This window comes from Salvelinus sp. IW2-2015, unplaced genomic scaffold (genome assembly GCF_002910315.2).
Source record: "Salvelinus sp. IW2-2015 unplaced genomic scaffold, ASM291031v2 Un_scaffold16287, whole genome shotgun sequence".
NCBI lineage: Eukaryota > Metazoa > Chordata > Actinopteri > Salmoniformes > Salmonidae > Salvelinus > Salvelinus sp. IW2-2015.
Window position 1 is genome coordinate 501,105 of NW_019957522.1, and position 142,146 is coordinate 643,250.

The 142,146-nt window shown below is 42.6% G+C and overlaps 1 protein-coding gene across 3 annotated transcripts; it reads left to right on the forward strand.

Moving 5' to 3' along the window:
* The first annotated feature begins 26,871 nt into the window (after positions 1 to 26,871).
* Positions 26,872 to 100,027, forward strand: slc39a10 (solute carrier family 39 member 10). Of its 3 annotated transcripts, XM_024146102.1 has the most exons (12): positions 26,872 to 27,003; positions 49,935 to 50,016; positions 50,637 to 50,665; positions 58,268 to 59,500; positions 59,670 to 59,847; positions 73,188 to 73,363; positions 81,842 to 82,021; positions 86,376 to 86,496; positions 86,778 to 87,074; positions 87,234 to 87,314; positions 95,965 to 96,155; positions 96,693 to 100,027. In XM_024146102.1, exons 3-12 carry the CDS (start codon positions 50,663 to 50,665, stop codon positions 96,843 to 96,845), a joined length of 2,613 nt encoding a protein of 870 aa, XP_024001870.1. In that variant the 5' UTR covers positions 26,872 to 27,003; positions 49,935 to 50,016; positions 50,637 to 50,662; the 3' UTR covers positions 96,846 to 100,027. The 3 variants fall into 3 exon arrangements, with proteins under 3 accessions (XP_024001870.1, XP_070298626.1, XP_024001871.1); XM_070442525.1 differs by lacking the exons at positions 49,935 to 50,016; positions 50,637 to 50,665; XM_024146103.2 differs by lacking the exons at positions 26,872 to 27,003; positions 49,935 to 50,016; positions 50,637 to 50,665 and adding an exon at positions 52,274 to 52,378.
* The last annotated feature ends 42,119 nt before the right edge of the window (positions 100,028 to 142,146 follow it).

Consider the following 142,146-nt stretch of genomic DNA (forward strand, 5'->3'; position numbering starts at 1 on the left):
GTGGTTAATATTGAAGCAACATCTCAAGAACTCAAGTCAGGAAGTTAAAGCTTGGGTCAAATGGGTCTTCCAAATGGACAATGACCCCAAGCATACTTCCAAGTTGTGGCAAAATGGCTTAAGGACAACAAAGTCAAGGTATTGGAGTGGCCATCACAAAAGCCCTGACCTTAAGCCCATAGAAGATTTGTGGGCAGAACTGAAAAAGGGTGTGCGAGCAAGAAGGCCTACAAACCTGATTCAGTTACACCAGCTCTGTCAGGAGGAATGGGCCAAAATTCACCCAACTTATTGTGGGAAGCTTGTGGAAGGCTACCCGAAACTTTGACCAAGTTAAACAATTTAAAGGCAATGCTACCAAATACTAATTGAGTCTATGTACACTTATGACCCACTGGGAATGTGATGAAAGAAATTAAAGCTGAAATAAATCATTATCTCTACTATTATTCTGACATTTCACATTCTTAAAATAAAAGTGATGATCCTAACTGACCTAAGACAGGGCATTTTACAAGGATTAAATGTCAGGAATTGTGAAAACGGAGTTTAAATGTATTTGGCTAAGGTGTATGTAAACTTCCGACTTCAACTATACACTCAATTAGTATTTGGTAGCATTCTAATAAGCATGCACACGTTAGAAAAATGACTATAAAAACAGTTAAATCCCCATGGATTGATAAGAAATTGAAAAATTGTATAGTTAAGAGGGATGAGGCAAAAGGAGTGGCAAAATATATGTCTGATTGCACAACCGATTGGCAAACGTACTGCAAATTGAGAAATAATGTGACTAAACAGAATAAAAAGAAGAAGAAACTATACTAAGATATAAAGATAAATGACAAAGATTGAGAGTAAAAAAGCTTTGGAGCACCTTAAATTACATTTTGCCTCAAAGTGGAGAGATTGACTTCATCACTACTGTTTTTTGTAAGAAGTGTTCACATGCTGAATGCACCAAGGTGTCTGTTTAACTTGTTAGGGATAGCCTCCCCATTTTCTCAATTTCCGCCTGAAAACATACCCTAATCTAACTGTTGTAGCTCAGGCCTAGAAGGAAGGATTTGCATATTCTTGGTATCATTTGAAGGAAACACTCTGAAGAAAATGTGTGGATATTTGAAGCACATCTCAAGACATCAATCATTCTCTCTCTTAAAAATCGTGCCCAAATTAAACAGCCTTGTACTCTGTTCTAGATCATACAATATGCATATTATTATTACTATTGGATAGAAAACACTCTGAAGTTTCTAAAACTGTTTGAATTATATCTGTGAGTAAAACAGAACTCATTTGGCAGCAAACTTCCAAACAGGAAGTGAAAATTCTGAAAATGGGGCTCTGTGTCAGGGCCTGCCTATTCAACTGGCTTATATTTATGGATCTGTATGCACTTCATACGTCTTCCACTAGATGTCAACAGGCAGTAGAAGGTTGAATGGGGTGTCTAGCTTGATGTGAGACCGAATGAGAGCTTTTGGAGTGACAGGTCCGCTCTTTTGTCAGTATTCAACTGCGCACCAGGGAACCTCACATTGTCTTCTGAAAAGCGTATACACGATGAAATGCTCCTGCTCTGATTTTATTGGATACATATGAGAAAAACATAAAGTAGGATTTTCAACCGAGTTTGACCAGTTTATTCRACGTTTATTGGGACTTTTGGATTTTTTCGTTCCAGGCGCAAAGATTTCTTGGACATGTGCCCTCCACATGGCTAGCCAAAGTTGCTAATTCGACAGAAGAAATGGACATTCTAAAACAAAACAACGATTTATTCTGGAACTAGGCCTCCTTGCACAACATTCTGATGGAAGATCATCAAAAGTAAGAGAATATTTATGATGTTATTTCGTATTTTTGAGGTTTGTGTTGGCTCCAACAAGGCGGAGAATTGGTGAGCACTGTCTCACAATATTGCATGCTGTATGTTGTACTAAAGTAATTTTTTTWAATCTAACACAGCGGTTGCATTAAGAACCAGTGTATCTTTCATTTGCTGTACAACATGTATTTTTTAGTAAAGTTTATGATGAGTTCTTTGGTTAGATTACGTGACTGTCCAAAATATCTCCGGACAATTTGGTGCATCAGGCTACGTATTCACAATGCAAAACCAGGATTTGTACCTCTAAATATGCACATTTTCGAACAAAACATAAATGTATTGTATAACATGATGTTATAAGACTGTCATCTGATGAAGTTGTTCAAGGTTAGTGATTAATTCTATCTCTATTTGTGGGTTTTGTGAAAGCTACCTTTGCGGTGAATAAATGGCATTGTGTGTTTGGCTATTGTGGTGAGCTAATATAAATATATATTGTGTTTTCGCTGTAAAACATTTTAAAAATCGGAAATGATGGCTGGATTCACAAGATGTTTATCTTTCATTTGCTGTATTGGACTTGTGATTTCATGAAATTATATTATATGATATCCCTGTCGCATTAGGTTAGGCTATGCTAGTCAGCTTTTTTGAWGAGGAGGATCCCGGATCCGGGAGAGAGAAGCAAATTAAGGTCCGTCAATTGAGTCGTGAATGTCAATCACAGATTCAACCACAAAGACCAGGGAGGTTTTCCAATGCCTCACAAAGAAGGGCACCTATTGGTAGATGGGTAAAAAAAAGCAGACATTGAATATCCCTTTGTTATCCCTTTGAAGTTATTAATTAAGCTTTGGATGGTGCATCAATACACCCAATCACTACAAAGATACAGGCGTCCTTCCTAACTCAGTTGCCAGAGAGTAAGGAAACTGCTCAGGGATTTCACCATGAGGCCAATTGTGATTTTAAAATAGTTACAGAGTTGAATGAATGTGATAGGAGAAAACTGAGGATAGATCAACATCATTGTAGTTACTACACAATACTAACCTAAATGACAGAGTGAAAAGAAGGAAGCCTGTACAGAATACAAATATTCCAAAACATGCATCCTGTTTGCAACAAGGCACTTAAGTAATACTCCCCCCCAAAAAAAAAATTGGGGGCAAACCACTGAGTACCACTCTTCATATTTTCAAGCATGGTGGTGGCTGCATCATGTTATGGGTGTGCTTGTCATCGTCAAGGACTTTTTTTAAGGAAATGGAATAGTGCTAGGAACAGAATACAGCTATAGGCACAGGAAAAATCCTAGAGGAAAACCTGTTACAGTCTGCTTTCCAACAGAAACTGTGAGACAAATTCACCTTTCAGCAGGACAATAACAGAAAACATAAGGCCAAATCTACACTGGAGTTGCTTACCAAGATGACACTGAATGGTCCTGAGTGGCCTAGTTACACTTTTTACTTCAATCTACTTGAAAATGTATGGCAAGACTTGAAAATGGCCATCTAGCAATGATCAACAATCAACTTGACAGAGCTTAAATCATTTTTTAAAGAATAATGTCCAAATAGTGTACAATCCAGGTGTGCAAATCTCTTAGAGACATATCCAAAAAGAATGTATTGACTCAGGGGTGTGAATACTTATGTAAATTAGATATTTCTGTATTTCATTTGCAATAAATTTGAAAACATTTCTAAAAACATGTTTTTACTTTGTCATTATGGGCTATTGTGTGTAGATTGGTGAGAAATAAAAAATCTATTAAAGTAATTTTGAATTCAGGCTATAATACAACAACATGTCAAGGGGTATGAATACTTTCTGAAAGCACTGTACCTGGCACACTCATTTACTAATTCATAAAGTGTGTTTTTATACCATTAATCAAATACTGCAGATATGTAATATTACCAAATAGCCCTTATGGCTTTGATGAATATCACCAATATTGCGAATAACAGATAATTAAGTGGGAGAAATTCAGGGGGAAAAATGGAATGTAGTCCGTTGTTCATTTTTAAAATCTTGATTCCAAATAAGGAATTATTGCACAGTGGAATTTTGAAATAAGATAAGGGAGACAGAACTGTCACAAGCTGTCTTGTGACCATCTACATATAATTATTAGAATGTGACTACCCATTCAAGTCAATGTTGTCACGCCCTGGCCTTAGTTATCTTTGTTTTCTTTATTGTTTTAGTTAGTTCAGGGTGTGACATGGGGGAAGTATGTGTTTKGTATTGTCTAGGGGTTTTGTATGTTTATGGGGCAGTGTATAGTCTAGGTGTATGTATGTCTATGGTTGCCTAGATTGGTTCTCAATTAGAGACAGCTGTCTATCGTTGTCTCTGATTGGGAACCATATTTAGGCAGCCATATTCATTAGGTAGTTCGTGGGTGATTGTCTATGTCTATACATTAGTTGCTTGTGTCTGTACTTTCGTTTTATAGCTTCACGTTCGTTTGTTGTTTTGTATAGTTTGTCAGTGTTCTTCGTTTCGTCTTCGTTATAATTAAAAGAAGATGTATTGTTATCACGCTGCGCCTTGGTCCTCCTCTCTTCCACCATACGATGATTGTGACAGAATCACCCACCAACAAAGGACTAAGCAGCGTGGTGAAAGGCAGCAGCAGCGATCGCAGGACTCGTGGACTCGGGAGGACATTCTGGACGGCGGAGGACCCTGGGCACAATCTGGAGAATATCGCCGACCTCGTGAAGAGCTGGAGGCAGCTAAAGCCGAGAGGACGGAAGCGCGGCTGGAAGCCAGAGAGGCAGCCCCAAAAATGTCTTGGGTGGGAGGCTAAAGGGGAGTGTGGCGAAGTCAGGTAGGAAACCTGCGGCAACTCCCCGTGATTACCGTGGAGAGCGAGAGTACGGGCAGACACCGTGTTATACGGAAGAGCGCACGGTGTCTCCTGTACGTGTGCATAGCCCGGTGCGGTACATCCCAGCTCCTCGTATCGGCCGGGCTAGAGTGGGCATCGAGCCAGTTGCCATGAAGCCGGCTCAACGCATCTGGTCTCCAGTGCGTCTCCTCAGGCCGGTGTACATGGCACCAGCCTTACGCATGGTGTCCCCGGTTCGCCAGCACAGCTCAGTGCGGGTTATTCCACCTCCCGGCACTCGCCTGGCTACGGGGAGCATTCAACCAGGTAAGGTTGGGCAGGCTCGGTACTCAAGAGCTCCAGTACGCCTTCACGGTCCGGTCTATCCGGTGCCACCTCCTCGCCCCAGCCCAGTACCACCAGTGCCAACACCATGCACCAGGCTTCCAGTGCGTCTCCAGAGCCCTGTTCCTCCTCCATGCACTTGCCCTGAGGTGCGTGTCCTTAGCCCGGTACCACCAGTTCCGGCACCACGCACCAGGCCTACTGTGCGCCTCAGCAGGCCAGAGTCTGCCGCCTGCCCAGCAGGAGCTGCCAGAGCCGCCCGTCAGTCCGGAGCTGCCCCTCAGTCCGGAGCTGCCCCTCAGTCCGGAGCTGCCCCTCAGTCCGGCGCTGCCCCTCAGTCCGGCGCTGCTCCTCAGTCCGGCCCTGCCCCTCCGTCCAGTGGCGCCCTCTAGGATGGTCTTCAGTCCGGGACTCGCTTACAGGTGGCTAATGAGCCTATATTTAAAACTCATCGCTCGTCCTCCCTTGCTATCTGGCCTCCAGGAGAGATAGGGAGCCGCGGGGAGCCCGCCGGGTTGCTCCCGGTATGGCTAGTGACAAGAACTCTCAGTAACAACAGCATGGCGGCAAAGAAGATTTATACGAACATGGCACCCCAAAGCAGCACGTCCCCGATGTTTACCAGGATCAAATGTAGGGAACCACATCAAAGATAGTCGACCTGAATTTGACTCATCTAGGTACTTAACGAGGCACATCATGTGTGTGCATTTTCTAACATCTATGATTGTTGCTCCTCAAGCCTATAGTAAGGGTTGCTTCTCTGGACCCAGATTAAGCCTAGGCTTACTCCGGGACTAAAAGAGCCAATGGAGATTCTTCATTGAAATAGTTCTTTAGTCCTGGACAAGGTTTATTTGGGGTCTGGGAAAATGGCCCTATAGGCCTGATTTCTTAAAAACAAGGTTATAGATAGGCTTCTAGAGTATTGGGTTGGTTGGTACCACAGGCTTGTCTGTTAGGTTGTATTTTATCGTCATCAATAAAAAGCACCTCTCCACCATTGTTTGATAAAGTGGGCCATTTTTACCAGTCAATGTCAGGGGCTGGCCAGCTATTCAGCCAGTCATAGCTGTGCAGAGTCTGTCAACTAAAGCTGTGTCAGGTAGATTGCCTCCAAAGTCACAACCACAGAGTTCCAGTTCAGGAAATACTACCACAGTAATCTGCAGCAAGAGGCATTTCAGCGGAAAATGGTTTCCCGCGCTGTGCCATAAATATGGCACGGATTGAGTCTGGCCTCGTAACTCAGTGCAGTTGTTGGCCCTTTTCATATATGGTCCTACTGGGGTAGATACAGGGGCTAAATGACAGTGAGACCCAGAAGCACTCCCACCTGTGCTTTACGACTCTCGCTAAGACCTCGGAGCTCCATGACTGGAGAAGTATATGAGAAAATGGATGCCAAGCCCCCCTCGATTAATCTCACTCTGATCAACAGCAACGTACAAAAAGGAGGGAGAAAGTAGCTGTGCTAGCAAGTGCCTGGGCGGCACTGACCCATGATTAGGGTTACAAAGCTACCGGTAATTGACCAAGTTACCAGAATCGTCAGGGATTTTGGTAATTAACAGGTAATCTATGGTAATTTTGGTCATTTATACTTGAATAACAAAATAAATATATATATTCATATATAGTATACCTTTTTTTATAGCTGTGTCCATTTTGTCCATGTGTTTCTAGTGGATAGACCATACAGTTCAAGAGAAAATAGGCAAATTAATTAAGAAATCAACAATGGCATTATTTTCAATTAACTCTGCAACTCCTCCAACTATTGACTTTTATCCCAACTGACACCAGTTTGGCATCAAAATATTTACAGGAGACATATTGACATTAGAATAAATAAGAGCGTAAAATTAAAATAAAGGATATTTCATGCTGAAACCCTCATATCAAACATCAATGGTATTCAAGTTTATGGTTTATATTTATATTTAAAAATCACTCCGAGGGCCAGAGATAATTACAGACACCTGTGATAATCTGAAGCACCCCAAAATGCCACTTTTTCTAAAAAATAAAAACTGGAAAATTCTGGTAGTTTACTGGTTAACTTCAAAAAGATTCCAGGAATATACCAAACCCTACCCTTGAAATTAGGCACACACACACACAGAAATAATCCCTACTCATAGCTGAGCTGTTGAAATACTGCACACCGACGCTGAAATTTGATCTAATCAATATGACTTTAGTAATGAAATGTACCATTGTGTAAAAGTAAATTAATGAGTCAATGAGTCAACCATAAAAGTCCATGGGCCAGCAGGCCAAATTTCACATATTTGTCCACCTTGGGGTGGCAAAGGCAAGGGCGCAACTTTGGTTTTAGAAGTGGGGGGGACATATATATGTATATATTTTTTTCTTCACCTTTATTTAACCAGGTAGGCTAGTTGAGAACAAGTTCTCATTTGCAACTGCGACCTGGCCAAGATAAAGCAAAGCAGTGTGACACAGACAACAACACAGAGTTACACATGGAGTAAACAATAAACAAGCCAATAACACAATAAACAAGTCAATGACACAGTAGAAAAAAGAAAGTCTATATACAGCGTGTGCAAAAAGCATGAGGAGGTAAGCAATAAATAGGCCATAGGAGAGAATAATTACAATTTAGCAGATTAACACTGGAGTGATAAATGAGCAGATGATGATGTGCAAGTAGAGATACTGGTGTGCAAAAGAGCAGAAAAGTAAATAAAACAAAAACAGTATGGGGATGAGGTAGGTAGAATGGTGTCGTCTGTGTAGAGGTGGATCAGGGAATCGCTCGCAGCAAGAGCAACATCATTGATATATACAGAGAAAAGAGTCGGCCCGAGAATTGAACCCTGTGGTACMCCCATAGAGACTGCCAGAGGTCTGGACAACATGCCCTCCGATTTGACACACTGAACTCTGTCTGCAAAGTAGTTGGTGAACCAGGCGAGGCAGTCATTAGAAAAACCAAGGCTGTTGAGTCTGCCGATAAGAATACGGTGATTGACAGAGTCGAAAGCCTTGGCCAGGTCGATGAAGACGGCTGCACAGTACTGTCTTTTATCGATGGCGGTTATGATATCGTTTAGTACCTTGAGCGTGGCTGAGTCACCCGTGACCGGCTCGAAGCCGGATTGCACAGCGGAGAAGGTACGGTGGGATTCGAAATGGTAAGTGATCTGTTTATTAACTTGGCTTTCGTAGACTTTAGATAGGCAGGGCAGGATGGATATAGGTCTGTAACAGTTTGGGTCTAGGGTGTCACCCCCTTTGAAGAGGGGGATGACCGTGGCAGCTTTCCAATCTTTTAGGGCTCTCTGACGATACGAAAGAGAGGTTGAACAGGCTGGTAATAGGGGTTGCAAAATGGCGGCGGATAGTTTTAGAAAGATTGTCTAGCCCAGCTGATTTGTACGGGTCCAGGTTTTGCAGCTTTTTCAGAACATCTGCTGTCTGGATTTGGGTGAAGGAGAAGCTGGGAGGCTTGGGCGAGTAGCTGCAGGGGAGGCGGCTGTTGGCCGGGGTTGGAGTAGCAGGAGGAAGGCATGGCCAGCCGTTGAGAAATAATTATTGAAATTTTCGATTATCATGGATTTATCAGTGGTGACCGTGTTACCTAGCCTCAGTGCAGTGGGCAGCTGGGAGGAGGTGCTCTTGTTCTCCATGGACTTTACAGTGTCCCAAAACTTTTTGGAGTTAGAGCTACAGGATGTGAATTTCTCCTTGAAAAAGCTTGCCTTTGCTTTCCTGACTGACTGCTTGTATTGGTACCTGACTTCCCTGACTTACCTAGATATATTATTTATTCATTTTTCTTCCAGATAACACTACAAACAGCCTACCCGACCGCTCGGAGCCATCCACATGGTCCGAAAGCATACCGTTGCCTCATTTTTATCACATCCAATGATAAAACTGCGGGGGACAAAAATGCCATTTCAGAATGTGGGGGGACATGTCCCCTCTGTCACCAGTGAAAGTTGCGCACCGGGGCAAAAATCGAATGATGATTTTCATTACGGTCCATGTCTGTGGGTAATATTTTGGTTTGATCGCCACGAATGAGGAGGTAGCTAAGTGTGATTATCACTGCATTATACAGTATGTTATGACTCCTATGCGGTTAATTGGGCCAACAGAATTGAGGGCATGAAATGTAATTGTGTACTATCAGGGAACAATCTCCTCAAACTAAGACAATTTGACATTTTCTTAACTTCATACTACAACGCATATTAACGTACTGTAAGAAACAATTGGAATGGTAATGACATCTCTATGGACCTTGGGGGTCAAAGGTCACACATGTATGCATTTTGGGGTATATGAGCCTGAATGTGACTCCTATGCGGTTAATTGCATTTTGGGGTATATCGAGCCTGAATATGACTCCTATGCGGTTAATTGGGCCAACAGAATTGAGGGCATGAAATGTAATTGTGTACTATCAGGGAACATCTCCTCAAACTAAGACAATTTGACATTTTCTTAACTTCATACTACAACGCATATTAAGGTACTGTTAGAAACAATTGGAATGGTAATGACATCTCTATGGACCTTGGGGGTCAAAGGTCACACATGTATGCATTTTGGGGTATATCGAGCCTGAATGGACAGTATAGTGACTACTCCAACTACTCCATTTCACAGAGAACAACCATTGGGGAAGTTTCTTCTCAGCTATATAGAGTCATCATAGATTCAGTCCCTGCAGCCTATTTTCAATAGTATTTTTCTATTGCTTTGGTACTATATTCACAAATATGTGGTGAATTTTCAAAACACTTAGTACAAAACTCCAAACTGGTAACACTTGTAACGCAGACAGTCTTACATTCAAAAGCTTTCATTGTGCATTCATTCCATTTGTAGACATCTTTCACCACACAACCATTGATCCAAAAAGTTTACTGTGAAATATAATGAGTACATTAGTTTAATCATCAAAACACAACAATATCTTCTCAATTTAGTTATTTTAACAACCAGTTAATGCAATAGAAAGAAATGTAAGATACATGTTGGAAAATTGCCCTTTGAATGTAGTATGTTACAGCTGCCTCCAGTAAGACAATGGGTGGTGGTCTGTGTCTATTTGTCAATAACAGCTGGTGCACAAAATTAATGAAGTCTCGAGGTTTTGATCGCCTTAGGTAGAGCATCTCATGATATTTTTCATAGCTGTCTATTACCACCACAAAACGATGCTGGCACTAAGACCGCACTCAACCAGCTGTATAAGGCCATAAGCAAACAAGAAAATGCTCATCGAGAAGCAATCCTAGCGGCCAGGGACTTTAAAGCAGGGAAAATTAAATCCGTTTTACCTAATTTCTACCAGAATGTTACATGTTACATGTGCAACCCACTGGGGAAAAAAACTAGATCACATTTACTCTACACACAGAGACGCATACAAAGCTCTCCATCGCCCTCCATTTGGCAAATCTGACCATAACTCTATCCTCCTGATTCCTGCCTACAAGCAAAAACTAAAGCAGGAAGTACCAGTGACTCGCTCAATACGGAAATGATCAGATGACACAGATGCTAAGCTACAGAACTGTTTTGCTAGCACAGACTGGAATATGTTCCGGGATTCTTTGGATGGCATTGAGGAGTACACCACATCAGTCACTGACTTCATCGATGATGTCATCCCCACAGTGACCGTACATTCATACCCCAACCAGAAGCCTTGGATTACAGGCAACATCCACACTGAGCAAAAGGGAGAGCTGCCGCATTCAAGGAGCGAGACTCTAACCCGGACACTTATAAGAAATCCTGCTATGCCCTCCGACGAACCATCAAACAGGCAATGCTTCAATACAGGACTAAGATTGAATCCTACTACATCGGCTCGGACGCTTGTCGGATGTGGCGGGGCTTGCAAACTATTACAGACTACAAAGGTAAGCACAGCTGTGAGCTGCCCAGTGAGCCAAGCCTACCAGATGAGCTAAATTAATTCTATGCACGCTTCGAGGCAAGCAACACTGAATCATGCATGAGAGCACCAGCTGTTCCGGATGACTGTGTGATCCCGCTCTCCGCAGTCGATGTGAGTAAGACCTTTAAACAGGTCAACATTCACAAGGCCGCAGGGCCAGACGGATTACCAGGACGTGTACTCCGAGCATGCCTGACCAACTGGCAAGTGTCTTCACTGACATTTTCAACCTGTCCCTGACAGAGTCTGTAATACCAACATGTTTCAAACAGACCACCACAGTCCCTGTGCCCAAGAACACCAAGGTAACCTGCCTAAATGACTACCGACCCATAGCACTCACGTCTGTAGTCATGAAGTGCTTTGAAAGGCTGGTCATGGCTCACATCAAGACCATTATCCCAGAAACCCTAGACCCACTCCAATTTGCATACCGCCCCGACAGATCCACAGATGACGCAACCTCTATTGCACTCCACACTGCCCTTTCCCACCTGGAGAAAAGGAACACCTACGTGAGAATGCTATTCATTGACCACAGCTCAGCGTTCAACACCATTGTGCACTCAAAGCTCATCACCCTCCTGCACTCTTTTTMACCCATGAACGCGTGGCCAAGCACACCTCCAACTCAATCATCAAATTTGCAGATGAAACCACAGTATTAGGCCTGAATACCACAATGACAAGACAGCCTACAGGTAGGAGGTGAGCGCCCTGGCGGAGTGGTGCCAGGAAAATAACCTCTCCCTCAACAAAATGAAGGAGCTGATTGTGGACTTCAGGAAACAGCAGAGAGAGCAAGCCCCTATCCACATCGTCGGGACCGCAGTGGAGAAGGTGAAAAGCTTCAAGTTCCTCGTCGTACACATCACTGACAGTCTGAAGTTGTCCACCCACCAGACAGTGTGGTGAAGAAGGCGCAACAGCACCTCTTCAACCTCAGGAGGCTGAAGAAATTTGGCTTGCCCCCTAAGACCCTCTCAAACTTTTACAGATGCACCATTGAGGGCATCCTGTTGGGCTGTATCACCGCCTGTTACGGCAACTGCATCGCCCGCAACCACAGGGCTCTCCAGAGGGTGGTGTGGCCTGCCCAACGCATCACCGGGGCCACACTGCCTGCCCTCTACCTACAGCACCCAATGTCACAGGAAGGCCTAAAAGATCATCAAGGACATCAACCACCCGAGCCACGGACTGTTCAACCCGCTATCATCCAGAAGGCAAAGTCAGTACAGGTGCATCAAAGCTGGGACTGTGTCATGAGAATTATGTTCTCGATGTTCATTAACCAATTCAATTAAATTACTCAGTCTGCTAATCAGTATTTGTAAGATACTGATTGAAATGAAACAGACGGAGGCCCAACTAAAATAGTCAATAAGGTTTATTCACGAGCGAGCTGGTTAGTTGTACAAAACCATTCATTTTATACTAGCTCCTTACGCACATACTCTTGCACACAAACATAATTCATACGCACATACATTTGCACACAAACAGTAGGTATCCTACGCACATACTTTCACACACAAACATTAGGTGTCCCACTACCCAGCCGACAAAGATTAGGGACCGTGAGAAGCACTCCCTGTCCTTTCCCAAATCTCTGTGGCCCCTAGCCAAGGTCGGCACCGAATCTTGCTCAGACAGTCTGTGTTTAAGATACTTTTAGAGACATTGTTTACAGTTATAATTGTTTTATATCCCCTAATTCTGCCTAAAACTACCACCACATCATGACTTAAAACTACAACGTCAATCATTTCATTATAATTTTACTGACTAGCACTAACACACGTAATTGTTATCATGTTTATATTTCTAATCAATTTCCATACGAATTATATGGCTTCAGGGTGGAATATTCTAGTCCATTATTTAAACCTATAAATTCCATCAACACATCGCCCTTAACTTACAGCTACCCTCCCCCCCCCTTCTTATCAATTCCCGCTGAAGACATGACCCAATCTAAACTGCCTCTATGCTCAGGCGCAGAACAAGGATTATGCATTATTCTTGGTATCATTTGAAAGAAAACTAATGAAGTTTGTGTAAATGGTGAATTGGAATATTAGAGAATATAACACCAATAGATTGGTTTTAGATAATAACAATGAAAGAAATCAAAGTTTTTCTTTTTAATTGTTGTATCATCATCTTTAAAATGAAACAAGATAAACAAACATTCAGATATGAATATGGGGACACTTTCAGTGAAAAACATAAAAGAGGGCAACAGTACCTGTGGCAAAGTTTCAGAATGAATAACTTCCAAAATGAGTGTGCTACAGTGACAATTTATCATGAAGTCACCCAGGTGTCCCCACACAAGTAGCCCAAATGTACCCAAGTGGCCATATTGGTGAAGGTATACATTTTGAAACAAAATAACTATATAACAAAATACAAATGGTACTTCTACACACACCCCTAAATGGAAGGGGGAAAAATGAAGGGGAAAAAAATGGGCAAAAGTTTGAAAAAAACATATAAGAAAAAAAAATATATACATTTACAAAATACCATGGGTAATCTGTTTACACACATTTCAAAGAAATCAATTTATATAGCCCTTCGTACATCAGCTGATATCTCAAAGTGCTGCAGCAGAAACCAGCCTAAAAACCAAACAGCAAGCAATGCAGTGTAGAAGCACGGTGGCTAGGAAAAACTCCTAGAAAAGGCCAAAACGCTAGGAGAAACCTAGAGAGGAACCAGGCATGAGGGGGTGGCCAGTCCTCTTCTGGCTGTGCGGGTGGAGATTATAACAGAACATGGCCAAGTGTTCAAAATGTTCATAACGTACAGCATGGTCAAATAATAGATCAGGAAAATGTCAGTTGGCTTTTCATAGCCGATTCATCAAGAGTTTGAAAACAGCAGGTATGGGACAGGTAGGGGTTCATAACGCAGGAGCAACAGTTGAAACTGGAATAGCAGCAAGGCCAGGTGGACTGGGGACAGCAAGGAGTCATCATGCCCGGTAGTCCTGACGTATGGTCCTAGGGCTCAGGTCTCCGAGAGAGAGAAGAAGAGAGAAGGAGAGAATTAGAGAGCCCAAGATTTTCCAAAATGTTCATAAATGACAGCATGGTCAAATAATAATCAGGAATAAATGTCAGTTGGCTTTTCATAGCCGATCATTAAGAGTTGAAAGCAGCAGGTCTGGGACAGGTAGGGGTTCCATAACCGCAGGCAGAACAGTTTGAAACTGGAACAGCAGCAAGGCCAGGCGGACTGGGGACAGCAAAGGAGTCATCATGCCGCGGTAGTCCTGACGTATGGTCCGGGCTCAGGTTCTCCGAGAGAGAGAAAGAAAGAGAGAAGGAAGAATTAGAGAGAGCATACTTAAATTCACACACAGGACACTGGATAAGACAGGAGAAGTACTCTCAGATATACCAACTGACCCTAGCCCCCCGACACATAAACTACTGGCAAGCATAAATTTGGAGGCTGAGACAGGAGGGGTCAGGAGACACTGTGGCCCCATCAGAAGAAACCCCGGACAGGGCCAAACAAGGAAGGATATAACCCCACCCCTTTGCCAAAGCACAGCCCCCGCACCACTAGAGGGATATCTTCAAACCACCAACTTACATCCTGAGACCCAGGCGAGTATAGCCCACAAAGATCTCCACCACAGCACAAACCAAGGGGGGGGGGCCAACCCAGACAGGAAGATCACGTCAGTAACTCAACCCACTCAAGTGACGCACCCCTCCCAGGGAAGGCATGGARGAGCACCAGTAAGCCAGTGACTCAGCCCCTGTAATAGGGTTAGCAGTAGAGAATCCCAGTGGATAGAGGGGAACCGGCCAGGCAGAGACAGCAAGGGTGGTTCGTTGCTCCAGAGCCTTTCCGTTCACCTTCACACTCCTGTGATGTCAGAGATTGTAACATTCTCTGTTTCACGGAAACATGGCTCACTCGGGATATGTTATCAGAGTAGGTACAGCCACCCGGTTTCTTCAGGCATCGCGCCGACAGAAACAAACATCTCTCTGGTAAGAAGAAGAAGGGGGTGAATAGCTTATGATTAACGAGTCGTGGTGTGATCATAACATACAGGAACTCAAGTCCTTTTGTTCACCTGACCTAGAATTCCTTACGATCAAATGCCGACCGCATTATCTACCAAGAGAATTCTCTTCAATTATAATCACAGCCATGTATATCCCCCCAAGTAGACACATCGACGGCCCTGAAAGAACGTCATTGGAGTCTATGTAAACTGGAAACAACATATCCTGAGGCTGCATTTATTGTAGCTGGGGATTTTAACAAGGCTAATCTGAAAACAAGGCTCCCTAAATTTTATCAGCATATCGAATGCGCGACCCGGGCTGGCAAAATTCTGGATCAATGCTACACTAACTTCCGCGACGCATACAAAGCTCTCCCTCGCCCTCCTTTCGGCAAATCTGACCACTACTCCACTTTGTTGCTCCCAGCCTATAGACAGAAACTAAAACAGGAAACGCCCTTGCTCAGGTCTGTTCAACGCTGGTCCAACCAATCTGATTCCACGCTTCAAAATTGCGTTGATTGCGTGGACTGGGATATGTTCCGGATCGCCTCAGACAACAACATTGATGTATATGCTGATTGTGTGAGCGAGTTTATTAGCAAGTGCATCAGTGATGTTGTACCCACGGTGACTATTAAAACCTTCCCAACCAGAAACCGTGGATTGATGGCATCATTCGAGCAAAACTGAAAGCGTGAACCACTGCTTTTAACCATGGCAAAGCGACCGGAAACATGACCGAATACAAACAGTGTAGCTATTCCCTCCGCAAGGCAATCAAACAAGCTAAGCGTCAGTATAGAGACAAAGTAGAGTCGCAATTCAACGGTTCAAACACGAGACGTATGTGGCAGAGTCTACAGCGAATCTCGGATTCCAAAAAGAAATCCAGCCCCGTCGCAGACATTGATGTCTTGCTCCCAGACAAACTAAACAACTTCTTTACTTCTTTGCTCGCTTTGAGGACAATACAGTGCCACTGAGACGGCCCGCTACCAAAACCTGCGGGCTCTCCTTCACCGCAGCCAATGTGAGTAAAACATTTAAACGTGTTAACCCTCTCAAGGCTGCCGGCCCAGACGACATCCCTAGCCGCATCCTCAGAGCATGCACAGACCAGCTGGCTGGTGTGTTTACGGACATATTCAATCAATCCTTATCCCAGTCTTGCTGTTCTCACATGCTTCAAGAGGGCCACCATTGTTCCTGTTCACAAGAAAGCTAAGGTAACTGAGCTAAACAACTATCGGCCCGTAGCACTCACTTCCGTCAACATGAAGTGCTTTGAGATCATATCACCTCCACCCTACCTGACACCCTAGACCCACTCCAATTTGCTTACCACCACAATAGGTCCACAGACGACGCAATCGCAACCACACTGCACACTGCCCTAACCCATCTGGACAAGAGGAATACCCATGTGAGAATGCTGTTCATCGATTACAGCTCAGCATTTAACACCATAGTACCCTCCAAACTCGTCATCAAGCTCGAGACCCTGGGTCTCGACCCCACCCTGTGCAACTGGGTCATGGACTTTCTGACGGCCGCCCCCAGGTGGTGAAGGTAGGAAACAACACCTCCACCCCGCTGATCCTCAACGCTGGGGCCCCACAAGGGTGCGTTCTCAGCCCTCTCCTGTACTCCCTGTTCACCCATGACTGCGTAGCCATGCACGCCTCCAACTCAATCATCAAGTTTGCAGACGACACTAGTGGTAGGCTTGATTACCAACAACGACGAGACGGCCTACAGGGAGGAGGTGAGGGCCCTCGGAGTGTGGTGTCAGGAAAATAACCTCACACTCAACGTCAACAAAACAAAGGAGATGATCGTGGACTTCAGGAAACAGCAGAGGGAGCACCCCCTTATACACATCGACGGAACAGTAGTGGAAAAGGTGGAAAGTTTTAAGTTCCTCTGTGGTACACATCACGGGCAAACTGAATTGGTCCAACCACACAGACAGCATAATGAAGAAAAAGCAGCAACTCAAAAGGAGGCTGAAGAAATTTGGCTTGTCACCAAAAACACTCACAAACTTTTACAGATGCACAATCGAGAGCATCCTGTCGGGCTGTATCACCGCCTGGTACGGCAACTCCTCCACCCACAACTGTAAGGCTCTCCAGAGGGTAGCAAGGTCTGCACACCGCATCACGGGGGGCAAACTACCTGCCCTCCAGGACAACTACACCACCCAATGTCACAGGAAGGCCAAAAAGATTGTCAAGGACAACAACCACCCGAGCCACTGCCTGTTCACCCCACTATCATCCAGAAGGCGAGATCAGAACAGGTGCATTAAAGCAGGGGCCGAGAGACTGAAAAACAACTTCTATCGCAAAGCCATCAGACTGTTAAGCAACCATCACTGACATTGAGTGGCTGCTGCCAACATACTGGCTCAAATCACTAGCCACTTTAATAATAAAAAATTGGATGTAATAAATGTATCACTAGCCACTTTAAACAATGCCACATTATATAATGTTCACATACTCTACATTACTCATCTCATATGGATATACTGTCCTCTACCATCTACTGCATCTTGCCTATGCCGTTCAGCCATAGCTCATCCATATATTTATATGTACATATTCTTATTCATTCCTTTACACTTGTGTGTTTAAGGTAGTTGTTGTGAAATTGTTAGATTACTTGTTAGATATTACTGCACGGTCGGAACTAGAAGCACAGGTATTTCGCTACACTTGCATTAACATCTGCTAACCATGTGTATGTAGTCAATAAAATGTCATTTGATTTGAGGAGAGGGGAGAGCACAGAAGAGAGAGAGAGAGGAGAGGGGTGACAGAGAGGATAGGAGTGAGAAAGACAGAGGACATCATTTAACCTCATCATGACTTGCCCAAAAGTCTGATGACATCCAAGCTATTCCATATCTAGGCTTTCCACAAAGGTCACTTACATCACAGTGTGGGTGTTTTACAGAAACCGGTAGTCCAATTCAGTTTCGAGTTGGATTATTTCCTGTAGGAAAGGGACCAACACAGTTTTAAATTAACTTTCAGAAAACAGTATGTAAGATTTATGGCTAGCATGATCAAAAATGTCTGTGTTGTACTTCTAAAGCCAAATGATGATGCCTCTCATCAAAGCTCATAAAACATCTTAGATGCACACAAGTACCATTGTCAATCCAAATGTAGAAAGTAAAATATTAAAGAGAATCTTCGTATTTAACCAAGAAGCTGTACTACTGTACCATTGAAGATCTGCAGCATGGTTTGTCGGTATTGGATCCTTTGCTCAGCTGAGGTGTTGGAACATCGCCTGGTGACATCAGCGGCCTACAGCTCCACTGTAGTCAGCCAGGTAGCTCTCTAGTAGAGGCAAGGAATCAGCAGCAGCTGGCCTGGAACTGGCATGCGATTAAACAATTTTAGCTGGAACACACAGGCGGAACTCAGTTAAGTGGCATGTGAAAACAAACGGTAAATGACACTCCCGCCAATAAAGAAGCATGAAAAAAATAAAATAAAAATCACAGCCAAATGAGATGGAGAGCAATGGTTTGTCGTCATTTGATCCACTGAGGTGTGGGAACATCGCCTAGTGACGTCAGCGGCCTGCAGCACTACTGTAATAAGCCATGTAGCTCTCTGATAGAGGCAAGAAAACAGCAGTGGCGGCAGCGTTGCTTCGAGACTGAAACACACAGGAGGACCTCAGGTGAGTGGCATGTGAACACAACTGACACTCACAACAATGAAAAATCTTCCCTCTGCAGGGCTTCCTACTCGGCGGCGTCCTGCCAAGGCAGACACCAGTCAATTCCAGGCCGCCGCACTGCTTCTGAGTCAGGGCACCTGACTATAACAAAAGTACCTCAGCCTCATCTACGCTACTTACGCAGTAAGTGCGATCCTGTGCAGCAGATGATTTTGCATGATCAATGTAGCTACTTACCTCTGTACCGACATTATTCCTTGTCTTTCCCTGGGGAATTGTGACCATTCAGCGAAGAAAAAAAAATGGTGGGCACAGCAATCGGGGTGAGGTAGACTTTTCTCTTGTTATCATGCCCAAAACATTCCTCTTCAAAGTGATGGGCAGAGACGAGAGTGTTGGGTTGGTTTCCAATTCATCCCCCTGACATTTGCTACCAACTGCTGCAGCCTGGGATGTCATTAAATGGGAACCTGTGTAAAAAGATGATCTATTTAATAGCACGCTAGGTCTTAGCCAAGTGTAAACAGTAAATGACAAATATACTAAAATATTCCCTAGGAACAACATCCCAAGGAACAAATTAAACAGTGAAATTGATTCCAGTAAAGGTTCAGTAGCGTGTCTTTATAAATTTAAACATTAAAACCATTTTACAAGATAATTTGAGACCTATGAAAACCACCTACACCACCAATAGAATAAACCATTACACCTCCCATAGAGCCCCACAGTGGAGGAGTCATAATAACCTAACTGTCAAACAGGGAAATGGTTCCAATTGTTTTTCCACCATACATTTTTCCAATGACCATCTGGATGATCCAGAGGAGGAATGGGAGAAGGTCATGTGGTCTGATGAGACAAAAATAGAGCTTTTTGGTCTAAACTCCACTCGCCGTGTTTGGAGGAAGAAGAAGGTTGAGTACAACCCCAAGAACACCCTCCCAACCGTGAAGCATGGAGGTGGAAACATCATTCTTTGGGGATGCTTTTCTGCAAAGGGGACAGGACGACTGCACCATATTGAGGGGAGGATGGATGGGCGCCATGTTATCGCGAGATCTTGGCCAAAAACCTCCTTCCCTCAGTAAGAGCATTGAAGATGGGTCGTGGCTGGATCTTCCAGCATGACAACGACCCGAAACACACAGCCAGGGCAACTAAGGAGTGGCTCCGTAAGAAGCATCTCAAGGTCCTGGAGTGGCCTAGCCAGTCTCCAGACCTGAACCCAATAGAAAATCTTTGGATGGAGCTGAAGTCCGTATTGCCCAGCGACAGCCCCGAAACCTGAAGGATCTGGAGAAGGTCTGTATGGAGGAGTGGGCCAAAATCCCTGCTGCAGTGTGTGCAAACCTGGTCAATAACTACAGGAAACGTAATGATCTTTGTAATTGCAAACAAAGGTTTCTGTACCAAATATTAAGTTCTGCTTTTCTGATGTATCAAATACTTATGTCATGCAATAAAATGCAAATTAAGTACTTAAAAATCATACAATGTGATTTTCTGGATTTTTGTTTTAGATTCCGTCTCTCACAGTTGAAGTGTACCTATGATAAAAATTACAGACCTCTACATGCTTTGTAAGTTGGAAAACCTGCAAAATCGGCAGTGTATCAAATACTTGTTCTCCCCACTGTATATACAGAATAAATAAATAAAATAAAAAAATTATAAAATATGTAAAGTGTTCATCCCATGTTTCATGAGCTCAAATAAAAGATCCCAGAAATGTTCCATACGCACAAAAAGCTTGCTCTCAAATTTTGTACACAAATTAGTTTACATCCCTGTTATTGAGCATTTCTCCAAAGATAATCAACCACCTAACTGACCCCAAACTTTTGAACAGTAGTGTATATATCACATTTACATAAGTATTAAGACCCTTTATCCAGTACTTTGTTGAAACACCTTTGGCAGCGATTACAGCCTAGTGCCTTCTTCGGTATGACACTACAAGCTTGGCACACCTGTATATCCCATTCTTCTCTGCATATCCTCTCAAGCTCTGTCAGGTTGGACGGGGAGCGTCGCTGCACAGCTATTTTCAGGTCTCTCCAGAGATGTTCGATCTGGTTCAAGTCCGGGCTCTGGCTGGGCCACTCAAGGACATTCCACAGACTTGTCCAGAAACCACTCCTGCATTGTCTTGGCTGTGTGCTTAGGGTCGTTGTCCTGTTGGAAGGTGAACCTTTACCCCAGTCGGAGGTCCTAAGTGCTCTGGAGCAGGTTTTCATCAAGGATCGCTCTGTACTTTGCTCCGTTCATCTTTAGGTGCCTTTTGGCAAACTCCAAGCAAGCTGTCATGTGCATTTTACTGAGGAGTGGCTTCCATCTGGCCACTACCATAAAGGCCTGATTGGTGAAGTGCTGCAGGATGGTTGTCCTTCTGGAAGGTTCTCCCATATCCACAGAGGAACAGAGTTACAATCGTGTTCTTGGTCACCTCCCTGACCAAGGCCCTTCTCCCCCGATTGCTCAGTTTGGCCGGGCGGGGAAGAGTCTCGGTGGTTCCAAACTTATTCCATTTAAGAATGAAGGAGGCCACTATGTTCTTGTGGACTTTCAATGCTGCAGACATTTTTTGGTAGCCTTCCCCAGATCTGTTTCCCTACAGAATCCTGTCTCAAAGATCTATGGGCAATTCCTTCAACCTCATGGCTTGGTTTTTGCTCTTGCATTCACTGTCAACTGTGGGACCTTATATAGACAGGTGTGTGCCTTCCCAAATCATGTCCAATCAATTTAATTTAGCACAGGTGGACAATCCAGTTGCAGAAACATCTTAAGGATGATCAATGGAAACAGGAGCTCAATTTCAAGTCTCATAGCAAAAGTTCTGAATACTTATTTAAATAAGGTATCTGTTGTTGTTTTTTAATACATTTGAAAAATGTCTAAAAACCTGCTTTCACTTTGTCATTATGGGGTAGTATGTAGATCAAATTTAATCAATTTCAGAATAAGGCTGTAACGTAACAACATTTCTAAAAAGTCAAGGGGTCTGAATACTTTCCGAATGCGCTGTATATTCATATTCACTCCATTGTAGGTCCCCCAGGGATGTTCCTACACAAAATAAAGACGTCAACGTCCATTCTAATAAACATTTCATATATCTAATTTGTTTGATAACATCACAGATTTTACCAGGGGTCTGACCCCGTTTCCATTTTAAGGGACCCTGACCCCACGTTTGGGTAGAACTGGCAGTGGTCTAGTTTATCAGGATATTTACCCCCCCTAAGACCACGTTACCTGATTCTTCTAAAATAACTTTGYCGTCAAGCAATATAGACACAATGATCAATGTAACTACACTCTGCCCTATTTTGACTTTACATTTGAGCTATATACTGCATTGTCGGAACTAGAAGCACAAGCATTTCGCTACACTCGCATTAACATCTGCTAACCATGTGTATGTGACTAATAAGATTTGATTTGATTTGATTTTTGATACTGAACAAAAATATGAAAGGCAACATGAAACAATTAAAAAAATCTTACTTATTTACAGTTCAAATAATAAAATAATTAAGTTGAAATAATTTCATCAGGCCCTAATCTATGGATTTCACATGACTGGGCAGGGGAGCAGCCATGGGTGGGCCTGGGAGGGCATGTGTGTTTTCCCCCCACAAAAGGGCATTATTATAGACAGAAACACTCCTTAGCACCCCAACTCCCTTTATACGATCCCCCAGGTGAAGAAGCCGGATGTGGAGGTCCTGGGCTGGCGTGGTTACACGTGGTCTGTGGTTGTGAGGCCATGGCAGCTCCTTCCAGTCAGCCCTGGGGGCGCTACGGCGTGTGCTGGAGAGAGTGGCTGCCGCAGGCCTGAAGCTCCACCCCGAGAAGTGCCACTTCATGAGGAGAGAGGTGTCCTTATTGGACCACCGAGTGGGGAAGGAGGGTACCAGCACCATGGAGGACAAGGTGGGGGCTATCCAAGACTGGCCCACCCCCACCGACCAGCATCAGATGAAGAGCTTCTTGGGCCTGGCCTCGACTTACAGGAGGTTTGTACGGTGCTTCTCAAGCATTGCTGCTCCCCCGAACCGCCTGCTGCCGAAGGACAAGGCCTTCACTTGGACAGCGGAGTGCGAGAAGGCCTTCGACACCCTCAAAGGTGATCGAGGCCCCCGTGCCATCACCTTGCCCTTAATTCCTGGACACAGACGCGAGCAATGCGGGCATGGGTGGGGTGCTGGCCCAGTTGGGGCCAGAGGGGAGGGAGTGGTGGCGTACTTCAGCAAAACATTTGACAAACATGAGCGCCGCCACTGTTTCACCCGGCGGGAGCTCCTTCCTTTTGTGGCTTCCATCAAACACTTCAAGTACTACCTGGGTGGCCTGCCCTTTACTGTAAGGACTGACCACTCTGCTCTTCAGTGGCTCATGTCTTTCAGAGAGCCAGAGGGGCAGGTGGCACGTTGGTTGGAGGAGCTTCAGCCGCACGACTTCACAGTGGTGCACAGGGCAGGGGCACGCCACTCCAACGCCATGTCCCGTCAGCCCTGTACTGTAGACGGGTGCCACCACTGTGAGCGGAAAGAGGGCCATGAGAGAGAGCTGTGTGCAGAGGAGGGGGTCTGTGCCAGAGTGTGTCGGGCGAGCGGGCCGGTCTGCTGTGAGCGGTCCTGGAGACAGCCCACACCTTCGCCAGAGAGCAGCTGGTGAATGCAGGTGTGAGGCAAAAGAGTAACTATGACGTGCACACCCGGGGAAGGCACTTTGTGGCTGGGGTGCTGGTCTGGGTCTATAGCCCCCTAAGAAAGAAAGGCAAATGCCCCAAGTTGGACAGCCACTGGGTGGGGCCCTGCAGCATCCTGGAGAAGGTAGGGGAGGTTGTTTACTGGGTGCAGCTTTCTCCCAGGGGGAGAAAGGTGGCACTGCACCGGGACAGGTTAGCCCCATACAGAGGGGCCTCTTCTCCCCAAACCCCAGGGACCCCCACAATTCCCCTCTCTGGCAATTACATTCTCCAGGCACCCTACTCCAGGCACCACTGACAAGGCTCCAGACAACACAGTCTCCCTCCCTGTGTTCCATCGCGTGGTTCCCCGTTCCCGCGATCACGGCCATGCAGGCAAAGTAGACCTCCGGGTTGCTTCAGAGACTTTGTTTGTTCTCTCAGGGACGAGGGACTTTGTGGTGGGGGGGCTGTGTAGCAACCCGCACAGACAGCTGTGTGTTATGTTATTAGTTGGTTGTGTTGTACTTACCAGTACCCAGTGGTCGAGGGGTCCAACATGCCAATCAACCTGCTATCTAACAATCACGGGAATGCCTGGAATGTTCTGATGCCGGGCATCCTGGTGGTTGGTGGAGTGGCGTGGGGGGTGGAGCATTGCAAGTTAAGACCAAACTGTAAATTCGTAAACTCAATCCTCTGTCTGGACAATTGTTCCTTTATGATGTAGCCAGGTCATTACATTAGCTAATGCTACTACTCTTGTTATAGAAATTCACTAACGGTAGGCAAATGGCATATCGTTTCTAAACCAAGTTAATTATAACCATGCTGACTTGGCGTCACATTAGGTCTGTTACATCCATGTGGATTCTAGCTCGCTAGCGAACATTAGTGCCACCACCAGTCATGCCGCCTGTTTGGTTGCTTATTGACAGCATTTGAATAATAGTCACTCAGATAATGTCATAATTATCTTATCAAACATTGTGTTTATAACTACAATAACAAACACACATTACAAGCAAAACAACCATGAGCGTTTTCAAGATGCCTTGTCAAGATGCTAAAGCTAGCTAACACAAATCAATCATCGATCTTAAAACTTCTCTAGGGTAGGTGAGACGCTAACATCCCACCAAGCCAACATCCGGTGAAACTGCAGAGAGCTAACATTTTAAATACACCATTCGTTGTATTAAACATTCTTGTAAATACATGTATCTTACATCATTTAAAAGATGAACGTCTTATTAATCCAGCCGCTGTGTCAGATTTCAAAAAGGTTTACTGCAAAAGCAAACATGCGATTTTTTGAGGACGGCGCCCCACAGACACAAGTATTATTAGCATTTTCCAACCAAGCATTAGCGTCACGAAAGTCAGAAATAACAATAAAATAAATCGCTTACCATTGAAGATCTTCCTCTGGTGGCAATGCCAAGTGACCTAACTACACAGTGAATGTTCGTTTTGTTTGATAAAATCAATTTTTATAGCCTAACACGAAACATTTGTAAACCGGTTGCGTCGTGATTTCCGTCTCAATCAACTATAGATGAAGCGTTCGTGGTAATTACACACACTAAACAAACGTTTATCCAGTCATGGTTGGTTTCATTGCAATCCTCTTGTTGTTACTAACACAACCATACATGATAGCTCTTTTCCCGGGACGTAATTGACCGAAACAAACCGATTTGAAGACACCAATCAATGACCTCATTGCGCACCAATGGTAGGACCGGTCTATCGTTGATTGACTGTATTTTGGCCCAATGACCACTGATCATCTTGAAATCTAGCTTGGAAGATAGCCAATGAGCTGAGGTAAACGGCAATATGTAATGGTTATACGTTTGAAGACCAGCCTTTGTTGTAAACTCTGGCGTAAAAGAGGTTCATTCGCCATTGCAAATCCTACTTGACGGAGCCACGAGTGTTACGCATAGCAGTACATATTCAATAGCATTTTCAACAAGTTTATATATTTAAATTATGGCGAATAAATCAGGAAAAGCTAAAACAAAGTCTAGGTATACAGATTTAACCCAAATTATAGAGGAAATTGATAGAGACAGCCCCCATCTCACAGCTAGCCTTCAGGGAGCTGCTCATCCAGGAGCTTGCTAGCTACAGCAAGTCCACTGCAGCACCTTCTGCTCCGTCAACCAGTGGTGTTCACCTGCCCAGATTAATCTCTGCAGGCATGAATGTGCCTCAGGGCAAAAAGGGCAGAGTGGGGAGGCGACGTTGTGCCCTTTGTCACAGGAAATGCCCCATCACCTGCACCACCTGTTCAGTAAGCCTCTGCTTTACAGCAGAAAGAGACTGCTATGGGCCATGGCACCAGGACTGAGGGCCGAGGGTCTTCACAATATTTATCTATCTATTTATTTATTTATTTATAAAATATACAATATTGTAAATAGAAAATGTGTAAATAGTTACCCTTGTTATTTGCTTGTTTATTATTATAGTTTTTTTCGATTTTTTTTTCATATATATTTATTTTTTGGGGGTGTGTTAGAATAGCATTTATGTATTTTGTATATAGTTATTTCCTTCAAAATGTTTCACTGTACCAATTCGGCCACTTGGGTACATTTGTGTGGGACACCTGGGTGACTTCATGCTCAATGTCATGTAGCTCGCTCATTTTTKAAGTTATCTGTCTAAAACTTTGCTCAGCTATTGTTGCCATCTTATGTTCTTCATTCAAATCATCCACAGCATCCTATCTGTATGTTTGGCTGTTCTTGGTCATTTGAAAGATGATGCAGCAACAATAAAAAACAGAAAACGTATGTTTATTTCCTTGTATTTTCTTCTACCAGATCTATTGTGTTATATTCTCCTACATTCAATTCACATTTACACAAACTTCAGAGTGTTTCCTTTCAAATGATACCAAGAATATGCATATCCTTGGTTCTGGGCCTGAGCTACAGGCAGTTAGATTAGGGTAAGTCTTTAGGCGGAAATTGAGAAGAAGTGGGGGTACCCTAAAGAAGTTTTAAGGCAGATGCATGACAACATTCATAATACCAAAAAATGCGATAACCAATTTATGTGTAGATTTTAGACTGCTTAGCATGTTTGGTGAAGTTGAAAGCTAAACATGACAGTACATTCAGGTTTTTGCTGCCTCTCTTCTTCTGGCAATGTTCAACAGGTGCAAAGAATCCCCCCCGCACGAGAACGCGTGAATGATTTCCCTTCAGCGTGTTCATGTGACAGAAGCTCAACTTCACAGCATTAATCTAAAATGTTAATAACTTAGTCTGTGAATGATGGCCTGCCGCTGAGACAATTACTTGAATAATTCAATTGATGTTTTGTTCATAAAGTTGATGACTAAAGTGTCTTATTTGGAATTAAAAAACGTGACTTCTCTTTCGGGCGGTCTATAAGAATTGTCTTTCTAGGCCTGTAAACTGCAGTACCGAAAAGGCCCTCTTGATCGTCGTGGGAAGCCGGCCCCCTTGAAAATCCATTGGCTGTTTKTGAGTCGCTGCTCAGTGAACGGGTTGCTTTTTTTGGGGGGTACGGAGCTGAGAGGAGATGCACACGGCACTCGAGTGAGGTAACTATATAAAAAAAAACATTTGTTTTCTTTCACTCCCACAACATGGAACCGGGCAGAATTTGCTACAACATGCAGATGTAGCTGTTGGCTAGCTACATTCATTTATCTGTTAAATTAAATAACGTAGCAGAAGTCTTAAACGCCCAGCTTTGTTTAAATGGCTAACGTTAGCTAGCACATTTCCTCTGCGTTGTCTGCTAGCTAACCTTAGTTAGCTATTTGGAATTTTGCCTATTGTGGTACTTTGACGTCTTGAAACTAAAATGGCTAGCTTGCAAGCTAGCTAACGTTGTCAGCTAGGTGCATTCATTTACCCAGTGCCACTACGGTATGAGTAGCAACATATTGTGAAAGTAGCTAGCTACGCCTTGTAAAAATATTTAACAGCAAGCTACTTGGGCACGCTGTGTTGCATGCAGCCATTGCAGGGACCAGACTACGCGTGGTGCACCATCGCTAACGTTAGCTAGCTATTTTACCGGCCTAACTGGTTCCGCTTTGGAGATTAACGCTACCTAACGCAACTAGTTGGTTAACTAACCACCACAAACTACGTTTCAAACTTCCACCGACCTATGATGGGAAGCCGAGAAACCAAAACGGCAACTAACGGAGCTGGTAACGTTAACTAGCAACCTACGTTGGTGGCTTGTCTAACGTTATGCAGTCCATGTGTACGGCTGTGCATGTCTGAACGATAACATTTCCGTTAAATTAAATGTCGAATAATTTGTTGGTAATGTTAAATCAGTCCTTGTTAAAGTAGCTAAGCTAGTGTGTCATAAGCTTGTTGTGATTCAGTATTAGCAATGCGCTCTAGTTCTATTTGGCTGGCAGCCTAATTTATTAAATGTAGCAAATTTGGTGAGATATTATAATAGTATCTACGAACTATAACTGCAGGTAAGTATTGGGCCTGGTAGACAGGCACTGAATCAATACTACCGTAACCGAATCAATGTTTCCCTTGCATCTAGACCACTGCAGTGGCTTACAACCTTTTTTGAACCGTAGCACAATGATGGGATAAATTGTGGCACACAGACTTTTCCTAATTTAGTTAGTGGCAATGACCTCCTTCGAATCCGTACTGCAGATCTGTTTTCAATAAACCATTTGTCATAGATTAGGTAGGGTTTAAACTATTTTCGTTTCCTTACTCATGATGGTTAAATTGTGTGTACCCGTTTAAAACTGTAACGCTAAAGGTGCACATTTTCGATTAAAGAAAAATGTAGCGCAGGTAAAATAGGTCTTTTGAACGGGAAGGTCTAGAGATGAGCATTGTAAAGATCCTACCACAGATACAAGACTAACTTTTTTWAAAATATATAGCAGCGGCTGTGCTACTGCTAAGCCTAAGCACAGGCAAATCCGATAACGGTTTTCACAGACTAACATTATACAAATTACTTTGCTCATGATGCCCACCCCTCAAATGTAACAACTGCTCCAGTGCACTGAACTTGAAACAACAATACAGATGGCAAGTTGGTTGGCAAGTCGGTTAAGAACAAATTCTTATTTTCAATGATGGCCTAGGAACAGTGGGGTAACTGCCTTGTTCAGGGGCAGAACACTTTTACCTTGTCAGCTCAGGGATTCGATCTTGCAACCTTTCGGTTACTAGTCCAACGCTCTTACTTACTTACTTTATTGTCCCCATGGGGAAATTTTGTTGCAGTGCCATGTACACATTTAAAGTGGCGTTAAATACAAAACAAGATTGACAATACAACTTTCAATAACAGTCACGCACCAATAAATAAAATAAAATTTAACATTTAAAAAATAAGAAAAGACTAGCCTGCTGGCCTTACGGGGTCAATGGGAACATTTGCCCGAGCTATTTAAGAGGGATATCACACCTGGCACAAATGATTGTCTCGTTCTATTTTTCCTGCTGAGGGGTGCCCTATACCTGCGCCCAGAGGGGAGTAATTCAAAGTCCAGGTACAGGGGGTGACTTGGGTCTAAAATGATTTTGTGAGCCTTACGGAGGGCCCTGACCTTAAAAATCTCATCCAGGCCTGTCTGTTTGACTCCAAGTACCTTGCTTGCTGTGGTAATAATCCTTCTCAGCATGTTTCTCTGACTGACAGTGGCATTGCCAAACCAACAAACAATACAAAAAGTTAAAATACTCTCAATAAAGGATTTGTAAAACAGAGTCAATATAGTACAGTCTATATTAAAAGAACCCAACTTTTTTAGAAAGTACAGTCTCTGTTGGCTCTTTTTGTAGATCTGGTCTGTACATTTACTCCACTGAAGCTTACTGTCCAAAAAGACACCCAGATATTTATATTCCTCTACAATTTCTATATTCTGGCCTCTGATAGATGTTGCAGAGGTAGGTGTTGTACGCTTCCTAAAGTCTATGCACATCTCTTTGGTCTTGTTAGTATTGAGGACCAAGTGTGATTCCTCACACCACTCTACAAAGTTATCTAGGACCGGGCCATGATGTTCCTCATCATCATGCAACAGGCTGATCAAGGCAGTGTCATCAGCGAACTTAACGAGGTGTCTGTCAGTATGGGAACTAGTACAACTATTGGTGTACAAGATGTACAGAAGTGGGGACAAAACACATCCCTGAGGAGAGCCTGTATTGGTATTGCGTATATCCGACACATGGGGACCTATTTTGACTCGCTGTGAGCGTTGGCTCAGGAAGTCCAACAGCCACAAAACCAGCCCCCCATCTAAGGAAAAGTCCCGAATGAGTCTCTGTGCCAGAATGTAGGGCTGGATTGTGTTGAAGGCAGAAGAAAAGTCAACAAACAGAACCCTGACATGGGATTTGGTACCTTCTAGATGTCTATAGACCATGTTTCTCAAGGCATTTCATAACTAAGGATGTCAAAGCGACAGGGCGATAGTCATTCAGCACAGAGGGATTCGATACTTTAGGAATTGGTATAATTATWGATTTTTTCCACAATACTGGAACGTGTTGCTGGTTGAGTGAGGATTGGAAAATGTCTGTAAAAACACCAGCCAGTTGTTCAGCACAGTGCTTTAACACATGCCCACTTATTTTGTCTGGGCCTGGGCTTTTGTATGTGTTACATCCCCTGAACAACTTTATAACATCAGACTGTTGAACAACAACTCTCTCAAACATTTGTAATGATGCTTCCATTTGTTTTACCTCCGACACGAAGTTGTCTGATTCAAATCTTGAGAAGAAAACATTCAGTTCATTAGCCATGTTCTGGCCCTCATATCCCCCAAGGTCAGCACTGGTTTTTCCCCTGCCTATATGGGGGGCGCTAGCCATGGATTTAATCCCTTGCCAGGCCACCCTTGCGTTTCCTGAGGAGAGCGTCCTCTCCACCCTTTGCTTGTATGCCTCCTTGTCCACCAGTATCTGTCTTTTTATCTCACGTTGTACATCTCTTAAAGCCTGTCTATCACCCCCAGCATAAACTGCCTTCTTCCTATCAAGTAGTGATTTTAGATGTTTTGATACCCAAGGCTTGTTGTTAGGGAAGATTTTACAGGTCTTAGTAGGCACAACTGACTCAACACAGAAGTTTACATAGTCTGAAATAACCTCTGTGAGTTCATCCAGATCAGAGCTGCTGTCCTCAAATACCTCCCACATTGTACAGTCAAAACACCCCTGGAGACAAGTGATACTGTTGTCATTCCAGATCTGGACAGTTTTAACTGTGGGTTTCTCCCCCTCCAGGAGGCGACAGTAAGTTGGCCTGAGGTAGACCACATTGTGGTCTGATGTCCCCAGAGGAGGTCTGGTGGTGGCAGAGAACGCCTTTGGTATTGTCCCATAGCACAAATCAAGAGTCCTATTTTTCCTAGTGTGACATTTCACATACTGATGGTATGTGCGCAAAACTTTGCGCAAGGTACAGTTGTTAAAATCCCCTAAAATAAATTTGGGTGCGTCGGGGGAGATGGATTCCAGTTTCTGTGACAGATTATAAATAATCTCTGATGCCTTTGTTATATTAGCTTTTGGTTGAATGTACACAACGGTAACAAACAATTGGGGGAACTCACGGGGCAGATAGTAAGGTCGCAGTGACACAGAAAGCAGTTCAATGTCGGGGGTACAGAGTCGCTCTCTTACCAGGATCGATTTACACCACTGGTCCCTGACAAGCAGGCAGACTTCACGCCGTGAAGTTTCCCTGTGACTGTCAGATCGCGGTCCGCTCTGACCAGGGTGAAGCCGGCCGGCTCCACTTCTCTGTCCGGGACTCTGTCATCCAGCCAAGTCTCAGTAAATGCCAGCAAACAGGCCTCCCGGTATTCGTGTTGGAAGCGCAGATTCGCTGACAACTCATCCGCTTTCCCCCTCAGTGACTGGGCATTAATCAGCAAGGTGGTGGGTAAGGGAAGTTTGTTCTTAATTTTTTTAAGTCGTTGTCTGATTCCCCCGCGTTTTCCACGTTTGCATTTGGGTTTGTAATCCACTCGCAGACAATCAGGTATTAGATGGGCCATTGGGATATCCATCGCGTTCGTATTTGAGTTGCATTGTAGTAAAAACTCCCTGCTGTATTGGATTCCGCTGCCAGCAGCGTTTTCATTATTTAGTCCGTTCGTAGCGGGTATGTACACGATCAACAAGATCAGTCCAACACCCCACCACTGGAAATCCATGGTTGGCAGAATGTTTGTAAACTAAGTGTACAAATTAAAAACATAAAATAACGCCACTAAGTGTACAAATTAAAAACATAACATTAAAAACATAAGATAATGCCACACCAAACGTCACACACATTGCAGGTCGCAACAGAGCCGCGCCCCTCCAACCCACTCTAACCACTAGGCTACCTGTTGCCTCATCTGCATAATCATCTGTTATTCAATGTATTATCTGATTGATTTTCTTTCTTGCTGTGCTCGTGTTCAAGTCGAAATCCCACGTTCATTCTACAGGTCACTTTTAACGAGTGTTCCAAAGTTGAACCATTGGTCTAGACACAGGTCTAGTGGCTACTTCAGTCTGTTACAGGGTCACACTCCAATACCCCACATTTAACTGAAGATGTTCCCAGAAAGGTTCAATGCAGCTGTTTTTATCTCAATATCAAATCATTTCTGGGTAACAATTAAGTCTCTTACTGTGATTGTTTTCAATTAAAATGGTCATAAAGACAAAGCTTCTTAGCAATGAGAACAATTTTGCTAGGGTTGTTGGAGTGGTTTACGTGGGATGGGGTAAACTGAAAATTAGCTGTTATTGGCCAAGAGGTTTGGAACTCTCTAATTGGTCTATTAACTAATTTACAGCATGGCAACGTCACCATGGAAGACAAACTGGCAGAAATTTCAGGCAGTCTTTTCAATCAGCTCTTACATTGAAATGGCATTATCATCACCAACCTCGTAGTGTGGAAATATACAGTGTACAAAACATTAGGAACACCTGCTCTTTCCATGACATCAACTGACCAGGTAAAAGCTATGATCCCTTATTGGCGTCACCTGTTAAATCCACTTCAATCATTTTAGATGAAGGGTAGGAGACAGGTTAAAAGATTTTCAAGCCTTGAGACAATTGAAACATGGATTGTGTATGTGTGACATTCCAAGGGTGAATGGGCAAGACAAAATACACTGCTCAAAAAAATAAAGGGAACACTAAAATAACACATCCTAGATCTGAATGAAATATTCTTATTAAATACTTTTTTCTTTACATAGTTGAATGTGCTGAGAACAAAATCACACAAATTATCAATGGAAATCAAATTTATTTCCAATCAAATTTAAAGTGGAAAACCACACTACAGGCTGATCCAACTTTGATGTAATGTCCTTAAAACAAGTCAAAATGAGGCTCAACGCCTGGGCATGCTCCTGATGAGGTGGCGGATGGTCTCCCGAGGGATCTCCTCCCAGACCTGGACTAAAGGATCCGCCAACTCCTGGACAGTCTGTGGTGCAACRTGGCGTTGGTGGATGGAGCGAGACATGATGTGCTCAATTGGATTCAGGTCTGGGGAACGGGCGGGCCAGTCCATAGCATCAATGCGTTCCTCTTGCAGGAACTGCTGACACACTCCAGCCACATGAGGTCTTGCATTAGGAGGAACCCAAGGCCAACTGCACCAGCATATGGTCTCACAAGGGGTCTGAGGATCTCATCTCGGTACCTAATGGCAGTCAGGCTACCTCTGGCGAGCACATGGAGGGCTGTGCGGCCCCCCAAAGAAATGCCACACCATGACTGACCCACCGCCAAACCGGTCATGCTGGAGGATGTTGCAGGCAGCAGAACGTTCTCCACGGCTACTCCAGACTCTGTCACGTCTGTCACGTGCTCAGTGTGAACCTGCTTTCATCTGTGAAGAGCACAGGGCGCCAGTGGCGAATTTGCCAATCTTGGTGTTCTCTGGCAAATGCCAAACGTCCTGCACGGTGTTGGGCTGTAAGCACAACCCCCACCTGTGGATGTCGGGCCCTCATACCACCCTCATGGAGTCTGTTTCTGACCGTTTGAGCAGACGCATGCACATTTGTGGCCTGCTAGAGGTCATTTTGCAGGGCTCTGGCAGTGCTCCTCCTTGCACAAAGGCGGAGGTAGCGGTCCTGCTGCTGGGTTGTTGCCCTCCTACGGCCTCCTCCACGTCTCCTGATGTACTGGCCTGTCTCCTGGTAGCGCCTCCATGCTCTGGACACTACGCTGACAGACACAGCAAACCTTCTTGCCACAGCTCGCATTGATGTGCCATCCTGGATGAGCTGCACTACCTGAGCCACTTGTGTGGGTTGTAGACTCCGTCTCATGCTACCACTAGAGTGAAAGCACCGCCAGCATTCAAAAGTGACTAAAACATCAGCCAGGAAGCATAGGAACTGAGAAGTGGTCTGTGGTCACCACCTGCAGAACCACTCCTTTGTTGGGGGTGTCTTGCTAATTGCCTATAATTTCCACCTGTTGTCTATTCCATTTGCACAACAGCATGTGAAATTTATTGTCAATCAGTGTTGCTTCCTAAGTGGACAGTTTGATTTCACAGAAGTGTGATTGACTTGGAGTTACATTGTCTTGTTTAAGTGTCCCCTTTATTTTTTTGAGCAGTGTATTTCAGTGCCTTTGAACGGGGTATGGTAGTAGGTGCCAGGCACACCGGTTTGCGTCAAGAACTGCAACACTGCTTGGCTTTTCACGTTCAAAAGTTTCCCACGTGTATCAAGAATGGTCCATCACCCATAGGACATCCAGCAAATTTGGCACAACTGTGGGAAGCATTGGAGTCAACATGTGCCAGCATCCTTGTGGAATGATTTTGACACCTTGTAGAGTCCATGCACTGATGAAATTGAGGCTGTTCTGAGGGCAAAAGGGGTTGAACTAAATACTAGGAAGGTATTCCCATTGTTTTGTGCACTCGGTGTATATAGAACAAAGTTAAATCACATTTTTGACTGCACTAAGCCTTTAAAAGCAAAGCCATACGTGCATTACCATTATCTACATAAGGAGGCAATCTAATCCAAAGATATAAGGCTACCATACAGATGTAGTTGCATTTCCATGAAAGCTGTTATGTTGAACTTTCAGTTGTTTGTAGGAATATGTCTTATTAAGTCTTAAACCCTGGAAGCCGATAAGCCTACCGTACCCTCCCAAGAACTATGCATTATGGAAAATTCCAGTAGTTTTGCAACCCAGAGCCATCTCTGTGTGGTTATTTGTGAATATGAACATATTTGTTCTGCTATTAGATGCTACTGACTAATGCATCCAGAATGTTCTGTTTCTTAACACGCCGCACATTATTTTTGTGTGGATTTGGAAATCCCACAAGCTTAGGCCTATGTAATGACAAGGTGGGGGTATTGGCAAAATTTTCACCACGCCTAGGCCTATGTTTTCGTTTTTAACAGCAACTTTTTACCTAGCCCTATATAACATGAATATATATTATATTATGGCTTTCATAACTTGCATTTTGTGCCGTGTCTGTATTGTACTTCTTACGGCTGAATGCAAATTTCCTTCAACAGTGGCAAATACGCATGTACACTGACCGGCCTGGTAACTAGATGCAGTAGAATTAATGGCAGAAGTGATGTAGGGTTCAGTTTTACAGAGTAGCCTTATTCAGAATTACTGTAACACTGCAAATCAGGTGCTGGTGGACAATGTTTTGTAAAATGTACAAGCAGCAGCTCTAATGTTAATCATTGCTTGTAACAGAACTTCCTTCCTCTGTTAGTATGTCTGAGGGATTGTATAGGAGGTCAACTTTGAAAATGAGTCTTTGCCGAAACTGTGAACAGGACATGAGTTAGCAGTCCAAGCTTCCTCTAGCCACATATTTTCCGTGAAGATTCACAGTATGCCTAATGACATATCCGGCTTTCCAGACGCCAATATAAAACCCCATATCCCTGGACTGGGCCTTAGACATGAGCCTGACTCTTTGCCCATAAGATAGTTTTGCACACAAATCCTAAAATGCACTCTGTTTCCTCCATATATATATCACCTCAAATGGTTCACAGACTGCTGAGAAATTGTCCAGAGAGGCGGTTGAAAATCCCCCCAGATTGGCAGCCCGCGCTTTAATTCTAACTTGTTCTCGTGTTCAGTTAGGCATTTTTCAACCTTTTTTAAATTCCCTGTTTAGGTGGTCGATCGGGCTCTCACATCTCCTATGACCCTATGGTGATGTCTCATGGTTAGGGCTGTGACCGTCTTGGAATTTGAGGTTATGGTAATTGGCCAAGCCAATATACACGGTCACTGACACCCATTCAGTGGGGGTCACATTTTGGTTTGTACACTTGTTTACATGGATATGTTTCCTTAGGTTTTTACTATTTGAAACAAGCCATTACACTGCGTTATTATCATGACATTTCATTATTATTCAGGTTATTACTTATAAATATTAAGAAACAAATTAAGAAATGCCAGGTTGGAGAGGATCTGTTGCATTTTAGTATTGACACACAATATTAAGAGTCAAAATAAAGATATATGCCTACCTTGTCTGTTGGCTTTTCTGTATATCTTTTTTTATATACAGTGGGGAGAAGAAGTATTTGATACACTGCCGATTTTGCAGGTTTTCCTACTTACAAAGCATGTAGAGGTCTGTAATTTTTATCATGGGTACTTCAACTGTGAGAGACGGAATCTAAAACACAAATCCAGAAAATCACATTGTATGATTTTCAGTAAATTACAATTTAAGTCATTTTAGCAGACGCTCTTATCCAGAGCGACTTACAAATTGGGCATTCACCTTATGATATCCAGTGGAACAACCACTTTACAATAGTGCATCTAACTCTTTTAAGGGGGGGGGTTAGAAGGATACTTTATCCTATCCTAGGTATTCCTTAAAGAGGTGGGGTTTCAGGTGTCTCCGGAAGGTGGTGATTGACTCCGCTGACCTGGCGTCGTGAGGGGGTTTGTTCCACCATTGGGGTGCCAGAGCAGCGAACAGTTTTGACTGGGCTGAGCGGGAACTGTACTTCCTCAGAGGTAGGGAGGCGAGCAGGCCAGAGGTGGATGAACGCAGTGCCCTTGTTTGGGTGTAGGGCCTGATCAGAGCCTGAAGGTACGGAGGTGCCCGTTCCCCTCACAGCTCCGTAGGCAAGCACCATGGTCTTGTAGCGGATGCGAGCTTCAACTGGAAGCCAGTGGAGAGAGCGGAGGAGCGGGGTGACGTGAGAGAACTTGGGAAAGTTGAACACCAGAGCGCTGCGGCGTTCTGGATGAGTTGTAGGGTTTAATGGCACAGGCAGGGAGCCCAGCCAACAGCGAGTTGCAGTAATCCAGATGGGAGATGACAAGTGCCTGGTTAGGACCTGCGCCGCTTCCTGCGTGAGCAGGGTCGTACTCTGCGAATGTTGTAGAGCATGAACCTACAGGAACGGGTCACCGCCTTGATGTTAGTTGAGAACGACAGGGTGTTGTCCAGGATCACGCCAAGGTTCTTAGCACTCTGGGAGGAGGACACAATGGAGTTGTCAACCGTGATGGCGAGATCATGGACGGGCAGTCCTTCCCCGGGAGGAAGAGCACTCCGTCTTGCCGATGGTTCAGCTTGAGGTGGTGATCCGTCATCCACACTGATATGTCTGCAGACATGCAGAGATGCGATTCACCACCTGGTTATCAGAGGTATTTAATCTCGATAATTAATAGAGAGAGATAATTAATTTGCATTTTATTGCATGACATAAGTATTTGATACATCAGAAAGCAGAACTTAATATTTGGTACAGAAACCTTTGTTTGCAATTACAGAGATCATACGTTTTCCTGTAGTTCTTGACCAGGTTTGCACACACTGCAGCAGGGATTTTGGCCCACTACTCCATACAGACCATTCTCCAGATCCTTCAGGTTTCGGGGCTGTCGCTGGGCAATACGGACTTTCAGCTCCCTCCAAAGATTTTCTATTGGGTTCAGGTCTGGAGACTGGCTAGGCCACTCCAGGACTTTGAGATGCTTCTTACGGACGCCACTCCTTAGTTGCCCTGGCTGTGTGTTTCGGGTCGTTGTCATGCTGGAAGTCCTTCTTTCTTCCTCAAACACGGCGAGTGGAGTTTAGCCAAAAAGCTCTATTTTTGTCTCATCAGACCACATGACCTTCTCCCATTCCTCCTCTGGATCATCCAGATGGTCATTGGCAAACTTCAGACGGGCCTGGACATGCGCTGGCTTGAGCAGGGGGACCTTGCGTGCGCTGCAGGATTTTAATCCATGACGGCGTAGTGTGTTACTAATGGTTAGTAACACACTAATGGTTCTTTGAGACTGTGGTCCCAGCTCTCTTCAGGTCATTGACCAGGTCCTGCCGTGTAGTTCTGAGCTGATCCTCACCTTCCTCATGATCATTGATGCCCCACGAGGTGAGATCTTGCACAGAGCCCCTGACCGAGGGTGATTGACCGTCATCTTGAACTTCTTCCATTTTCTAATAATTGCGCCAACAGTTTTTTGCCTTCTCACCAAGCTGCTTGCCTATTGTCCTGTAGCCCATCCCAGCCTTATGCAGGTCTACAATTTTATCCCTGATGTCCTTACACAGCTCTCTGGTCTTGGACATTGTGGAGAGGTTGGAGTCTGTTTGAGTGTGTGGACATGTGTCTTTTATACAGGTAACGAGTTCAAACAGGTGCAGTTAATACAGGTAAAGAGTGGAGAACAGGAGGGCTTCTTAAAGAAAAACTAACAGCTCTGTGAGAGCCGGAATTCTTACTGGTGTGGTAGGCGATCAAATACTTACGTCATGCAATAAAATGCAAATTAATTACTTAAAAATCATACAATGTGATTTTCTGGATTTTTGTTTTAGATTCCGTCTCTCACAGTTGAAGTGTACCTATGATAAAAATTACAGACCTCTACATGCTTTGTAAGTAGGAAAATCGGCAGTGTATCAAATACTTGTTCTCCCCACTGTATATACAGATCCTATTTTCTGCATATATGGTACAAGTCAAAAGTCTGGACACTTACTCATTCAAGGGTTTTTCTGTATTTTTTTCTATATTGTAGAACAATAGTGAAGACCTCAACTATGAAATAACATCATGTAGTAACCAAAAAAGTGTTAAACAAATCAGAATATATTTTAGATTCTTCAAAGTTGCCACCCTTGGCCTTGACAGCTTTGCAGACTCTTGGTATTCTCTCAACCAGCTTCAAATGGAATGCTTTTCCAACAGTCTTGAAGGAGTTCCCACATATAATGGCACTTGTTGGCTGCTTTTCCTTCACTCTTGTGTTCCAACTTATCCCAACCCATCTCAATTGGGTTGAGGTCGTGTGATTGTGGAGGCCAGATCATCTGACGCAGCACTCCACTCTCCTTCTTGGTCAAATAGCCCTTACACAGCCTGGAGGTGTTTTGGGTCATTGTCCTGTTGAAAAAGAAATTATAGTCCCACCAAGCGCAAACCAGATGGGATGGCGTATCGCTSCAGCATGCTGTGGTAGACATGCTGGTTAAGTGTGCCTTGAATTCTATAGACACAAAGACACAGTGGTTGGAACCTCAATCTGGACTCATCAGACCAAAGGACATATTTCCACTTGGCCCAAGCAAGTCTCTTACTGGTGTCATTTAGTTGTGGTTTCTTTGCAGCAATTTGACTACGAAGGCCTGATTCATGCAGTCTCCTCTGAACAACAGAGGTAACTCTGGGTCTTCCTTTCCTGTTGTGGTCCTCAACTACAGTTTCATCATAGCGCTTGATGTTTTTTGCGACTGCAATTGAAGAAACTTGGTTACTAATTTTCCGCATTGACTGACCTTCATTTCTTTAAAGTAATGATGGACTGTCGTTTCTCTTTGCTTATGTTAACTGTTCTTGCCATAATATGGACTTGGTATTTTACCAAATAGGGTGATCTTCTGTATACCACCCCTACCTTGTCACAACACAACTGGCTCCAATGCATTAAGAAGTTAACAATTCCCACAAATTAACTTTTAACAAGACATACCTGGTTAATTGAAATGCATTCCAGGTGAAGATTCTGTACTTCCAACTTTGTGGTAACAGGCCCTTTCCTGTATCAGAATGACGATGCCCCTTTGAACAAAGTGAGGTCCCTGTGGAAGAACTTAACTGGCCTGAACAGAGCCCTGACCTCAACTCCATCGAACACCTTTGGGAAGAATTCAGTGCTTGACCTCCCTAATGCTCATGTGGGTGAATAGAAGCAAGTCCCCGACTGCAATATTCCAACATCTTCTTGAAAGCCTTCCCAGAAGAGTGGAGGTTGTTATAGAGTTGTTACAACTCCATTTGGTCCCCCCCCTTTGATGTTAATTGAGCATATGTCCACATACTTTTAGTCATGTGTATTTTCTTCAAAGACAGGACACCTTAATGAGATAAATAATGTAGCTTAAATCATGACCAGTTTGATTCTTATTAAAGTGATTGTGTCCAGACAGGCTACTTTAGGAAACTTTCTTAATGGACATTAATGGGCCTGTAGAGAGAATCGGCGAACTCAAACAAGCACACCCTCGTAAAAGCGCCCATAAATCAACGCCAACAGCGTATGTCAGATGAGCAAACATTCCTCCATTCATTAAAAACATTCCTCCATTCATTAATTTTTTTATTTTTATTACGCTTACCATAGCTTTTCTTTTAAAGTAGATTATATGAAATTGGAAGTATGAAGGGGACGAGTATGAAGATGAACTTGACAATCCTTCAAATAGAAACAAATAGCCTATGGACAAGTTGTGTGTATGCTATTTATCAGTGACACTGATTATCGAGGGGGAGAGTGTTGGAAAGATTTTTCAAAACCTGTGGAACTAATATTATATTTTTGAAAGAATACCATTAAAAAAAAAACGTCTTTGCTCTCTGAGGTGAAGAAAAAATGACGGAGAAGTCCGGCTGGGCACTTTCCTAGATTTGACATTAGCAAGAGGCAGGCCAGGTACTTCTATGCGCGCACTCTCCGTCAACAGTAACAGGACAGAGAATCCAGACACATGCTCATTGCTCACATGGAGCACATAAATGATGGGAGCCTATGAAATAAACCAATACTTTTTTTTCTCAAGTGTAGCCGGTTTTGAACTCTAAACAACGTTTCCAGTCTGAGAATGAAATGGTGAACTACTGTAATTAGTACATGCATGAAATTAATGTAACCAAATGACTGTAATAAACGGAAATTGCCTGTTTTACAAACTGTAGGCTACTATGCATGAAAGTGCATTGCTGGCCGTGCACTATAACCTAGGCTACTATTCTACTTCGTATCGCCTGGGCATCATATCGGCCAGGACCGGGCAGGATCATTGCTGATTAGTCGATATGTTAAGAATTATACCATGCCAGGTTGGAGAGGAATTGCGCCTTGTCCATTTGACCCAACATTAGCACATTCTAGCTAAAGCATCAAAGGAAAGTTGGAAAGAGGAGATGTAGAAAGTTTAATAGACGAACTTAGCCAAACAATTGCTTATCATTAGTCAACACTCCCATTAGGTAAAGTTTGTCTACATGAAAATAAAGTTAATAAAACATTTAAAAAATCCTAAAATTAATGTTGGCCTATTTTTAAATGGTTTTGACTGGTATTTTCATGACGGTGTTCATCCATAACCAACCACGGTTATTCAATAACCGTCACAGGCCTACTCATCATATCGTTTGGTTCTGTCTCTGTCCATTTCTTTCTCTCTCCCCCAATGATATGTCAGCATGTTGCCTCACGAATGTGATGCCCATTTGTGCCCCCAACGAGAGGCTCTCTTGCGTAACTCACCAGACTCTGGCTTCTTGCTCAGTCTGTATACGCACGCACAAACATGCTGCACAAATCATCTGGACCCCCACCCCTTCTAGAAAATGTCCGGTTCAGTGGCTCATTAACTCTGATCCCATCTCCAAGACATACACAAGCAAGCACACACTATGTCCCCTCCCTTTGTATACCATGTCCCACACACAAACGAGTTAGCCTACGTCAACTGATTTAAAGACTTTACAACAGCCAACCAGTTCCAATAGTAACCCAGAAGAGCATTGGGTGTGAGCGGATTTTTTCTTTTGTCCCTCTAGGTCTTGAGATAAAGGTAAGCTGTACCTTTTTGAGCCCTCCCCAAGTGCTGTTTAGGTTTAAGTCATCCCTGTATTGGCATTGTTTGCTAATAAGTGTTTACCTGGTTGTAGGCGTAGCCTCTGTCCGTCCCTCTCACCCTGCGGTTAACTCATTTCCAGCCTGTAGCACGTCAGCATCACACATACGTTCAGTTTTAAAGATCTCATGCTGATCTGCACCTGCTTACGGTGGGACTCACGCTAGGAGACTGAGTCCATCCACCCCTTCTTTAGCTCAGTGGATATAGCCTACAATGCCCAGGTTTTGGGGAAGTTTAATGGTTCAGAGGCTGAAGACCTGACCATGCCACTGCTAATACAAGGTGGATTTCTGAAGACTTTTTGTGATTTAGGTGACTACTTCAGGAGAAGCAGTGGGCAAATTTCGGCCTCTTGAAACTATTTGATTTATGGTGATGTTAATTTCACGGTTCAGATGGAAACAGTTTGGTTACACCATTCAAGAAGTTCAGGAATAATCCTGGTCAATATAATTTGTTTGTCTTCTTGCTTGGTTTTGAAGGCTGTTAAAGTAACCAAGGGTCATTGCCGTGTTTCTAACTGAATGGATGGATTGGTTGTGAATGGACGTGCAATACTGTGCACTATCGTGAGTGAAACTAGCTATCCATGTGACCAAATGTAGTTAAGTGAACATGCCAATGTTGAACAAATTTATGTTGCTTCTCCAGTGTACAGTGCATTCGTAAAGTATTCAGACCCCTTGACTTTTTCCACATTTTCTTACGTTACAGTCTTATTCCAAAATGGATGAWATAGTTTCCCCCCCTCATCAATCTACACACAATACCACATAAGGTTTTTCTAAATGTTAGCAAATTTATGAAGAAAAAACTGAAATCACATTCACATAATTATTCAGACCCTTTACTCAGTACTTTGTTGAAGCACCCCTGGCAGCTATTACAGCCTTGAGTCTTCTTGGGTATGACACTACAAGCTTGGCACACCTGTCTTTAGGGAGTGTCTCCCAATCTCTGCAGATCCTCTCAAGCTCTGTCAGGTTGGATGGGAAGCGTCGTTGCACAGCTATTTTCAGGTCTCTCCAGAGATGTTCGATCGGGTTCAAGTCCGAGCTATGGCTGGGCCACTCAAGGACATTCAAAAACTTGTCCAGAAGCCACTCCTGCGTTGTCTTGGCTGTGTGCTTAGGGTTGTTGTCCTATTGGAAGGTGAACCTTCGCCCCAGTCAGAGGTCCTAAGTGTTCTGGAGCAGGTTTTCATCAAGGATCTCTGTACTTTTTTTCTCCCATTTATCTTTCCCTCGATCCTGACTAGTCTCCCAGGCCCTGCGACTGAAAAACATCCACACAGCATGATGCTGCTACCACCATGCTTCACTGTAGGGATGGTGCCAGGGTTCCTCCAGACGTGATGCTTGGCATTCAGGCCAAAGACTTCAATCTTGGTTTCATCAGACCAGAGAATCTTGTTTCTTATGGTCCGAGTCCTTTAAGTGCCTTTTGGCAAACTCCAAGCGGGCTGTCATGTGCCTTTTACTGAGGAATGGCTTCCATTTGGCCCCTCTACCATGAAGGCCTGATTGGTGGAGTGCTGCAGGATGGTTGTCTTTCTGGAAGTTCCTTCCATCTTCACATAGGAATTATGGAGATCTGTCAGTGACCATCGGGTTCTTGGTCACCTCCCTGACCAAGGCCCTTCTCCCCCGATTTCTCAGTTTGGCCAGGCAGATAGCTCTAGGAAGAGTGTTGGTGGTTCCAAACTTATTCAAATTTAAGAATGATGGAGGCCTCTGTGTTTCTGGGGACTTTCAATGCTGCAGAAATGTTTTGTTACCCGTCCCAAGATCTGTGCCTCGACACAATTCTGTCTCAGAGGTCTACGTTCAATTCCTTCGACCTCATGGCTTGGTTTTTACTCTGACGTGCACTGTCAACTGTGGGACCTTATATAGACAGGTGTGACTTTCCAAATCCTGTCCAATCAATTTAATTTACTACAGGTTGACTCCAAGTTGTAGAAACATCTCAAGGATGATCAGTGGAAACAGGATACACCTGATTTCGAGTCTGAGGGGTCTGACTTGCTACACTACCGTTCAAAAGTTTGGGGTCAATTAGAAATGTCCTTGTTTTTGAAAATCACTTTTTTGTCCATTTTTAAAATAACATCAACTTGGTCAGAAATGCAGTGTAGACATTGTTAATGTTGTAAATTACTATTGTAGCTGGAAAGGTCCTCTTGCTCAGTTGTGCACCAGGGCCTCCTACTCTTCTATTCTGGTTAGAGCTAGTTTGCGCTGTTCTGTGAAGGGAGTAGTACACAGTGTTGTACGAGCTCTTCAGTTTCTTGGCAATTTCTCACATGGAATAGCCTTCATTTCTCTGAACAAGAATAGACTGACGCGTTTCAGAAGAAAGTACTTTGATTCTGGCCATTTTGAGCCTGTAATCAAACCCACAAACGCTGATGGTCCAGATACTCAATTAGTCTAAAGGAGGCCAGTTTTATTGCTTCTTTAAATCAGGACAACAGTTTTCAGCTGTGCAAACATAATTGCAAAAGGGTTTTCTAATGATCAATTAGCATTTTAAAATGATAAACTTGGATTGGCTAACACAACGTGCCAGTGGAACACAGGAGTGATGGTTGCTGATAATGGGCCTCTGTACGCCTGTGTAGATATTCCATAAAGAAATATACTGTTTCCAGCTACACTAGTCATTCACAACATTAATAACCTTTCATTGCTACCCATCCCGGATCCGGGAGCATCCTCATCAAAAAAAGCTGACTAGCATAGCCTAGCCTAAYGCGACAGGGATATCATATAATATAATTTTCATGAAATCACAAGTCCAATACAGCAAATGAAAGATAAACATCTTGTGAATCCAGCCATCATTTCCGATTTTTAAAATGTTTTACAGCGAAAACACTATATATTTATATTAGCTAACCACAATAGCAAAAGACTCAACCGCATATTTTCACAATTTTTCTACCGCATAGGTAGCTATCACAAAACCGACCAAATAGAGATATAATTAGTCACTAACCAAGAAACAACTTCATCAGATGACAGTCTTATAACATGTTATACAATAAATTTGTTTTGTTCGAAAATGTGCATATTTGAGGTATAAATCATAGTTTTACATTGCAGCTACCATCAAAAATATCACCAAAGCAGCCAGAATAATTACAGAGAGCAATGTGAAATACCTAAATACTCATCATAAAAAATTTATGAAAAATACATGGTGTACACCAAATGAAAGATAAACATCTTGTGAATCCAGCCAATATTTCAATTTTTTTAWTTTTTTTAAGCGAAAACACAATATAGCATTATATTAGCTTACCACAATAGCCAAACACACAAATGCATTTATTAGCAGCAAAAGATATAAAATGATCACTAACCTTGACCAACTTCATCAGATGACAGTCTTATAACATCAGGTTATACAATACACTTATGTTTTGTTCGAAAATGTGCATATTTAGAGCTGCAAACCGTGGTTATACATTGTGAATATGTAGCATCGATTCACCAAATTGTCCGGAGCTATTTTGGACACTCACCTAATCTGACCAAAGAACTCATCATAAACTTTACGAAAAAATACATGTTGGACAGCAAATGAAAGATACACTAATTCTTAATGCAACCGCCGTGTTAGATTTTTAAAAATAACTTTACCATAACAAACAGCTTACAAAAGGGCGGAWAATAGGACTRAACATTTTCCCCTAGAAATACGAAATAACATCATAAATTGTTCTTACTTTTGCTGAGCTTCCATCAGAATCTTGTACAAGGAGTCCTTTGTCCAGAATAAATYGTTGTTTGGTTTTAGAATGTCCTTCTCTCCTGTCGAATTYGCTCCACAAGGCTAGCCAATGTTGATGACGTTCCCAATTTCTCTCGACGCAGAGAACGGAAAACTCAAAGTCACATTAAACGTTGAATAAACTGATGAAACTCGGTTGAAAAAACCTACTTTATGATGTTTTTCTAATATGTATCAAATAAAAACAAAGCCGGAGATATTAGCCGTGTATACCGAACGCTTATCATAAGACAATATGGAGGTGTTTCCCGCGCCTAGGTAGAGAAAGGAAATTCTGGACACGTCATTCCAAGAGCTCTTGTTCGACCTCAGATCAAGCTAGACACCCCATTCCACCTTCCACTGCCTKTTGACATCTAGTGGAAGGCGTATGCAGTGCATGCATATCCATAAATATAAGGCAATTCAATAGGCAGGCCCTGGAACAGAGCATCGTTTTCAGATTTTTCACTTCCTGTCTGGAAGTTTGCTGCAAAATGAGTTTTGTTTTACTCACAGATATAATTCAAACAGTTTTAGAAACTTGAGAGTGTTTTCTATCCAATAGTAATAATAATATGCATATTGTACGATCTAGAATAGAGTACGAGGCAGTTTAATTTGGGCACAATTTTTTCCAAAGTGGAAACAGCGCCCCCATATTGACAATAAGTTAACAATGTCTATCTACACTGTATTTTGATCTATTTTAATGGGGGAAATTTTTGCTTTTCTTTCAAAAACAAGGACATTTCTATATGACCCCATTTGAACGCTAGTGTATGTGATTAAGGTTTTTAATACATTTGCAAAACATTTCTAAATCTGTTTTTGCTTTGTCATTATTGGGTATTGTATGTAGATTAATGAGGGTTATTTTTCTTTGTTTAAACCATTTTAGAATGATGCTGTAAATTTAACTGTGTAATAATTCAAGGGGTCTGAATGCTTTCTGGCGTCACTGTACCATATCCTCACTGTGCCCACACAGACCATCTGGAGTCCATGTGGTATCAGACACCTGCCCATCGTTCTCTCTCTCTGCCCGAGCTCTGTCTTTTCTAGATAACTGCAACCTTTTACATAGGCGAAGGTAGTTATTTGAACAGTAAGAAATTGTTTGAATAGTATAAGTACTATACCAGTTTAGTTGCCCTTTCTGCTCTGTAAAGTCTGACTCACAAACCAGTCAGATATACAGTAGAAAAGTTGCCTAGTTAAAACACCAAACATTTCTTAGTCTCTACTTTTTATAGGAGTTTATTTTCTATTATTGTGGTCTGTGTTCAATTCAGTTTGACATGACATGTAATCTGCCAAAGTGGACATTTTGTGACATGTAAACTGTGAATCTACATCTTATGAATGCTGAGATGTATTCTTAGTAGTGAGAGCTCACCAGGTGCAGGATTCAGTGACACGGCACTACCCATGTCCTGACTTCACCCACCCACAGTACTGTCTGCAGAAATGCAACAACAGACCTGGACATGTTTCGTACACACACACACCCATGGTGAAGGGGGTCAAGCGCTGCAAGTTCCTCCGTGTCCACATCGCTAAGGAATTATCATGGTCCACACCAACAGTCGTGAAGAAGGTACAACAAAGCCCTTTCCCCCTCAGGAGTCTGAAAAGAGTCGACATGGGCCCTTGGGTCCTCAAAGTTCTTCAGCTGCACCATTGAGAGCATATTGACTGGCTGCATCACAGCTTGGTATGGCAACTGCTTGGATCCGACCGCAAGGGTAGTGCGTACAGCCCATTACATCACTGGGTCCGAGCTCCCTGCAGTTCAGGACCTCTACCAGGCGGTGTCAGAGGAAGGCCCTAAAAATGTTCAGACTCCAGCCACTTAATTCATAGACTGTTATCTCTGATAACGCACGGCAAGCGGTACCGATGCAGCTAGTCTGGAACCAACCGGACCCTGAACAACTTCTACCCTCAAACCGTAAGACTGCTAAATAGTTAGTCCGGTAGCTATTAGTTAAATAGGTAACCATCTTCATTGACAATTTTTGCCCCAACTCTTTTGACTCCTCACATGCTGCTGCTGCTACTACTCTTTATTATCTATCCTGTTGCCTAGTAAATTTATCCCTACCTATATGTACAGATCTACCTCGTACTGGTACCGTGTGTGTGTATATACAGTGGGGAGAACAAGTATTTGATACACTGCAGGTTTTCCTACTTACAAAGCATGTAGAGATCTGTAATTTTTATCATAGGTACACTTCAACTGTGAGAGACGGAATCTAAAACAAAAATCCAGAAAATCACATTGTATGATTTTTAAGTAATTAATTTGCATTTTATTGCATGACATAAGTATTTGATCAACTGTTAGTTTTTCTTTAAGAAGCCCTCCTGTTTTCTACTCATTACCTGTATTAACTGCACCTGTTTGAACTCGTCACCTCTATAAAAGACACCTGTCCACACACTCAATCAAACAGACTCCAACCTCTCCACAATGGCCAAGACCAGAGAGCTGTGTAAGGACATCCGTGATAAATTGTAGACCTACACCAGGCTGGGATGGGCTACAGGACAATAGGCAAGCAGCTTGGTGAGAAGGCAACAACTGTTGGCGCAATTATTAGAAAATGGAAGAAGTTGAAGATGACGGTCAATCACCCTCGGCCTGGGGCTCCATGCAAGATCTCACCTCGTGGGGCATCAATGATCGTGAGGGATCAGCCCAGAACTACACGGCAGGACCTGGTCAATGACCTGAAGACAGCTGGGACCACAGTCTCAAAGAAAACCATTAGTAACACACTACGCCGTCATGGATTAAAATCCTGCAGCGCACGCAAGTTTCCCCTGCTCAAGCCAGCGCATGTCCAGGCCCGTCTGAAGTTTGCCAATGACCATCTGGACGATCCAGAGGAGGAATGGGAGATGGTCATGTGGTCTGATGGGACAAAAATATAGCTTTTTGGTCTAAACTCCACTCGCCGTGTTTGGAGGAAGAAGAAGGACGAGTACAACCCCAAGAACACCATCCCAACCGTGAAGCATGGAGGTGGAAACATCATTCTTTGGGGATGCTTTTCTGCAAAGGGGACAGGACGACTGCACCGTATTGAGGRKAGGRTGGATGGGGCCATGTATYGCGAGATCTTGRCCAACAACCTCCTTCCCTCAGTAAGAGCATTGAAGATGGGTCGTGGCTGGGTCTTCCAGCATGACAACGACCCAAAACACACAGCCAGGGCAACTAAGGAGTGGCTCCGTAAGAAGCATCTCAAGGTCCTGGAGTGGCCTAGCCAGTCTCCAGACCTGAACCCAATAGAACATCTTTGGAGGGAGCTGAAAGTCTGTATTGCCCAGCGACAGCCCCGAAATCTGGAGAAGGTCTGTATGGAGGAGTGGGCCAAAATCCCTGCTGCAGTGTGTGCAAACCTGGTCAAGAACTACAGGAAACGTATGATCTCTGTAATTGCAAACAAAGGTTTCTGTACCAAATATTAAGTTCTGCTTTTCTGATGTATCAAATACTTATGTCATGCAATAAAATGCAAATTAATTACTTAAAAATCATACAATGTGATCTTTTTTTAGATTCCGTCTCTCACAGTTGAAGTGTACCTATGATAAAAAGTACAGACCTCTATATGCTTTGTAAGTAGGAAACACAGACGATTTCCCAGGTTATCAAATACTTCTTCTCCCCACTGTAGCTAAGTTATCGTTACTTGTGTATTTGTTCCGCATGTTGTTATTTTTCTAGTTCTTTTGGCTTTCTTCAGCATTGGTGGGAAGGGCCTGTAAGTAAGCAGTTCACTGTTAGTCTACACCCGGTGTTTTTATAATTTTTTACAAAGCATGTGACAAAATTAAATTCGTCACGCGCGCACTCAGAGACAGAGATGAGGAGGAAGCTGTAGCCGTGTGAGAGTCATGTGACACGGCTTAAGGGCTCTCGTCTCCTCTCCCACCGCCTCGTGTTTAAAGATGAGCGATAGAGAAAAAGCCTYGACTGTCTGCACGCCAGGAATGCACCGCTGCTTCTGCCAGGCCCCCAGATAAATATTCACTAGACTGCTAGTTCTTGGACCATGTTGTATAAGCCTAGGTCGTGTATAAGTCAAAGCCTGTGAGGCTTAGGTGTTTGCATAACCATCAGATAATAAACTGTGCAAGTTCTTTGAATGTGGAGGCCTGTGGATTTGTACAGAAAGTATTCAGACCCCATGAATTTTGCCACATTTTGTTATGTTTCAACCTTATTCTTAAATTGATTAAATAATTTTTGTCCCTTCATCAATCTTCAGACAATACTGCTTAATGACAAAGAACTTTTTTTTGTTAATTTTTGCTACTTTTTTACATTAACATAATTTGAGACCCTTTACTCAGTACTTTGAAGCACCTYCACTTTTCTTGGGTATGATACTACAAGCTTGGCACGCCTGTATTTGGGGAGTTTCTCCCATTCTCTGCATTTCAGTTGTCATTGTTCACGTTTTTGAGAATATGGGCTATTGGTCACGCTTCTCTCCTCAGCTCAACAGTTGGTGTTTCTGAAGAACTGGAAAAGGCCCTATCACATCAGGATTGGGGGCCAAGGTGGAGCAGTATTACTACAGTAAGTTTAACCTTTCCAAATATATTTTGTTTAATTTGGTTAACTAGGAAATGTGCTTGCTATCAAAGATGGGTTATGTTTAGTGTTATTCAATTTGACTTTGGGGGCTGAGGTGTTCAAACCTGTACTGAATGGAAGCGGACAGTTCTCCCCCCCCTGTGAAAGCATCTACCAAAGCCAGTCCTCAGCCCTTTTCCTTACGTAAAGTCCACCTGTGTTTACAATCCTTTGCTGTTAAAATCCAACAGCTACTTCTGTGAAATCCCCYTTTTTTTTTTTGTCTAAAATAATAATTGAATGATGCTAATCCGCTGTCTGTCACAACAGACTAGGTGTAGCCGAGTCAAAAATATCTAATTGTTGTGTAAATTATGGTTGAAATTGTATCTTAAAAGAATAACATCATGTGAATTCACGAGCTGGGTTGTAGTGCGTTCGGTTACATCACTCGCTGACCTTTTTTCATTGGCCGTCTGAAAAAAAAACACTGGTTGTGGTGCATAACACGCAAGCCTGACTAAATCCTGAAAATACACTAAGCCTGAGGGATCTCTGGAGTTGTGTGTGTCAAAGGTGTATGAGCTTTATACTAAACAGAGAATTGGTCTTTTCATTCACAGTTGAATTGAAGAAGGCGCCCTTGGATATGGTGAGTTAATGACCCGCTCTCCCCAGCTATAAGTTCAAATACAGTATTCTTTGGCTACTGTAACCAAAAGCTTTACCTATGTGTTTAGACCACACACACACACAGCGGGGTATACTACAAAGCAGGATCAATGAGTTAGCTGGCAAACTTTGATAAACAAGAAATAACTATTGATTTTCTTGTTAAGAAGGCAATACTTCTGTGTTTTGGTTGTTGGGTCATTTAGGTCCTGCCCATTTCAAGCTTTCAATAAAAATAATACGTTTTCAGAATATTTAGGCAAGTTGGCTAGTATACCCCTTCCCAAAATATTTTTGTTTAAGATGTTCTTGTTTATCTCATAAACAAGAATGTTTTTGTGTCATCGAACATTTTTAGAATGTTTAATTTAGAATAACTATAGGTACTTTTTAGTTGCTTGACTTCAGGGGTCCCCCGAAAAGCAAGGATATAATGAACAAACTGAAATTAAAAGCTGCATGGCCWAAACATCTCACATTTTATGAAACAACAGTTTGACAGATTTTAAAATATTAAGTCATTTCATATTTTGAGTGTCAATTAGAGTAAACTGTTTGCGCAATCTTCCTTCGAGGGCCCAGTGGTATCGAAAGATTTGTCTTATGTATGTCTCAATAAACCTTTAAGGAGCATTAGAGGTGCTGATATTACTTATTTTATATAGGTCATACGTTTTTTCCAAAATTTTATTTATTTAACCAGGTAGGACAGTTGAGAACAAGTTCTCATTTACAACTACGACCTGGCCAAGACAACAGAGTTACACATGGAATAAACAAATGTACAGTCAATAACACAATAGAAAAGTCTATGTACAGTGTGTGCAAATGAAGTACGATTAGGGAGGTAAGGCAATAAATAGGCCATAGCGGCGAAATAATTACAATTTAGCAATTGAACACTGGAGTGATAGATGTGCAGAAGATGAATGTGCAAGTAGAGATACTGGGGTGCAAAGGAGCAAAAAATAATAATAATATGGAGATGAGGTAGTTGGGTAGGCTATTTACAGATGGGCTATGTACAGGTGCAATGATCTGTAAGCTACTCTGGCAGCGGATGCTTAAAGTTAGTGAGGGAGATATGAGTCTCCAGCTTCAATGACTTTTGCACTTCGTTCCAGTCATTGGCAGCAGAGAACTGGAAGGAAAGGTGGCCAAAAGAGGAATTGCCTTTGGAGGGACCCGTGAAATATACCTGCTGGAGCGCGTGCTATGGGTGGGTGCTGCTTTGGTGACCAGTGAGCTGAGAGCAGAGCTATACCTAGCAAAGACTTATAGATTACCTGGAGCCAGTGGATTTGGCAACGAATATGAAGCGAGGGCCAGCCAACGAGAGCATACAGGTCGCAGTGGTGGGTAGTATATGGGACTTTGGTGATAAAACGCAAATTATTGTAGTTCACAAATATTGCAAATCTTGTGAAAGCACTCAACAACAAATGTATTCAGTAGACACACACCATGCTGTGTTTGTTAGAGGTGTGTTCTTAAAATAGGTTAGTCTTGCCCTATCTCCACGTGGGTTCATAGGTCAGCCCAGACTCATGTTTATAAACAGTGTCTTGTCGGAAGCAGCCGCGAAGTAGCCTTGTAAGCACATTGCCGTTTGCAACCGAAAAGCTGCACCGCTGTCACACACTCTGCCTTAACTTGATTTCACGCATCGCTTCGGCAAGCAAGGCACTCTGTGGTAAGTAGCCTACTCTGCTTTCCTTGGATTGTTTGACTGATTGTGTCACATTGATTTGACTGTACATAATGTTTAGCAGTTCATTCCCACTTTAATTGTTACATGGTTATATAGTGTGCAACAGTCTGCATTTGGCAATAATTGTGTTGATATGTGTATGAAGTCACTCATATATAAATGTTTTATATTTGTAAGTATCATGTATTAGATGCATATTATCGAGCAGCCCTTTGGTACCACTTAACGAATGGATCCTAGTATTTGAACCTCCTTATCCTAAATCTGGGATAAGGAAGTTAGTCATTGATTAGCTCTGGTATTGGCAGAATACTTGGGACCTGTACCAGGTTATCAGAATTGACTGAGATACGCATGGTGATCTGACATCAATACTAACACAAACATATGTTGGCCTAAACGTTAGTATTGATATAAAGTAGCCTGACGTAGTGACGCATGGGTACCAGAAAGTCTTTCTTTGTGTAGAATGTTTACAAATAATTGTATGATGCAGTACTCTACCCTAGGGGGGACAGATCATAGCAAAAATAAATAACATGGTCTGTTTAATCTCAGTTACTGATATATAAAAATGAGAAGAGAGAAATCTTTATGCACCGGTCCATCAATTTAAGTAACATTATTTTWAAAATCCCAATCAAAATCTGTCAGTTTAAGCTACAGATACCAGTTTATTTTGCAATCCCTGCGTCTCAATCCACCGCATCCGCTTATGTCGACCTTCTGCATCTGCTGTCAAAAGTGGTAGAACTACAGGGCTGTTTGTCGGACCAGGAAACACCCCGAAAATTGGTCTTCTCACAAACGTCTGTAGCAGTATTGCCAACTAACTAATTTAACCACTCTATAGAAAGGGGAGACTCTTATGAACAGGATGTTGTTCTCCACAGTATGACCTTAAACAATTCCATATGTCAGTTTATACTTTTAAGACTTACTCTTGGAGATTATAAATGCTAAATGATTAAGTCAATAACTGTTAGCTAGTAAATGTCAATATTATAAATTATATTAGTCACATGCAAAAAAAGAATCCTGCTTTGTATAGAGTACTCCAGGCTCCAATTTACAGCTAAACCTACTTTTGTCTCTGCACAATCTTTAAATATACTCTGACTCTACAGATCTATAGAGCATGGATTGATAAGTCTGTCTCTAGCCTTCATGTCAGTCTCTGTCCTTACAGGTGAAATCTGGGATCTGGCAATATGTTCAATGGTAATTGATTCTTGAAGAATATAATTTTATAGATGCCTCATGAGATTAGCAAAACTGTCTTATTCTACCATAACTCAAAATATAAGGTTGTATTTCTCCAGGGTTTACAAACGACAGGAAGGTAAACAAAATATGTTTTAAACTATCTTGTGGATGCAAGGACTGACAGATCATGACATCTACCCCAGCCCCATCCCTTAGCTGTATACCAAAACAAGTGGCGGGGCTTCCATTAAACATATCCCAGACTGTAGCTTTAAAGGCATACAAACCTCAACTCAAACTCTCATCCGATTTCATTCATATTGGGATTGTCCTAAAGTCAGGATGTGTCAATGTCCCCCCAAAAAATTCCTTAGCAGTCTTAATTCTCAGAGGGAGTGGAAAGTACCTTCCTGTAATGTGACCAGAAACGAGATGCACACTTTGAATCTGTAGATAAGTAGCCTAGTAATAACCAATGCTAAATAAATGAAATGTATTAGGTACAGGTAACTTGCTGCTGATCTTGTCATGCAGGGCTCCCTTGAATCTAAAAAAATGTTAGCTGACACAAGCTAGTTGAGTGACTGACATAACGAGAGAAACTGCTGATGCACAACCAAATTGAAAAATGTTCCCTTGTGTATTCTAACTCTTCTCACTCTTTAACAGTACGTTTTTGGGGGGGGGAAATTGATCCGCTGGCCTGTAAAAGGCCGCCAATTGCCCATCCCTGGTCTAGAGGATCCTGTATGCCAATCATGGCTGTGTATATGATCGTGTCAAACAGATTTAGACTGAGCATTTCAATGACAAAAGGCTCAGGGAAATAAATGATCAAAAACCTATTTGGAGTTATTTTCATGAAATAAACACACACTGATTTTATTAGACAGTGATTTAAACATACAATTATAAAGACTGCATGTGGGCTTAAAATAAAGGTTGAAGTTGCACTACACATCGCTCTGCCATTTCCTGGTTGCTAATATTCTAATATTTCAGTTCATGTGACAAAATATAGTAGTTAGTTAGTTTAGTTTAGAGAATCATTGTTTAGTTTAGAGAATCATTGTACCATCTAAACCACTGTGAAATATATTTTCCAGAAACAAAAGTATTGTGTTTTCAGCTGTTTGAAGCTGGTGTACAAAACCAAAAGAGACTCAACTTCAACGGGAAGCTTAGAAATGGCGCACATAGAACAAATCTACAGCTTCTTAGACTTGCTTTCAGTGTGTGACAGATCTTCTACTTACCTTTCTAGGATCCTTTGCTCTGGTCTCCCAAAAAGTTACACATTGCCACTTTAAATAAATAAAATAATATTGAGTCAAGGATGCAGAGCAGTGTACATAGTTTGCTTAGATCACCTTTCAAATAATTATACCATTGACTGATTTTAATTTTTATTTCKTGGTGCTTTGTTGGACAATTGTTGGATTCGTTCCATTCCCTCTAGGACTCAAGACTGCTAAAGATTGTATAGCTACTTTTTTGTTGAACTTCTCATTCAAAGATCATGGGCATTAATATGGAGTTGGTCCCCCTTTGCTGCTATATAAGACTGCTCTTCTGGGAAGGTTTTCCACTAGATGTTGGCACATTGCTGCGGGGACTTGGTTCCATTTAGCCACGAGCATTAGTGAGGTCGGCCACTGATGTTGGGCGATTAGGCCTGGCTCGCTGTTGGCGTTCCAATTCATCCCAAAGCTGTTAGATGGAGTTGAGGTCAGGGCTTTGTGCAGGCCAGTCAAGTTCTTCCACACTGATCTCGACAAACCCTTTCTGTATGGACCTTGCTTTGTGCATGGGAGCATTGTTATGTTGAAACAGGAAAGGGCCTTCCCCAAACTGTTGCCACAAAGTTGGAAGCAAAGAATCGTCTAGAATGTCATTGTATGCTGTAGCGTTAAGATTTCCCTTCACAGGAACTAAGGGGCCTAGCCCAAACCATGAAATACAGCCCCAGACCATTATTCCTCCTCCACCAAATTTTACATTGGCACTATTTATTTGGGCAGGTAGCGTTCTCCTGGCATCCGACAAGCCCAGATTCATCCGACGGACTGTCCGATGGTGAAGCGTGATTTATCACTGCAGAGAACAAGTTTCCACTGCTCCAGAATCCAATGGCGGCAAGCTTTACACCACTACACCATGGTGATCTTAGGCTCCCAACGAACAGTTCTTGTGCTGACGTTGCCTCCAGAGGCTACTCACTTCAGCACTCGGCGGTCCCGTTCTCTGAGCTTGTGTCGCCTACCACTTTGCGGCGAATCCGTTGTTGATCCTAGGTGTTTCCACTTCACAATAACRGCCCTTACAGTTGACTGGGGCAGCTCTAGAATGACCTATTGGAAAGGTGGCATCCTATGAAGGTGCCAGGTTGAAATGCACTGCGCTCTTCAGTAAGGGCATTCTATTTCCAATGTTTGGAAATTGCATGGCTGTGTGCTTGAGTTTATACAGCTGTCAGCAATGGGTTTGGCTGAAACGGCCAAATCCATTAATCTAAAGTGGTGTCCACATACTTTTGTGTATATAATACCAGTCAAAGGTTTGGACACCTATTCATTCCAGGGTTTTTCTTTATTCTTACTATTTTCTTCATTGTAGAATAATAATGAAGACATCAAAACTATGAAATAACATGTGGAATGATGCAGTAACCAAAAAAGTCAAGATATATATTTTATGTTTGAGATTCTTCAAAGTAGCCACCCTTTGCCTTGACAGCTTTGCACACTCTTGGCATTCTCTCAACCAGCTTCATGAGGTTGTCACCTGGAATGCATTTCAATKAACAGGTGTGCCTTAAGTTAATTTGTGGAATTTCTTTCCTTAGTGCATTGGGGCCAATCAGTTGTGTTGTGACAAGATGGTGGTGGTATACATAAGATAACCCTATTTGGTAAAAGAGAGACCAAGTCTGTATTGTGGCAAGAACGACTCAAATAAGCAAAGAGAAACAACAGTCCATTACTTCAAGACATGAAGGTCAGTCATTCCGGAAAATTTCAAGAGCTTTGAAAGTTTCTTCAAGTGCATGGGCAAAAACCAACAAGCGCTATGATGAAACTGGCTCTCATGAGGACCGCCATTGGATAGGCAGACCCAGAGTTACCTCTGCTGCAGAGGATAAGTTCATTAGTTACCAGCCTCAAATTGCAGCCCAAATAAATACTTCAGAGTTCAAGTAACAGACATCTCCACATCAACTGTTCAGTGCAGACTGCATGAATCAAGCCTTCATGGCCGAATTTCTGCAAAGAAACCACTACTAAAGGACGTCAAGAAACAAGATCAATGGACATTAGACCAGTAGAAATCTGTCCTTTGGGCTGATGAATCCTAATTTTAGATTTTTGGTTCCGTCCGCCGTGTCTTTGTGATGCAGAGTAGGTGAACGGATGATCTCTGCATGTGTAGTTCCCACCATGAAACATGTAGGAGGAAGTGTGATGTTCTGGTGGTGCTTTGCTGGTGACACTGATTTATTTTTGAATTCAGGGCATACTTAACTAGCATGGCTACCACAGAATTCTGCATCGATACGCCATCCCATCTGGTTTGTGCTTAGTGGGACTATAATTTGGTTTTCAACAGGACATTGACCCAACACACCTCCAGACTATGTAAGGGCTATTCTACCAAAAAGGAGAGTGATGGAGTGCTGCATCAGATGACCTGGCCTCCACAATCACCTGATGTCAACCCAATTGAGATGGTTTGGGATGAGTTGGACCGCAGAGTGAAGGAAAAGCAGCCAACAAGTGGTTAGCATATGTGGGAACTCCTTCAAGACTGTTGGAAAAGCATTCAAGGTGAAGCAGGATGATAAAATCCCAAGAGTGTATAAAGCTGTCATCAAGGTAAAGGGTGGCTACTTTTAAACAAATCTAAATATATATTTTAAGTTCTTCAAACTTTTTTTTGTTGGTTTTGCATGATTCCATATGTGTTATTTCATAGTTTTGATGTCTTCACTTATTCTACAGTGTAGAACATAGTAAAAATAAAGAAACCCTTGAATAAGTAGGTGCCCAAACTTTTGACTGGTACGAATTCTGTAGAAATGACATAGGACACAGCCCACTACCAATGTTTTGAAAATGTACTAAAAATAAGTGATTTGGTAGTGTTGTGTACTTTAAATCTGTGTCTTCAATACAGTTGCTGGTCTACGGGTTTCAATGCTCTCTGTAGTTTGGCTTCTTCAGTTATTGTCTATGACGTCTGGGGTCTGTCCCCAGCACTGTCTGTCTCTAGCATCAAAACAAGGGTTCCCTTGCTAACAATCCCCATTGCCTTACCCTCTTTCTAACTCTGGTCTTTGCAGTTAGTTATTCCTATTCAACTCCCTAGCATCCCCCTCACCCCCAGGCCTCTCTGGAGATCTTATGAAGATCATTTGACTGGAATGCTATGTCTGCCTCTGGCTGAAAAACATGAAGGAAAAAAACAAAATTTCTCACACTTTCTCCGGCTAGCTCTTTGGGGAGCTTATTGTGCTCAGGCTGCAATTAGATGAAAGCCCATTTGTCCAGTCTTTATTTTAAATCAGAATGGTTATGGGATCAGTTGGGTAGCTACTTCATCAATTTCTAGGCTTATAACAAAGTTTCTTACAGGTGTGTGTGTGTGTGTTCTCTTTACCTATTTTAGGGGTGTCATAGCGGGGAGACGATGCGGGTCCACGCTCACACCAAGTTCTGCTTCCTATGTGTGCTCACCTTCCTGTTCCACCAGTGCAGCCACTGCCACGGCGACAGCCAGCACCATCACCACGGCCATCACCAAGGCGACCATGGCGGCGCTGGCGAACATGATGGTCACGAACACGCCCACAGTGACCTGCAGATCTCCCAGGCTCCTTACGTGGGCGGAGGAGGGTCTGGCGGGGAAATAGATGCGCAGAACAAGGGGAGTCCCGGCGAGGTGCTAGAGCTGGAGCAGCGCTTCTACATCCACCAACTGTTCCGGCGTTACGGCCAGCGCGGCCAGCTGGACTTCCGTGGCTTCCAGAGCCTGCTGCTCAGCCTGGGTCTGGGGGAGGTGAAGGTGGTGGGCTTGGAGCATGAGGAGCTGGGCCACGATCACGTTGCCCACCTGGACCTGCTGGAGGTCCAGGAGGGGCTCCACTCACACTCGCCCACCCACGAAGAGCCAGGGCATGGCCATGGGCATAGACACCAGCATACACGGGAGAGGCCCCACGCACACTACCACCCACATACAGATCCAGGGCCAACTCACTCCCCCTGCAACCAGCTGGCGACCGGTGACGGTCCCACTGTAGATGGTCCCACTGTAGATGGTCCATTGGAGGATCACGACCACAAACATGACCACGGCCCAGTAAAAGACAGTGACCACATTCATGATCATAAACAAAATCATGACCACGAACAAGACAAAAAGCACAAACACAAAGAGAGCCAACAGCTCAACCATGAAGACCACAGCAACAAGACTCAGCCTCATCATCATGAACACTATCATGATCATGACCTCAAACCCCACACACACCCCCATCACTCACAAAACAACACAGACAGTCCTCAAGCACATCAAGAGCAGCCATCCACAGACCCGGCACAGGCCCGCCAGGAGCAGCAACCAGGGGCCGAGGCTTCAGAGGTCTCCATTGCCAAGCCCTCTGCCCCACTTACCCTACCTCCAGAATCCAAGCCCAAGAGGCCAAGGAAACCCAAAGGCCAGTGGACCCGAAACCAAGACCACCATAACCACAGTCAGGAACATGACCACGTGCATGGTCACAGTCTTAGTTCTGCGCCTAGGGGGAAGAGGGCGGCAGGTGAGCCCCACTTGAGCCCCACGTTACCGGTGCCAGCCCTGCCCAGGCATCAAGAGGACGTGGTTCACCAGCATGAGGAGGTGGGGCTTATTTATTTGATGTATGATGAATACACCAAATGTTAATATATATATATTAAATGGATTTGCATAAACTGAGTAGTAAAGGATGTGTAATGACATGGTACTGTTTGATGAACCTTTTCTCCCCTATCCACCATCTCTTCCTCCCTCCTTCCTCAATCTCCAGTGTCTGAATCTGACCCAGCTCCTCAACTACTATGGCCTGAGTCCAGACTCCCGCATCTCGCCCAGCCAGTTCACCTACCTGTGCCCGGCCCTGCTCTACCAGATTGACAGCCGCGTCTGCATCCGCCACTATCACCAGGTGGACGTGGGGCAGGCCGCCCTGGAGCCAGCCAACTCCGGTAAGGCCCTGTGATTTCACTCGGTGACAGTAATGCATTTATGTAGCCCTCATAAGGATCTTACTTCATCCACTAACAAGGTGCCCATTGTGACTTTTATGTCAAATTGACAATTGCGGTACTCGTGTCCAAAAGCCTACATAATGTTATTGGATTGTTCTGTGGACGTAAGTCTTTGAATCTATGTTTCGAATGGTGCAACTCACACATGGGTGGCAGTATTAGGGCCTATTTGCACAATAGATGTGTCAGTCACACCCTGCTGTACACACTTAGCTTCTGTTGCACGCAAACAAAATGAGCACTGCAAACGACAGTATTTTTTTTCCAGCAAATACAACCCTGCTTCTTAGGTAGCACATAGTGAGCTTGAAGGCTCTTCTGTGTCGAGTGAGAACACATACTCAGAAACATGCCAATAGCTTTGACAGTCTCATGATATGGCGTGTGCAATAGACTTTGGCATAACAGTTATTTGCCATCAGCATTTCCCAAGGCTCTGCAGAACTTTGCCAAAACATAAGGGCTGCACAAAGGTTGATCTTATGTTTTTGCCCTTTTATTGGTGTGGTGAATAGATACTACTTGGGGCTGGATAGGCCTAAGTGGTTTTCTGTTTTGACATGCGTTTGATGCAATGGCACTCTCAGCACTGCAATTTAGCTTTTAGCTGCCAAGTACTACTACTAAAGTGTTCTTACCCATGACAATACATCTAAATGGAAAAGGCCTTGAACAACAACATTTAGCAAAACTGCCAAACAGGGAATACTTCCTGTCGAACCTCTCATTTGAAAGGGTTCTTCAATGTCTGCTTTTTTATTTTTACCCGTCTACCAATTGGTGCCCTTCTTTGCAAGACATGGGAAACCTCCCTGGTCTTTGTGGTTGAATCTGTGTTCACTGCTCTGAGGGACCTTACAGATAATTATATGCGTGGGGTACAGAGATGGGGTATAGTCATTCAAAAATTATTGCCCACAGAATGAGCCCATGAAATGTATTATGTGACTTGTTAAGGACATTTTACACCTGAACTTATTTAGGCTTGCTGTAACAAAGGGGTTGAATGCTTATTGACTCAAGACATTTCAGCTTTTTATTAATTTGTAAACATTTTGAAAAACATAATTTCACTTTGACATTATGGGGTATTTAAAATCAGGCTGTAACACAACAAAATGTGTAACAAGTCAAGGGGTTTAAATACTTTCTGAAGGTACTGTAAATCTTTCATTAACACACAAACTCCAGAGTCCCGATGCAACATTTGTGCTGTGGGGCTGAAGACCACTATAAAAATGGTGAAGATCATTAAGATGGCACTGAAAAAGAAAAGAGGGCACGGATGACTCCTCATTGGTGAAGGACTGGAGTCTCTCCCATGGTGCAGCGAGAGACACCAGTAGGGATGCCCTTGGAGAGAGACTACCTCTCGTTTACCCCCCGTAAACTTCTACTTGTGTGCTCAGAAAATGTCCTGTAAGTTCTCCTTTTTTTTCTCACACTGCCAATTAGGACAGTCTTTCTTTCTTTCTGGGCACGGCTCGAAGGAGAATCACAATTGGAGTGAAGACCAGTTCTCGTCTCTTTTCCCTCCTTCCCCATATTTCCACCCGGCTGTTCCTGATAGGGGTAATTAGAGGGGGGGGGGTTTGGGAGTATGAGTTATGTGAGTGTGAAGGACCCGCCAGTGGTGAACTGTCTGATTTACAGTTGCCTCAGGATTATAGGGAGTTTTGCCTGATGTGCAAAAAAGATATTACTCAACGGTAGCAACTGCCTCTGTGGCAAGAGGATACATTTCAAAACAATAGACATGTTGCAAGAGTATGAAGTTGACAATCAGGATGTGAACAAAGTTGTTGAAGTAATTGTCATGTGCGATAAGGGTCAGTTACTTGGCACTAAACCTACACTAATTGAAATACTAAGGTGGGCACAAATGTCATTAAAATAATTGTTTATTCACAAATTAATCAGCTGACGTACAAATTACAACAAATCTAATGTATGGACTCAGGCTGCATCCCAAAACTCATCATACTATCTAATATGTCAAATTAATATGCATTGTACATTTCGTATGTCAAATTAGTATGCCTGTACATTTCGTATGTGCCATTTACATAGTAGGCTCTATTTTCGGCTTGAGCTAAGGCCTCCTTAGGCAAGTGCCAAACRCACTTTAGTTTGCAAGTTCGCCATGTAAATAGCCTACGCCAGGTTCGGCTATTTACCTGTCTAATACCCTCTCGCTTAAGCTGATGTGGGAGGGGTGGCAATATTTGAAGTGTGTCTACAAAAGTGACCATTTCATGTAGCGCTAATGGGACATTTTTAATCGTCCCACACTTAAACACAAAGAGCGTATTCAAAGCCCTCACTTTGTCACTCAAACATATTCCAGTGTCTGCCTGCAAGCTGAACATCTTTGTGTGTTTAGGCTAACTGTCCCTCCCCCCTTTGGAGCACGGCTACAGTACTGACGTACAAGCATGATTCAGAAGATAAGGAGATATTTTTAATTAGCTAGAGAAGAATAGATAAACTTTTTCAATGCTAGTTAAGGATACTATAGGCATAGTTATCACGTTTCACATTGGATTTATTAACTACAAAAAATAAGACGTTTTTAAATTTGGTGCTGCTCAGCACACACAAGCTTGTGAGTTAGCTTGCTAGCTTAAAGGAAATTCAAAGTTCCTCCATATAAGCCTCTTCTAGGTATAATTCTGTAGAACTACAGTGGTTCTTTCTTTAAAAGTTAGGAGCTTATGCCGTGAACGTCAGTGGTAGATGGTGGCATTCTGTCATTGCACCACACTATCGCAAGGGGGAGTTAGAAGGCTGATCTATCGGTAGTCTAAACTGTGGCAATTAATGGAGGCGTATTCAGTCTGAGAATCTCTCTCTGACACTAGAGTCTTGGATCAGGCAACAACAAACTGTCTGTGGTCCTGGAGTTGAGAGGACTTGGGAAAATACACTGGGGGAATTTCACTTTGTGGACTGACGATTTTTGAAAAATAGGCACGGTGGGCTTTTGGTTTCTCTCCCTCTAAAAACAGGGGGGGGGGAAAGTAAGGAACTCTTCTGTCGACCCGGCATTAAAGACCAAAATTGCTTAAAGACAATTTGTGCAGTTACGGCTCAAGTCCTCAACTGGCAGCTTCATTAAATAGTACCCACAAAACACCAGCCTCAACGTCAACAGTGAAGAGGCAACTCCGGGATGCTCGCCTTCTAGGCAGAGTTGCAAAGAAAAAAACACATCTCAGACTGGCCAATAAGAAGAAAATATTAAGATGGGCAAAAGAACAGACACTGGACAGAGGAACTCTGCCGAGAAGACCAGCATCCCGGAGTTGCCTCTTTGCTGTTGACGTTGAGACTGGTGTTTTGCGGGTACTATTTAATGAAGCTGCCAGTTGAGGACTTGTGAGGCGTCTATTTCTCAAACTAGACACTAATGTACTTGTCCTCTTGCTCAGTTGTTCACCGGGGCCTCCCACTCTTTCTATTCTGGTTAGAGCCCGTTTGCACTGTTCTGTGAAGGGAGTAGCACACAGCGTTGTACGAGCTCTTCAGTTTCTTGGCAATTTCTCGCATGGAATAGYCTTCATTTCTCTGAACAAGAATAGACTGACTAGTTTCAGAAGAAAGGACTTTGTTTCTGGCCATTTTGAGCCTGTAATTGAATTCACAAATGCTGATGCTCCAGATACTCAACTAGTCTGAAGAAGGCCAGTTTTATTGCTTCTTTAATTAGCACAACAGTTTTCAGCTGTGCTAACATAATTGTAAAAAGGGTTTTCTAATGATCACTTAGCCTTTTAAAATGATAAACTTGGATTAGCTAACACAGGAGTGATGGTTGCTGATAATGGGCCTCCGTATGCCTATGTAGATATTCCATAAAAAATCTGCCATTTCTAGCTACAATAGTAATTTACAACATTAACAATGTCTACACTATTTCTGATCAATTTGATATTTTAATGGATAAAAAAATTGCTTTTTTTTCAAAAACAAGAATTTCTAAGTGACCCCAAACTTTTGAATGGTAGTGTAGTTCTCTTTTTAAAATATATTTTCCTTTATTTCCCAAAAMTCATTCCACCCCTCCCCTAATTGGAGGAAACTAATAAACAATAACACCTAGGCTTCTACTTCCAGCTGATACATACTACAGTCGAAGTCGGAAGTTTACATACACTTAGGTTGGAGTCATTCAAACTCGTTTTTCAACCACTCCACAAATTTCTTGTTAACAAACTATAGTTCTGGCAAGTCAGTTAGGACATTACTTTGTGCATGACACAAGTAATTTTTACAACAATTGTTTACAGAGATTATTTCACTTATAATTCACTGTATCACAATTCTAGTGGGTCAGAAGTTTACATACACTAAGTTGACTGTGCCTTTTAACATTTACATTACATTTAAGTCATTTAACTTTTACTTGGTACTCATCCCGGATCCGGGAGCACCCCCCACAGTAAAAAAGCTGACTAGCATAGCCTAGCATAGCGTCACAAGTAAATACTAGCATCTAAATATCATTAAATCACAAGTCCAAGACACCAGATGAAAGATACASATCTTGTGAATCCAGCCATCATTTCTGATTTTTAAAATGTTTTACAGGGAAGACACAATATGTAAATCTATTAGCTAACCACGATAGCAAAAGACAACTTTTTTTTCTCCACCATTCATTTTTCCTGCAATGGGCAGCTATCACAATTTCGACTAAATAAAGATATATATCGCACTAACCAAGAAACAACTTCATAAGATGACAGTCTGATAACATATTTATGGTATAGCATATGTTTTTTTAGAAACATTTGCCATATTTCAGGTATATATCACAGTTCTACATTGCAGCTGCAATCTGAAATAGCGTTGGAAGCAGCCGGAATATTACAGAGACCGACGTCAATTACAAAATACTCATCTAAAACATTTCTGAAAAATACACAGCATACAGCAAATGAAAGCCCAACATCTTGTGAATCCAGCCATCATTTCTGATTTTTAAAATGTTTACAGGGAAGACAAAATATGTATTTCTATTAGCTAACCACCATAGCAAAAGACACAACTTTTTTTGTCCACCATTTTTTTACTCCATCAGTAGCTATCACTAATTCGACTAAATAAAGATATATATATAGCCACTAACCAAGAAACAACTTCATAAGATGACAGTCTGATAACATATTTATGGTATAGGCATATGTTTTTTTTAGAAAACTGTGCATTTTCAGGTATAAATCACAGTTTACATTGCATCACTATCACAAAACTCACCCAAAGCGACTAGAATAACTACAGAGAGCAACGTGTATTACCTAATTACTCATCTTAAAACATTTCTGAAAAATACACACGGTACAGCAATTGAAAGACACAGATCTTGTGAATCCAGACAATATTTCAGATTTTCTAAGTGTTAAACAGCGAAAACACAATATATCGTTATATTAGCATACCACATGAGCTAACATCACCCCAGCATTGATTCGGGCAAAAAGCGCGATAACGTTATCACCAACCAAATATATTAATTTTTTACTAACCTTCTCAGAATTCTTCAGATGACAGTCCTGTAACATCATATTCCACAATGCATATAGAGTTTGTTCGAAAATGTGCATATTTAGCATCACAAATTGTGGTTATGCTATGTAATCAGTCAAAACATGGCATGCATTCTGGCCGGCGCCATCTTGGAAGGGACCTAAGTTTACGATTATTTATCGATTAGATTGACAAAAAAATACAGGTTGGACAGCTATGAAAGATGCATTGGTTATTAATGCAACCGCTGATTTAGATTTTTAAAATTAACCTTACTAGGCATACAGTGTGCGTTACAGCCAGACTAGTGCCGCAATATTGGCCGAAAAATGTGTTTACATTTTCCACATAAATACGGAATAAAATCATAAATAGTTCTTACTTTTGGACGAGCTTCCATCAGAATCTTGGGCAAGGTGTCCTTTTGTCCAAAGAATCGTTGCTTTTGTTGTAAAACGTCCACTTCAACTTCGGAACTAGCAGCTAACAGTAGCTACCTGGCCACACACATGTCCAAATCCATATCTAAGGCCGATAACTGAGCGTTTCAAAATGCTATCCTGGGGTCTTGCGTTGCGTAATGGCGGAAGTCGAAAAGGGAGCGCACCTCGTTCCTTGCCCTTTTATAAGCTCTGACAAATACGTAGAAACACCTTCCACTTCTCATTGGTTACTGACATCCAGGGGAAGGCGGGTGCAGTTCATTTCGATCCATAGGGCACACACAGAGTTTTAAACTGATCCGAGATCAGAGCCTAGTTTTCAGAGCCTTCGATGTCCTGTCATGATTTTCGCTGTAGAAAGAGTTCTGGTTCACCCCACAGACATAATTCAAACGGTTTTAGAAACTAGAGATTGTTTCTATCCAATAGTAATAATATATGCCTTATGTAGAAGCAAAATTGAGTATGAGGCAGTTTAATTTGGAGACGATATTTTCCAAAGTGGAAACAGCACCCCCTGTATTGAGAAAAGGAACAGCTTGGAAAATTGTTGAAAATTGTCATGGCTTTAGAAGCTTCTGTTTGGCTAATTGACATCATTTGAGTCAATTGGAGGTGTATCTGTGCTTGACATCATGGGAAAATCAAAAGAAATAAGCCAAGACCTCAGTGAAAGATTTGTAGACCTCCACAAGTCTGGTTCATCCTTGGGAGCAATTTCCAAACGCCTGAAGGTACCACGTTCATCTGTACAAACGAAAGTACGCAAGTATAAACACCACGGGACCGCGCAGCTGTCATACTGCTCAGGAAGGAGACCCGTTCTGTCTCCTAGAGATGAACGTACTTTGTTGCGAAAAGTGCAAATCAATCCCAAAACAGCAAAGGACCTTGTGAAGATGCTGGAGGAAACAGGTACAACAGTATCTATATCCAAAGTAAAACGAGTCCTATATCGACATAACCTGAAAGGCAGCTCAGCAAGGAAGAAGCCACTGCTCCAAAACCGCCATTAAAAAAAACAGACTGGTTTGCAACTACACATGGTTACAAAGATCGTACTTTTTTGAGAAATGTCCTCTGATGAAACAAAAATAGAACTGTTTGGCCATAATGACCATCATTATGTTTGGAGGAAAATGGGGGGAGGCTTGCAAGCCGAAGAACAACATCCCAACCGTGAAGCACGGGAGTGGCAGCATCATGTTGTGGGGGTGCTTTGCTGCAGGAGGGACTGGTGCAATTCACAAAATAGATGGTATCATGAGGCAGGAAAATGATTTGGATATATTGAAGAAACATCTCAAGACAACAGTTGGGAAGTTAAATCTTGGTCGCAAATGCTTCTTCCAAATGGACAATGACCCCAAGCATACTTCTAAATTTGTGGCAAAATGGCTTAAGGACAACAAAGTCAAGGTATTGGAGTGGCCATCGCAAAGCCCTGACATCAATCCTATAGAAAATGTGTGGGCAGAACTGAAAAGGTGTGCGGCAGCAAGGAGGCCTACAAACCTGACTCAGATACACCAGCTCTGTCAGGAGGAATAGGCCAAAATTCACCTAACTTATTGTGGGAAGCTTTTGGAAAGCTACCCAAAACGTTTGACCCAAGTTAAACAATTTAAAGGCAATGCTGCCAAATTCTAATTGAGTGTATGTAAACTTCTGACCCACTGGGAATGTGTTGAAATAAATAAAAGCTGGGGGGAAAAAATACATTCTTACAATAAAGTGGTGATCCTAACTGATCTAAGACAGGGAATTTTTACTAGGATTAAATGTCAGGAATTGTGAAACTGAGTTCAAATGTATTTGGCTAAGGTGTATGTAAACTTCCGACTTCAACTGTATGTACGTTTTACGAACACAATCTATTTTACAGTAGTTATTTTTTGTTTTTAGTACTAGCCTTCCTCTATTTCTGATATCCATATTATAGGACTATTTCTCTCTACGATTTCTATTTCATATACCTTTGACTATTGGATTTTCTTATAGGCACTTTAGTATTGCCAGTGTAACAGTATAGCTTCGGTCCCTCTCCGCTCCTACCTGGGCTCGAACCAAGAACACATCGACAACAGCCACCCTCGAAGCATCGTTACCCATGCAGAGCAAGGGGAACAGCTACTCCAAGTCTCATAGCGAGTGACGTTTGAAAAGCTATTAGCGCGCACCCCGCCAACTAGCTAGCCATTTCACATCGGTTACACCGTCCTAATCTCGGGAGTTGATATGCAATGCTTGAAGCACCGCGACGAGCTGCTGGCAAAACGCACGAAAGTGCTGTTTGAATGAATGCTTACGAGCCTGTCGAATCCGAAAACTATCATCTCGAAAACAAAACGTTTATTCTTTCAGTGAAATACGGAACCGTTCCTTATTTTATCTAACGGGTGGCATCCTTAAGTCTAAATATTCCTGTTACATTGCACAACCTTCAATGTTATGTCATAATTACGTAAAATTCTGCAAATTAGTTCAACGAGCCAGGCGGCCCAAACTGTTGAATATACCCTGACTCTGCGTGCAATGAACGCAAGAGAAGTGACACAATTTCACCTGGTTAATATTGCCTGCTAACCTGTTTCTTTTAGCTAAATATGCAGGTTTAAAAAATATACTTCTGTGTATTGATTTTAAGAAAGGCATTGATTTTTATGGTTAGGTACACGTTGTAGCACCGACGGTCCTGTTTCGCGAATGAGCACCGCATCGATTATATACTACGCAGGACACTCTAGATAAACTAGTAATATCATCAACCATGTGTAGTTTTTTTATGAGAAGTTTAATGCTAGCTAGCAACTTACCTTGGCTTCTTACTGCATTCGCGTAACAGGCAGGCTCCTCGTGGAGTACAATGTAAAGCAGGTGGTTAGAGCGTTGGACTAGTTAACTGTAAGGTTGCAAGATTGAATCCCCGAGCTGACAAGGTAAAAATCTGTCGTTCTGCCCCTGAACAAGGCAGTTCACCCACCGTTCTTAGGCCGTCATTGAAAATAAGAATGTGTTCTTAACTGACTTGCCTAGTTAAATAAAGGTGTAAAAAATAATTTTAAAACGGTGCCCAAATCGGTGTACAAAAATACCGATTTCCGATTGTTATGAAAACTTGAAATCGGCCCTAATTAATCGTCCATTCCGATTTAATCGGTCGACCTCTAGTCTGAATACTTTCCGAATGCACTGTATACCAGTACATTTGTAACAACTGATTTTTAAAGCATTTCTTAACTTCTATTAGATCAAATAGGCCTCATCTCATTTAGCAATTACATTTTATGTTGACCAAATTCAACACTCCCCACTTTCAGATTTTGGACAGGAGTCAGCTCTTGCTTCACGTCTTCCTCTCTGACACTATTTAATTTAAAAGGCCAAGCAACTGGTGTGAATGCGGAATATGAAGCAGCTACACAACAAATCCTGATGCAGAATCTTCTAATAATAATGGTTGGCAAAATCTCACTAAAGTGAAAAACTGGGTTTCACCAACAGATTTATATAAAACATATGCATTATTGACACATTGTCACCATAACCAAGTTAACAGCCGCAACATTAGCTTGCTTAGCCATATACCTAAAATCTCATTGGTTGAAGTTGTTCCAACTTCAGAAGCACTAAAATGCATTCATGTCATCTTCACCAACTGGGAGCTACGAGATTTCAAGGACTATCTGAGTGCGACAGTTTACCTGGCTCAAAGGTTAGCCACCTTTTGTGGCATATTCGCTTCATGGGCATCAACACCTGAAGGGTGTGTCACAAAGCAGGATAGAGGAGTTGGCGACCAACTTTGGTAAACATTTTCAATTTAACTCGGGATAACCTGAGGGGTGTGGCCCACAACTGCAGCATGTTATAGGATGTTTCCTGCAACAAGGGTGTGTGGACAATGTTGTTCCAGTCCTAAGCCCCCCCCCTCCCTGCAGAGGGGAGGGTAGAGGTCGTTTTTTTAATGCCCTTTGGAATGTCAGTGGTGCTAAACTCACACCATTGAAGCTCCCGTGATGGCCATTAAAAGGGATTAAGCCAGAGAGAGGACACTAACCTTGACTCACATAAACAAGATGTTTTCATACAAATCCCAATGTAACATCCTTAGCCACTTTAATAGAGCCATGTCAATCATTCATTTGGTCCCCTATGAATCCACACGTTATTTACCGGTTTCCCTACTTCTGGAGTTTAATTCAGTAGACATAACATTTACATAACATTTACATGTTTTGGACCGTTTAAGGGCCCAATGCAGCTGTATTTGTATTTATATCTATATCAAAGAATTTCTTTGCAACAATTACAGTGCATTTAATTAATGTTCCTCAATCTACACACAATACCCCATAATGACGAAGCAAAAACAGGTTTTTATAAATTTTTGCACATTTGAAAAATATAAATACTTTATTTGCATAAGTGAATACTCAAGAGACTCAAAATTGACCTCAGGTGCATCCTGTTTCCAGTGATCATCCTTGATGTTTCTACAACTTGTTTGGAGTCCACGTGTGGTAAATTCAATGATTGGACATGATTTTGAAAAGCGCACACCTTTCCTATATGTTCCCACAGTTGACAGTGCATGTCAAAGCAAAAACCAAGCCATGAGGTCGACGGAATTGTCCGTAGAGCTCCGAGACAGGATTGTGTCAACAGATCTGGGGAAGGGTACCAAAACATCTATTCAGCATTGATGGTCCCCAAGAACAGTGTCCTCCATCATTCTTAAATGGTAGAAGTTTGGAACAATAAAGACTCCTCCTAGAGCTGGCCGCCCGGCCAAACTGAGCAATTGGGGGAGAAGGACCTTGATCATGGAGGTGACCAAGAACCCGGTGGTCACTCTGACAGAGCTCCAGAGTTCCTCTGTGGAAATTGGAGAACCTTCCAGAAGGACAACCATCTCTGCAGCACTACACCAATCAGGCCTTTTTATGGTAGTGGCCAGACAGAAGCCACTCTTCAGTAAAAGGCACATGACAGCCCGCTTGGAGTTTGCCAAAAGGCACCTAAAGTACTATCAGACCATGAGAAACAAGATTCTCTGGTCTAATGAAACCAAGATTGAAGTCTTTGGCCAGAATGCCAAGCGTCACGTCTGGAGGAAACCTGGCACCATCCCTATGGTGAAGCATGGTGGTAGCAGCATCACGCTGTGGGGATGTTTTTCAGCGGCAGTGACCGGGAGACTAGTCAGGATCGAGGCAAAGATGAACAGAGCAAAGTACAGAGATCCTTGATAAACTGCTCCAGAGCGCTGATGTGTTATTAGCAGAGGTTTGGATCCCTCTTTTGTTATTGGTCTATCAACCAACTTACCGCATGGTGATTTCACCTTGGAAAGCTGAAATTCTCACCATGCAAACCTGCTGATTAGGTCATGTGTAGATTGTATTTTCAACCAGCAACTATGAGGAAATAATACTGATGAACTTTTTAATACTTTTTTACGATGTTCGTTTTCGTCAGCTGTACAATATGTTTTAAAACAGTTTTCAAGCTTAATTTTGACTGCACTGGGCCTTTTTAAGTTGAATTTTCCCAATAGGAAGGCTCATGGGCAATTAAAAATCATCTCCCTGTTAGGAGATCATGAACATGACAATATCTGTCTGAAAACTAATAGCCTTGATTCCTCAATACCTCACCCCACTCTCAAAGCTCATTGGAGGAGGAGTTGACAGCTAATACAATTTTATGACGCTGTCCCTGTTGCGGTCTTCAAATACTTTTTTTATTTTTGTTATCCTAAAGCCGAGCTTAACAGGCATGCTCCCAAAACTAACATCTATTATCTGTGTAATTAGAACTTTGTCGTGCACTGTCTCTGTCATTAGCATCCCCCCCCCCCCCCCCCTCCTGTGAGGATACGCCTGCCTCCTGTTTCCAAAAGGACTTGCAGCATTTGGAGATTTGTAATGATTTTTAATCCTCCATTTGGGCAAAGCGACAGCAACCGCTTGATTCACTATTCAGACAACTACAGAATGATCAGGGATCACTTTTTTCATTAACCACCTGAGACTAGGCAGATGAAAAGATGCTTGACTAGGTGTTTTATTCATTCTTATTTGTATAAATTTGGACTCGTTGTTTGATCTATTTGATTTTAGCGTTAAGACCGCTCACTCCTCCTAGGTTATTTTTTGTTAATGTATAATATTTGCTGACGCTACTTTGGAATACACCTCTGAAACGACTAGGGGTGAACAGGTCCATGAACACTTGGTTTAACCTATCCAGTCGAGAGACCAGTGACCACCCCGAGAGAAGGAAAAAAGTATTCAGTATTCAAACCTTTCCAAAGGCTGTACTTATTTGATCCCGTGAGAGCGTTTGTGATCCCTGTGAAGCGTAAGGAGTCACATGTCGCATTCAGGCCCACTAAAAGTAACATGATTACCCTGCCCTATAAAAATAACTGGAAAACAACGGTATACATTTTCTTTTGGGGCTTGAAGGTGTATCTCCCACTCCTTAACTTGCAGTTGGAGTGTAGTTATTGTCAACAGAATTTTATGGTTATTTAGGGTTACATGTATAATAACCTGAACAAACCAACCGTTATTAGTCAGGCCACCTCCAAAACAGGCTACGCAATCTTCACAACATATTCATCGAACACCAATTAATTTTGACTTGGCAAGAAAGGACTGTCGAAGTCCACCCTTGACATCAATTGTCTGGATGATGAGCCTGCATTTTCAGTCTTCGACACCTGCCAGATCTGAATGCTGGCGGCAGAAGCTAGTATCAGTCTAGCGACTGCGGCACACGTTTGTGACATTGAATTTCACACTACATTAAACATCTAAATTGTTCTTTAGTTTCTCAGTTTTCTAGAGCCCTGGCCCCAACTATGACTGTCAAACTGATCCTGTCATGACCATATACTTTTATGACCTTTTGATACATTATGTTTCTGTTTTAATTCTGGGCCTCTGTTTTGAATAAATGTTCAAGGAGCAAGGACAAAATGAACTCATAATGACATCTACCAACGTAGCTCTGTGTGTAGCTATCGCTTTCAACAGCGATGGAAGTGATTGTTACAAAATCTCACTCAAGAAAGTAAGCCTATGAATGACAACAGCTTGTGGACGGTAGACATTTTTCTCTGCAGGGGGACATGTTTCTGACTATGGTGTCACTCCCCCTTCAATATTTTTGGCGGTTGATGCATAATGCTCCTTCCCTTACGAGTTGTGGTATGACTCTTTCTGTCTTTCTCTTTCTTCACTCTCGCCATCTTTGTCTCTCTCACCCCCACCCCCTTTCTCTGTTTGTGTGTAGTGTGGGTCTGGATGTGGGGCTTTGTCTCCATCACCATTATCAGCCTGCTGTCCCTACTGGGCGTAATACTGGTGCCCATCCTCAACCAGGGCTGCTTCAAGTTCCTGCTCACCTTCCTGGTTGCCCTGGCTGTGGGCACGCTCAGCGGAGACGCCCTGCTCCACCTGCTGCCACATGTGAGTACTTTCCGGTTCCACTGACCCTGTGACACCTTAGTTTCTCAGATAGCCACTGTCGTGTCTTTACTGTCATTAACTTCTTCAGGCTGCAAGCCCGACACCGGGCACAATATGACAACAGCCACTTCAAGTGCAGGGCGCGAAATTCAAAATGTATTTTTGAGAAATATTTAACTTTCACACATTAACAAGTCCAATACAGCATTTGAAAGATAAACATCTTGTGAATCCAGCCAACATGTCCGATTTTTAAAATGTTTTACAGCGAAAACACCACGTATATTTATGTTAGCTCACCACCAAATACAAAAAAGGACAGACATTTTTCACAGCACAGGTAGCATGCACAAAGCCAACCTAACTAACCAAGATCCAACCAAACTAACCTAGAAACAACTTCATCAGATGACAGTCCTATAACATGTTACACAATAAATCTATGTTTTGTTCGAAAAATGTGCATATTTGAGGTATAAATCAGTTTTACATTGATGCTACCATCACAGCTACCGTCAGATATAGCACCGAAGCAACCAGAGTAATTACAGACACCAACGTCAAATACCTAAATACTCATCAAAAACATTTCTGAAAAATATATGGTGTATAGCAAATGAAAGACAAAGATCTTGTGAATACAGCCAATATTTCCGATTTTTTTTAAATGTTTTACAGCGAAAACACAATATAGCGTTATATTAGCTTACTACAATAGCTAACACACAACAGCATTGATTCCAGGTAATCGGTAGCGATAGCACAGTTCGACAGATATATGAAATATCATCCCAAAATGGGTCCTACTTTTGCTGATATTCCATCAGAATGTTGTACAAGGGGTCCTTTGTCCAGAACCGTCTTTGTTTGGGTTTAGAACGACCTCTTTCCCTCTTGAATTAGCAAGCACACTGGCCAAGTGGTGCTAAGCTCTCCATCCTGAACAAAAGCAGACAACGCAACACGCCTAACGTCCCGAATAAATKTCAATAATCTAATAAAACTATATTGAAAAAACATACTTTACGATGATATTGTAACATGTATCAAATAAAATCAAAGCCGGAGATAGTATTCGCCTATAACGACGGCTTTCCAGAAGGCGATTCCAGGKTCAACTTCGCGCTTTCGAAAATACAGRAAATGGCGGACCAGTCATTCCAAGAGGATTTATTCCACTTCAGAGCAAGATAATCCATTCATTTCTTCTCTCACTTCCTCTTGACATCTAGGGGAAGGTGTATGACGTGTATGTATATCAATACGTATCATGCCCATTTATAGGCAAGCCCTTGAACAGAGACCTCCGATTTCAGAAACTCACTTCCTGTCAGGAAGTGGGCTGCAGAAGGAGTTCTGTTTCACTCAGAGAAATAATTCAAACGGTTTTAGAAACTAGAGTGTTTTCTATCCAATAGTAATAATAATATGCATATTGTACGAGCAAGAATTGAGTACGAGGCCGTTTGAAATGGGCACCTTTTTCCAAGTTAGTCAATACGCCCCCTGCAGCCATAAGAAGTTAAATTGAAGACTTCGTTTTTATCAAAGATTCTCTGTAATTAGTTATTACGCGATCAACGATATAATAACGTAACTAATTAACTAGGAAGTTGGGGCACCAGGGAAAGTGTTCAGATTACAAAGTTATAATTTCCCAATATAACCTTTCAGATATTTTCATATCTGATCAATAGTCTTCTGATTAATGATTTATTTATTTTACCTCACGTTAGTCTCATTCCAAACGTCGTAAATTGTTGGTTATCTGCACGAACCCAGTCTTCACTATGAGTCATCCATACATCAATTGTCTTAAATCATTTATTTATTACTAACTAAGTAATTCACAGAAATGCGTTAACAAACAAACAAATTTAAAATGGTTACATGAAATGATAGGAGAAATATGCCCTAGTGGGCTGAACCGGCATGGCGGCTTGTTAGACAAAAGGAAAATTGGGGGTCGACTAAGAAGTCACTACAGAGTTCATAATTATAACAATTGACATGCTAATCCTTTACACATGAACGCTCACTCATTCGGGAACAATTGCAATCAATATATATATATTTACGCTCAGTGTGTCGTCTTGATCGCTGGAGAAAAGTTAGTTTCTGTTGGAGAGTTTCGTCCGTCTTTCTCTCTCTGTCTTGGTTAGAGGAGATTGTCACTCTGAACTTTCATTCGTTTCGTTATCAAGTGGATGTTTCGGCGGTTGTCGTTCTTCGCGTTCAATGATACCGAATTCCTAGCTGCAGACTAGTAATCAATATCAAAGACTTGTTCTTATTCTGTCGGTATAGTCTAAGAGTTTAACCACGTGGTATGGTTAAAGATTCAGCAATGGTACACAACCTTCGTTCCTCTCCTAATGGAGAAAAACATGGTCTAGTGATAATTTCTCAGAGTTGGGTTTTTATTAGGATTGCAGAAAGGGCTGTCCCAGGATGTCTGACCCAACTGGGCTCAGGGGCGGGTCCTCGGATTTAGTTCAAATCAAAAGGGATTGGATTTTTCTTCATTAAACAGTCCAAAATCATATTACACAATTATACAAACAGTATCATACTCACTCATTCATCTTATGAGGTTTACATCTAATTGTTGTATATCTGAGGCTATTATATAAACAGCGGTATGGTAATGTAGCCACACAGTCTCCCATGAGTTTCCCAAGTTGTGACAAACGGAGTATGATACTGTTAATAGCTGGAATCTTCACCGATCTTTTATACTTTTTCCGGAACATGAAATTTGTTCGTACCTCATGTTCTGTGAGGTGGAAGAAATCCCTTTGTTCTCTATGAAAGTTTTACCCTCTGCTATACTGTGTGTCCATGAGGAGATTCTCAGGAATGTACGACGTCTCTCTGGCCACAGCATGGGTTGGAGGAAAGGGGGAGGCAGGGAGTGGCAGGGAGAGGGAGAGGGGGATGGGGCTTGATGTACCCAGACAGGCAACGTCATGACACCACCATGGCATCCAATCTACACACATCCACCAACAAGTTCAGAGACTTGTTTGGGTTGGTGCATTTTTTGCTTTGTCATTAAGGGGTATTGTGTATGGATTGATGAGAAGAAAAAATATATGTTTTATCCATTTATCCATAAGGCTGCAATGTAACAATGTGGAAAAAGGCACCTTACTGTAATAGATTCCATTTAAATGGGCAAAAATAGCTTTTTAGCATTTTTACTATGACTTTCTGGGACTGGGGAGGGGAAACTGAAAACTAGCTGTTACTAGCAGAGAGGTTTGGATCTCTCTTGTTATTGGTCTATCTACCAATTTACCGCATGGTGATTTCACCTTGGAAAGCTGAAATTCCAACCATGCAAACCTGCTGATTAGGTCCTGTGTAGATTGTATTTTCAACCAGCAACTATGAGGAAATAACACTGATTTTAACTTTTTTATACTTCTACAGTGTTTGTTTCATCAGCTGTACAATATGTTATAATATACAGGAAACGCTTCATTTTGACTGCACTGGGCCTTTAAGTTGAATTTCCCCAATAGGAAGACTTTTTACAGGATGTCAGATTGATGATTCACCTGCTGCCCCACGTGAATTAAAGCTATACTTGGAAGAGGGGAGCTGGGCTCCCCCACAACAAGAATGGAAATATCTATGCGGGCCCCCAAAAAATAAAGATATTAACATTAACCCTAAGAGACATGGGGCACCCCAAGAGTCAATGTCAGGACCTAAAACTTGAATGCCTACCAGACACTGGCATGTAGATTAATACATCTACCAGCCACTCAGATTTTTTTTACCAACCAAAATATTTGTTTTGCGTTACACTAAAAAACTTAAAATAAAATGGATGAGCATGCTTAGTAACGTTTCTAAAACAAGATATGTATTACTAGTAAGAAGTAATGTGGTATATTTCTCAGTTTAATGTAATATTAACCAAGTCTTTTAACCGAGTCTTTTAACCAAATATCACAGATTCTGCTGCCCTTTTAAGGTTACTGTGGTAACGGGGCCACTTGAGTCTTCAGTGTGCCTTACTGGTGGGAATTTCGGCTCTTTTTGCTGACTGATCTTTTCGACTCGTTCAGTCATAATAACTAATTTCGTTAATTTGAGTCAATCATGCCCAGAGCATTCAGGACCCTCTACTGGGCATCGATGAACTGAACTCTCAAAGTCATGATTCTTAAGCCTCTGGTTCACATGTCGTTCACCATAGGTGGCTCATTGGAGCTGTCATTTGTGACTGAAACTTGTACATTGTTTAAAGCACATTTTTACATGCGTGTATTGCTGGGCATACAAACATATAAGAGTGTTTATTACAAGGTCTAGACTAGTTGTGGCCGCAACTGGACTAGATTTTGAGAAACTCTTGGCGAAATGCATTCCTTGACTGCCGTGAGGGTGATGAGCACAATGTTGTTTGCGAACTGCAGCACTCCAAATGTTTCATTTGAGTTTGTTGAGCTGTGTATGTTTTGGTTCTACAAAGCTGTTTCCAGCATAACATTCAATAATCAATTAATGGCATTCATTAATGCACCATGCAATCAATTGTCAGTTCCTCCACACATATGCCAGACAGTTGGTGGTCGGAGCACGTCTCTGGAGTCGCTGAGCCGGAGGAACGTGTATTAATCCTGCTGTAAGACTCGATGCGGTCAGCACTAGCAGCTGGAACGAGGAACGTGTATTAATCCTGCTTTAGGACTCATTACGGCCGGCACTAGCAGATCAAACGAACGACTAAAATGAACAAGTCACTCATGAAAAACAAATCATGACTCTTGAGTCAGTAAAAATCGTAGTTCAAACATAATGAATTGTTTTCGAACTGCACATCACTAGTGTGCCTGTGAGAATCTGACTAGAGGCCAACGGCATCTCTTTGCCTTCAGTGGAAGCAAACTCAAACATTTAAAAACAAAACTTGTGGACAAAACAATGTAAATATCCAAGAAACACAAGTCTCACTTTACTAGTTAGACCAACTCCTGGCTGTGTGCATTGCTTCTAAAAGCAAATATTTCAGTGCGTACAGCCCCCCAGACAGGCAGTGTTGCTGCGCGAGGTGGGGTACAACGTTCGGATTAGATTGTGCATTAACATGTATGAAACAGAATGGCAGAAATACTTAGAAAACTGATACTGCAGCATTTATTTTTCTATTAATCACAACTCGCATGTGCCCATACTTGACTTGTGACTATTTTTATAAAATGCCCGCACTGTAGAGCCCTGAGTAACTACCCGCCAATGCCAAAACCTACCTGCATTTGGTGTGTGGCGAGTGTTTAATTTTAGGCCTTGATCCATATGCAATTCGAACACGGAGTAGGCCAACTTCTCTGCCCTGTACCACCCACACATCCACCTCGCATGCCATCTGTTCCCGTGTAGCCATGGCACCCAATCCACACACACTCACTAACCACATTCTGGCCCAACGTTAGAGCATTCAGATAAAAGTGGATTGCGTAGAGCAGACATGATTTCGTTTTCTTGCAGAATAAGAAATAAGGTATTGACTTCATGACATTTTCAGCTGCAAAGTTCTAAACATTGTAAACCCCTGCCATCGCCAGAGCAACTCATTCGCTATAAGATCCTGTTCCCTTACCACTGGTGCCCTCAGTGGAGTGCCAATATAGTGCCACACACACAGTGCCAACTCCCCTCACAGCCCTCAGCCTGACAGCTCCTTGTGAAGTATCACACACATGACTTATTCAGATGTTTTATTTATTTATCTGCGTAATATCAGACTGCTCTAGTTGAATTTGCCTTTTGCATTATCCCAGACAATCGTTCTCCACAAAACCTGCATTCAGATCTCCCTGCAAACTATTCCAACCAGACTTCCTCCCCTCTGAGTTTCATGCCAGTCATCAATTCATCATCCAGTCATCAATTCATCATCCATCACCCCTAGTAGCGATGGAATAATTGTCTTGACATTTCATACTGTTAACAAGTTCAGGAATCCTGGCCATGAAATTAAAGAATGTTGGCAAAAGTTACTAGCTAAGCATTTGCTAAAGTTTCTATCTGTTATTTTAAAGAACACTGGTACTAAACAGTACGTTTGTTGCTAAATGGCACTATGCTTATTATCCTTGTAATGCCGATCATAACTATTTTATTAACATTATTATTCTCTTGGCCAAATATTATATTAAAAAATGTAAATGTAGTTTTTTCATTTAACTGTTACAATTTTATAAGTCCCTCAAACCTCAAAGTATGAGAAATCATGTCTTGTCACATCTAAAGATGTACTGAATTTGTGTTTGATTTTATCATTGTATACACAAATGTCTCTGTATTGATGTGTAATATTGATATTATTGTTGCAATAAACACACAGGAAAAAAAGTTTTCAGCACTTTATGCTAAAATGGTTAAATTCATTGAATTTGTAAAGTACACCGTATCTAGTCTGGGTACCAGCCTTTTTAGCCAACATTCCACGTTCAGCAATCTCAATGTTCAATATGCAGCTAGATGTCCGGTGGGGTTGCTAATTGGTTTTTGGAAATTACATAAATATTTTCCATGACAACATGTGCAGCTTCGAAATTAGAATTATACAAAGTCAAAAACAACAATTTAGCTGTTAGCTAGGCAAGTTGTTACATTTTAAAATCAAAGCTACAATGTTTTGTGGTTTGAATTGCGGTATATCTTTAGTTTGAGAATTTTATCAAATCAAGCTTTATTTATACTTCCAGTGCATTTCAGACATGGAATGCAACACAATGTGCTTCACATGATAAAACAATGAAAATAAAAGCTTAAATATTTACTATACAAAAAACATGTGATAAGAAAACACTAAAGAAGGAGCAAAACTGAATGAGTAAAGCGCCCTAAAGCAAAGCTAAAAAGATGCGTTTTAAAATCGATTTTAAATATGTCCACAGTTTCGGCACCTATCTGGTTCTCTGGCAGGATATTCCAGAGATTAGGGGCATAATAACTAAAGGCTGCTTCTCCATGCCTCTTGTTCCTAGGATTTGGGACAGTTAACAGGCCGCCAGAGGACCTGAAGGACCTACTGGGTACATCAATTAAATGTTTTGGTGCACAATCATGGATTGATTTAAAAACAATAGAAGAATCTTAATGTATTATAATTTATTAGAAAAATTCAGCAGAGGCCTTAACTAGTGTAATGTGTCGTCAGTCTGGCCTTGGTCATTACCCGTGCTACATTATTCTATGTTTTGCAGTTGACTAATGGCTTTTTTTGGGTAGACAAGACAGGAGAGCATTACAGTACTCAAGCCTGCTTGTACTAAATGCATGGATGATTCTTTGTATCAGCCTGAGAGAGAAACGGCCACACCTTGCCAATGTTCCTCCTCTAAAATAACACGTAGGTTTTTAAACCTGGTGTTTTATCTTTATTTCCTGTGAATTAAAATGTGCTTTGGCTCAAACAGTAAGTACCTTGTACCATTTTATTTATTTTTTTATTTTTTTTCATTTTTTTTTTCAGTTGCAGTATGTTCACCACGGGTGACAAACTCTATGCTGGTTCAATAGGTCCTAAAACAATTTACTTCTCCAGTATGTCCAGAAGGACATCATGGTAAAAAAATTGGACATGAGCTAGCAACTTTTCAGACTGATTTTCGTCTGGTCAACAACAACAAAAACGCCACAGAACAATGAGCTATATGTTTCACCGAATGTATAAATCTGAAGCATCTGGTTGGGATTTCCACTCATCGCTGAATATGGTGATGAGAGGAAGCCCAGTCCACAGTTGGGTAACAGTCAGAAGATGGCGCGAGATGGATTTATTTTAAACCGTTTTGGAGCGTTGTCCATTCGCACATTTTTCATGCCTCTGACATGCGGTAATGATTTTAAAAAAGTGCTGTAATAGCCTACAGTTTTCTTGACATTTTGTTTTAATTATTGTTATAGGCTCATGTTTTTACCGCTACGCCGTACCCCACTTTCTTTTGCCGTGACACCGTAGCGGACTGCCTTATTTTAACCCCTGGTTATTGCACATGTGTACTTCACGGAGTAGGCATGTGCCAATAGGATTGTGCTAGCTTGTGCTTGGCTCTGCCCACCTCGATTGTTCTGCCCACTGATTCATTTTCTTCCATTGGAAACGACAGGATGTGGTCTCTTGGGTTAGTTATAAAAGTCTTTGCTTACGTGATCTGTGGAGAAAATACATGTTTATTTAGTTCAAACATAACCCTCATAGCTTTACTCCAATCACAAAAGTTATCGAATCAGGATCAAATCCTCTGATCTCCTCGGTCATTAATGATAACATTTTCATATTTGAAGATTGAAGAAAGGTCAGTCTCTTTGACAAATGACAGGAGAGGCAAGGAGTGGAATGTTAGCTAAAAAGACTGGTACTCTGGCTACACCATACCACAATTTCCTATTACCAGTGGAAACAAGACTGTAAAATAGTGCAACCAATATTTCGTTTTTTTCCCCATCTCACAGGCTCAAGGGGAGCACGACCACAGCCACGGTGAGTCGGGAAACGAGAGCAACACTAAAGAGGTGGACATGCTCACTGCCTTTGACGGGGTCTGGAAGGGCCTGACAGCGCTGGCTGGAATCTACTTCCTCTTCATCATTGAGCACTGCCTCGGCATGTTCAAACACTACAAAGACGCAGGGGTAAGGAGGAGCCATGCACCCATACCTGATTGAATGCTATGGAAATAATTTCATAACTAGGTGTTTACCAGAGGTGGGATCAAGTCATTGTTTTACTTAGCACTCAAGTCCCAAGTCAAGTTTCGAGTCCTAAACAAGTCATCATGTGCTCTTCACCAAATGTAATACAATTCATATTTTTAACAAGAGTAATAGTTAGTATATTACATTTACACAAATCATGAATGCTTTTTAAAATATATATTTATTACTTTCCAAATAAACTTTATATTTCCATGGAAGTACATGGGTAGCCATGAGAAAGCCATGTAAGCTTGTGCACAATCGCCCAACCTTAACACACACACACACCCTCTCTGTGTGTGGTTACAGTAGGCTAACGTAGGCTAACGTATGTCAATGGTTTCAGGAACAGCAGTAACATCAGGCAGGATTTAGGCTTCCAACTGCCTGGCCAGTTGTAGCACAATCTTGGGTGCAATGATCACATTCCCTCACTGACTGACAGTGTGGAGGCTCATTATTTTAACGTTACGTTAGCCTACATGCTACACTAGCGAAGTTTTATATATAGCTGTCGGCTATATTAGCCATGACTTCTGTTCTTTGTGCAGCTTCAAATGTCGAACGAAGTTGTTGCGCCTCCGTCTGTAATCTTCTTACCGCATGTTTTGCAAGTTGCAATCCGTTTTTTTGATGACTACAGTGTAGTCTTTATATCCGAAAATAATAATTTTGGGTATCATCTTTCCAAGGGTTCCATCTGAATTCACCCACCGACGTTCCTCTGCACTGCCACGCGCAACTTTTTCTCAGCTGGCACAATTTCATTGGCTGCTGTCCGATTCAGACTGTAATCCGTTAAATTAAGAGTTTATGCACTGCACACTTCTTTTCTTTTAAAGCGTAATTTTTATTATTTGGGCTTGGGGAGGGTATCAAGTCAAAAGGCTCAAGTCATTGGTGTCAAGTCGAGTTGCAAGTCACCATATTTGTGACTCGAGTGCACACCTCTGGTGTTTACTATTGTTAACTGGTATTCAGAATACCTGGAAAGTAAGACATACCTTATATTACTGTGACGTGAAAGAGTCGATTGTAGGAAATACAGTGCCTTAAAGTATTCACACCCCCCCCTTGACATTTTCCACATTTTGTTGTTAGTCTGAATTTAAAATTGATTCAATTTCGATTTTGTATCACTGATCTACACATAATAACCCATAATGTCAAAGTGTAATTATGTTGTTAGAAATGTTTGCAAATTAATAAAAAAGTGAAACGCTGAAATGTGCTTAACAAGTCACAAGTTGCATGGATTCACTGTTTAACATGATTTTTAAATGTCTACCCTGTCTATGTACCTCATACAGTTGACGTCGGAAGTTTACATGCACTTAGGTTGGAGTCATTAAAACTTGTTTTTCCACCACTCCACAAATTTCTTTTTAACAAACTATAGTTTTGGCAAGTCGGTTAAGACTTTGCATGACACAAGTAATTTTTCCAACAATTGTTTAGACAGATTATTTCAATTATAATTCACTGTATCACAATTTCAGTGGGTCAGAACTTTACATACACTAAGTTGACTGTGCCTTTAAACAGCTTGGAAAATTCCCGAAAATGGTGTCATGGCTTTAGAAGCTTCTGATAGACTAATTGACATAATTTGAGTCAATTGGAGGTATACCTGTGGATGTATTTCAAGGCCTACCTTCAAACTCAATGCCTCTTTGCTTGACGTCATGGGAAAATCAAAAGAAATAAGCAATGACCTCAGGAAAAAAAATTGTAGACCTCCATGTCTGGTTCATCCTTGGGAGCAATTTCCAAATGCCTGAAGGTACCACGTTCATCTGTACAAGCAATAGTACGCAAGTATAAACACCATGGGACCACGTAGCCATCATACCGCTTAGGAAGGAGACGCGTTCTGTCTCCTAGAGATGAACGTACTTTGGTGCGAAAAGTGCAAATCATTCCCAGAACAACAGCAAAGGACCTTGTGAAGATGCTGGAGGAAACCGGTACAAAAGTATCTATATCCACAGTAAAATGAGTCCTATATCGACATAACCTGAAAGGCAGCTCAGCAAGGAAGAAGCCACTGCTCCAAAACCGCCATTAAAAAAAACAGACTGGTTTGCAACTACACATGGTTACAAAGATCGTACTTTTTTGAGAAATGTCCTCTGATGAAACAAAAATAGAACTGTTTGGCCATAATGACCATCATTATGTTTGGAGGAAAATGGGGGGAGGCTTGCAAGCCGAAGAACAACATCCCAACCGTGAAGCACGGGAGTGGCAGCATCATGTTGTGGGGGTGCTTTGCTGCAGGAGGGACTGGTGCAATTCACAAAATAGATGGCATCATGCATGGAAAATGATTTGGATATATTGAAGAAACATCTCAAGACAACAGTTGGGAAGTTAAATCTTGGTCGCAAATGCTTCTTCCAAATGGACAATGACCCCAAGCATACTTCCAAAGTTGTGGCAAAATGGCTTAAGGACAACAAAGTCAAGGTATTGGAGTGGCCACCACAAAGCCCTGACCTCAATCCTATATAAAATTTGTGGGCAGAACTGAAAAAGAATGTGCGAGCAAGGAGGCCTACAAACCTGACTCAGATACACCAGCTCTGTCAGGAGGAATAGGTCAAAATTCACTCAACTTATTGTGGGAAGCTTGTGGAAGGCTACCCAAAATGTTTGACCCAAGTTAAACAATTTTAAAGGCAATGCTACCAAATACTAATTGAGTGTATGTAAACTTCTGACCCACTGGGAATGTGATTGAAATAAATCAAATCTGAAATAAATCATTCTCTCTACTATTATTCTGACATTTCACATTCTTACAATAAAGTGGTGATCCTAACTGGCGTAAGACAGGGAATTTTTACTAGGATTAAATGTCAGGTATTGTGAAACTGAGTTCAAATGTATTTGGCTCAGGTGTATGTAAACTTCCGACTTCAACTGTACATTGGATTTTCTTACCAAGACGACCTTGAATGTTCCCGAATGGCCTAATTGCAGTTTTTATGCAGAAATCGCTCCAACATTTCCTGGTTGTTAAAATTCTAATAGTTTGTCTTTTCAGTTTGTGACAAAACAAGAGAGTACTGTATTGTAGAGAATCATTGTACAATCTAAATCACTTTGAAATATATTTCAATAACCAGAAATATTGTATTTTCAGCAATTTGAAGCTGGTGCACAAAACCAAAAGTAAAAGACGCAAATAACAAACTTAAGCACGGGAAACGTAGTAATAGCGTACATTAAACAGATCTACCGCTTCTTAGTCTTGCTTTCATTGAGTGACATATCTGTAACTCATTTATGTCATTATGACCCGGTTGCCCAAAAAGTTACATATTGCAGCAGAGCTTGAAGATTAAAAAAAAAAAATTGTGGGCTAATATTGTGTCCTTGCTGCCAAAGGTGATTTTAACATGTATTGTGTCAGGTGGTTGAATACATATCTAATCAAGATATATTAGTTTTTTTTTCTTTTTTTCTATTAATTACAAAAAGTTACTTTTTCTTCCTCTTTGACAGAGTTTGTGTCTATCGTTGACAAAAAATGACAATCCATTTCATTCCCACTTTGTAACAACAAAATGTGGAGAAGGTGGTGTGAATACTTTCTAAAGGCACTGTAGTAGTACATGTACAGGTAACTGCCAAAATAAAGGAAAGACCAACATAGTGTCTTTAATCAGGCGTTTGGCCACCAGAACAGCTTCAATGCGCCTTGGCATAGAAGTGTCTGAAACTTCATTGGAGGGATGGACACCGTTCTTTCACGAGAAAATCCTTGATTCGCCTCTTCACTGTTGACATTGAGACTGGTGTTTTGCGGGTACTATTTAATGAAGCTGCCAGTTGAGGACTTGAGGCGTCTTTCTCAAGCTAGACACCTATGTACTTGTCCTCTTGCTCAGTTGTGCACCAGGGCCTCCCACTCTCTATTCTGGTGGGTCTAATCCTGGACGCTGATTGGTTAAAACCGCATTCCAGCCTGTCTATTCCACAAGTTACCACCGGCTGCAGAACAAAAAAACTGAACGACTGGGTCACGTCTCTGGCAACCGATAGAACGATAGAACGAACAACCAGCTGGCTAGATTTGTGTCGGGACTATATCTTGTGGAAGAATGAAATAGTATGAATAAATTCATCAAAATAACGTTTTTAATGAAAATATGTCAATTATTTTAGTATGTTTTGTAACCCAGTTTCTCAGGAATTATCACTTAAGTGTGGGTGAATTGCTATACTTGAGCTAGCAAACAAGTCTGTGTCTTTCTATTAATGTGTCTATTCTTTCTTCCTTCAGGGCACCTTCTGTCGCAGGAAGAAGAGGGGCGAGGAGGCCAAGATTGGCAGGAAGCTGTCAGATCACAAGCTGAATCGACGCTCGGACGCGGAGTGGCTTCACCTCAAGCCTCTCACAGAGGGTAAGAGGGTGTCCTGTCCTAAAGTGAACTCTAACTAACAAAAGAGTAGGATTGTTACCACACTTAAAATGGAAGATTTGTGTGAGATGTGTTTTTTCTTGGAATTTTGTGTGTAGGAGGATGATAATACTATGCATGACAAAAGTACAAGGAGTGTGTTTTTTTATTTTTATATATGCATTGCTGTATTGCCAGCTTTGTGTTTTGTAGGACATGCCATATACAGTATATCCTGAACTTGGCATTTAGTAACAGCTTTCTACTCCTTTTCCCCCCTCAAGGTCTGGACAGCACGGCCATCTCCTGCGACAACGGCCACAATGACACCCAGCTTACAGAGCTGCAGCCACCTGACTCGCCCAGCAATAAGACGCCACTGGCCCCTGCAGACTCACTTACCAAGGAGAACGGCCGTCGGCCCAAGAAACACGGGCACAACCACGGCGGTGGGCATGGGCACTCACACGGTGGGAATTGCCACTCGGACCAGGAGATGAAAGACGCGGGCATCGCCAGCATCGCCTGGATGGTCATCATGGGTGATGGCATGCACAACTTCAGCGACGGCCTGGCCATAGGTGAGCAGGAAGCCACCACTTAGTAAAATATTTTGTTGTCAATTACTTATCTGGCTAGGTAAAGGTTGAATTAATAAAGATTAGACTGTATTATACTGTTCTGTAACATAATTAAGTCTGTGTCAATGTTCTTGTTGTTGAATGTTGTTTCTTTGACAGGTGCTGCCTTCAGTGCAAATATTACCGGTGGCATCAGTACATCTGTTGCCGTGTTCTGCCATGAATTGCCTCACGAACTGGGTAAGTACACCATTCCCGGTCCGAGAAGGGCTTCAGAGCCATCAATCGTCACAAACAACATCCATTATTTTGCCAATACTCATTTCACAATTGACTCAAAAGCTTGGATAATTATCCCCTCCCCAAGGACAATGTGTTGGGCAATGGAGAGAATGCACAGTGCCTACTATCTGTTAAACAGACACTAGCCCTGATCCAGTCAATTGTAGCCTAAATAAAGGAAATCTATTAATATTAATTTAATGTTTTATTGAACCTAATTGACCCATTAAATAAGACTAATTGACACATCAAATAAGCTTCTTTTTAAAAAACATTTTATTTAAGCTTTTTTTGAAGCAGTAAGTCCCATTGATACCGAGGTCTCTTTGCAAGGGAGCCCTTCATGACAAGGCCAGCAGCAATTACTCATTACACGTTCAATCAAGGCAGGAGCATATGAAACACAAAGACTATATATTTTTACACGGTTAACACCTCTGTTACAGTGTAGACCTTGTGATTGAACTTTTTATGCAATTGATTGAATTGCAGCCACACACATGCCTCAAGGCATTGACATTCATGACAACTCCACACCATTCACAGAAACTCTGCTATTCATTGAGGTAGAGATGACCGACAGATTCAACTCCACTAGTCATCAAGATGCGTTGTGGTTCAAAGGTGTGATGGATGAGGAACCCCCACTGACAATAAAACATTGATTCAACCTCTAAAAGTACTTTGGCCTCTGTGCCATGGCTTGTGCTGTGCCCATGCAGCAGGGCTTTTTTTTGTTTATTTGTGTGTTAGTAGCAAGCAGAGGGAATAGGCTGATCGACAGTGTCTCTGCACACTAATGATGGCTGCTGCCGTAGACATGACGTCTGAGTGTGTGTCTCTAGTCTGAGTGATGAATAGACCAGACTAGAGCAGAAATAAACACTATTCATTTGTCTACATGCTCCCCCTCATGTTGCTGTTAACTAATAGTGTCTTGCTGTTTCGGTTGGCTGACTCTTTCAAATATTACTTGATGAACCACAATGTGTTTAAGGAGAATAGAATAAATGAATAGATAATGTTGCCATTCTGTTAGCAATGCAACTCCACTCAATGGTTAACAATTGTTAGTCAAGAATTTTGTAGTATACTGTAGAAACTTGTATCATAACTGTTGATGATTAAGAGAAGAAGCATCTAGAGTTGTAGGAGAGAAGAATGTGCCTATTTGAAAGCTATGGAGAAAAAAAAAGTGTAAAAAGTAGCTCTCGTGCTAGAAAGGTTAGAGACCCCTGGTCTGGGGCATCTAAGGGTAAAATAGTCTAGCATTGTATGCTCCTTTTTAAGGTGTATTGCAGCAGATTTTTATAGGTTCTACTATAACATGAGTAGGCCTAAGATGCATTGTATTCCATGTTTTTCCATTCTTCATTGACTGGCCCTAAGGGGCCAACCCTAAGGGAGCATCTGCTTGCCACCCCCTCACTCCACCCCACGCTATCAACACTCGGACCAGTCATCTCCTAATAAATGACGCCAGCGCATTTGAAAAGTGAGCCTCTCCTCTCCCGTCGCTCCAAAGACAAATGCCTCCTCCAGGCTCTTTAACACCCCGCTGAGAAGTTCATTGGCAGTGATGGGTGTGTTAATTGCACACAGCAACACGGTCAAGATGGGCGGCTTTGAGTGCGTGACGACGGATCCTTCCAACTGTCAAATCAAATCACATTTTATTTGTCACGTGCGCAAAATACAACCGGTGTAGACCTTAGTGAAATGCTTACTTACAAGCGCTTAACCAACAATACTTTAAGAAGTTTTAAGAAAAAAATTGAAAATAAGTCACAAATAATTGAACAGCAGCAGTAAAATAACAATAGTGGGGCTATATACAGGGGGTGCCGGTACAGTGACAATGTGTGGGGGCACCCGTTAGTCGAAGTAATTGAGGTAATATGTACATGTAGGTAGAGTTATTAAAGTGACTATGCATAGATAATAAACAGAGTAGCAGCAGCATAAAAGAGCGGTCTGAGTTGCCCTTTGATTAGCTGTTCAGGAGTCTTGTGGCTTGGGGGTAGACGCTGTTAAGATGCCTCTTGGACCTGGACTTGGCACTCCAGAACCGCTTGCCGTGCGGTAGCAGAGAGAAGAGTCTATGACTAGGGTGGCTGGAGTCTCTGACCATTTTTAGGGCCATCCTCTGACACCGCCTTATGTGGAGGTCCTAGATGGCAGGACGCTTGGCCCCAGTGACGTGCCGTGCGCACTACCATCTGTAGTGCAACCAGTCCGGATGCTCTCAATGGTGCAGCTGTGGAACCTTTTTGAGGATCTTCGGACCCATGCAAATCTTTTCAGTCTCCTGAGGGGGAATAGGCTTTGTCGTGCCCTCTTCACAACTGTCTTAGTGTGTTTGGACCATGATAGTTTGTTGATATGGACACCAAGGAACTTGACGCTCTAAACCTGCTCCACTACAGCCCCGTTGATGAGAACGGGTGCATGATCGGTCCTCCTTTTCCTGTAGTCCACAATCATCTCTTTTGTCTTGATCACGTGGAGGGAGGTTGTTGTCCTGGCACCACACAGCCTATAGGGAGATCAGAGACCTGGCCGTCTCATCATTGTCGGTGATCAGGCCTAGCACTGTTGGGTCATTGGCAAACTTAATGATGGTGTTGGAGTCGTGCCTGGATGTGCAGTCATGAGTGAACAGGGAGTACAGGAGGGGACTGAGCACGCACCACTGAGGGCCCCCGTGTTGAGGATCAGTGTGGTGGATGTATTGTTACCTACCCTTACCACCTGGTGGTGGCCATCACGAAGTCCAGGATCCAGTTGCAGAGGGAGGTGTTTAGTCCCAGGGTCCTTAGCTTAGTGATGAGCTTTGAGGGCACAAGGGTGTTGAACGCTGAGCTTTAGTCAATGAATAGCATTCTCACATATGTGTTCCTTTCGTCCCAGGTTGGAAAGGGCAGTGTTGAGTGCAATAGAGATTGCATCATCTGTGGATCTGTTGGGGCGGTATGCGAACTGGAGTGGGCACAAGGACTATGGTGCTCCGCTTGAAACATGTTGGTATTACAGACTCCGTCAGGGACAGGTTGAAAATGTCAGCTCATGCTCAGAGTACACGTCCTTGTAATCCATCTGGCCCTGCTGCCTTGTGAATGTTGACCTGTCTAAAGGTCTTACTCACATCGGCTACAGAGTGCGTGATCTCACAGTTGTCCGAACACCAGATGCTCTTATGCATGTTTCAGTGTTACTTGCCTCGAAGCAATTTAGCTCTTCTGGTAGGCTCGTGTCACTGGGAAGCTCACGGCTGTGCTTCACTTTGTAGTCTGTAATAGTTTGCAAGCCCTGCCACATCCGACAAGCGTCAGAGCCGGTGTAGTACGATTCAAACTTAGTCCTGTATTGATCTTTTTTTTTGCCTGTTTGATGGTTCGTCGGAGGGCATAGCGGGATTTCTTATAAGCTTCCGGGTTAGAATCCCGCTCCTTGAAAGCGCTAGCTTTACCCTTTAGCTCAATGCGGATGTTGCCTGTAATTCATGGCTTCTGGTTGGGCTATGTACATACAGTCACTGTGGGGACGACATCATCGACGCACTTATTGATGAAGCCAATGACTGATGTGGTGTACTCCTCAATGCCATCGGAAGAATCCCAGAACATATTCCAGTGTATGCTAGCAAAACAGTCCTGTAGCTTAGCATCTGCTTCATCTGACCACTTTCTTATTGATCGAGTCACTAGTGCTTCCTGCTTTAGTTTTTGCTTGTAAGCCAGAATCAGGAGGATAGAATAATGGTCAGATTTTAAGCTCCTTTTGGTCATAAGACACGGTGGCAGAAACATTATGTACAAATAAGTTACAAATAACACGAGAAAACACACACACAATAGCACAATTGGTTAGGAGATCGTAAAATGGCAGCCGTCTCCTCCGGTGTCTTCCCCATGGTTCACAGAAGAGCTGCGCAGCATAAAGACCCATGTTAGCAGTTTAGAGTGTCTGTGGAGAAGTATTGTCCACCTACTGGCCTATAAAGACAACCAGGCTTGCTATTTCAAAGCACTAAAAGCAGCCAGATCCACCTTCTACTCTGCCATGATGGACAACGACAGAGGAAATCCCAGGACCTTGTTTTCCACCATCAGTCGCCTCCTCCACCCTATAGACTCTGGCCCTCCCACAGCAACTCCCAAACAATGCAACCGATTTATCTGAGTTCTTCAAGGCTAAAATCAACACCATCCGAAAGGACGTTGTATCCACCTCCTAAGTGACTTTACTCTGGTTTCACCTGCTGCTGTATTAGAAATCCTCAAATAATGTATACTACCAGTGACCCCTAAACCCTATTCCAACTCAGTTGGTCTCATCCAATTTTGTAGCCAACCTGTTCAAGTCCCTCCACATTGGGCAGGTGCCATCACTGTTCAAAATTTGCTACCGTCACCCCTTTGCTCAAAACATCTTTTGACCAAATCCTCATCTCAAACTACAGGCCTATTTCCAACTACCCATTTTTACTTAAAGTCCTGGAGAAAGTAGTGCAACTCAGTTTCATTCAGACCTCCGTGCTAACTAAATCTTTGAGGCTCTCCAGTCTGGCTTTAGGACCATGCACAGTACTGAGACAGCCCTGGTGAAGTTTGTAAATGACTTGCTCATATCTGAAGATACAGGATTCCCCACCATCTTGATTGTTCTGCACCTCTGCTGCTTTTGACACAGTAAATCACACCATTTTACTGAAGTGCCCCCGAGAGCACACTGCCATCTGTGGGACTGCCCTTAACTGGTTCTCATCCTACCTCCAACCGCAAGTCGTTTTAATCCACCATAAACTGCTGTCTCCCACAAGGGTCTGTGTTAGTACCTATCCTCTTCCTACTTTACATGCTCCCACTTGGTCAGATCTTCAGACAGCAATTCCACTGCTATGCAGACGACACACAGTTGTACATTAAAACCAAGCCTGACACATCTGCTCTGTCAACATTGTCCAACTGGATGCAGAACAACTCAAGTGGCAAGACCGAGGCAATGCACATAGGCACCCCCCACAAGATCACCAACTCCTGCAGCGTGTCATCACTCATCAGTCATCACTAATTTGAGTGTGAAATTCGACCCTGCCCTCTCTTTCAATGCCCACATTAGTCATGTCTGTAAAACTAAAAAAAAATTGCCTAAGGAACATCTCCCACCTAAGACCCTCCTCACATATTGATGCAGAAAATCKAATCCATGCATTCATGTTCTCCAGAATAGGGCGCTGCAAATTCAATTCATAAACTACAGCTCATCCAAAAGAGTGCCGCAACGATTCTGAAACAAAAACAAAAAAAGTCGGCCCACATCAGCCCTATCCTTACTAATCTCCATTGGCTACCTGTTCCTCAAAGATTTGACTAAAATGATCATCCTTGTCGACAAAGCCCTGAATGGCATCGGACCCGCCTACCTGTCAGACCTACTCTCTCCCTATTAACCCCCACACACCCTATGACAAGCCACGTTCAAGCCATATATACAGTGCCTTCATAAAGTATTCGTACCCCTTGACTTATTCACATTTTGTTGTTACACCCTGAATTCAAAATGGATTGAATGAAAAAAAAAATCTAACCCATCTACACACAGTGCCCCATAATGACAAAGTGGAAACATGTTTTTATAAATTGTAACTAATTTATTTGAAAATTAAATCCAGAAATATCTCATTGACATAAGTATACGCACCTTGTCAATACATGTTAGAATCTCCTTTGGCAGACATTACAGCTGTAAGTCTCGAAGAGCTTTGTACACCAGGATTGTACAATATTTGCACATTATTATTTTTAAAATTCTTCAAGCTCTGTCAAGTTGGTAATTGATCATTGCTAGACAGCCATTTTCAAGTCTTGCCATAGATTTAAGTCAAAACTGTAACTAGGCCACTCAGGAACATTCAATGTCATCTTAGCAAGCAACCCCAGTGTATATTTGGCCTTGTGTTTTAGGTTATTGTCTGTCAAAGGTGAAAAGGGTTGGAAAGCAGACTGAACCAAGTTATCTTCTAGGATTTTACCAGTGCTTAGCTCTGTTCTGTTTATTTTTATCCGGGGGGRAAAATGCCATAGTCCTTGCCAGTGACGAGCATACCCATAGCATGATGCAGCCACCACCATGCTTGAAAATATGAAAAGTAGTACTCAGTGATGTGTTCTGTTGGATTTGCCCCGAACATGACGCTTTGTATTGAGGGCATTAAGTAAAAAAWTTTGCCAAATGTTTTACAGTTGTACTTTAGTGCCTTATTGCAAACAGGATGCATATTTTTTAAATATTTTTAATCTGTACCGGATTCCTTCACAGCCATTAAACGCTGTAACTGTTTTAAAGTCACACTTAGCCTCATGGTGAAATCCCTGAGTGGTTTCCTTCCCATCTGGCAACTGAGTTAAGAAGCACGTCTATCTTTATAGTGACTGGGTTTACTGATACACCACCCAAAGTGTAATTAATAACTTCACCATGCTCAAAGGGCTATTCACTGCCTTTGTGTTTGAAATGTCCTGCTAGACTGAGGGACCTTACAGAATATTGTGTGTGGGGTACAGAGATGAGGTGGTCATTAAAAAATGGTTAGACACTATTATTGCACACAGAGTCCATGCAACATAGTATGTGACTTGTTAAACACATTTTTACTCTTGAAGTTATTTAGGCTTGCCATAACAATGAGTTTGAATACTTTTTGACTGAAGACATTTCAACTTAATACATTTCTAAAAATTTCAAAAAATATAATTCCACTTTCATATTATGGGGTATTGTGTGTAGGCCAGTGACAATCTCAATTTAATACATTTTAAATTCAGGCTGTAACACAACAAAATGAGGAAAAAGTCAAGGGGCATGAATACTTTCAGAAGGCACTGTGTGTGTGGCCTTTTAAGCATTCTAGTACAGTTAAATATTTAGCACACACACGGACGCTTGACTTGTTGACTGCTCGATCCACACAGCAGACATTGTGGACTAGGACTGCTGTATAGCACGTATATAATGTCGTTATGTCATGTACCTACGTTATATAGGTATGCACGACAACTTTGACATTGGTTTTGCACATCGGCGTTAAACTAGACATCGGCCGATGTTGGCATTTTTAACTAATATCGTCCGATTCCGATATGTTCACCGATATATCGTGCATCCCTAAATCTTATCTTTTATGCACTTTGAGATTATTGTATAATGAAAGCTTTACAAAGGTAATGTATTGTTATTATATGTGTGAGATTTTATTTAATTATCTAGTTAAGAACAAATTCTCATTTACAATGACGGTCAAACCCGGACAATGCTGGGCCAATTGCGTGCCGCCCTATGGGACTCCCAATCACGGCTGGATGTGATGCAGCCTGGATTCGAACCAGGGACTGCAGTGATGCCTCTTGCACTGAGATGCAGTGCCTTAGACTGCTGTCATGACAGGCCTTATGGAAATGTATAATTCGTCAGTAAACTTTTCAAATGTCAACAAACGTGATTCCTCAGTCCGGAGAATGCGCTTCCACTGCTCCAGTCCAATGACAGCGCGCTTTACACCACTCCAGCTTGGCATTGCGTATGGTTATCTTAGGCTGCTCGGCCATGGAAACCTATTTCATAAAGCTCCTGGCGAACAGTTCTTGTGCTGACGTTGCTTCCAGAAGCAGTTTGGAACTCTGTAGTGTGTGCTGCAACCGAGGACCGATGATTTTTACATGCTTCAGCACTCGGCCATCCCGTTCTGTGAACTTGTGTGGCTTACCACTTCGCTGCTCAGGACGTTGTTGCTCCTAGACATTTCCACTTCACAATAACAACACTTCCAGTCAACCAGGGCAGCTCTAGCAGGACAGAAATTTGTCGGACTGACTTGTTTTGCGAACTGGCCAATGACGGTCCCACGTTGAAAGTCACTGAGCTCTTCAGTAAGGTTATTCTTTTGCCAATGTTTGTCTATGGAGATTGCATTGCTGTGTGCTAGATTTTATACACCTGTCAGCAACAGGTGTGGCTGAAATAGCTGAATCCACTMATTTGAAGGGGTGTCCACATACATTTGTATAAATAGTGGTGATGCAGCCAGTTAAGATGCTCTCAATGCTGCAACTGTATAACGTTTTGAGGATCTGAGGTGTCAGGCCAAATCTTTTCAACCTCCTGATTGGGATGAGGCGCAATTGTGCCTTCTTCAAGACTGTGTTGGTGTGAGAGGACCATATTAAGTCCTTAGTGGTGGACACAGGAACGTGAAGCTCTCGACCTGCTCCACTACAATGTGGGCGTGCTCGCTCTTCCGTTTCCTGTAGGCCACGATCAGCTCCTGTTGGCTTGCTGACGTTGATGGAGTGGTTGTTGTCCTGGCACCACACTGCCAGGTCTCTGACCTCCTCTCTGTAAGCTCATTGTCGTCAGTGATCAGACCCACCATCGTCTTGTCGTCAGCAAACTTGATGATCAGTAAGTAACATCATTTTGTGGGTATCGATGAGTATCAAATGGTTTCATACAGTAAGTGTGAGGTGAGTGACTGAGTGAATACTATCACATGCGTGTTGGCCAGCCCATGTATTCTTACCCGGTCCTCCTTGTGCTTTTCTGGCTCCAGGTGACTTTGCGGTGCTTCTGAAGGCTGGCATGTCGGTGAAACAGGCTATTGTGTATAACCTACTCTCTGCCCTCATGGCCTACGTGGGCATGATGATCGGCACAGCCGTGGGCCAGTACACACACAACGTCACCAGCTGGATCTTCGCCGTCACTGCTGGCATGTTCCTCTATGTGGCTCTGGTAGACATGGTGAGTTAGTTGTACAGTGAAACAATCACAACCATTTCACAACCTGTTTTAACAAGGGCAGTGCAATTGAAGGCTTTCACCATTAAAGTAGTCGACTGGGTGGGACCTCATGGTTTAAATACAGAATTCCATAATGGTTAGCAGGAAGGACCAGCCAATTCATTATTTATGTCCTGAGCAAATTGCAGCTCTCCAGGTGGCATGAAATGACCAAACCTTGGCTTTATGCCCGTTCAGACTAAACACATCCCAGCACAGTAGATGGTGGTAAGCACCTTTTCAGTTTGTTTACGAACCACCAATAAACTTGTAGAAGAAGAAATTGACAAATACTGTAAAATGGTGACAGCCCTTGATGGTTGTCTAAAATCAAAATGGCATCACGGGCATAAAAGGTTTGGTAACACCTGACCTAATGTCGAAGTCCAGTACAGTTGAATGACCTCTATCTAGTGTCTACCGTTAATACAGTGTAGTCCCCTCTTAATTCTCCTGTATGGTGTCTGACTACATTGTGACCTTTTGCTCCCTCTCTAGTTACCAGAGATGCTCCACGGCGACAGCGAGGAACACAAGCGCTGTCAGCTGGGCCACTTTGTCCTGCAGAACCTTGGCCTGCTCACCGGTTTCTCCATCATGCTGCTCATTGCCATCTTCGAAGACCAGATAGTTTTTGACTTTGGCTTCTAGCGGTGGAGGGTGTGGTCGGTTGGTACGAGGGAAGGCGAATGTGGGGTTGTGTGTCGGTACTTGTGCTTTTTGGCCTTTAAAAAGTGCTTTGTTTGTTCTGTGGTGGTCCAGTGTCCTGCATGCATAGTGATCGAGCTCTCATTCATGCTCCCTGTGCCTCTCCATTCCGTAGATCAAAGCAGTGGCTTATACATATCCCCCCATTCTGTTCCCTTTCTCTGTCCCATTGAGTTATTCCTTTCAGCTCCTAGGTTCTATCCTATGCTCCTTCCCATGTAGCTTAGATGCTGTACTGAAGGTACACCTCAAGGTTACTCTCACCAACAAACACCTCTTTAGTTGATATTGATAAGGGCACCTTCCTTTCGGAGACTAGCTTATGCAAGTAACACTTTGATTACTCTCCCCATTCCTCTGAAAACCATTATAGCAAATCAAAAGGAATGTCACATTCCAATTGGTCTAAATACATTTGTTGACAAGATAAGTTCACATATCGGCGGCTCGCCTCAGTATCAGCAGGTGTGCTCCACTACCTTTGAGTTCCTCAAGATGGATAAAGTATCCACCTCCTAACCTGGAGAATTCTCCAGACTGCTTCCCACCGGTGCAGGGCGCTCCCCTACAGAGAGGAAGTTGTCATGGCCCAGCAGCCCTCTGCTCATCCATCATAACCCTGTGCAGTGTGTCGTCTTATGTCGTTCCCACTCCCTTTATCTGTTATCAACCCTGTGGCTTGTCCCATTTTACTTGCTTAGTGCACCTGTGGTGCCTTCCCATTGCCCCTATCCATTGTAAACTTGTGAAATCTGTCCCGCTGTGTATCAACATTTACTGTTTAAAGCTGTGCCAAGCCAAGTCCATTGTGGTGGCTTTGCCAATGAACACACTGTAATAGAGTAGCTAGGAGCTAGCTAGTCCATAGACTCGGAAGTGTTAAAGGAAAGTGGTGCTAAAGCCCAAATTTGTCCACAGGCATTGCATGAGTCAACAGGTCTGTATTGAAGGTCTTCGCCCTGTTGCTCTGCAAAACTATTGAACCACAGCTTAGCTATGCATTTTGCCAAAAATGTGAACGCTACTACCCCAACCTTAAACGAGCGATTGTGTGTCTAATTATAATGTCTGTGTTCATTTGCAGCAGTCTCCATATTTATATATATTTTTTGTCTTGTTTTTATGGCTGATTTGAGAAGCATTGGGGGTATTGAAGGTACCCATAATGCTACATAGTGCTACGAAAGAAAAACGACTTTAGGTACTCACTCGGATGTAGGCTCCAGTCAGTTTCATTTCATTATGCGTGTTCAAGACGATGTTAAATGTAGACTCAGCGACGCACAAAGTAAACAGAATATTATGTCAATTTCCACAACAACTAAGAGTGTTAAAGCACGGGCCTCAAGTTCTCCACTGTTTTGGTCCTGTAGCTACCACGTTATAGCGGTGTAAAGTGCACCCGAGCACATGCTCAGATACTCTGTGTGACTATTGGAGAGCAGTCTTGCATCTCGCTCGTCTCAATATCTGCGGTACTGATTCATAGCGCTGAGTCTACCTCTAAAATGATGTGGGAGAAAAAAGTTGGATTACCTAGATATATATTAAGAACCAAGAAATATTGCCCAACTGCATTTGTAGGACTGATAGTCTGTAAACAAAAATCTGACATTTTACAAAATTAAACTTTGCATGCCCGAAGTCCTATGTGAATTTAAGAATAGTATTTTCTTCTGTGTCGAAGAAACCTGTTGCTTTGCGTTTACTCCATTGAGGGCACTAGCTTGTTTTTGTAGCCAAATACATGACCCATGCATTGTGTTGTATTTTCTTATTTTTAAATGGGTTACTGTAAGTCTTGATTACCCCCATCGCAATCGGGCAAAGTCAGAAGTCAATTAGATTGAGAGCGAATTAAGTATATTTAACTTGGCTTATTACATGGGGGTTACACTAGTTACCTTACCAAAAGACCCAAGTTGAGACTGTTTTCAGCATCATAAATCTAAAGAGTGTCACTGTTATTGTTAAACCCTGAGATGTTTGGATACTGTGTTGTGTATCATTCCTCCCAAATCGGTTTATAAGAAAGTACTCAAATAATACATTTTCCTGTGTCATTTTGAAATTGTTCTCTGACAATCTGGAAAAGAACAAGCATGACAATGGCCTTTATCACTGCTAAAAATATGCTTTATGTCTATATATTTGAATATGTTCAAATTAGCACACTTTGCACTTGTGTAATTGATATTCGACTTGTAATCAAACCGTATAACTATAAGGTTATCAGATGTTCCTTTGATTCGTTTTTTTTTAACAATCATTAGTTGTATATTTTTGGTTAAATGGGTGTATGTGATAAGACACCACGCCGACTGTGCCAAAAGTGGCCCATTTGGGTTTTCTTTACCATAATTCTGTGCTTGCCGTCGCCTCCTGACATTCCATTGGCTGTCTGCTGCTCGAGTGCTAAGCTAGCCAGCCTGGCTGCTTCACCTGCTGGATCACATTGAAATGTGCAACCTCCATTTATCCTGTCACTGTGTGACATCCATCGTCTTGTCTTATTGGCTGTGAATCATCGTCAATCACATTAAACTAATGTACTTGATTGGATCGAATCATGCATGAGGCATGAGTTAAATGGAACAGGAAAATGTTTTGGATGTAATTGTTTCTCTGCTTTTGTATAGAAAAATGTAAATGATAAAGACTAGTCAAATGTTTTGTTAGTTTATTTTTTAAATAAACAGATCAACTGTAGCGATGAGGAATTCTTTAGGGCCTGCTGAGCCTATTGGTAGAGCTTTCGTGTTTTAGAACAATGTTAATTAATTTTTCATAGTCAGTTTTTCAACATGAGAAAAAAAATAGAAATATGTACTTCATCGGCTGAATAGGTGCCTGCTATAATGTTGCTATATTCTTTTAACAATCAATTTTTCATGCAATAGAGATGGTTACAAGTGTCTAGCCACCATTTAGATTACCATAATCTCTTTACTGGACTAGGAGCAGCAAATACAAAATAATAATATGAAGGTCCATGGTTGTTTGGTTTTTAGTTTGATACATTGTTTACAAACCTGGATATCTAAATGTAGTCATTGCATTTATCATCCTCGCTGATTGTCTGTGCATTCTCTGTCTGGAAAGGAAAATAAAGTTTGCAAAGAGCCCCTTTTGTGTGACATTTTTTTGCAATGGTAATTTTGTCTTAAAGCCATAAGCAATTTTTCTGGAATTTCTAAAAATGAAATTGCTCAATTTAGATTAATATCTTCCTGAGACTAGTACAACGGTCTTAAAAAAAAAAAAGAACTTACAATGTCATTGTTGCTCAGTAGAACTTTTCTTGTTCTAAGGGCAAGGGTGCGTTCAGTTCATTAAACGTTTTGCTATGTTGTGTGGTCGTTTGTACTGAACAGCACGATACCCCGAACAAGTGTACATTGTTCTTCCAACAGTCTTCAAGGTAGGTTTGCTCCTGTTGATGGCATTATGAATCAACACTAGTTCAGGAGAGAGGACCTGAATGCAGAACACTACCTGCATCAAACGGCTGCTATGAAACCCTTAACAAGGAGTTGCAGTCAGTTTTGGAATGGGTGGCCAGTAATTAACTGGTCCTGAACATCTCTAAAACTAAGGCCATTGTATTTGACACAAATCATTCCCTAAACTCTACACCTCAGCCCGATCTGGTAATGAATGTTGTGGCTGTCGATCAAGTTGAGGAGACTAAATTACTTGGTGTGACCTTAGATTGTAAACTCGTGTTCAACACCTAAAGATTCAAAATTGTAAGCATGTCCATAATAAAGAGATGCTCTGCTTATTTGACACCACACGCCAAAAAGCAAGTCATGCAGGGTTTTTTGCCTTATCTTGAATTTATGTCCAGTCATGTGCTCAAGTGTTGTAAAGAAAGACCTAGTTAAGCTGCAGCTGGCCCAGGACAGAGCCGCACGTCTTGCTCTTCATTGTAATCAGAGGGCTAATATAAATGCTATGTAGGCCAGTCTTTCTTGGCTAAGTTGAGGAGAGACTGACTGCAACACTTCTTTTTATAAGAAACAATTTGTTGAAAATTCCAAATTGTTTGCATAGTCAACTTACACACAGCTCTGACCCCACCAGACATGCCACCAGGGGTCTTTTCACAGTCCCCAAATCCAGAACAAATTCAAGAGAGCCATTATTCCATGGAACTCCCTTCCATCTCATATTGCTCAAATGAACAGCAGACCTGGTTTCAAAACATTTATAAAGCCACACCTCACGGCACAACGTCTCTACCCTATTTAACCTAGATATTTTGTGTGTATGTATTGATATGTAGGCTGTTTGTGCTGATTTTAACTGTATGTAGTTCTGTTCTTGCCTATTAATGTTCTGTATTATGTCATGTTTTGTATGTCCCCCAGGAAGAGAAGCTGCTGCTTTCGCAACAGCTAATGGAATCCTAATACAATACCTAAAATACCAAATGCACAAAAAGCTTATTTCTCTAATTTTGTGCACAAATTTGTTTACATCCCTGGTAGTGAGCGTTTTTCCTTTGCCAAGATATTCCATCCACCTGACAGGTGTGGCATATCAAGAAACTGATTATGAAACAGCATCATCATTACACAGTTGCACCTTGTGCTGGGGACAATAAAAAGCCACTCTAAAATGTGCAGTTTTGTCACACAATGCAACTGATGTCTCAAGTTGAGGGAGCATGCAATTGGCATGCTGGCTGCAGGAATGTCCACCAGAGTTGTTGCCAGAGAATTAAATGTTAATTTCTCTACAATAAGCCACCTCCGTTGTTTTAGAGAATTTAGCAGTATGTCCAACTGGCCTCACAACCTCAGACCACGTGTATGGCGTTGTGTGGGCGAGCGGTTTGTTGATGTCAACGTTGTGAACAGAGTGCCCCATGGTGGCAGTGGGGTTTTGGTATGGGCAGGCATAAGCTACGGAGAACGAACAGAATTGCATTTTATCAATGGTTATTTGAATGCACAGAGATACCATGACTAGATCCTGTGGCTAATTGTCGTGCCATTCATCCGCCGCCATCACCTCATGTTTCAGCATGATAATGCATGGCCCCCTGCCGCAAGGATCTGTATACAATTCCTGGAAGCTGAAAATGGCACAGTTCTTCCATGGCTTGCATACTCACCAGATCTATCACCCATTGAGCATGTTTGGGATGCTCTGGATCGACATGTACGAGAGTGTGTTCCATTTCCCGCCAGTATCCAGAAACTTCGCACAGCCATTGAAGATGAGTGTGACAACATTCCACAGGCCACATCAACAGCCTGATCAACTCTATGCAAGCGAGATGTGTAGCACTGTATGAGGCAAATGGTGGTCACAGCAGATACTGACTGGTTTTCTGATCTACGCCGCTACCTTTTTTAAGGTATCTGTGACCAATGAATTTATTTCATTTGACTGATTTCCTGTAATCTTTGAAATTGTTGCATGTTGCGTTTATATTTCTGTTCAGTATATACAGTGCCTTCAGAAAGTATTCATACCTCTTGACTTATTCCACATTTTGTTATGTTATAGCCTGAATAAAAAATCCCCAAAATCTCACCCATCTACACAAAGACCACATAATAACAGAGTGAAAAAAATGTTTTTTAACACTTTGTATCCAGGACAAAAAGTGAATTGCTTTGCCACAGTTTTTGCATTATTACTTTAGTTTCTTGTTTTAACAGGATGCATGTTTTGGAATATGTGTTATTGTGTATAGGCTTCCTTCTTTTCACTCTGCCTATTAGGTTAATATTGTGGAGTTCCTGCTACTGTATGTTGTTGATCCATTCTCGTTTTTTTTCCTATCACAGCCACTAAACTCTAACTGTTTTAAAGTCACCATTGGCCTCAGTGTGAAATCCCTGAGTGATTTCCTTACTCTCCGACAACTGAGTTCGGAAGGACGCCTGTATCTTTGTAGTGACTGGGTGAATTGATACACCATCCAAAGTGTAATTAATAACTTCACCATGCTCATGCTTTTACCCATCTACCAATAGGTGCCCTTTGCGAGGCATTGGAAAACCTCCCTGGTCTTCATGGTTGAATCTGTGTTGAAATGTTCTGCTCGACCGAGGGAACTTACAGATAATTGTGTGGGGTACAGAGATGAGGTAGTCATTCAAAAATCATGTTGAACACTATTAATGCACACAGAGTAAGTCCATGCCACTTATTATGTGACTTGTTAAGCCTATTTTTACTCCTGAACTTATTCATGCTTGCCATAACAAAGGGGTTGAATACTTATTGGGCTTTTCATTTTTTATTAATTTGTAACCATTTCAAAAAACATATTTCCTCTTTGATAGTATGAGGTATTGTGTGTAGTCCAGAAGAAAGCAAAATGTTTTATCCATTTTATTTTCTGGTTGTAAAACAACAACATTTGGAAAAAATCCAGGGGTGTGAATACCATTTGACACTTGGGCGGTGACTAACCACCTCTCTCTGCCAGTGACGCCCTCTCTCTTCACCTCCGGTCCAGCTGGTCCTGTGAAAGCCGCCCCCGCAGCATCTCGCATTCCATCCCTACCATCAATGAAGTCCCACATCCCATCCAGCTCAGCCAGTTACATGCCAACTGCTCCTGCCACGGTTTGGCCCCTGGTGTTACCAGCTGAGACACTCTTCTATATCCGTGAACCAACGGCCTCTGTTCAGGTCATCAACTGCCGGCCATAGCCCTGCCTCACGAAAGTCCGCTCTAACAGCCCACCTCAATGCTCATCTCTCAAAACCTGCATTAACTCAAGCATAGTCTTCCAGACCCTGCCTCATTTCACCGACACAAGCTACCACATGCACCAAATCCTACCTTATCAGCCAAAAGAGGATTGGCTCCCCAGCTGGCCTGGTTCCTAAAGGTTTTCTTCCTTTCCACCGTCGCTTCTGCTTTCTCTCCTGGGGTCTAAGTTTGGGTCACTCCGTGGGCATCTCATCCACACGCCTGTACTACCTCAACTATATTGCCAACCATTCAGCACTTGCAGTCCAGAACGACTCATTTCTTCTCCAAGGTCCGACTAACTTGGAGTTCTCTTTTCGGGGATTGCCATCACCACAGCAGCCTAACTACCATGGCCTAACGATGATGTCTACCTGAGACTCCAAGCCAAACTGTACAGAGTCCACCCCTACCCCGGATCCTTCATCTGCAGCCCTTGGCTTCATCCGGTCCATTCTCATTCCCCTCCTGAATCCTCATTTTCACATCCATTCAATTTCCTCAGTAAATATTCTAAACCCATTTCAATGTAAGGTACTTAAACACCAAAATCACAACATTCTTCAACTGGGTGCGGCTGGTAGCCTAGCGGATTAAAGCTTTATGCCAGTAACTGAAAGGTCACTGGTTCGAATCCCTGAGCCGACTAGGTGAAACATCTCTGCCCTGGAGCAAGGCACTTAACCCTAATTGCTCCTGTAAGTCGCTCTGGATAAAAGCGTCTGCTAAATGACAAATGTTAACTGGTAGTTCAGAACACCACAGTTTACATTGAATTAAACTTTGCAAACAGTTGTGTTGTGCTGAATTACCTCAAAGGCTGGATGAAAGCTCTGAGGGCAGAGCTTACAGGTAGTCAAATTAAAACAGGCTAGCTGGGAGTTATGTTGGAGGGTGGTGGAGGGAGTAAAAACCGGTTGCAACAAGGTCGCCAGTTAGAATCCCAATCCAAACATTTGTTTTCCACCCTTACCCAACATACATAGGCCGGGATTCAATCGATCCACCTTGATTCAATAATTTCAGTGTCAACCCATGATAACCGACAGCATTTGTTAAGGCTATGCCAGACGTGTACCTGTGTTGGATCTGTCAAATCGGTGAGTGGCTGCCCTTGTCATTGTCACAAAACCACACCCATCCTTAAATCCCACCCATGTCAGAGAGTTCAGAATGAGAGTGTAGGCTATATAGAAATAATGCCACTCAAATTAAAAGTCATTAAACAAAATAAGGATTTCTATCAGTTTATCAAGGTATAGATTAATTACATAACACATACCAGTGTTTGAACTTGACACACGACTGCATGGGATTTCTACAAATGCTACTTGCATGCCATGCATCCAATGGCAGTGGCCGCAAAGGGTATAACACCGGGAGCCACTTGTAAATTTGACAGCTACAACCCGGGTAATAGCAGGTTAACGCTAATCTTTTTGAATCCTGCCCCAATCAGTAGGTAGAGGTTACAGTGATCGGTGAGAGTGAAAAGAAGAAAAGGTCCACATCAAATTATGTTAAAACACTAGAGACCGGTGTGTTCCAGGAATAGAGTGGCTTTTGTATCTCTTTGATATTTTGAAGGAGAAATTGTGCACCAATATTGTATTTTAAAGGCCTGTTATGAAAAAGTAACTACCCTTTAATATAGACCACATAAAAAATTCTATAAAATCAGACTTGTTATATGAATAAAGACTTGCAAGTGTCAACAATAAGCATTTTTTCAACTTCTATGTAGATTTTAACCCACTTAAACCCAACATTTCCCAAAGTTTCACCATTATTGTAAAGGGCTGGATTCAATCCCAATCGCGGAAGACCCATGTAAAAATATAAAGGTAATTTCCGATTGAGCCGTCATATGCAGCGTTTACCGTGAATGCAGTCTCCGTGAACGCGGGAACATAGCCTTTAAATTTAAATCATGCGCTGTAGTGCAGGTCTTCAGCTCTACAGATTGAATTGAGCCCAAAGTTTCTTTGTTCCAGTGACAAAGAACTACATTAAATCCGTAGCGCCGAAGATCAGCGTTGTAGTGTGATTGAAATTTAAAGGCAATGTTCCAGTATTAGCGGAGACTGCATTCACAGAAAAACGCTGCATATGCCAGCTCAATCGGAAATTACCTTTAAATTTCAATCACGCAATCTAACGCTTCAGCGATACATTGAATCGAGCCCAAAGTCATTTCTGAACATTATTTATTTCACATCATTAGTGATTCATTTACGTTTGTCCCTCATTTTAATGTCAACACTGTTACGGGAACTGAACTCTCGTTTTAATATGGTGAAACTATTCCTTTTTTTAAATGTTTTTTTTATATATATTTTGTATAATAATCCAATCCTAGTGTAAAAGCAGGTGGCTGGTTCTAATATTTTAGGCCATTTTCTGGTGTTTTGTGGTGAAAAACGGAGCGGGTCGAGCAAAACCGATTATGTTTTTTGTTTGTTTATCTGCGTTGTTTGTAAAAAAAAAAATGTTACTCTTTTTGTACATAATGTTGCTGCTACCATCTCTTATGACCGAAAATAACTTCTAGACATTAGGACTGTGGTTACTCACCACGGACTAGCAGAATCCTTTTTCTTCTTTCACGATTCTGACGAGGCGGAGGATATACGGCTCCCTCGGGAACAGGCCCCAACCCCAGGGATCTGCGAGAAGAGGATGCGGAGAAAGAGAGGCCGGAGAGCAGGCTGCCTTCTGAGAAGTCGGAGTCCGATTGAATAAACCCCCACTTCCCTCAATTCTGCTAGCAAACATGCAGTCTTTGGACAATAAAATGGTCGAGTTTCTGGCAAGATTAAACTACCAACGGGTCATTAAAAACTAACATCTTATGCTTCACGGAGTCGTGGCTGAACAATGACAATATCTACATACAGCTGGCTGGTTATACGATGTACTGGCAGGATAGAACAGCGGCGTCTGGTAAGACAAGGGGCAGCTGTCTATGTATTTTTGTAAACAACAGCTGGTGCACGATATCTAAGGAAGTCTCGAGCTTTTGCTAGCCTGAGGTAGAGTTTCTCATGATAAGCTGCAGACCACACTACGTACCGAGAGAGTTTTCATCTATATTCTTTGTAGCTATTTACATACCACCACAGTCAGAGGCTGGCAGTAAGATAGCATTGAATGAGCTGTGTTCCGCCATAAGCAAACAAGAAAATGCTCACCCAGAGGCGGCGTTCCTTAGTAGCCGGGGTCTTTAATGCAGGGAAATTTCTATCAGCAAGTTAAATGTGCAACCAGAGGGAAAAGAACTCTGGACCACCTATACTCCACACACAGCGATGCAAACAAAGCTCTCCCTCGCCCTCCATTTGGCAAATCTGACCATAATTCCATCCTCCTGATCCCTGCTTACAAGCAAAAATTCTAGCAGGAAGCACTAGTGACCAGATCAACAAAAAAGTGGTCAGATAAAGCAAGACTGTTTTTATTGCACAGACTGGAATATGTTCCGGGATTCCTTCAATGGCATTGAGGAGTACACCACATTTGTCATTGGCTTCATCAATAAGTGCATCGATGACGTCGTCCCCACAGTGACCGTACGTACATACCCCAACCAGAAGCCATGGATTACATGCAGCATCTGCACTGAGCTAAAGGCTAGAGCTGCCGCTTTCAAGGAGCGGGACTCTAACCCGGAAGCTTATAAGAAATCCCGCTATGCCCTCCGATGAACCATGAAACAGGCAAAGCGTCAATACAGTACTAAGATCGAGTCGTCCTACACCGGCTCTGACGCTCGTCAGATGTGGCAGGGCTTGCAAACCATTACAGACCACAAAGGGAAGCACAGCCGAGAGCTGCCCAGTGACACGAGCCCACCGTACGAGCTAAACTACTTCTATGCTCGCTTCGAGGCAAATAACACTGAAACATGCATAAGAGCACCAGTTGTACCGGAAGACTGTGTGATCACGCTCTCCGCAGCTGATGTGAGTAAGACCTTTAGGCAGGTCAACATTCATAAGGCCGCAGGGCCAGACAGGACGTGTACTGCGAGCATGCGCTGACCAACTAGCAAGTGTCTTCACTGACATTTTCAACCTCTCCCTGTCTGAGTCTGTAATACCAACATGTTTTAAGCAGACTACCATAGTGCCTGTGCCCAAGAACACTACGGTAACCTACCTAAATGACTACCGACCCGTAGCACTCACGTCTGTAGCCATGAAGTGCTTTGAAAGGCTGGTTATGGCTCACATCAACACCATTATCCCAGAAACCCTAGACCCACTCCAATATCCATACCGCCCCAACAGATCCACAGATGATGTAGTCACTATTGCGCTCCACACCGCCCTTTCCCACCTGGACAAAAGGAACACCTATGTGAAAATGCTATTCATTGACTACAGCTCAGCAATGCCATAGTGCCCTCAAAGCTCATCATTAAGCTAAGGACCCTGGGACTAAACACCTCCCTCTGCAACTGGATCCTGGACTTCTTGACGGGCCGCCCCCCAGGTGGTAAGGTTAGGTAACAACACATCAGCCACGCTGATCCTCAAAATGGGGGCCCCTCAGGGGTGCATGCTCAGCCCCCTCCTGTACTCCCTGTTCACTCATGACTGCATGGCCAGGCATGACTCCAACACCGTCATTAAATTTGCTGATGACACAACAGTGATCACCGACAACCGCCTGATCACCGACAACAATGAGACAGCCTATAGGGAGGAGGTCAGAGACCTGGCCGTGTGGTGCCAGAACAAGAACCTCTCCCTCAACATGATCAAGACAAAGGAGATGATTGTGGAAAAAGAGGACCGAGCACCCCCCATTCTCATCAACGGGGCTGCAGTGGAGCAGGTTGAGAGCTTCAAGTTCCGTGGTGTCTACATTAGCAACAAACTAACATGGTCCAGGCATGGCCCAAACCTATTCCCCCTCAGGAGACTGAAAAGATTTGGCATGGGTCCTCAGATCCTCAAAACGTTCTACAGCTGCACCATCGAGAGCATCCTGACTGGTTGCATCACTGCCTGGTATGGCAACTGCTCGGCCTCCGACCGCAAGGCAACATAGAGGGTCGTGCGAACGACACAGTACATCACTGGGGCCAAGCTTCCTGCCTACCAGGACCTCTATACCCGGCGGTGTCAGAGGAAGGCCCTAAAAAGTGTCGAAGACTCCAGCCACCCTAGTCATAGACTGTTCTCTCTGCTACCACACGGCAAGCGGTACCGGAGCGCCAAGTCTAGGTCCAAGAGGCTTCTCGACAGCTTCTATCCCCTAGCCATAGACTCCTGAACATGTAGTCAAATGGCTACCCAGACTATTTGCATTGCACCCCCCCTCTCCACACCACTGCCACTCTCTGTTGTCATCTATGCATAGTCACTTTAATTAACTCTACCTACATGTACATACTACCTCAACTAACCGGTGCCCCCACATATTGACCCTGTACCGGCACCCCCCATGTATATATTGTTATTTTTCACTGCTGCTCTTTAATTACTTGTTACTTTTATCTCTTATTCTTATCTGTATTTTTTTTTAAACTACACTGTTGGTTAGGGGCTCGTAAGTAAGCATTTCACTGTAAGGTGAAATACCTGTTGTATTCGGCGCATGTGACTAATAACATTTGATTTGATTTGATAACACATCAACCCTATTACCCATAGATAGATAGGCAAAAAAATGTGGGAAGCTTGCATTTTATTGCCACTCTCTGTTCCATTCCTCCTGTCACAATGGGAGTTATGGTTGATTTAAGATGACAACTTCAATGCTGTTACTTTAATTGGCTCTTAAAGGGCGACTGCACTTCCTGATTTGGCATTGTTTTACATTTGGTTCATTAAGAGATGCTAACTGCCATGACTGAATTCAAACGTGAGTTGGTTTTGGGGTGTGGTTTGATGTGGGTGTCTTGTGTGTGTGTTCGCAGTTGGGAAGAGTTAGATACATTTGCTAAATAATTTATCCATCCTCAGCCAGCTGGTGTGCGACCGTGGCAAAGTTGGTTTGACTTTGGATTGCCTCTCTCCGGAGCTACAGAGGGGAGAATGGATGGAGGACAAGAATGGAGAGAGGAGGGGGGTACAGGCAGAGAGGGGGGATTGTTAACACAAGGAGTAGACATGAGGACAATGATGAGAAGAATATAAAAGGTGGGATATCGGTTTTAGTAAAGAGGGGAAAAATGGAGGTGGGGAAGGAAGTTGGGACAATAGCAGAGGATGAAACAGTTAGTTTATTGTACTTGATGTCATTTTACTGTCCAAATGTTGAGTCACCAGTAGGAAATTTGGGGACATAAAATGTGATACAATAGCAGTGAGAGAGCAAGTCCCCAGGGCCCATTAGCAGGTCTGGTAAAACAAAAGGGATAAACTGGGACACTGAACTTCTCACAAAACGAGTTTGTCGAGTTCCAAAAAATAAACCCTCATTCAATTCAATAGCGGGAGCTGCCGGTTAGATTAGCATTTCAAAGCTGACTGTGTTGTGTTTTCCCCCACAAATAATAAACCCATTTTTAATTAAGTTCCGCTCTTGTCAAGAACTGATTTTGTTAATAAGATTGCCCTGAAATGTCTGAATATTAAAAACAGAAAGCTTGTGCATTATTCAACAGCCTGCAGCCTGCAAAACAACTGAGAACTTACAAAGCAATCAGTTATACTGTGTGTGGGAGCTTCTTGCGTGAATCTGCCACTAGCAATCTATTTTAATCTCTTACTTAATACACTATTCATACACCATATCAAGTTGTAATTAAGAAGCCCCCTAGAAAACTAAGGGAGGATGAGAGCGAACAAACTTAGTTATTGCACACGCCGAGTTTGGGCTGAATTTGGTGCAGCTGCATGAGAGCCTGAGATAGAACTTTGAACACAAAGCTGGGAACAATCTCCTGGGTTGAACCGCGCAGCATCATTTATTCTGCTGTTTGTTGTTGTTTGTACTCTCCTCGGCACCTATAGGGTATTGTAGTCTGATAAAAAGAGCTTCCTCGTAGGAGTTAAGACACAGAATATAGATAGAATGTGCTCTGTTTTTCTGCAGTCAGATCCACTGATACATGGGAAGATATTATCCGTCGCTCTTTCTGCCCGGTGGAATTAGTGGGAAAAGGAACCATGATTCTTTATCCCCTCAAACCACTGTGAGTCTTATGTCAGTATGCTATATATACACAAGTATGTTGACACCCCTTCAAATGAGTGGATTCGGCTATGCAATCTCCATAGGAAAACATTGGCAGTAGAATGGCCTTATTGAAGAGCTCAGTGACATTCAATGTGGCACCGTCATAGGATACCACCTTTCCAGTTTGTCAAGTTTCTGCCCTGTTAGAGCTGCCCCCAACTGTAAGTGCAAAATTTTTGAAGTGGAAACATCTAGGAGCAACAGCGGCTCAGCCACGAAGTGGTAGGCCACACAAGCACACAGAATGGGACCGGCAGGTAACAATTGTCTGTCCTCGGTTGCAACACTCACTACCGAGTTCCAAACTGCATCTGGAAGCAACGTCAGCAAAATAACTTTCGTCAGGAGCTTCATAAAATGGGTTTCCATGGCCGAGCAGCCGCACACAAGCCTAAGATGACCATGCGCAATGCCAAGCGTCGACTGGAGTGTAAAGCTCGCGACCATTGAACTCTGGAGCAGTGGAAACGCATCCTTTGGAATGATGAATAGCGCTTCACCATCTGGCAGTCCGACGGACGAATCTGAGTTTGGTGGATGCCAAGAGAACGGTACCTGTCCAAATGCATAGTGCCAACTGTAAAGTTTGGTGGAGGAGGAATAATGGTCTAGGGTTGTTTTTCCATGGTTCGGGCTAGGCCCCTTAGTTCCAGTGAAGTGAAATCTTAACGCTACAGCATACAATGACATTATAGACGATTATGTGCTTCCAACTTTGTGGCAACAGTTTGGGGAAGGCCCTTTCCTGTTTCAGCATGACAATGACCCCGTGCACAAAGCGAGGTCCATACAGAAAGGGTTTGTTGAGATCGGTGTGGAAGAACTTGACTGGCTTGCACAGAGCCCTGACCTCAACCCTTTGGGGAACACCTTGGGGATGAATTGGAACGCTGACTGCCAGCTAGGCCTAATCGCCCAACATCAGTGGTCGACCTCACTAATGCTCTTGTGGCTGAATGGAAGCAAGTCCCTGCACCAATGTTCCAACATCTAGTAGAAAGCCTTCCCAAAAGAGTGGAGGCTGTTATTGCAGCAAAGGGTAATCCATCTCCATATTAATGCCCATGGTTTTAGAATGAGATGTTTGATGTGTAGGTGTCCATATACTTCTGTCATGTATATTATCTTTTAACTAGGCAAGTCAGTTAAGAGCAAATTCTTATTTACAATGACGGCCTACCCCAGCCAAACCTAGACGACGCTGGGCCAAGTGTGCTCCGTCCTATGGGATTCCCAATCATGGCTGGTTGTGATACAGCCTGGAATCGAACCGGGGTGTCTGCAGTGACGCCTCAAGCACTGACTTGCAGTGCCTTAGACCGCTGCCCCACTCGGGACCCCACAAGGGAAGAAAGAGACATTGTTCGGACTTGCAATGGGAACTCAGCTGACACCGAATCATTTGCAGCAAACATCAGGATGATAAGACTTAGGCCAGGATTCAAACACACTAATACCTTATGAAACAGATATTTACTGATAAGGTCCCTCTTTAAATTAACTACAACTTATAAAGGCTTCATATAGCATACATAAAGTCTTCATAAGCACTATACACTTATTTCAAACTGTATAAATGGATGTATATGTCACGACTTCCACCGAAGTCGGTTCCTCTCCTTGTTAGCCATCGCTGATCCACTTTTCATTTTCCTTTTGTTTTGTCTTGTTTTCCTACACACCTGGTTCTCATTTCCCTCATTTAGTGTTGTGTATTTAACCCTCTGTTCCCCCCATGTCTTTGTGTGGAATTGTTTGTTGTAAGTGCTTGTGCACATGGTTACTGGTGCACATCGGGTTTTGTACCCATGTTGTTATTTTCTTTATGCCGTTGGATTTGAAATTAAACTCCCCCGGCTATTACCTAGTTCTGCTCTTCTGCGTCTGACTTCACTGCCACCAGTTACGCACCCCTTACAGTATAAAGTGTGACATTCCCCAAAAAGCTGTGCATTATAGTGTGAAAGATTGTGTTCTTGCCTGGAGCAGGGCAGGTGTAACTTCCATATGAGGCCTATAGCATGTTTTATGCTAAGCTAAACCAGTAACACCAGTCGGTTATTTCACATTTTGCACCCTCCCATCAAGTTTTCAGACAACATACCTAAAGTAAACTGTGTGAAACTCGTGATCCAACTGCCATACCTGGCCTAGAGTGTGTTCTTGCCTGGAGAAACTGTCATGACACTCTAGAACTGTACCTGTCATGTACTGGGCACATGTGAATATAACATTAGTGTATATATAGACAGCTTTCTAAAGACAATATTAGTGTATATAAAGAATATTACTTTATTTATTCACTACTGTCTTTATTCACACGAATGTTCTTTATTAGTTACTTGCCTAATGATGGAACATTAACTGTAGATGGGAATCCAATTTTATACAAACTGGTGTTGGGTAGGTTTAGCCTATTAGTAATAACATTATGTCATAAAATAATGTTATGTCACCCTTTATAAAGCACATCTTTTTTGGGAATTGACATAGTGATTTATGCACCATACATAAGGAACTGTTATATCAAACTTTATATACCATTTTTAATACAGTATAACATAAGCTAGATGATTTGTGAAGCATTTATGTCAAACTTTATGTATGCTAGTTAAAAYCTGAACACAGGACGGTGCACACCAGTCAAACTGGTTTTATATATATATACAGTACCAGTCAAAAGTTTGGACATACCTACTCATTCAAGGGTTTTTCTAGATTCTAGAAATAGATTGTAGAATAATAGTGAAGACATCAAAACTATGAAATAACACATATGGAGTCATGTAGTAGCCAAAAAAGTGTTAAATAAATATTTTATATTTGAGATTCTTCAAAGTAGCCACCCTTTGCCTTGATGACAGCTTTGCACACTCTTGGAATTCTCTCAACCAGCTTCACCTGGAATGTTTTAGAAACAGTCTTGAAGGAGTTCCCACATATGCTGAGCACTTGTTGGCCGCTTTTCCTTCACTCTGCGGTCCAACTCATCCCAAACCATCTCAATTGGGTTGAGGTCGGGTGATTGTGGAGGCCAGGTCATCTGATGCAGCACTCCATCACTCTCTTTCTTGGTCAAATAGCCCTTACATAGTCTGGAGGTGTGTTGGTTCATTGTCCTGTTGAAAAACAAATGATAGTCCCACCAAGCGCAAACCAGAATGCTGTGGTAGCCGTGCTGGTTAAGTGTGCCTTGAATTCTAAGTAAATCACTGACAGTGTCACCAGCAAAGCACCCCCACACCATCACACCTCCATGCTTCACGGTGGGAACCTGTGTTCAAGATACCATAAAAAATCTGGATTTTGGCTAGGGAATAGTTCAGTTTCAATGAATGGAGGATTGTGTCAGAAAAGCAGAATTCCTGATTAATCATTAGAAATCTCATCCTTCATCTTTTTACACTTCACCCCTTTACTTCTTCCTGCCCTCTCTCACCCACTCTTCCCTCCCACCCCCCTCTGTCTGTCTCACCATCTTTTGGGGGCTGGCGGTACTCTTTGTCATGCAGCACCTCAATGTCGAAGCCCAGCAGGTCGATGGGATAGTTTGTTTTCTGGAGCAGTTCTGCTGGCCACCCGTCAGGGAGCCCTGGGTGAAAAAGAAGCCTGACATCCAGAACACCACCAGTATCCCGTCATCGTACCAGTCCTGCAGAGGGCCAGACAGAGCTCAGCACAAAGGGTTACTGCAGAGAGAATTGGTGTGTGTGTGTGCAAAAGACGAAAGGCTGCAATATTAGGGCAATTAACACCTACATGTGAGAAGCCTGGTTTCTAATGGACTTTCTTAGCAGCTGGACCTTCAGGCAAAGCTGGGCAGAGATATGTTGGTGAAACTTTTTTGATTGATTGTATTACTATTTATTGATTGGATTTTGTAAAAGAGACCTGGGTCTCAATAGGAGTTCCTATTGAAATAAAGGTTGAATAAATAAATGCAATTAATGTTTTAACTGTTGTGGGTGACACTGTACAGTCATGGCCAAAAGTTTTGAGAATAACACAAATATTAATTTTCACAAAGTCTGCTGCCTCAGTTTGTATGATGTCAATTTGCATATACTCCAGAATGTTATGAAGAGTGATCAGATGAATTGCAATTAATTGCAAAGTCCCTCTTTGCCATGCAAATGAACTGAATCCCCCCAAAAACATTTCCACTGCATTTCAGCCCTGCCACAAAAGGACCAGCTGACATCATGTCAGTGATTCTCTCGTTAACACAGGTGTGAGTGTTGACGAGGACAAGGCTGGAGATCACTCTGTCATGCTGATTGAGTTCGAATAACAGACTGCAAGCATCAAAAGGAGGGTGGTGCTTGGAATCATTGTTCTTCCTCTTGTCAAACATGGTTACCTGCAAGGAAACAGGTGCAGTCATCATTGCTTTGCACAAAAAGGGCTTCACAGGCAAGGATATTGCTGACAGTAAGATTGCACCTAAATCAACCATTTATTGGATCATCAAGAACTTCAAGGAGAACGGTTCAATTGTTGTGAAGAAGGCTTCAGTGCGCCCAAGAAAGTCCAGCAAGCGCCAGGACCGTCTCCTAAAGTTGATCACTGCAGGATCGGGGCACCACCAGTACAGAGCTTGCTCAGGAATGGCAGCAGGCAGGTGTGACTGCATTCTGCATGCACAGTGAGGCGAAGACTTTTGGAGGATGGCCTGGTGTCAAGAAGGCAGCAAAGAAGCCACTTTTCGCCAGGATAAACATCAGGGACAGACTGATATTCTGCAAAAGATACAGGGATTGGACTGCTGAGGACTGGGGTAAAGTAATTTTCTTTGATGAATCCCCTTTCCGATTGTTTTGGGCATCCGGAAAAAGCTTGTCCGGAGAAGACAAGGTGAGCGCTACCATCAGTCCTGTGTCATGCCAACAGTAAAGCATCCTAAGACCATTCATGTGTGGGGTTGCTTCTCAGTCAAGGGAGTGGGCTCACTCACAATTTTGCCTAAGAACATAGTCATGAATAAAGAATGGTACCAACCGATCCTCCGAGAGCAACTTCTCCCAACCATCCAGGAACAGTTTGGTGACGAACAATGCCTTTTCCAGCATGATGGAGAACCTTGCCATAGGCAAAAGTGATAACTAAGTGGCTCGGGGAACAGAACATCGATATTTTGGGTCCATGGCCAGGAAACTCCCCAGACCTTAATCCCATTGAGAACTTTGTCAATCCTCAAAGAGCGGGTGAACAAACAAAAAACACACAAATTCTGACAACCTCCAAGCATTGATTATGCAAGAATGGGCTGCCATCAGTCAGGATGTGGCCCAGAAGTTAATTGACAGCATGCCAGGGTGGATAGCAGAGGTCTTGAAAAAGAAGGGTCAACACTGGAAATATTGACTCTTTGCATCAACTTCATGTAATTGTCAATAAAAGCCTTTGACACTTATGAAATGCTTGTAATTATACTTTAGTATTCCGTAGTAAGATCTGACAAAAATATCTAAAGACACTGAAGCAGCAAACTTTGTGAAAATTAATATTTATGTAATTCTCAAAAAACTTGGCCACAACTGTTTGGCCACAACTGTATGTGTGAAACCGCATAATCGTGGCTGAGGGGTTTGGGTTCGGTCCCTCAAGGGGGAAAGACCAAAAAGACCATAGCTTGCCGGTGCCTGATACAAAAAAGGTTGAGAACACTGCTGTATGGGAGCTGTTTTATGTGTTTTTTTGGTCCATTTACTGCTCTGTATACAGTATGTATTTGACTGAACTGAATGTTTAAGACTACGTTTTATTCCTGGTTGCCCTGTGCACATACAGGCACCGCACTCACGTGTGCAAGACATCTGACCAGCCACTAGGATATGTCCCATGATCTCTCATTGTTAGTCTGTGTGTGTGTGCGTGTGGTCAGTGACTTGGGATTAAGTTGATCCTGTGGAGTAATGAACACGAACTGCCTTTATCCACACATGACTGAGCAGCACCATGAAGGGAATTCCCCCCAGTAGTACTCATAAGTGCCAATTTAGAAGATTTGCTCTTTTACCACAGATTAAGCATTTTCCATATGGTGGCCTTTGTCTTTTCCGTTCCATTTTGAAGTACGGAATCAATCTGATTCCATCTATTGTCCTTTCACATGGACCTTGAGTGAGATGGTACAGGAATGTACACCCACAACAATACAGCCAAAAGCAGAAGCAACCCAAGGTTGCTCTTAAAACTACTTAGGGATAGGTATTCTTATGTATTCTGACTTTGCATTTGTGCACAGAACTCAAACTTCAGTGCAAATCTTGCACATTACAATGCTGCACGGTTTATGTTTTATATTTTCTTTTTAAATGTTTCTAAGAAAGCAGCAATTAAAGTTGAACCCAAACAAGGGGTTAAAAAAAACTAATTGTAAATCGCCAGCTGTAACATTTGGAACTCACAAAGAATAATTTGCCATCCTGTCTGTTTAAAAAAGTGAGTAATTTTGCTTATTGCCCGGGTTGTAGTTTCCGTGTCAAACAGTGGAGGCTGCTGAGGGGAGAACGGCTCATAATAATTGCCGTAAAGGTACAAATGGAATTTCATCAAACACCTGAAAACCATGTGTTTAGTGTATTTGATACAATTCCACTGATTCCCCTCCAGTCATTACCACAAGCCCGTTCTCCCCAATTAAGATGCCACCCACCTCCTGTGGTGTCAAATGGGTGTTTGGAGGGGTTCATTGGGCTTGAGGTTAATTTGGAATTGGGCATGAATATGTGAACTATGAAGCATGCTGTGTACCAGATAACTTTATATGGGCCAAAGTAGTTAGCTAGCCAATTAGCTAAAGCCAGGAAGTGGAGTCCAAATAGGACTTGTCAACAAGCATTACTTCCTGTTTATTTGGGAGTAGGGTGAAGTTGCTCCTAGACGCTGATCTTGGGTAGGTTTTTCATTTTCCACACTAAGGTGAGTTGAGGGATGGGGAAGGGGAAGCTGATCTTATATCTGTACCTAGGGGAATCTATGCCCGGAGCATGTTCCTGTAGGAACTTGAGCCTATCTAGGAAGTCATTGACGTAGCTGCTCAGGGGTTTGAGGCTGTGGTAGGACTTTTCTTCCACATGCCAGGGGCACTGCCTTTCAGAATGCTGTTCACCACCTCCTCCAGCTCAGCAAACATCACTACCAGGCCCTGACACACACACACAGACACACACACATAGACGCACACAGAAAGATAGACAGGCGCACGCACCACGCATGCACAAAACAAACAAGACAGACACATGCACACACACAATTAAGACAAGAGTTATGGCAAAACATTGCATCTATAGTGTGCCAGCCTATAAAATGAATAAATCATAATACCCTCACATATACACACAGAGAAGAACTCATTCATTAGGCTCATTCATATGCAGGTATGCTGAACAGTAAACACTATAGCCCATCTCAGAACTTGGAATAGAGTCAGACTGTGGAGTGTAGCTGCCATGAAGAGGTCCAGGCTTGTCCCTTTGGAACATCCCTCTGGAGACATATGACAGACAAATAATGGGTATTCTTATCATAGATGGGTCCATATGATAAGGGCTATGCAAGAGGCTCCACTCTACTTGAATCACTGCCACCTCCTGATAACCCTACTCGTCATCCAGTTCCTTTTTGAAGCCCACAGGACTAGAGCTTCATCTGAAGAGTCAACTCAGACAGGGACTTAGTTCAAAAACCCCTACTTAACAGATTAGAAGGCTTTAGTATGGGAGCTCTACAGTGGGAGTACCCTAGGGAGGCTCCCTAGAGCTAGTGTCTGTCTCTGAATGGATTACTAGGCCCCACTTAGACACGGAGGGAGCACTACTGAYGCCCACCACCCCTCTCGAGTACCACATCAGTGCTGAGGCTTTCACACGAAGTAGGATCTAGGCAGAGATTAGTCCGGCATTTGAATAGAAGAGTGAAGAACACTGAGAGGCGTTGGATGGATGCAGAGCTCCGAAAGTACTTTATGGGACGCATAGGCTGCATTGTTTACATCTTTCTTGTTTACATTTGTGCTGGTGGCCCATGCTTTCAGGGTATACTTAATGGAGTGCGAGTGTGGTTTAATCTAGTCAATAGAGAATTTCCCACTTGAACTCCTTTAGTTGACAAGAATCTTAACGCTTTTGAGCCTAGCTCTGCTTTTCAGTGGGGTAGAACAGTGGCTAGCCCTTCGCATTCAAAATCAACTTTTCATCATGTCCATTTGAACCAGTTCACTTAAAACAAGCCATATTCATAGATTGCATATCTTCTTATGGCTGCAGGGGCAGTATTGAGTAACTTGGATGAAAGGTGCCCATTTCAAACGGCCTCGTACTCAATTCTTGCTCGTACAATATGCATATTATTATTACTATTGGATAGAAAACACTCTCAAGTTTCTAAAACCGTTTGAATTATATCTGTGAGTAAAACAGAACTCATTTTACAGCAAACTTCCTGTCAGAAGTGAAAAATCTCAAATCGAGGCTCTGTTCCAGGGCCTACCTAATCTTTTGCTTGAAATCTATTAGTATACATGCACTTCATACGCCTTCCACTCAGATGTCAATAGGCTGTGAGAGTGAAATGGGTCTCTAGCTCTTTCTATGGTCAAAAGAGAGCACTTGGAATGACAGGACCCCAATTTCCTTTGTTCAGGAAGACGCGGAAAGACTTCCGGATTGGCTTCTGAAAAGCTGTTGTTATAGACGGCTAATAGCTCCGGCTTTGATTTTATTTGATTAATGTGACAATATCATCTAAAAGTATGTTTTTTCAATATAGTTTAATCAGATTATTGAATTTTTTTCGGGAGTTTTGGCGTGTTCCGTTCTCTGAGTTTGTTGACGATGGAGAGCTTCGCGCCACTTGGCAAGTTTTGCTTGCTAAATCGAGAGGGAAAAAGGCCGTTCTAAAACCAAACAACGATTGTTCTGGACGAAGGACCTCTGTACAACATTCTGATGGAAGATCATCAAAAGTAAGACCCATTTATGATGTTATTTCATATATCTGTCGAACATGTGTACTATTAGTTTGCGTCCAGATTTTGGGCGCTCTCTCGCCATAACGTAAGCTGCATGTCGTATGAAGTTATTTTTAGAATTCTAACACGCGGCGATTGCATTAAGAACTAAGCTTCTTTAATTTGCTGTCCAACATGTAATTTTTAGTAAAGTCTATGAATAGTTATTTGATTAGAATAGGTGAGTGTCAGAAATATATCCGGACATTCTGGGAAAAAGATGCTAAGTTTTCCCAATGTATAACCACGATTTGTGCCGCTAAATATGCACATTTTTGAACAAACCATATATGTATTGTGTAATATGATGTTATAGGACTGTCATCTGATGAAGTTTGAGAAGGTTAGTAAAAAATTTATATATTTTGCTGGTTTATTCGCTATCGCTAACGTGCCTAACGAATCAATGCTGTTGTGTGGTTGGCTATTGTAGTAAGCTAATATAATGCTATATTGTGTTTTCGCTGTTAAACACTTAAAGAATCGGAAATATTGGCTGATTCACAAGATGTTTTGTCTTTAATTTGCTGTACACCATGTATTTTTCATAAATGTTTTATGATGAGTATTTCGGTATTTCAATTTGGTCTCTGTAATTGTTCTAGCTGCTTCGTGCTATTTCCGATGTTACTGCAATGAAAAACTATGTATTTATACCTCAAATATGCACATTTTTCGAACAAAACATAGATTTATTGTATACACTGTGATAAGACTGTCATCTGATGAAGTTGTTTCTTGATTAGTTTGGTTGGTCTTGGTTAGTTAGGTTGGTTTGTGCAAGCTACCTGTGCTGTGAAAAATGTCTGTGCTTTTTTGTATTTGGTGGTGAGCTAACATAATATACGTGGTGTTTTCGCTGTAAAACATTTTTAAATCAGACATGTTGGCTGGATTCACAAGATGTGTATCTTTCATTTGCTGTATTGGACTTGTTAATGTGTAAAGTTAAAATTTCTAAAAAATATCTTTGAATTTCGCGCCCTGCACTTGGACGGCTGTTGTCATAAGTGTACCGACACCGGCTGCAGCCATAAAAGAGATACCCTGACTCTGTCACATCACGGCATTGTTCTGAACATTTTAAAGATGTCTCAGCCATAGTGACTCCCAAAAGTAGTGGTCGAAAGTCATTCTAATGACATTATGATTGTTTAGTCTGAATTACTCTATAGTGGCTTGAAAATACGATGACATTGCTAAAGTAGACCAAAGAAATTCAGCAATACACTTAAAATAAGAATAAAGACTTTCTATCGCTGGATTCAAACATGCAACCTTTGGCACCAGAGGCAGATGCTTACAGTTAGAGTTAAGTTTTGGCACTAGAGGCACAGAGGACAGATGCTTACGGCCATCCGCCATCCCCTTCCACAACGCCTTAGCAAAACCGAAACCTACTTGATGGTAATACGAACGCCGCAGCCCGTCTGGTGTTCAACTTTCCCAAGTTCTCTCACGTCACCCCGCTCCTCGCTCTCTCCACTGGCTTCCAGTTGAAGCTGCATCCGCTACAAGACCATGGTGCTTGCCTACGGAGCTGTGAGGGAACGGCACCTCCGTACCTTCAGGCTCTGATCAGGCCCTACACCCAAACAAGGGCACTGCGTTCATCCATCTCTGGCCTGCTCGCCTCCCTACCTCTGAGGAAGTACAGTTCCCGCTCAGCCCAGTCAAAACTGTTCGCTGCTCTGGCACCCCAATGTGGAACAAACTCCCTCACGACGCCAGGTCAGCGGAGTCAATCACCACCTTCCGGAGACACCTGAAACCCACCTCTTTAAGGAATACCTAGGATAGGATAAAGTAATCCTTCTAACCCCCCCCTCTAAAAGAGTTAGATGCACATTGTAAAGTGGTTGTTCCACTGGATACATAAGGTGAATGCACCAATTTGTAAGTCGCTCTGGATAAGAGCGTCTGCTAAATGACTTAAATGTAAATGTAAATGTAATAGCTCCACTGTTGCAACTAGTGGCTGTTTTCCACATCTTCGCCCGACGTCTTAAGACATGGATGGACGTCGAATACTGTACTTGTATCATGGGTGACCTGGCTGAAAAATTTTAGGAAACAACTTTAACATTATAATGTTGTAAACAATTTTATTTTTTATTACCTTTATTTTACTAGGCAAGTAAGTTAAGAACACATTCTTATTTACAATGACGGCCTACCAAAAGACAGAAGGCATCCTGCAGGGACGGGGCTAAGATAAAAATATATATTTCAACAACAAAACACACATCACGACAAGAAAAGCTTGTGGACACTAAGAAAGCTTTGTTGTAGAGTCTTTAACACAAAATCCAGGAGGGGCCAGCTGAGTATAAATCTGTATCATCTGCATATATATGGATGAAAGAGCTTCCTACTGCTTGAGCTATGTTTTTGATGTAAATTGAGAAGAGTGTGGGACCTAGGATCGAGCCTTGGAGTACTCCCCTGGTGACAGGCAGTGGCTGAGACAGCAGAGGTTCTGATTTTATACACTGCACTCTTTGAGAGAGGTAGTTAAAACTTCTTGGAACTAAGGGGTGCTGTTCCGCATTAGCAATTTTGGTCTCCAAATAAACTGCCTCGTGCTAAATTCTTGATCGTACAATATGCATATTATTGTTATTATTGGATAGAAAACACTTTCTAGTTTCTATAGCCGTTGGAATTTTGTCTCTGAGTGTACAGAACTATATCTACAGCACTTTTCATGACAGGGTCAGATTTCAGAAATTTTTACCCCTGATCTGGAGTCTGTTTTTAAGGTGACAGTGAATGCTATGAAGAAACCGACACTGCCTACGTCTTCCTCTGGGTGTCTGTACGTCATCACGTTTTGAATGGAATCGATGCACAATCACAGCCATTATAAAGAACAAAACGTAGAGGTACCTCCTTTCTCGTCGCGCGCTGAAGCGTGAAGGACATCGGACTTGCCTCATTCCAAATCGTTGTCTAACCAGCAATATTTCTCTGTCATGTTTTTACTCGTTATAGTTGTTAAAACATCATAATGTAGTAATTTGAACCGTTTTATAACAATTTATATCCGTTTAGTGCGATTCTGAGGAATTTATTTGTCGTGCACTTTCTAGCTTTGGGAACGTTTCGGGGTCTCGGTCGTTGTTAGTGGACATTTCGAAGGACAGAGGACATCTATCGACCAAAAGAAGATTACAACATAGAAAGGATACATTGCCCAAGAATCTGATGGAAGAACAGCTCAAAGTAAGCAATATTTAATATGATAAATCGTTTTTCTGTCGAAATATTTTAAACGCATATTTCGCCATTTTGTTTGTTATCGCGTCACTTGGCGAACCGTGTATTGAAAAGTAAGGATATTTTAAAAATGTAAGTCAGCGGTTGCATTAAGAACTAATTTGTCTTTCGATTCCTGTCAACCCTGTATTTTTTAGTCAAGTATATGATTAGCTTTCAATTAAACTTAGATCACTCTGAAAGATGACGTCAGACATTTGAGGCTTGATTTCCTAGTATTTTCATTGTGTAACCACGGTTTTGTATGGCTAAATATGCACCTTTTCGAACAAACTATATGTATGTTGTAAAATGATGTTACAGAGTGTCATCGGAAGAATTCTGAGAAGGTAGTGAAAAAATTAATATATTTTGGCGGTGATTACGTTATAGCGCTCTTGGCTGGAATCGATGCTCTGGTAACGTTTTCACATGTGGTATGCTAACTTATCGATTTATTGTGTTTTCGCTGTAAAACGCTTAGAAAATCTGAAATATTGTCTGGAATCACAAGATCTGGGTCTTTCATTGCTATGCTTTGTCTATTCTTATGAAATGTTATTAAGAGTAAATTGGTCATACACGTTGCTCTCTATAGTAATTCTAGTCGTCTTGTGATGGTCGGTGCAATTGTAAACTGTGATTTCTACCTGAAATATGCACTTTTCTAACAAAACCTATCCTATACCATAAATATGTTATCAGACTGTCATCTGATGAGGTTTTTTATAGGTTATTGGCTATCAATATCTTAGTTTAGCCGAATTGGTGATAGCTACTGGTGGAGAGAAAAAATGGTGACAAAGAAATGTGTATTTTGCTAACGTGTTTAGCTAATAGATTTACATATTTTGTCTTCCCTGTAAAACATTTWAAAAATCTGAAATGGTGGCTTTATTCACAAGATCTGTATCTTTCATCTGGTGTCTTGGACTTGTGATTTAATGATATTTAGATGCTACTATCTACTTGTGAAGCTATGCTAGCTATGCTAATCAGTGTGTGGGGGGATGGGGGGTGATCCCGGACCCGGGGTAGAGGCTCGTTAGAGGTTAAGAAACCAGGCCAAAGGCCCCTCAGAGACCCCAATATTCCTTAAAAGACTATTAGCTAGACAATTGCTATTAGCTAGACAAGTTCATCAAAACTACCTGCTACGAATGTTAATGCTACTAACATGAACTAAAATCATGTGCTCTCCCCTCACTCTTAGCTAGCTAGCAAACATTATCTAAAGGCCCTTTCTTACCAAGTCTGTTTTTTTCATCCAAATAATTTGAAAGCAAATGACTGCAGCAGCAGTGTTTGTGACGTTATGTCAATATTTCGGGAAAAGTGGGGAAAAATGCATCAGACTTGATGTGAATGGGTTTTTGCGTCAAAAAAAAATATATAAAGAATTCGTAAGAAAAGTCAACTAGTGCGGCTTGGTTGGGTTGTGTTTCGGAGGACGCATGGCTCTCGACCTTCGTCTCTCCCGAGCCCGTACGGGAGTTGTAGCGATGAGACAAGACAGTAACTACTAACAATTGGATACCACAAAATTGGGCTAAAAATATATAATTAGAAACTCACCTCATCTGTTGCGCTACCAATGTGTCAGGTTGCTGAGGATGTCCACTATCACATCGTACACCATGTCATCTGAAAACTTGGCGTCAACACCTGAGGAGCGAGACTGACAAGACACAGAGAAGTTACGGTGTCCAAATTTGGACAACAAATCACATTTTGTGCTACTTAGTGTTCAAGCTGAAAACATTGTTAGGTATTACATTTACTTTACCACCTCTTCCAAGGTCCTATCATGTAAATGCAACTATAACCTTAAAAAACACAAGATTCGTCTGACTACCCACTTGAAACGCTCTACTTATGCCTGTACTTACCTCTATTTGCAGGTACTGTATCTATCTGCCTGTACTTAGTGTTGTTTCTCCCTTGAGTCACATGTCACTGACGTTCAAGGCCTGAGCTGTACTGACTTTTAATTCTCCCTGCAAATATGCAGGCACGCACACACTCACGCACAGACAAAAGAGGACAAGTTACCAGTGTCATCCTGAACTTTGAAATCCCTCTCGCGCGTAATTGCGGCGTGCCAGGAAGACAAATAAAAAAACAATTTCCCAGACTTTTCAAAATCATTCATTCTAAAGAACGGTTACTTCCCCGCTTGCCATATTTACCCACTGGTGGCTCTGTCATGACCCAGCGGTAATGGATAATCATTGAATGATATTTGAGTTTACAGTAGTAATGACAAATAGTTGCTTCGTTCCATTTGGAGCTTCATCCTGTTTATCGGCAATTCAGGGTAATGGTCCCGTATTAGCTGCTAATAAAGTTCACACTTGACTGCAACTATTATTAATCTTAGTGAAGACGAAGTATATCCTAATTGTACTAGCAACATCTAAGTAGTGATGCCTCCGCTGGGACAATTTGTCTTGTTGTTTTTTTCTCAACAGTTGACTTCTGTATCTGTCTTTAAATGTGTTGATTTAAATGTGCATTTAAAATGTGTGTCTGTGAGTATCTGATGTGTGTATGTGCGTGTGTGTCTACTTGTGCCCATTCTTAAGTTCAGAAATCCCTTATGGGAGCAGTTAGCCTTAAACTTTTGGCTATCAAACTTTTAGCAAAGCTACCAGTGCATTAAACTCTGTGGAGAGAAAAAACAACAACTCTTCTCGCTGTAGATTCTAAAAGTCTCTCCACTTCTGTCACACCATTTTGTTTGATCTTCACTCCTTTAGAGTTCTACGCGAGAGGTTGTGATATATGTAAGCTAAGTTTCTGCGAGCGAGTAACCTGAGCTGACTCAAAGAAGAGAGCTTTAATGGAGTATGAACTAGGATCACAGAGTTTCTCCAAAGCCAGTGATAGTCAAACCATGTTCTCGTGCTTCGTCAAAGGCAGACAACCCAGCACATTTACACTGAAGGGAGTTTGGGTTTTTGGTGGGAGATATCTCTGTACAAACAACTTCAATATTAATGGAGTTTTTTTCTCTTCTTAATTAATGTTGCATGGTACATTTTAATGGAAGTTAATTAATAAAATATTAAAGTCTGTCAAAGATACTGATAAAATAGGTTCGAAACCGAAGGGAAGAGGGCGTAGGATGTGTGTGTGCATGCATACATGCAATGCACCCCACGCACGCATGGACACACACACACACTTGGATGAGAATTAATTGCGTAAAAAGTTGTGACATCTGGGATATGGGCCAAGAGGGGACACTTTGGTTTATCATTTACCACCAAACTCACTGTATGTACAAAATGAGCCATTTTGTACATACAGCATCACTAGTATTCTATAGTATTATTTCTAACAAAGATACCTACATATATTTCAGGATGTTGTGCATCCCTGGGATTAATCAGAATTCATCTGAACAATACAGTTTTCAAAAAACATAGATTTCCACCGATCTAATGTCCATTGCTCGTGTTTCTTGGCCCAAGCAAGTCTCTTCTTCTTATTGGTGTCCCTTAGTAGTTTTAGGTTGTTGCAGCAATCAACCATGAAGGCCTGATTCACGCAGTCTCCTCTGAACAGTTGATGTTGAGATGTGTCTGTTACTTGAACTCTGTGAAGCATTTATTTGGGCTGCAATCTGAGGTGCTATTAACTCTAAGGAATTTATCCTCTGCAGCAGAGGTAACTCTGGGTCTTCCTTTCCTGTGGCGGTCCTCATGAGAGCCAGTTTCATCATAATGCTTGATGCTTTTTGCGACTGCACTTGAAGAAACTTTCAAAGTTCTTGAACTTTTCCGTATTGATTGACCTTCATGTCTTAAATTAATGATGGACTGTCATTTCCCTTTGCTTCTTTGAGCCATAATATGGACTTGGTATTTTACCGAATAGCGCTATCTTCTGTATACCACCCATACCTTGTTACAACACAACTGATTGGCTCAAATGCATAAAGAAGGAAATAAATTCCACAAAATATCTTTTAACAAGGCACACCATGTTAATTGAAATGCATTCCAGGTGACTACCTCAAGAAGCTGGTTGAGAGAATACCAACAGTGTGCAATGCTGTCATCAAGGTAAAGGGTGGCTACTTTGAAGAATCTCAATTATAAAATATATTTTGATTTGTTGAACACTTTTTTGGTTACCACCTGATTCCATATGTGTTATTTCATAGTTGTGATGTCTTCACTATTATTCTACAATGTAAAAAATAGTAAAAATAAATAAAATCCCTCGTAGTAATTAAACATTTTGACTGGTACTGTATTTCCACTACCAAAAGCTTCAAAAACGCTTGGGGTCACTTCGAAATGTCCTTGTTTTCCATGAAAACATAAATGAAATGAGATAAAATGAGATGAAATGAGATGCAAAATGAATAGGAAATATAGTCAAGATTTTGGGAAGGTCCCCCCAAGCAGACACATTGACGGCCCTGAAAGAACTTCATTTGACTCTATGTAAACTGGAAACCACATATCCTGAGGCTGCATTTATTGTAGCTGGGGATTTTAACAAGGCTAATCTGAAAATAAGGCTCCCTAAATTTTATCAGCATATCGAATGCACGACCCGGGCTGCCAAAACCCTGGATCATTGTTATTCTATCTTCCGCGACGCATATAAAGCCCTCCCCCGCCCTCCTTTCAGAAAATCTGACCATGACTCCATTTTGTTGCTCCCAGCCTATAGACAGAAACTAAAACAGGATGCGCCCGTGCTCAGGTCCGTGCTCAGGACACTGGTCCGACCAATCGGATTCCACGCTTCAAGATTGCTTCGATCACGTGGACTGGGATATGTTCTGCATAGCGTCGGACAATAACATTGATGAAAACGCTGATTCGGTGAGCGAGTTTATTAGCAAGTGCATCGGTGATGTTGTACCCGCAACGTCTATTAAAACATTCCCCAACCAGAAACCGTGGATTGATGGCAGCATTCGCGCAAAACTGGAAGCACAAACCACTGCTTTTATTCATGGCAAGGCGACCGGAAACATGACCGAATACAAACAGTGTAGCTACTCCATCCGCAAGGCAATCAATCCCAGTCTGCTGTTCCCACATGCTTCAAGAGGGCCACCATTGTTCTTGTTCCCAAGAAAGCTAAGGTAACTGAGCTAAATGACTATCGCCCCGTAGCATTCACTTCCATCATCATGAAGTGCTTTGAGAGACTAGTCAAGGACCGTATCACCTCCATCATACCTGACACCCTAGACCCACTCCAATATGCTTACCGCCCCAATAGGCCCACAGACGACGCAATCGCAATCACGCTGCACACTGCTCTAAACCATCTGGACAAGAGCAATACCTATGTAAGAATGCTGTTCATCATCGACTACAGCTCAGCATTTAACACCATAGTACCCTGGGTCTCGACCCCACTCTGTGCAACTGGGTCCTGGACATCCAGACGGGCCGCCCCCAAGTGGTGAGGGTAGGTAACAACATCTCCACCCTGCTGATCCTCAACACTGAGGCCCCGTAAGAGTGCGTTCTCAGCCGTCTCCTGTATTCCCTGTTCACCCATGACTGCGTGGCCATGTATGCCTCTAACTCAGTCATCAAGTTTGCAGACGACACTACAGTGGTAGGCTTGATTACCAACAACAATGAGACGGCCTACAGGGAGGAGGTGAGGGCCCTCGGAGTGTGGTGTCAGGAAAATAACCTCATACTCAATATCAACAAAACAAAGGAGATGGTCATGGACTTCAGGAAACAGCAGAGGGAGCAGCCCCCTATCCACATCGACGGGACAGTAGTGGAGAAGGTGGAAAGTTTTAAGTTCCTCGGCGTACACATCACGGACAAACTGAAATGGTCCACCCACACAGACAGAATGGTGAAACAAAACAAACAAAACAATAAACACTACAAAACAAACTGTGAAGCTAAAGGCTATGTGCCATAAACAAAGTCAACTTCCCACAAACACAGGTGGGAAAAAGGGCTACCTAAGTATGGTTCTCAATCAGAGACAACGATAGACAGCTGTCCCTGATTGAGAACCCTACCCGGCCAAAACATAGAAATACAAATAATAGAACATAGAATACCCACCCCAACTCACACCCTGAACAAACCAAAATAGAGACATAAAAAGGATCTCTCAGGTCAGGGCGTGACAATATTAGCCCACACAGCTACAAGGATGCACTTTCATGCTAGGTTTAGTACCTCATATTGAAGGGAAAGGGGATACCTAGTCTCTTACACAACTGAATGCATTCAATCATCCACGTCATCGGCACCTGGGGAGCAGTTGTTGGAGGTTAACTGCCTTGCTCATGGGCAGAATGGCAGATTTTTCCACCTTTCTGTCTCAGGGATTCAAACCAGCGACCTTTCATATACTGGCTCAACACTCTCTTCCGCTAGGCTACCTGCCGCCCAAAGCTTAGAGAGACCCCAACTGATGTATAGAACACTCTTTAAATTATCTACTTTGGTTTAGATACAAGCATTATGAAACCTCTAACACAATAAATGAATTTACTTGCTTTTTTACCTAACTTGCTTACCACTTTTTCCATGTGGTTTATTCCTTCACAGACTTAAATTAAATGATGACCTCTTCCTAAATATTTGGTCAAATTATACATTTTGTGTATGGTTTCCTAGAAACAAGGGGGCTCAACTAACCATTTTGGCACAATTTACCCCACTTTCCCCATTACTGTCACTTGAAAATGGCCGTCAGAGAGCATGGCACATAACACCGCCATGAGAATCCCATATGAGGACATGGCAGATTATGACAACAATCATTATACTTCTGACAACTGGGATTCACTGTGCCAAAAAGTTGAAGGTGAGCTCACTTTGTACGTTGAGCAGGAGGGTGTAATGTATGTATTCCATATCTTTGCATGACTATGATAAACATGTGTGTGTGTTTCAGTAAATGCACTATAATTGCAATGTACGGTGTGTATTTTTAAAGAGTGTGCCGGCCATACCTGTGTGAGCAGACTGTTATCAAAAAGCAGCTGGTGATGTCAGTGTTGGCGTTCATATCTCAGGAGACGGATTCAGAGGCAGAACCTTGGTGTAGTGTAGTGTATGTAACTGTTATACTGCATAAAACAGAGGGGGACACATTTTAACGCAACACCACAAGACAGGAACATAGTAATTCATAATGCTCATTGAAAATCAGTCTATTCTTGAGATTGCTGACATTTATAATAATGACTATGTAAATGAAGTTTCATGAATAAAAGACAGCAGTGAGGAAAATGCCAAATAAAATGTTGCATATATTATACTTGTGCGCACAAATTAAATGGCACGATTGGCAGCGGCCCGCTGTGTCTCGTTACTGGAGTGCTATCTCTTAATGACTTTTTAAAGGTACCTCCAAAAGTGAACTTTGCTCGAACAAGTTAATGTACTGCTTAGTTAAATCATTCATTAACAAATGTCATCTATAAGGAGGGAAGACAAAAGACATCATGTCACAGGCTAGGATGAATACGTAATGTCTTCACATTATATTGAGTGGGAGCAATGTATATGTTTCATGCACAAATGGGCATTAATAGTAAATATGAACATGCCTGTGTGGATTAACCCCAAGCTAGCACATACTCTAATTTGAAGTATCATTTTTGTTATCGGGCTCCTTCGACAAACTAGTGCACCTTCGAGAAAGAGATTTTTATCTCAATTGGGCTCACCTGGATAAATAAAGGATAAACTAAAAAAAGGAATTTCCTTAAAGGGACTTAAAAAAAAAATCAACATATGCGTAAATGGGGTGTTTCTATGTTTTGTAGTAAAAAATATAGTGTTTCCAATGAACTCATCGGTGTGCGTCATGTGATTTTAACCAATCATGAGTAGGCACTAATTGAAGGCTCCCGAGGAGCGCAGCGGTCTAAGGCACTGCATCTCAGTGCTGGAGGCGTCACTACAGACCCTGGTTTGATCCCTGGCTGTATAACAACCGGCCATGATCAGGAGTCCCATAGGGCGGCTGTCACGCCCTGGCCTTAGTTATCTTTGTTTTCTTTATTATTTTAGTTAGGTCAGTTTGTGACATGGGGGATGTAGGTGTTTTTGTCATGTCTAGGGGTTTTGTATGTTTATGGGGTTTTGTCTTGTCTAGGTGTTTGTATGTCTATGGCTGCCTAGATTGGTTCTCAATTAGAGGCAGCTGTTTATCATTGTCTCTGATTGGGAACCATATTTAGGCAGCCATATTCATTGGGTATGTCGTGGGTGATTGTCTATGTCATTACGTAAGTTGCCTGTGTCTGCACTTGTCGTAGTATAGCTTCACGGTCGTTTGTTGTTTTTGTAAGTCTGTTTAAGTATTCTTCGTTACGTTATAATAAATAGAAGAATGTATTTATATCACGCTGCGCCTTGGTCCTCCTCTCTTCAAAGTTACGACGACCGTGACAGAATCACCCACCAAAATCGGACCAAGCAGCGTGAAAGGAGGGAACAGCGCTTTATGGAGGAATGGACCCGGGAAAAAGATGAGTGGAGAACAACCTGGGAAGAGATAGACAGGTGGGCGATCGATCCAGAGAAAGTGCTGGAGCACGCCTGGGATTCGCTGGAGCAGTGCGAGGAGAGTTACAGGATAATGGAGTTGAAGAAAGGAGCACGACGGCGCGGTAGGAAGCCCGAGAGGAAACCCCAAAAATGTATTGGGGGGTGGCACACGGGGAGTGTGGCAAGATCAGGAAGGAGACCTGCGCCAACTTCCCGTGCTTACCGTGAGGAGCCGAAGATGGAACCAGAGCCAGTCGGGGTGATATTGGAGGTGAGCAACGGGAGTGAAACAGAGACTGTGAAGGATTTAATGGGGAGTTTGGAGGAGAGTGAAATGAGGGAGCTGCTGTGTTGGTGCTTGAGGCACAACATCCACCCGACGGAGCGTTGTTCCGGGATTGTGTTGGACCTGAGTCAGCTCTCCATACTCGTCCTGAGGTGCGATGCTAACCGTCTGGTAATGACAGTGCCAGTCCCACGCACCAGGCCTCCTGTGCGCCTCCCTAGTCCTGCCACCTCCTGTAGCAACCCCCACGTACTAGCTCTCCTGTGGCCAGCTCCCTAGCTACAGTCCTCCGATACCGGCGCCACGAACCAGGCCTTCAGTCCAGCACCCCGCAATTGCCTGAGGTGCGTTTCCCCAGCCCATTACCACCAGTGCCAACACCACGCACCAGGCTTCCTGTGCGTCTACAGAGCCTGTACGCCCTGTTTATCCTCCCCGCACTAGCCCAGAGGTGCGTGTTCCCAGCCCGGTACCACCAGTTCCGGCACACAGCTCAAACAGGCCTACTGTGCGCCTCCAGGGTCCAGTATGCCCTTTCCTCCTCCCCGGCACTTAGCCCCTGAGTACTGTCCCAGCCCGTAATGTACACCACCAGTTCCGGGCATCTCCAAACCAGCCCTACGTACGCCATCAGGTAAGCCTGAGCTGCTCCGTCTGCCCCAGCGCTGCCTGACTGCCGTCTGTCTCCTGTCTGGTACCTAGCGCCTCCCTACTTGAGCCGTACCCGGTCAATCTCCCAGCAGCCGCCTGGATGTCTGGCCGCCCGTTGCTCCGTCCTAGCCGAATCGCACTGAGCTCTGACCCGGTTTCTGTAGCGCAGCGGCCGCACTGAGTCTGCCCGTTGTTCCGAGCGCCGCCTGAGCTGCCCAGTTTCTAGCCCAATCTCCGTATAGCGCCGCCATCCCGAACGTGCCACGTACAAATGGCCGAGCGCTCCTTCCATCCAGCATGTAGGACTTCCTCGTCTGTCCACGCATGCTGCCTGAGGAAATAGTGTCTTGGCCCGTCTGTTCTGCGAGCCCGATCGCCTTGTGTGACTGGCCCGTCATCAGGGATAGTTTTAGTAAAGTTGTCCAGCGAACCGCCTGAGCCGTGCCGTCTCGATCCAGCGCCGCCTGATTATACGCCAAAGGTGCCTACAGCGAAAAGTACAGGTCAGCCAGCCAGAGAGCCTGCTGCCGCCAGTCAGGAGCGCCAGAGACCGCCCGCCAGTCAGGAATGCCTCAGAGCCCCCGACCCGCCAAGTCAGGAGTCGACCAGAGGCCCGCCGCCGCCAGCGATGAGTCCGCCCCCGCCCGATAGTTCCCATCCCGAGCCGACACCGAGCCCAAAGGCTATTTGAAGTCTCCGCGCCGCCAAGTCAATGAGCTGCACCTCAGGTCGATCTTGAAGACTGGCGCGCTTGCTCAGTCATGAGCTGGCCCTCTTCAGTCATGACTACCCCCTTAGTCCGGGAAGCTGCGGCCTTCAGGTAGCCAGAGCATGTCGTCTGCAATCCCTCCCAGTCCAGAGCTGCCTCCCTACTCGAGATGCACGGAGCTAGACACCACGTCAGTTCCTGACATGACTGACCGCAACTGTACAGCACAAGCGACAAGTCAGCTATGTGAGGCAATAGGGGGTCAGCTAAGACTTCCCTAGGATCGTGAGTCCACGCGATAGAAGCGGTGTGACCAGGAGCAGAACTAGAGCGATATATGTGTGCAAGTGGGAGTCTCACGTCCCTTCTAGCCCACACCGAGCCGGTTCCTGCTTGTCAAAGGCAAGGACCACACACACCCGAGCACAGCCCTCCGCCTTCTGTGTCAGGTGTTGCAAGGCGGAGTTCCGCGACCTGAATTGGGTGAATGGGTTAGCGATACCAAGTCATGTGGGAGGCGGGGAAGACCGGCGTAGAGTGCACCAGTGGTCCGATCGCAGCTATCGGCTGCTGGTAGCTTATGCTTCTCCTAAGTGTAACTGGAGCAGATCGGCGTTTCGTGTATGATAGATCATAGCTTCTGCACACGGCTCGTTTGTGTATCTACCGCTAAAGTCCTCCGTTTAGGAGTATTCTTCACGTGTACGGTTAAATAGATCCCGCCAAAGGATAAATGAAATGTAGAATTTGTAATATGCATCTGTGCGTGTCTCCTTTGTCTTTCCACTCCTCCTCTCTTCAAAGTTACGACGATCGTGACAGCGGCACACAATTGGTCCAGCGTTGTCCGGGTTAGGGGAGGGTTTGGCCGGGGTAGACCGTCATTGTAAAATAAGAATTTGTTGTGAACTGACTGCCGAGTTAAATAAAAATATTTGTCTACTAGTTGGTTGATGATGTCATTGGAAACAAACCATTTTCACATATGTTGTTGTTGGGGGGAAGTTGAACACTTTTGTAATTTCTCTTCAAGAAAATGTGGTGTTTAAAATCTAAACCGTTTTGGAGTTACAGCAATTGGAATAATGGGAGTAATAATAATTGTGGGATCTTTAGAGTGTTCTTGCTTCCAGCCTGCACACTTATACATTTCAACCACATAAGACGTTGTTCCTTACATCGCCCTATGTTGGTGAATAGTACAGGCTGCTGGAGTCAAACTTGTATTCAGGGACTTGAATCTTGGGGGTGTAGAAGATCGTCAGGATGGTGTGCAGTGTCCGCCGGTCCAGATCGTCCGTCACGCATCCATCGTAGTTACATTCACCTGTCATATAGTGGATGGCTTCAAACGGCACTTTCTATGTAGGGTGGGCTATAACTGACATGATACCCTATTCCCTATATAGTGCACTACTTTTGACCAGGGCCCGCAAAGGGTAAAAATGTGTGCTCTACAGTGCATTCGGAAAGTATTCAGACCCCTTGACTTTTTCCACATTTGTTACGTTACAGCTGTATTCTAACATGGATTAAATCGTTTCACCCCCCCCCCATCAACCTACACACAATACCCCATAATGATGATGAAGCAAAAACACGTTTTTAGAAATGTTTGCAAATGTATTAAATATAAAAAACTTAAATATCAAATTTACATACACTACCGGTCAAAGGTTTTAGAACACCTACAGATTAACCTCTAATTCCTCCCAAACCCGGATCCGGGAGCACCCCCATCAGTAAAAAAGCTGACTAGCATAGCCTAGCATAGCGTCACAAGTACTACTAGCATCTAAATACATTAAATCACAAGTCCAAGACACCGAAGATGAAAGCTACACTCTTGTGAATCCAGCCATCCTTCGATTTTTAAAATGTTTACAGGAAGACCACAATATGTAAATCTATTACTAACCACGTTAGCAAAAGACACCACTCTTTTGACTCACCAGTTTTTTACTCCATTCAATAGCTATCACAAATTCACCAAAATAAAGATATAAATAGCCACTAACCAAGAAAGAACTTCACTCAGATGACAGTTGATAAACATATTTATTGTATGCATATGTTTTTTTTTGAAAAAATGTGCATATTATCAGGTATAAATCATGGTTTAACCATGCAGCCACCATCACAACTCTCACAAAGTGACTTAGAATAACTACAGAGAGCAACGTGTATACCTAATTACTCATCATAAGAAACATTTCTTAAAAATAAAACACAAGCGTTACAGCAATTGAAAGACACCCAAGATCTTGTGAATCCAGACAATATTTCAGATGTTCTTAAGTGTTTACATAAGCCGAAAACACAATATAGCGTTATATTACGCTTACCACAACTAGGCAAACATCACAACAGCATTGATTTCAAGCCAAACATTAGCCGATAACGTATTAACCACCAAATAGTATAACTACATTTTTTCACTAACCTTCTTCAGAATTCTCTGATGACAGTCCTATAAATCATATTACACAATGCATCTGAGTTGTTCGAAAATGTGCATATTCAAGCGGCACAAATCGTGGTTATAACAAGGATGTGGCCAAAACTTCAAGCAATCTGTCCGGCGCCATCTTGGAGAGGCACCTATTCTAATCGAAAACTATTCATAAACTTGACTAAAAAATAAAGTTGACAGCAAATGAAAGATAAATTAGTTCTTAATGCAATCGCTGTGCTTAGATTTTTAAAATTAACTTACTGCGCAATACAGCGTGCGCTAAAGCGAGACCTTACCATATATTCATGGCGGAATTATTATTTGACATTTGTCAACATAAGTACGAATTAACAGCATAAGACTGTTACTATTAGCTGAGCTTCCATCAGAATCTTGGGCAAGGTGTCCTTTCTCCAGAACAATCTCTTTGGGTTGAAAAGCCTCCTTGTCCTGTCGAAATAGCCGCTAACGTTAGCCACCCACTGGAGAGGTGTCCAACTCGTGAAAGCGCATCACAAAGAAATCCAGGAAAATCGCAATAAACTGCTATAAACTGCTATAAGTCGGTTTAAATTAACTACCTTATGAAGTTTTTAAGACAAAAAACTAATTAAATCAGAGCCGGAGATAAAGAACTGCTAAACCGAAAGCTTTTGAAGACGCCATGCCGGTTTCCCTCCTGCGTCAGGCGCCTCGTCGAAAAGGTCGGTACTTCCGTTCCAAGAGGTTTTATACTCCCCCAGATGGTGCTATCCGCTCCATTCAAAGTCTCACCGCTTACTGACATCTAGGGGAAGGCGTATGCAGTGCATGTAGCCCCATAGCTTTATAAAGGAATTTATAAACCGACCCTGGAACAGAGACCTCAATTTCAGAAATCTCACTTCTTGACAGGAAGTGAGCTGCAGAATGACTTCTGTTTCACTCAGAGAAATAATTCAAACGGTTTTAGAAACTAGAGAGTTTCTATCCAATAGTAATAATAATATGCATATTGTACAAGCAAGAATTGAGTACGAGGCAGTTTAATTTGGGAACGATAAATGTCGAAGTTGAAACAGCACCCCCTATAGTGGCAAGAGGTCTTAAAGGGATTTTCTTTATTTTGACTATTTTCTACATTGTAGAATAATTGTGAAGGCATCAAAACTATACTACCGTTCAAAAGTTTGGGGTCACTTAGAAATGTCCTTGTTTTTGAAAGAAAATCAAAAAATAATTGTCCATTAAAATAACATCAAATTGATCRGGAATACAGTGAAGACATTGTTAATGTTGTAAATGACTATTGTAGCTGGAAAAGGCAGATTTTTAATGGAATATCTCCATAGGCGTACAGAGGCCCATTATCAGCAACCATCACTCCTGTGTTCCAATGGCACGTTGTGTTAGCTAATCCAAGTTTATCAGGCTAATTGAGCATTAGAAAACCCTTTTGCAATTATGTTAGAACAGCTGAAAACTGTTGTGCTGATTAAAGAAGCAATACAACTGGCCTCCTTTAGACTAGTTGAGTATCTGGAGTTTCAGCATTTGTGGGTTTGATTACAGGCTCAAAATGGCTAGAAACAAAGGACTTTCTTCTGAAACTTGTCAGTCTATTCTTGTTCAGAGAAATGAAGGCTATTCCATGCGAGAAATTGGCAAGAAACTGAAGATCTCGTTCAACTCTGTGTACTACTCCATTCACAGAACAGTGCAAACTGGCTCTAACCAGTCTAGTTTGAAAAACAGACGCCTCACAAGTCCTCAACTGGAAGCTTCATTAAATAGTACCCGCAAAACACCAGTCTCAACTTCAACAGTGAAGAGGCGATTCCGGGATGCTGGCCTTCTAGACAGAGTTGCAAAGATAAAGCCATATCTCAGACTGGCCAATAAAATTTAAAGATTAAGATGGGCAAAAGAACACACACTGGACAGAGGAACTCTGCCTAGGCGGCCAGAATCCCGGAGTCGCCTCTTCACTGTTGACGTTGAGACTGGTGTTTTGTGGGTATTTTTTATTGAAGCTGCCAGTTGAGGACTTGTTGATGCAGTTACCAAAAAAGTGTTAAACACATTGTAGTGGAAATTCAGTACTGAGAGAGATTTAGTCATTTCTTCAAACAAACAATCATCTTTATTTAATATCGATTAATTATTGCAATAATGAGGCTGGTCAACCCCCCCCACCCTTGAGTGTTGAACCGAGTAACCTAACCTTTACRCAAATGCATGGTACTATATATAGCTGACACTAACAATGCTCAGTCATGATTGGTTCAACCCCCCTCAGGCAGACCAAGGAGCATCATACGCCACTCTGGGTTCATCCTGTCGTTATCTGCACGTGGGTTGTTGTCTTAACCCCACCCTGGCTTAGTTTCAAAGATGCAAGGATGATTTTTAGACAATGAGGGATTGTACTACTCCTAAGCTATCTCTAGTAAAACACATTCGTGTCTATGTAATGCAGTATTTAACCCATTTTTCAGCTCAAGCCATCTCCAGTGACCATACACCCAGATTAGCTGCAGGGAACTTGAGTGGAGACCATAAAAACACAGACACTAGTAGGACAGAAATGTCTTACTATTAGTTACATATGAATTGTTAACCATTAATAATATAAAATAAATCAGGTAAATACGTAATTTTTCTATCACAACATCAAAATATAGTTTATATTTCAGATTCTTCAAATAGCCAACCTTTGCCTTGATGACAGCTTTGCACACTCTTGGCACACACAATCCCTCGTCCTGTTGGAAGGTGAACCTTCGCCCTGGTCTGAGGTCCTGAGCGCTCTGGAGTAGATTTTCATCAAGGATTTCTCCTGCTCTGTTCCTCTTTCCCTTGATCCTGATTTGTCTCCCAGTCCCTGCCGCTGAAAAACATCCCCACAGCATGATGCGCCACCACCATGCTACACCGTGGGGATGGTCCAAAGTTTCCTCCAGACGTGAGGCTTGGCATTCAGGCCAAAGAGTTCAATCTTGGTTTCATCAAACCAGAGAATCTTGTTTCTCATGGTCTGACATTCCTTTAGGTGCCTTTTGGAAAACTCCAAGAGGGCTGTCATGTGCCTTTTACTGAGGAGTGGCTTCCGTCTGGCCACTCTACCATAAAGGCATGATTGGTGGAGTGCTGCAGCGATGGTGTTCCTTCTGGAAGGTTCACCCATCTCCACAGAGGTACTCTGGAGTTCTATCAGAATGACCATCGGGTTCTTGGTCACCTCCCTGACCAAGGCTTTTCCCCCGACTTCTCAGTTTGGCCAGGCAGGTCAGGTCTAGGAAGAGTCTCGGTGGTTCCATTTAAGAATGATGGAGGCCACTGTGTTCTTGTGGATCTTCAATGCTGCAGACATTTTTTGGTACCTTTCCCCAGATCTGTGCTTTGACACAATCCTGTCTCGGAGATCTATGAGAATTCATGCATTGTTAACTGTGGGACCTTATACAGACAGGTGTGTGCCTTTCCAAATCATGTCCAAATCATGTCCAATGAAATCAATTTACCACAGGTGGACTCCAACCAAGTTGTAGAAACATCTCAAGGATGATCAATTCAAACAAGATACACATGAGCTCAATTTTGAGTCTCCCAAGTGGTGCAGTGGGATAAGGCACTGCATCTCAGTGCTAGAGGCGTCTCTACGGACTGTATCACAACTGGCCGGGATTGGGATTCCCATAGGGCGGCGCAGAATTGGCCCAGCGTCGTCCGGGTTTGGCCGGTGTTTGCCGTCATTTGTTATTGACTGACTTGTCTAGTTAAATAAAGTTTAAATATTTTTTTTAGCAAAGGGTCTGAATACTTATGTAAATAAGGTTATTCTGTTTTATTTTCATAAATTTGCAAAGATGTCGATAAAAAAGTTTTCGCTTTGTCATTACGGGGTATTGTGTGTAGTTTGCTTTGGATTTGTTTTTATTTAATCCATTTAAGCATGTAACTTAACAACATTTTTAAAAAGTCAATGGGTTTGAATACTTTCCGAAGGCACTGTTTGTTATGGTGTGGGGTGTATTTTCCTGGCATGTTTTAGTTCCACTTGTAGAATCTATGCCACGGCACATTGAAGCTATTCTGGCAGCTTGTGGTGGCGCAACACCCTTTTAAGACACTTTATGTTGGTGTTTCCTTAATTTTGGCAGATACCTGTATGTCCTTGTGATAAAACTTAATCCCCAGTTATTTGTTATGAACTGTTGATCCTCTGTGGCTAAATGATGCTCTTGGGCTGTATTTTGAACATTGAGAGTAGGCTCCTGTGGTTGTATAAAAAAATATAATAATAAAAATAATCAAATATTTCTGCCTCTTGGGCCCCCTACGGGCTTGGGCCCAGCCCCTGACTCACACAATTGACCAGTGACATTTATTTATAATGCTGTTTATTTATTTTCATTAATCAGTTACCCAATCAAGACAGGGCCACCCAGTTACCCACGATAGCCCTCTACCTCCTCTCCTCCCCCATCTGATTATTAGCAGAGCGGCAGCAGGCAGTCTACACTCATAGCGGCAGGGTAGCCTAGTGGTTAGAGCGTTGGACTAGTAACCGAAAGGTTGCAAGTTCAAATCCCTGAGCTGACAAGGTACAAATCTGTCGTTCTGCCCCTGAACAGGCAGTTAACCCACTGTTCCTAGGCCATCATTGAAAATAAGAATTTGTTCTTAACTGACTTGCCTAGTTAAATAAAGGTTAAATAAAAAATAGCCTTCCTGTGGTTGCAGTGAAAAAAATACAAAATATATAGTATATATACAGTATATATTTCCTTAATATAAGGGCCTGGGCCCTTTAGGGGTTCAGCCCCGATAAGCCCCTGCATTTTATCGGCCCTGGCCATTTAGGAAACAGCCACCAAGTGAGTAACAGAAAAATATAAGTATTCACCCCCTTGGCATGTTTCCTATTTTGTTGCATTATAACCTGAATTTAAGTGGATTTTTTTGAATTTCATGTAATGGACATACACAAAAGAGTCCAAATTAGTGAAGTGAAATGAAAACATAACTTGTTAAAAAAAAAAAAAATGAAAATGCGTATGTATTTACCCCCTTTGCTATGAAGCCCCTAAATAAGATCTGGTGTAACCAATTTCCTTCAGAAATCACATAATTAGTTAAATAAAGTCCACCTGTGTGTAATCTAAGTGTCACATGATATGTTACATGATCTTTATACACCTGTTCTGAAAGGCAACAGAGTCTGCAACACCACCAAGCAAGCGGCACCATGAAGACCAAGGATCTCTCCGAACAGGTCAGGGATCAGGGTAGGGTTATAAAAAAATATCAGAAACTTTGAACATCCCATGGAGCACCAATATATCCATTATTGAAAAATCTAATCAAATCAAATCAAATGTATTTATATAGCCCTTCTTACATCAGCTGATATCTCAAAGTGCTGTACAGAAACCCAGCCTAAAACCCCAAACAGCAAGCAACAATGCAGGTGTAGAAGCACGGTGGCTAGGAAAAACTCCCTAGAAAGGCCAAAACCTATGAAGAAACCTAGAGAGAACCAGGCTATGAGGGGTGGCCAGTCCTCTTCTGGCTGTGCTGGATGGAGATTATAACTGAACATGGCCAAGATTCAAATGTTCATAAATGACCAGCATGGTCAAATAATAAATCACAGTAGTTGTCGAGGTGCAGCAAGTCAGCACCTCAGGAGTAAATGTCAGTTGGCTTTTCATAGCCGATCATTAAGAGTATCTCTACCGCTCCTGCGGTCTCTAGAGAGCTGAAAACAGAAGGTCTGGGACAGGTAGCACGTCCGTGAACAGGTCAGGGTTCCATAGCCGCAGCAGAACAGTTGAAACTGGAGCAGCAGCACGGCCAGGTGGACTGGGGACAGCAAGGAGTCATCATGCCAGGTAGTCCTGAGGCATGGTCCTAGGGCGCAGGTCCTCTGAGAGAGAAAGAAAGAGAGAAAGAGAGAATTAGAGAGAGCATACTTAAATTCACACAGGATGCCGGATAAGACAGGAGAAGTACTCCAGATATAACAAACTGACCCTAGCCCCCGACACATAAACTAATGCAGCATAAATACTGGAGGCTGAGACAGGAGGGGTCAGGAGACACTGTGGCCCCATCTGATGATACCCCCGACAGGGCCAAACAGGAAGGATATAACCCCACCCACTTTGCAAAGCACAGCCCCCACACCACTAGAGGATATCCTGTCTAGGAACCCCGTCCACATTCCACTGAAAATGCAGCGCGCGAAATTCAAAAAACAATTTTTAATAATATTTAACTTTCACACATTAACAAGTCCAATACAGCAAATGAAAGATAAACATCTTGTGAATCCAGCAACATGTCCGACTTTTAAATGTTTTACAGCCAAAACACCACGTATATTTTATGTAGCTCACCACCAAATACAAAAAGCACAGACATTTTTCACAGCACAGGTAGCTTGCACAAAACAACCAAAAC

Excerpts from the sequence above, each read along its gene's own strand:
- slc39a10 (XM_024146102.1), top strand. Across the intron at positions 73,364-81,841 it reads TGCTCCACCTGCTGCCACAT|GCTCAAGGGGAGCACGACCA; the intron begins GTGAGTACTTTC and ends CCCATCTCACAG. Across the intron at positions 96,156-96,692 it reads ATGTGGCTCTGGTAGACATG|TTACCAGAGATGCTCCACGG; the intron begins GTGAGTTAGTTG and ends CTCCCTCTCTAG.